At 42.6% G+C, this 144,179-nt stretch overlaps 5 protein-coding genes across 9 annotated transcripts in view; 4 read left to right on the plus strand and 1 right to left on the minus strand.

The window, feature by feature from the left end:
- Positions 1 to 227: 227 nt before the first annotated feature.
- Positions 228 to 35,344, plus strand: prrc2b (proline-rich coiled-coil 2B). 5 transcript variants are annotated; one of them, XM_071896729.2, is made up of 31 exons: positions 228 to 367; positions 8,721 to 8,899; positions 9,163 to 9,340; positions 13,493 to 13,595; positions 14,560 to 14,623; positions 14,835 to 14,978; positions 15,973 to 16,286; positions 16,503 to 16,630; positions 16,745 to 16,908; positions 17,113 to 17,197; positions 17,378 to 17,549; positions 18,442 to 18,808; positions 18,962 to 19,152; positions 20,984 to 21,185; positions 21,310 to 21,514; positions 21,673 to 23,739; positions 24,563 to 24,726; positions 25,753 to 25,868; positions 25,985 to 26,126; positions 27,052 to 27,128; positions 27,350 to 27,637; positions 28,085 to 28,186; positions 28,390 to 28,579; positions 28,683 to 28,780; positions 28,902 to 29,029; positions 29,414 to 29,654; positions 30,022 to 30,189; positions 30,570 to 30,649; positions 30,823 to 30,895; positions 31,457 to 31,666; positions 32,210 to 35,344. In XM_071896729.2, exons 2-31 carry the CDS (start codon positions 8,785 to 8,787, stop codon positions 32,375 to 32,377), a joined length of 6,744 nt encoding a protein of 2,247 aa, XP_071752830.1. In that variant the 5' UTR covers positions 228 to 367; positions 8,721 to 8,784; the 3' UTR covers positions 32,378 to 35,344. The 5 variants fall into 5 exon arrangements, with proteins under 5 accessions (XP_071752830.1, XP_078141974.1, XP_078141971.1 ...); XM_078285848.1 differs by having other exon boundaries at positions 24,566 to 24,726; XM_078285845.1 differs by having other exon boundaries at positions 9,166 to 9,340.
- Positions 35,345 to 36,035: 691 nt separating this feature from the next.
- Positions 36,036 to 41,509, plus strand: LOC144542303 (uncharacterized). The gene is made up of 4 exons (XM_078288128.1): positions 36,036 to 36,180; positions 38,054 to 38,192; positions 38,275 to 38,379; positions 40,642 to 41,509. Exons 2-4 carry the CDS (start codon positions 38,055 to 38,057, stop codon positions 40,804 to 40,806), a joined length of 408 nt encoding a protein of 135 aa, XP_078144254.1. The 5' UTR covers positions 36,036 to 36,180; position 38,054; the 3' UTR covers positions 40,807 to 41,509.
- A 1,449-nt stretch (positions 41,510 to 42,958) lies between these two features.
- edf1 (endothelial differentiation-related factor 1) lies at positions 42,959 to 50,773 on the plus strand. Its single transcript, XM_071896757.2, has 5 exons — positions 42,959 to 43,191; positions 44,444 to 44,495; positions 44,742 to 44,902; positions 49,773 to 49,866; positions 50,104 to 50,773. The coding sequence occupies exons 1-5, from the start codon at positions 43,114 to 43,116 to the stop codon at positions 50,163 to 50,165; spliced, it is 447 nt and encodes a 148-aa protein (XP_071752858.1). The 5' UTR covers positions 42,959 to 43,113; the 3' UTR covers positions 50,166 to 50,773.
- A 6,405-nt stretch (positions 50,774 to 57,178) lies between these two features.
- Positions 57,179 to 79,052, minus strand: prag1 (PEAK1 related, kinase-activating pseudokinase 1). The gene is made up of 7 exons (XM_071896772.2): positions 78,994 to 79,052; positions 78,519 to 78,750; positions 73,904 to 74,242; positions 72,042 to 73,771; positions 64,232 to 64,377; positions 61,773 to 62,539; positions 57,179 to 60,025 (listed from the first exon to the last, which is right to left on the minus strand). The coding sequence occupies exons 3-7, from the start codon at positions 74,171 to 74,173 to the stop codon at positions 58,844 to 58,846; spliced, it is 4,095 nt and encodes a 1,364-aa protein (XP_071752873.2). The 5' UTR covers positions 74,174 to 74,242; positions 78,519 to 78,750; positions 78,994 to 79,052; the 3' UTR covers positions 57,179 to 58,843.
- Positions 79,053 to 138,197: 59,145 nt separating this feature from the next.
- Positions 138,198 to 144,179, plus strand: part of tmem38b (transmembrane protein 38B) — a 12,922-nt gene continuing 6,940 nt past the window's right edge. Inside the window, exon 1 of the mRNA XM_071896771.2 lies at positions 138,198 to 138,661. Within this exon, the coding sequence (XP_071752872.1) occupies positions 138,538 to 138,661 (124 nt within the window). The 5' untranslated portion in view covers positions 138,198 to 138,537. The remainder of the gene's footprint in view (positions 138,662 to 144,179) is intronic.

Below are 144,179 nucleotides of genomic sequence, written 5' to 3' on the forward strand. Positions count from 1 at the left end.
ATAACCTTTATCTATTAAAAAAAGGTCTATTTATGCAGATGCAGCTATATGCAGATATTATTTAGTATCTGTCAATAGGAAATGAATTGGGATTCTCTCAGTAATGAGCACAACCAGCAGGGGGCGCTAGTTGTGAGTTTCGCACCTTGGCCCCGCCCACGTCGTGGTTGACGCTGTCCGGCGAGTCGATCCAGCCTACACACTCCCTGTTCATTCTCAGGCCGGGTAGGTTCCCAGCAACGACGCCGTTAACGGGAGAATATATGAAGCTTGGGCTTTACAATCTCCATCCATCCTTTGAAGAGACAACATTTTGTGGAAATATATCACTGTCACTGACCAGAAGATACACTTAGTCGTTAAATCGGTGAGTTATGAATGTGGTTGGTTGTGTTATTTAGCTATTTTTTCAGTCTCCTCCGACTGCCCCGTTTTATTGTTGCTTTGTTCTGGGCAGCAGCCATTTTTAATCGCCTTGTCCTACATTTTCATCGCCGTCTTCAGACGTACTGAAAGCCAAAAAGGTGGAAAATTATTGCACCGGTGTGAACATTTTATACAGGTTTCCGCAAAACATAAAACATGAAGTCATGTCAGACACAAATATAGGCTTATTATACTGAAATACCGCCCGTTTGTGGGGTTTGTTTTTGGCATTCTAGACTTGAACTTTAACGGGATTGCTGTTTCGCTAGTTTCCGAACAAGCTGCGGCTGCGTTAACAGTCAAGGCTAATGCTAAGTTACGTCAGTTTGTTTTGTGTGTGTGGTATTTCTGAGTGCTACAGCCAACTAAAAAAGTAATAATTGACGTTTTACGTTGTCGTCTAAACTGTGGTACTGAAATTCGGCTCTACAGGGTCATTAGCATAAGCAACTCGATGTTTACATAGGCATTTTCCTTCACTAGCATAATTTAACTAGCTAGTGGTGGCTGGTAACTAACGCCAATGGTCCTTGTTGACGTCTGTCTTCTACCGTTTAACGTTGGGTAATCTCTGCAGCCTGCTAATTGACTAAAACACACGATTTTTTTTGTTTTATCCTTTAAGTTCAAATAGTGTCTTTTTGTTTGCGTGCCATGAACTGGCTGGTGTCAGCTTCATGTGCTGGAATTAACATTAGCTTACGAGGCGACAGCCAGCTACTACTAGGGAGGTCAAACGTGATTCTGCGGCTTAAAAAAATCAACATTGTAGCCGTCCTTTTTTAGACGGTAACGTTAACGTTATTTTCCCTCTTTTGTCCGATGGAGTATAACGTCAGAAAACCGGGTTTAAAAAAAAATCGCTGCAGTAGCTTTCTTATCATCCAAACCTGTAACATCGTGATCGCGGTAGAAAAAACTAAGTTTTTCGGTGAAATTAAACCGGTTTATTGTCAGATGGGGAACATATTTGATAATATGCTGTAATACACAGTTGAACCATTGTTAATCGACGGCTTTTTTGTAAATTGAAGCCCCATTAAAACGCCTATGCGGAGCTATGACCGAGCGACCCCCGAGACGTTACGAATCGTCTGGTGATCGGCTTAAATGATATTTGTTTGCATGTGCCAGTGCATTCTCAAAAACAGCAGTTGTGGGGTGTAGGGGCCTAGCTCTACAAACCAGGAAATGAAAATTTAGCTGACTTTGTGACTGTGTTGGTGTTTACAGTGTCAGTGTTTATTTTTCAACGAATACGTCCAAATCAAGTCTGTGGGTACGTTCAATTAAACACATTTTTTAAATGTGAGGGAAAAGTAGACATAATCAGCTTTTTAAAACATCAATAACATGTTTGATTCAGTACCACAACACGTAACCAAAAAAATGACAAACTAATGTTTGGCTGTACACTGCAGCTGATTTGCTTACATTTTTTAACAAAACAATTCTGTATGGATGCATATAACCCTGTATGGATGCATATAACCTAAGTCCTATCGATAGTGTATAATAAATTGATACATTTTGTATTGTTACAAGAACTGGCCAGAGAAACAATGCTCATGCCACTGATTGCCATTAATTGACTAATGTAGCTAACTTCGCCAGTGCATTTTTATGCCAGCAAATAAAATGAAAAAACACTTTATAGGTATTATTACTCGACTAAAGCGCTGTTCAAACTACAAGACTGTTGAAGTCTTGCACGTCAAGGGCAGTTAAGACTAAACTCTCGCCGCCTGTTCAGGAAGTTATTTGCGCTAGCCGATGGGACAGCGGTGGGCATCACACATGAAGAGAACCCACATTACCCATTCTGTAAAAAACCTTTACCCATTCGTCCAGAACAGTTCACGGTAACTATAATTACAAAATAGGTGTTTGATTGTTTCTTGCTCCATGGCACAGAAGCTACACTTTACATTTACAATACAAATGTATTTCGGTCCACTTGTAATTTCCATGCCGAAACTGGCCCGGGTAGGCGGAGTCAGCACTTGAAATAAAAAATGGGCTACGCCATGGTGTGTGCCGGATGACCTGCTCCTATCTGATCGGCGAGACTGGCGCTGCCACAAAAACCAGACAGAACACAAGCACGGCTGAGTTAAACAACAATGGGTGAGGGTTCGCATTTTCTCCTGCAAGATGTTTCAGCTTTTAATGCTTGTGTCCGTGAGCAAACATGTTTTCCGGTTACACCACACATAGCTACTGAAATAAGCATTTTTGTTGTCTGGTTGGTGTGGAGCATGTGACGCGCCACCACAGGGTGCCTTTTTGTACTTTATTTTAAGGCCCTGACACACCAAACCGACTTCAAAGAACCAGCGGCGACGAAGGCCGACTGTTGCGTCGCCTCACGTCGCCTGCGTCTGGTCCAAAAAGTTGCACTTGAACACACCGCAAAGACTACACCCGACGGCCAACTAGCACGTACGTTCTGCGCCTGCGTGAGGGGAAATAACTCTCCATACCTTATGTCTGATAAGAAGTTGCAAATGGCACTGGCGTTGTCAGCCCTTGGTCTTTTGGTTGTGGAAGAAGAAAGGAAGAGGCGGAGGCGAAAAATAAGGAGAAACCGCACTAAATGGGTGAAATCATGAATAACGTTACTCCAGCGACAGGCTCAAGGGGCTTTCCCGAACCTGTCTCGAGAGCTGGAGATAAATGAAACCTCAGATTTTAAAAATTTCGCTCGGCTCTTTCCTGTTCAGTTCCACACGTTGAAGGAATTTATCAGTCCAATCATCCAGAGGCAAAACACGAACTACCAATCAGAGTGATCTCTCTCACCGACGGGCTCCGACGCCGATTCAACATGCTCAATCGGCCGAAAACACGCCGACAGGGTCCGACTAGTGCCGACGGTGCGGGACACACCGCAAAAACTAGGGACACCGACACTTACCGACGGCCCGACATTGCCCGACGGCCGACCGTCGGCCTGGTGTGTCAGGGCCTTTAGTGACCAACGCGTCAAACCTGAGCCCCCGGTGTTAATAAAAGGCGGAGCCTATGACATGTCGTTCAGTTAATTTGTAATTGAATACTTATGTGGACTGATCCAGGCATGCTGCCATTTTATACTATTTTGACATTTATTCCCCCAAATGAAATTGTATAGCACCTTATCAATAGTTGAGCAAATTGAACTGGGAATCTTGCTGCCATAAACGAGTGGGTGGTGGTGTTGTTAAATGTGACTTCTCTTTCTGTTCATTTTCTTTGTCTTCCCCCTGTATCTAAACTCCCATTGGCCAATGTCAAGCTTGATGTCTGTCGTGGTGAGTCTTGTGCCGCTTCACGCTACATGAGCCCAACCAGACTCTGCCGGCAAAAGCAAACATTTTTGGAAAAAAATGTGTCTGGCCAAACAACCAGGGTTGGTAGTCTTCAGCCTGTTAACGCTACAGGATAGTCTGCATCGACTGTCGGGCCTGAGTGCCTGAGTCTGTGCTGTGTGAATTGAGAACTTTAAAAAGGCGACTTTCTTACGCAATCTGCGGTGTACGTTGTTATGATGTGTTACACTACATCGCAAAGATAACCAGTCAGAAACTATGATATGCTACACTTCCGCTGCCTTAGTGCGCTCTCACACAAAGAAGATATTAAAACGAAACATCTTCTACAGTCGGCGCCATCTTGAACAGCTGAACAGTCTAAATAAATGCTAATGCTTGTCCTGCGTTGCTTAGCAACAAAAGCAGTAGTACTTTGTGTATGAAAGGGGACATGTTGGCAAAGTATCCGAATAACAAACATATTGTATTTATCATGTTATCTTGTTAATGGAATACAAGTTAATATGTTTAGCGCTAGCGCAGTTAGCTGATGTACTGTTTAATGTGCCAGACCAGCTCACAAATGCCGGTACAGTCGGTGTGTGGAAATTAAATCGGTGTAAACTTGTACACCGTATCAAGTGGGTTAAATTGGAAACCGGCCCAACCCTGATGTAGTCGGACCTAGGCTTTAGAGTACGCAATTTCAATGGCACTCCGACAGCAAACGTTTAGTCTGAACTGCCCTCGTTGGTCAAGAGCGCACAGCACAGGATTACGCAAAGACTAGCCCCGATAAAATCAGAAATGTTCGATTTAATTGTGATGTTGCCGATTGGGGTCATAGGAGAGAGATTTGAGTCTTTCATGCCCACACACAATGACTAAAGTTGCGGCTATACAGCGCAACTACCATGGACTACCGCAGACTCTGTCCGATCTCAAATTGTTGCCAAATCTGGCTTGAAAAACATGTAATCTATCCCCAGTTTTAGCCTAAGCGAAGTCTCAAGCACAGAAAAGAAAACTTCCATGTGAAAAAGTTTTCCTTAGCTATTTCAGTTTCTTGTGGCATTGATTGTGAGCTGTGCTGGTCATGGACTGGCCATATTATTTGCCAACACTCCCATTTACAGGATTTGTTCCTTATTTTTACCCTTTCTCACAAAATGGTCTATCTACATCATAATTTAGGCTAGGGATTAGATTTACAGCCTCTGTACTGCCTGGAAGGAAGACTATACTGATCTTGTTCTGCTTTGTTTGGATTTCATGTTATTGTAGTGGGTATGTGCCTTTTTGTAAGATGTAAACTTCAGATGACTAATACACTATTATACTGATAGACTGATTATGCACTATTATATACTGATATACTGACTATACACCACTAGCAGTTCCAACCAGGAAGTAAGGGGAATGGGTTCTCTCCATTGCCAGTAACGTGAAGCTCACTTTTTGTCACCTCCGACTCGGTCTATGATCTTTCATTTTGAGTTTCAATTAAATGTATGACAGGGCTTTTAATTAACTTTTTAACTTTGTTGCACTGGTGCCTCCAACCATAAAAAATTAGGCCCGCCCCAAAACATTTAAGCAGCACTTTTTTTAATTGAAAACGGGCAATGCAGTAAAATTGCAGTATTCATACTCTTTATGCATATATAGAAAATGGAAACGTACGTATATCCACACCAATTACTTACATAGAAAGCCAAACAATAACATAACAATAATTTAAAAAATCATTCCTTCCATGCCCCATTACCAACTTGTTTCACATTAGGAGATGCACACATTTTCATGACTGGACCTGAAATGGGGAAATTCTTGCCACTTTTAAGCATTTTAGCCGATTATCACACCACCACATGGCCAATCAGCACTATATCTGTTCAGTGGCTATTAGGCTGCCCTTCTACCACAATGCCAAATTTAGAAAAAATTGGCAGGGAGGATATGTCTAAACTGGAATTGAGCCCTCCGGTGCTCCGATGTCATTTGATTAGGCCAATATTGGAGGGTTTGCCTCTTCTTGTGTCTGCTGATAGGCCACAAAGTTTGATGGCATTACATGAATCCGTGCGTATGTTATATGCCTTTTTGTGAGAAGCACCAGCACTATTTGACACTCACACCCTCCTTACTCAAAACCAACCCCATGTAGTCATTTTGGCTCATGACTTCTTCATTTTTTGAGAAAAATATCACTAGCAGTTGAATATATTCACAAAATGTCCTTCAGTTAAACAGTTATGCCTACTTAATACGTGATTATGCCTACACGCAATACGTGACCTGGTTGATGCACCAAAATGTAGACTAGGATTATGAAAAAGGGGAAGGCGTACCGAGCATGGTTGGGCAGGGATTTGTCTTGCATTTAAGTCAGCAATGTTGTGGCCTTGATGCGTACATATTTTCCTAATTGTATCTTTTTCCCCAAAAAAATCATCTTGTGGTCTACTGGAAGGCAAGTGATGAGAGCATACGCTAAAATCATCCATGTGCCCCTGGTAGATTGTTCCCTCCAGTGCTCCATGCTAACACTTTAGCATACTATGTTTGGTTTGCGTAGGCACCTCTTCATTGTGCTTGGTCGGCTCGCAAAAATGGTTGATGAGTGCGCTCAAGTTGAACTTTTCTTTAACTTAGAAAGCGCACCTCTCAGCCCTAAAAGAAGCAAGGCGGAGCGCCTTTTCCTTAAGCAGCCACATTCGTTCATCTGCCTTGACTTTAATGTAAAAAGGTAGTGGTATCCAATTATTTTCATAGCTCTTCCTCCACCTCCCATTCTTTTGAATATCACCGTGTCCTGTTTCAGCAGCAAGATTAATTCAGTTTGTTAAATTTAATTATAGCCATATTAAATAGGCCTACATCATTTTACAAAGATTGGAAATGCATTATACAATGTTTTACAGAAGTAAATGGCAGGCTTTTTAAAAAGCAGGCTATATTGAAATGTTTTTATGTTTTTAAAATGTATCGGCATTGAGGTGCCAGTATATCTATTGAAAATTCCCAGTCCCACTAACCATAAAATTCTCCAAAGAGATGTTAACAGGCCAAAACATTTACAAATGTTACGGCTACAAGAATAGGCCAAAATATTTTTTGTTCTTTCTTCCTGTAAATGATCAGTGAAGAATGTATACAATAGTTTGTCTTTATCACAGATTAGGACTAATATGGCATCAAATAAAAAAGGCTAAGCAAGAATTGCGATAAAATTGCACTGCTGCCTTTTTTGCTGCACCCTTCTCAAATACTGTGTATTCACTTGCCACTGAGCATTTTGGTAGCTTTCTCAACCATGACATGTACTGCCTCCCTTCAGCTGGCTTAGCTGCCACCCATGTATCATTTTATTGGCTATTTGGGATTTGTAGTTTGGCCCCACACATTTATTACGGTGTTTCTCGCGTTTATGACTGTCTCAGTTCTCAGTAGAAGGGTAGACTCAAGAGCTTTGACTAGGTATGGGTATCAGCAGGGTTTTATTGATACATTGATAGTTTGATTCCTCTTAATTCTTATGAAGAAGGAGATATTCGGGCCGCCACACATCCGTAATTCCCCGAGAATGCACAACTTTTGTGTACCGGAGATTTCTGTCACTGTACACGCCTCGTTAAATGTCAGCTCACTCCTGTATACTGTCGCAAATTACCAGATATCACTGTACACTCACCGGGAGTTAAGGATGTCAGTTTCGGTTAATTTTGCTTTCGATAGGCCGACATCCATTAACCGGTAACTAACCGGCTAATTTTTAAGAAAAAACGCAAAATGACGTGAAATACATGAAAGTGGCATTTTCCTTTTAGTCCGGCGCTCCATTGACTCAACTAGTGCAGTGCCCGTTCGCTCCGCTGCTGCACAGAGCGCTGTTCGCTTGTTTATTCAAAGTTTATTAATAATGAACGTGTCGCGTGTCCAAATTGCACCAAATCCGACACTGCACGTCCTTGGTCCCCAGCAATACACCCGCCAAGTGTGAAGTAGATCAGAGGAACGATTCTCGAGATATGCAAAGGACTCACACACTCACACACTCACTCAGACAGACTCACAGACAGACAGAGATTCCTTGCTTTAGTAGATAGATGAGCTTTGGCGGCGTATTTCGAAGCGCTGTCCATTTGCTGTAATTTGCATATAAATATCTGCACTTGTTATGCACGCCGCGGCGTAGCCCGTTTTAATATTAAGTGCTGACTCCGCCCACCCGGGCCAGTTTCGGCGTATGCCGGTAACAATTACAAGTGGACACTATCCTACAGTCCCTGCTCTCAGCGGAGGGAGGGAGGCTATGCTGTGTGTGGCAAGCGCTGTGACCATCAGACCTCTCTGGATTAGACAAGCAAGTAGAGCAAACCGACATCAGCTGAACCAATTTATTGCCAAATGCTTTGGGATTCAACACTTTAACATTGTTTCCCATGGTCAGAAAAAGTCGCCAGATTTGTCGCTAGTCGCTTTTGAGAAATAAAGTCGCCAGGGGGGTCTGAAAAGTCGGTAAGTCTAGCGACAAAGTCGCCAAGTTGGCAACACTGGTGTATGCAAATTAACCTATAGACCGACATGCGTAACCGGTCAAAAATATTCTCGGTGGTTAACCGATTAATGGTTAACCATTGACATCCCTACCGGGAATCTCTGTGCACCTGCACACATGGTCCAAACACGTCCGGAAAAGGCTGATTATCTCCGCCCACATCAATGTATATTTGCCAGAAAAGTCCATGGAAGACAAGGCTTTCCTATGCTGCACCTCAGATCAATGCTACCACTATGAGCACCATATTGAATGATGGAGCTTAAATATTATTTTTCTATACAGACTATTATTTGTGCATTCTTTAATTGTGTCTGTAAAATTGGCATGGTAGTGGGTGAACATTCCTTTCCTTTGAGGTTAAATATCACATGGCTGTTTTTTTCCAGTGTACTGTTGTGTGCTCAAGTTGAATTTTTCTTTTCCTTACCTCCCTACAGAATCAGAAGGCACTAGGGAAGAGGCGCAAAGAAAAATTTCCATACTCGATGACATTACATCGCAATGTCCGATCGTTTGGGGCAAATAACCAAGTCCAAGGATGGGAAAAGCAAGTATTCCTCACTCAGCCTATTTGACAAGTACAAGGGAAAATCAATAGAAACTCAGAAAACTACAGGTAAGGATGACCTGCTGTTTGTTCTCCACTGCCTGTGATTAAAATTGTTTCCATACAGAACTTTAATTTTATATTCTATTGGTATTTACCAAGCTAACTAAAATGACTCTATACACATTCATGTGTTGGTTTGTCTTATTTCTCCCCCCACTCCTTTCCATCACCTATGTCCCCTTAACCCCATTTTGTCTGAAAATATCAACCACTCCTTCTGTCCTCAATCTCGCTCCCCCTCCTTTACCCATCTTTCAATTTTCCCCCAGTAGTTCCGCGACATGGCTTACAGAGTCTTGGCAAAGTGGCCGCAGCCCGGCGCATGCCCCCACCCGCTCACCTGCCGAGCCTGAAGTCTGAAAACAAAGGAAACGATCCCAACGTGATTATTGTGCCCAAAGACGGAACAGGATGGGCAAACAAGCAGGAACAACCCGATCAAAAGAGGTAAGGGGAGAAATGGATGAGATGTTGGAAACCAGTGTCTCCTGATGCTGTGATGCACTAAGCTCGTGTTCAAACCTGGCCTTTGTAGTTTCCAAAAAGCAACAATGTGAGGCTGTCACACTCAAAGTCTATAAGAGAAGTTAGTGAACTATAGTGACCATAATTCATTGCACCTATGATGCAGTGCATGTTTTGTTTTACAAAAATAGCGATAGTAATATGGGAATATAATAGCTAATGTTACAATAGCATATTAGCTAATGCTAGACTCATCAGCTTATAATGGAGTGAGAGACTTTACCCTCATTTGAGGTGTGTGGCTGCTTAAGATGAGATAACTGAGCTCGCTAAATGAATTGTAACAAATTATAATGAATAGCCTACTTAAGTAGGCTGTTGTCTGTGTTGAAACAAGCTGAATGGAGGGGCAGTTTGACACGTAGCCTTGATAATCCTTGAGATGGAGGTGTAAGGGCTCAGCACCAACGTGGGATGGGTCTTGGTACGATAAGAGAGCCTGTGGTCTGCTGTTGCTGAACAAACTATTACTGTTGAGGTACTCAGAGTTGTGTATCAAAGCCATCAGAAAATATTTTGCGTTATCATTGCTGGCACTCCGTGGTGCCAGTCAGCCGGTGTGTGGATTAGAAAAATGACCAGCAGAACCATTTTCAGGTTCCTTTAAAGGACAAGTGTCGGTTAAAGTTATAACCCATTTACTAGCATCTATGTCTAGTTTATATTCCCCCCAATTTGCAATGCATGCCATATGTAATTAACTTTTCTAACATTAACTCATTTTTTGTTGTTTTTAAAAGACCAACTTTACGGTGTCAAACTTACCTTGAAATTACCTGCTGTCCCGCTTTAAACTAAGACATGGATGTGCCATTAAGGTTTGTAAGGTGACATGACATGATTTTAAAGGATTAATTTCCTGGAGGAGACTTCCATTTCTTACTGTGGGTGTCAGGTGATTGACAGTAAGCAGAGCGTAACGTAATGCGTGCATTGATATGAAAGCACTTAATTCGGGCGTTGTGAAATAATGATAAAACAGAAACTGACAAAAACCAAATTGAGGCATCATGTTTACTGTGATGGATTATCTAGCTGGGGCAGTGTTAAAGTCTGTGGAATTTGTTTTTCATACTGCACAAGAATGAATGTCTTCTTCTGAGGGAAACGAGCCCTCATATCTCCACCTACGCTGACTGTGTACTAGGGCTGGGCGATTAATCGAATTTTATTTTCGATTACGATTTTGGCTTCCCACGATTATGAAAACAAGAAAATCGAGATAAAACGATTTTTGTGCCTCATTCCGTTTAGCAATGTTGCTCTCGTTTTGTCTTGTGTTGTAAATCCAGCGCACCCCTTTCCTCCGCAACGGTGCGCTCTGCTCCGCCTCCAAAGCCCAAACATGCTGTGGTGCGTGTAGTTTCAGCTCGAGTCGGTAACAGAGAGCCGGCCGGTGCGTTTCTCCATTTACTTTTAAACCTTCCTTGGTAGAAGATGACAGAAAGAGAGCCGTTGGTCGACAGGAAAGGTAAAAAAAATCATTGGTGTGGAAACACTGTACAGACCCACGGTGCGTGTTCAATTGCACTGAAGCACTGTGACACGGTTAAATTACCTAATTCCACTAACGTTACTTAAATACCACAAGGTAACGTTAAAGTCACCTACCGTTAAAGTCTGTAGGGCAGTGAAGATGAGTTACTGCCTGCAAATCCACGTTACTGACTGTGGAATGTTAAGTTTCACTTTTGTTTTCACACCGCGAGACCCCAAATTACAGACGTGATGTGATGCGACATCAGTCAGGTGCCTCTGTTACCTGACTGACTAAGTGACTGACTGAAAGAATATAGAGATATAGTTTACCAATATGTTGAATATTTTGCAGTAGGTTGTGACAGTGCACTACAACATAGTCGGTGTTATTTATTTTGTATCTATTATTTATTTTAGTTATTTATTTATCTCATTTTTTTACTTTTATTTATTTATTTGCATTTATTTCTTTGTTTTTCAGTTCAATTATATTTAAATTTCAAAGAAATCCAGTGTTTTTTTTTTAAAAAGTTCAATAAATGCATGATGTTCCCAAAGTCAATGAGTAATCGTGTTAAATAATCGTGATCTCAATATCAATCAAAATAATCGTGATTATGATTTTTGCCATAATCGTGCAGCCCTACTGTGTACAGACACCAGCAGGAATAATACAAAGGAGAAGGGCAACCTAAACAGTTTGCACAAACTTAAAAAAAACACTGGTATTATCCTTTAAGAGGGCTCCTGCTATAAATGCTGAGACAGAAGACAAAGACAGGAAAGACGAGCATCCCGCAACACTTGCAACTACAAGTGATTAATTTGATAGCATGTAACAGGGTATGTTGGCATTGAAAAGTTAGCTAGCATGACAGTCTGTTAAATGAGTGAGCTAACGTTAGTGGTCCTAAGGCCGACATTACCATCGCGTAATTTGTGTGTGGGGGCTAGCTAGCTAACTGTTGCTGTGTTTCACCACACAATCCCCATATGGTAGGCTACTGTGTATTTTGCCAAATGCATCGTATTGTTCAATGATTCATTTGTAAGTAGCTGATGTTGCTGCATTGGTACTGTGTGATTACTTTCATCCACAGTAGTTTGCTAACTATTTGCTGCCCAGGCTTACACTCACTTATCGCAGTATTTGGTGAGGGGAGATTATGTGGTTCGGAATCGCTGTGTTTCACAGCTGCTTATGTAACGTTACTTGCGGGCACTCGGTAGACCACAAGATCAAGATGTGCAACATAATTCTCATTTTTACCCCACAGCTGGTTTTGTTTTAAGGTTTATATGAGCTCTCTTGGGCCACTGAGTCCCAACAAATTGGTCACCCACCACATTAAACCTTCGCGGCCCATATTATGAGTTACATGCCATCTAGTGGACCAATTTGACATGATTAATATCATTTGCTTGATTATTATTTTTTTCTTTAAGATGCGAAGCAACTCATGGACCTGTTAAGTAACTCGCTCACTCACTCATATCCTCACGGTTAGCCTATCTGACCCCTAGTGGCCATTATGAGGCATGGCAATGTCTACAGACGCACTGAGCAGGATTATTCATCCTCTCTGCAACACTGCTGAACTGCGTAGGCTATAAATTGTCAGTAACCCCCACTCCCAACGCCGCCTATGGGAAACTGATATATACACATACAACTAAAAATTGATTTAAACAATCAACAGTGATATGCATTCAAATCCATCATTATTTGAATAATGAAGAATATTTAACAGGTTCTTCATAAACAACATTTGTCATAGAGCCCCTTGCCTAAGTAAACTGGCAACCTGTCAATAACTGCAAATTTATGGAAGAAAATATAGGGATGGTCTGAGGGGTGGTTGGGCATGATATGATTAATGCAGTCCAGTTTTGAATATTGCTGTTGTGTACAGCTTGTATATCTACAGTTCACTGTATGCCCTTTATAAGTGTAATGGTGTGGTGTACGATAAATGGTGCGATAATTCACTGAGCCCAAGTTGCAGCATTTGTTTGTGTGCATGCACACGTCAAGGTGAAACCTTGGAGGTCAGTGTGTGAATCGGCTCAAAGTTGGGATGCAGCCTGCAAAGCTGTCTATGGAATGGGAGTTGAGTGGTAGTGGGATGTAACTACCTCTTCAACATGGGTGGACGTAGAACAGGAGAGGGAAAATATGTGTATTTTAATATGTAGCACTAGCTTTTGTGTGTGTATGTTGACGGGCTCACTACAAAGACATGAAACATATTTCATAAATAATGTTTTCCAAATGTCACAATGTAGCTGAAATGAATAACTTTTGTTCAAGCCCTGATGTACCTTGCTGCTGAAATGAGAGAATAGCATATGGGAGTTACAGTAGGTTGCCAAGTGTTGACATCCTCCTGTTACTTTTGGGGTTTCTACAGAGATTCTTGCTGCGTTCAGACCTGCTCAGAGATCCAATCTGTCTATTCATGTCAGTCTAGAGCTTTGTGACTGTTTTTGCGCTCTAGCCCTGTGTCAAGTTATAGTATATACAGTCTGCTTTGATTAATTTCCCAAAGAGTCCCAAGGAGCAGAAATGACAGGTACTTTTCTTTCTCTCCCTAGTTCTATTGCATCAATAGCACAGCTGCCGGAGTTGCAGCCGCAGCTGGCTTTACAGAAATCTGTCTCCAATCTTCAGAAGCCCTCACCAGTAGCCAGCCAGGAGGTATGTATGTGGGGAGTTGTTGTTGATCTACATGCTGTACATTGTGCAAATTTCTTTAGGTCATCCAATGTTGCAATTAAATGGAATTAAAGGATAATTCTAGTTATTTTAAACCTGGGCCTTATTTTCCTTATTTTTGCCATCATGCTGATTTATTGTTTAAAATTTCATCACTTCACTGTAGAGCTTTACACACCCCTCAACTGCGGGGAGTGCTGCTCTTCAATACACACCCACAGGGCCAATGCAAACTCCAATAGTCGAACCCAAAAAGCGAATAAAACATGCCCTTTCAGCGCAAGAACACTCATAGTGCAGTTACACGTCTTTCAAATAGCTGTGATTGAACAATTATCGTATGACATTTCTGTTTTAATAGTCCATTTGATACTTTCTGGTGTTGCTCACACACTAGTTTACTCTGCTGGCTGCTGGTCTTTCTGTGGTGTTGATGTCATATTGGAAGAAGTGGAAGCACAGAATTTTATTGGTACAGTTTGAAAGCGTTCACATTGTTGGAACGCCCACATCCAAAATCATTTGTATTTATGAATTTAAAACATAAACAAAATGTTAATGCTGCCGCAGATATTGCTCACTGTTCGTAAGTACAGTTGATTGTAAGACTGATTGTAAGATTCGGTTAGAGCCTTGGAGTTTGTATTGGCCCTGTGGGTGAGTATTGGAGAGCAGCGCACACTGCTGCTGACAGGTATATAAAGCCCTATATTGAAGTATGTGATTAAATTTTGCACACAATCAATGGTCATGATGGCAAAAACTAGGAAAGTAAGGCCTAGGTTGAAAATAACTGGAATTATCCTTTAGTATATGCCATACATCTGAAGTTGCTTAAGGGAAAGCAATGTACAGGCTCGGAAAAATACTCATTCTATGTCTTAGAGGTGGGTGTGGCCTGAATGCAGCTTTATGATTGTGACCTTGATTTCCTTCATTTCCTCAGAGCACAAACACAGGTGGACCAAAGCAATGGGCCCAGCTAAATGGAAAGGCAGTAGAGCAAGATGGTGAGTCATTCTGAATTCATAATTAATGGAGAGTGAGATACGTTGAAAATCTAATGACATTCATACTCATTCTGCTATTGGGGATGGATATGCCGTCATTCTTGTCACCCTTGTCTGTCTATGGCACTTACTGCAGCAACACTCTTCTGTTTGCATGCATCAGACTAACATCTTTCTCTCTGCCTGCCACTTGTTTCCATGACGACGGCAGGTTCAAGGGCCTCAAACCGACTTCAGCCCTTCTCTCACGAGGAATTTCCCACGCTGAAGGCAGCTGGGGAACAGGACAGGGCTGGCAAGGAAAGAAGCGCCTTCGATCCGTCGTATGGGCCCGGACCAAGCCTCCGCCCCCAGAGTAAGTTTTTTTGTCTTTCCCCTGCCTCCCAACTCTCAGGGATTGGCCGAGAGACTCACAGAATTGGCCAATCGGGGAGATTTTTGACAGTCTGAAAGCAATTTCTGTTGCTGAACACTCATCATGACTCTATTTTGACAGAGTCAGTGTGTTCTCGTGCTGTAAACACGCAAACCTAGACGTAATACATTACGAGTAACTGATTGGATGATGGACAAGCGATGTTGCATTGTGAGCCAGCCAGCAGTGTTGTGTGCCAATTTTTGCATTCAAACGTCCACACTGGAAGAGGCAGCTAATCTAATAAATATAACTAGATAACCTAACCTGTACAGCTCAGGAATGCAGTGTTAGCAGAAGATGGTTAACATGAACCGCGAACATAGTGACAACAACAGGGCAAAAGATCTCGTCGGAGAGAAATATTTATGTAGCTTTAATGACAAGTGGTGTGAGAAGGTAACAGCTGATTGCACACTTTTTTGCTGTTCTTTCTCTTTCAAATTTGCGGGGTATATGCACTAGTCACACAGACAGCGAGAGAGACAAAGTTCAGGACAAACAGAAAAGAAAACCTCAAATGACCTTGTTTTTTACAAAGACTCTTCTCAAGTCTTCCTTTACTGCTGCTGAGGTAGGATAAGTGTAACATTCAGTTAAACACCACTTCAACGATGCAGGCCTGGCCTGCGCAAACAAGATGCTACCAAAAATCCTTCCAGACTCAGACATTGCCAAAAAAATCTCATGTGGCAGGACTAAAGCTAGTAGCATCACAGAGTGCATATTCGTCTCAGGAACGGTTGCATTTTTTTCCCTACTGGAACAAAAGTTTATCCTGTTTGCAATGCATTATTTTTCCATATTTAGATCTTGAATTTTGTCTAAACATGGCATGATGGAATGAAAATCCACAGGCATATACATTAGTATTTGATTCTGTGCAGAATTTGTCTGTTCCTATTTCAAAATTTTCCTTCTCCCAAACTGCAAGATGTGACGAGTTGGAGGGAGGGTGGCGGGAGGAACCTCCAACCCTCGTCCCTGCCGCTTGGCCTGCCAGCAGATCCTGAGGGCAAGCTCAGTGCCCTTGGTGAGACTGGCACCCCTCCAACCTCGTCCCACCCCCCCCCTGCCACCGTCACCGCCACCGCTAGTGTAGTGACACCTCAGTCACCAGTCCCGGACCCCAAGGAGCCTTCCCTGCGACCGGCCCAGCCCGTCCGCAGGACAACCGTCCCAACTGCCCTGCAGTACCAGCTTCACCACACCTCGACCGCCGTCTACCACGACATGCTGCCTGCATTTGTAAGTGCTGTAGTGTTAGCATATAGCAAACACTCAAATGGTGAAATAACTGACATATGACTTGTGGCGTTGTAAAAAAGCATCATGACACACTCATGCATTTTACTTGTACATAGTCAGCTTTTGGATATAATCGGCCGCAGCACAAATCTTATTATTGACTAAATGTCTGTATGTCTACTTTGGCCACACTGTCTTCTGTCCCTCTGTTTTCAGATGTGCTCCAAAGAGACGCGTGAAGCCCCAGGCACAGCAGACCATGCCCCCACGACTGTGGTGGCCCCAGCCCGATTTGACAACAGACCCGTTTTTAGACAGAACTACACCAACCCTGAGCTTGTCAAGTAAGTTCATCCATAATGTGAGAACAAGTATCCATTAAGTAAGCAGTTTGACCAAGAGGCTTGTGACATCTAGCAATTGATAATTTGTCTCTTTCCCCTCTGTGGTTGTTGTAGTGGTGATGTGAGAAGAGAGAACCGCTTTGTCCGCGCCCCCCCTCGCCTCTCTTCTCAACCTATCCGTCGGCCTGGCGAGAGACCGCCGCGGCCGGCCATCATCAACCCGGACGACCTGAAGGATCTGGATGAGCTGGACAATGACTGTGAGGACGGATGGGCTGGTCAGTACCTTTTTTTTCTTTCTTTTTTTTTTTGACCGCAACCCCCTGTTACTATGAGGCCACACATAAGATTAGAGCATGATATTTAAAAGTGCTATTGGTTAGATGTGCCTAATTTGATTTATCAAAGTTGATGAAAAAAAAAATAACAGGGAAATTGTGCTATTAACCTACCAGTTCATTACTGTTTTGTTGGTTTTCCAGGACTCCATGAGGAAGTGGATTATAGTGAGAAGCTCAAGTTCAGTGATGATGAGGAAGAACATTCTAGTGACAAAAACAAGATGTGGTGAGATCTCTCTCTCCTCCTGGCTCTTTTCTGCTCTCAGTGAGCTCACACTGTAGTTAGTGTGAAAACACTCACTGTTTCTTTCTGTTTTGGTGTTGATAAAGGGATTCTTGGTTTCATTTTGAAGAGATATCCTTTTGTGTTAAATCTGTTACTGACAGAGTGCCTCTGTATTTTTAGGGCTGAATGGGAAAGGGAAAGGGAGAGAGAGAACCAGCGTGAATGCCAGTCCTCCCTAAGCTCAGGTGAGGTGGCCTACGCCCAGGACGGCCCTGAGGAGAGTTACTCCTTCCATCATCACCATGACCCCCTGAGGAAGACCAACGGCAGATACCTCTCTACAGAGACCCAGGTAACTACACCAATGCTGTAACATTTTCCCACTTGCATCCTTCTCTTTAGAGAGTTTATTTTTCTTATGTCATGAAAGAGAAGCTCATTAGGTTATGATTCATAATTTAAAAAAAAACATCCAGGCGTTTCATCCCTCTGTGATTGTAGAGGAAGAGGCAAAACTACAGAGCATATGAAGAGCAATGAGTCTTTATACTCCCTCAAGTGAGAATGTCATTGTGAATTGGACAGATGACCTTGCAGTAACCATAGTGATAGGTGTCTGACTACTTCTGCCTGGCAAGTGAGAAGGATGTGACAAAGATATTGCAAATAGAATATGCTAGTTTTTTTTCAGTCTTCACTAGCTTTCATACAAAATAATGTGGATGTGAAGCATTCAATCCAAACAAATCCCTAAAATAACCTACAAATAGACTTAGACATTTAGGCCTACACGTTTCATTCACTTTCACTAAACAAGGCTTTTAAGTTCTCATAGTGATGTAACTTAGAAGTAGTCTTAGCATATTCTGTCCCTCAAAACAGCGATTGAAAGAATTGTAGCACCATTGTTGAAGTTTTTTTTTGTCCAGTACTTAAGTAGGAGAGAAAAGGATGCAGGATTATTTTGTCATCTCAGGATTGTGTGTTGCGGAGAACCACATGTTTACCTCTACATCCAAGCATACACACTTTGAAACATAATTTTTTCTGGTCTGTCAAAGTGAAAAATAATTGCTTGCTTGGTTGAAAATTGTTTAAATGGCCACTTGTGTTAAAAAACGCACACCAAAACAAAACAGTTGAGTTCCTAGTCCTGTGTGTTCTCAAAATAGAAAACCAAGGTATACATGAAGGAACAGTCCTTCCCCTGGCTCCACTTTGATCCACCTCTGTTCCGTCTCCAGGCCCAGCAGAAAGGCTTGGGGCCAAGCGTGGCCCACCAGGGCGAGCCCCTAGACGACCAGGATGAACACCAGCGGCTTTCTCAGACACAGGCTCCGCCCAGGGCTAAGTATGTGTCACCCGAGCTGTCAGAGGCTGTAGAGAGGGCCCGCAGGCGACGGGAGGAGGAGGAGAGGCGTGCCCGTGAGGAGAGGCTGGCCGCATGTGCTGAAAAACTCAAAAAGCTGGATGAGAAGTTTGGGAAGACTGAAAGGCAGATGTCGAGGTCAGACGATGGCCAGAAAGATGGAGAGGGCAGGGAATTGACACTGTCCCCAAACAGGGAGCAGAGTAAAGCCCAGCCCGAGAACTGGCAGTACAGCACTAAAGGTAGAATACTAGATTAATATAAACCAAATTTTGCAGGTTAAAAAGCAAATTATAACCCAACATTCACTGACCTTTTTTTACCTTTTAACAAGATATTCAAAATATAAAAAGGAACTAAGCATAGTTTTCACTCAAATGATTTCCCTTTTCCAGATGCAAGTGAGTGTCCCCCAGATAACTCCCCAGGCCATAGCTACCGCGAGGAGTCTGGCTTCTCTGCCTACCGTAGCAGTGAGGAAGATGGACAGGAGCCCTCCTCTCCCTTGGGCGACTGCAGCGGACGTCACCTCTCCAAGCCCATCCCGCCCCGCTTTCAGAAGCAGCCACAGCATCACCAGCAGCAGGTGAGCGCCAGCTGATGCCCCTTCTAACCCCTTATGTCCTAATCCTAGCCCAATGCCTCAATGAATTAGTGGCTGCCTCATGAGAAGTTTCTAAGAGTTCAGGGGGAGCAGGTGTTTTTCAAGGCTACAGTCACCAACTCGCTCACATGCAAGGCGATGGGCCTCACGAAGGGTGCTGTGTAACCTGTTGTTTGTCTTCGATTTGAATTGTCCAGTGTTAATGCTTGTGATGGGTTTTTGGAGCCAGTACCAGTTGCTAATGTCATGTAAGCAGAATCAGCTAATACAATCTATAGAGTGTGGATTCATAAAACCTTTAAACTGCAAATTCTAGAATTCAGAAATAAAGTTTAGGTCAGGTATAAATTCAAAGTTTCTATCCACTTTGCTGCTGTTCTAATGTTAAGTCCTGCCATAATCCCCCATCTTGTCACAGCATGTAGATGTGCGTGAAATTTTAATGCACCTACTAATTAGCATGCATTCCTAAACCTCATGCCACAACAACTGGTGCCCACTACCCAGAATGCCACAGGGTATAAACCTGACATCATTTACTTAGTTGGCAACCAGTACAATTTGACTCTGGGCCAGTGAACATTGAATTATCTATTTATTTATTTCATTACTTATTTATTATTTAATGGCCCACTTGGCTAGTACTCAAAAAAAATATTTTCATGTTTGTGAAATGACAGAAGGACTATATTGTCGTAAAACACTTGGTGTTTTAGCATTAGTGAGTCACAACAGCTACAGTGTGTGTGTCTGTGTGTGTAAAAACAAAAACAATAGTTGGCAAGCCGACTAGATTTAGGGCTACAATTGTTTCTTAAGCTCCAAGTGTGCGGGCTACGTGCCAGGGAAACGATTCTGTACCAAAGAGAAAGACATGGGAGGAAAAGCTGATGAAGGACGGAGAATAGGAAAAGAAAGAGACCACTGACCTGACCGATGGCCATAGTTGGGGCATGATGGGGTGAAGGCGAGGTATTTTGTAAAATTTGCTGAAATTTCCCTCCATATGCAGACAAGTGAGTAGAGTTAGTGTAGGGTAAAGTGAAAGTTCATTCATAAATTCTATGTAGTCTGTCTTATGTAGCATAATTGGCCCACAGGTTTTTGCCTCGGCTATAACAAATCTATTCTCATAATGTGCATTTGGAGACAGAAATTATTCCCTTTTTGAACCTGACTTAATTATGCATAATAAATGTCATAAAAACCTGATTTATATGGCATTTTTCAGTGAAAAGTAATTGTCATAAATGAAAAGCATGCATTCAGCTATTATTGTACCTAATTGATAGCCTAACAGTGTTGCTACCATGATGAGCAGTCTTTATGATTTCATGATTTGTAGGGAGGCAGCTGTGTTTAAGGGACATAAGGAGAATAGATGTGCAGGGTTTGACGTACACCAAAACAGTAGTGTCCATATCTCAATAATAATCATAACAGCAGCTCCGTCATTACAATTTAGACTTGTCTAGATGAGAACACATTATCAAAGTGGCATCATCCAGAGGTACTGATACGCTAACAGACCGGTACTTTCAATGTTCGGGTCACTATCTTTGAAAAACCATTGGCCCAATAGCCACAGGGGAAATTGACCTGAATATTAAACTTTGTTTATGGTATAAGATAAACTTGTGATTGGCTGATTTTGAGACCACCAAATGGTTGAAAATTTGCCGATTTTGGATCGGCAGCCCAAGGCACTGGAACAGGGCAGTTTTTACATGTCTTGTATGTGGAGTTATGTATATATGGTGCATAATATTATGTAGTCAGTATTAAATGTGTATCCATTGTATTCCTTTTTCAGGAACAAGTATACAAGATGCAGCACTGGCAGCAGTCAGGTCACCCTCCCCCCTCTGGCTCCAGCCACCCCCAGCGGGGCTACTATCCCCCACATGTCCTTGGGTTTGACCCCCGCTGGATGATGATGCCGCCTTTCATGGATCCCCGCATGGCCCAAGGACGATCTCCTGTGGACTACTACCCCAATGCTGTCCACTCTTCAGGTGAGCACTAATTCAAGAAAAAAAAGTGTGTTCTTGGACATTTGAAATCGAGCAATATCTTCAGTTTTTCTATCTTGGATGAGCTCTCTACTAATGTTCTACTACTGAACATTGTGTTAAACAGGAATGATGAAACCCATGATGCATCAAGACCACTTGAACAGTCCCGGTTCTGACGAGGGCTGCCATCCCAACATGCACCAGGAGAGAAGAGCTCCTTCCACTGAGCCTTACCCTATGTGGAACCAAGATGGCTACCCCCTGCGCAGTTTCACCCCACCCTACCAGAGGCAGCACGAGACCTCAGACAGTGGTCAGCCAGATGATAGGTGAGTTATTATCCGTTTAAAAATGTCAGAACTTGAGAATTTAGCATAATTTTATTTGTGTATTCTCTTGTAGTTGGGTAGGTTTTGGTTATGCCTGTTTGCTGGCTTCTAACTGCTTTTGTCATTGTCCATGACTTTCGCATCTTCTTTTTCCACAGAAGTGAGATGGCCTGCTCCCAACAGGACTCTTATGAAGAGAGGGCCAATGAGTGCCTGGACCACTCCCCAGATGACCTCTCCCACCATGCCTATCACCAGAGCCGAGGCCCTGACAGAGACCACCAACACCACGACCAAGGCTTGCTGACCACTGCTCAGAACCACTCCCAGCAACACGCAGACAGTGACTACCCAAAACAAGACCCCAGAGACAAGCACCTGAAAGATGGCCCTGAGCCTCACGATGAGGCCTTAGACAGCTCCAAGGACAATTGGAAAAGAGATGGAGGCCAGAAGAAAGATGGAGGACCCATTAGTGTCCAAAGCCAATGGTCCGAACCCAGTTCCAGTTCCAGTAGCAGTGTCAGCCAGCCATCTGAGGCCAGCGGGCGTACCATGACTCGCAGAACTGGGCCCATCAAGAAACCAGTGCTCAAGGCTCTCAAAGTGGAGGACAAGGAGAATGAGAAGCCAAAACCTGAGCCTGAGGAGAAGCCTGTCCCTTATCGCCTGGAGAAGGAAGTCCTCACCAATGTTTATGACTTGAAGAAAGACAACCAGCCTGTCAGCAACAGGCGCTCGGCCTCACCTGTTGTTGTTGTTGTTGTTGAGAAACAACCCGAAGAGAGGCAACGTCAGTCACCAGCTCCTGCCAAACCAGAGAGGCCGCTGAGCACCCAGAGTGAGGACTCTCCCAAGGAGTGCATCTGGGACAGTGGCAAGAGCCAGTCATCCAGAGACAGCCAGGAAAGCAGGGAGTCCCAGGTGCCCCGGCGCAACAACTGGATTTTCATTGATGAAGAGCAGGCCTTTGGCGGAGCCAGGGGAACGGGCAGAGGCCGCAGTCGAGGCTTTAGGGAGTTTAGCTCTAGAGGTGGAAGCCGGGGTGGCAGAGGTGGAGACAATCTCCGGGGGGGTTATAACAACAATAACAACAGCAGTGGGGCCCAGAGGACAGGGAGAGGCCGAGGGCCACCCAGGGACCTTGTCAAGGTGGAGGACCTCCAGAGAGGGAAGCCCCGGAGGCGAAATGTCAGTGAGACCCTGAGTGAAGCCTCTGAGTATGAGGAGCTGCCCAAGAGGCGCCGCCAGAAGGGCTCTGAAAATGGAGAAGGTTACACAGAGTCTGGAGAGGTCCGGAAAGCTGACCGAGACTCTTGGAGGTCCAACAAGGTCTACACAGATGACCAAACAGCCAACGATGTCAGAGACAAGGCCAAGGCCAGCAGGAACTTTGGAGGCCGCACATTGCCTCCCAGACTGAACACTACTGGGGGCTACAGTCGAAGCTTAGGAGGCTCCAGGGATATCTCCACCTGGAGGGGCCGTGGGCCCCAGTTCAGCGGCGGTGGGGGTCCCATGCAAGAAAATGGTTACGGTCCTGGAGCTGAGACTGCTTATTCCCGCAGACCCCCTGTTGAACGTGAGGCCCTCAAGTACACCCCCAAATTAACCGGCTCCTTCATGGAAAATGGCACAGAGGACCGTGAAGGAGAATACTACTTTGACAATGACAACCCCGACAGGCAGGTCCTAAGGAGGCGTCGCCCGCCCCGCCAGGACAAGCCGCCACGATTCCGCCGTCTACGTCAAGAACGTGAACCCGGATCGGGCCAGTGGACAAGCGATGAGTACATAAACGGAGGAGACTTTGCCAACCCCTGGCCTGGTCGCCCCAAAGGCAGTGCGGAGGACACCTGGCCCAGTGGTCACTACTCTGGTGGACGTTCTAGCCAGCATGCCCAGGCAGAGGACTGGGAGACAGGCTCTGACAACAGCGACTTTGGCGACTGGAGGGAGAAGCGAGGTGGAAGTGGAGGAGCAGCTCCTCAGGGACATGGTGACATTCCCTCGGACTCTGGCCATAGCGAACCAGGCTCTGGGGAGAAGAGGGAACTTTCCAAGAGGAGCTTCTCCAGCCAGCGACCATTGGTGGAGCGGCAGAACAGGAAAGGAGAGCCGTCACTGCTGGAAGCGGGCAAGATGCCGCGGACAGCCGACAATCCCACTACGTCTTCCTCTAACAGGAGTGACAGTTGGCAGAATGGAGGGGCTCCTTGTAAGAGGTGAGTTGAGTGGGAGTGCCTACCTACAGATGGATATAAAGTTCTTGATCCTAGAGCGAAATTCAGTCCTAGGTTATTGCAGGTCATCGTAACCCATATGTATTGCTACTGGGAATGAAGCATCCTCAACACCTGCTGGGCAATTATAACAATGCCCAAGTGTGTTGTTTCAGGCGTACTTGTTATAGTTGCATAGAAACCAACTATCCAGTCTTATTGTTTACACTCGCATAGCAATTGGAATGTGCAAAAATCTATTTTTGGAGGGAATTATTCTTTTGCATTATTTTCATTAGTGTATAAAAGTAAATGATCACTTTGCATAAAATATAGCATAATCATTCAGCAAGTGGCCTAGCTATTAACCTGTAGGCTTTCAAAATAATAGCCCTAATAAATTGTCTGTTCCTGGGTGTCTTGAATTGAGGTTTGCATACTGAACAGGTCAGTTTTTGACTTGTACCATTTAAAACAGTTAGGCTACCTTTTGGGGTGTCCTGTTGTCTCATGCCATGTAGCTGTGGGTTCAAATCTGGCCTAGGACATTTGTCGCATGTCATCCCCACTCTCTACTGTCAACTGTCCAATAAATCAGAAATGCCAAATCAACAAAAACATTTCTTGGTTTAACTGATGCCATTCATTATTTCAACTGCAATTATCTGTCCAAGATGACAAATTTAAGCTGACCAAACGATTCTTACAATATTTGGTTATTTTGGCACATCTCCACATAAAGTTGTATGTTTCAATGTTTAATGATGATGCAGTAGCCTAGCACACCCAACTGAAACCTCTTTGTCCCTCCCTTTCCTGTTTTCAGCAGGAGCCCAGATGAGTCAGGCCCAGTCTACAGCATAGAGCAGCCTGAGGAGAGGGAGCCCAGTGAGCCCTCAGGAAAGAAACTAGACAAGGAGCTGAAGCCAGGCTCTGTCAAGTCAGACATGGCTGAGCCTCTGTCCCAGTATGAGCTCAACAGCTACCCAAGTGAGTCAAAGTTTTGAATTCATATAAATATACTGTGTAGGTTGGTACCAGTAAATAAAATGAGCAATTTTGAGTTAAAAATTAACTCATAGCTCATAATGTAATATTACTGGACACTCGGGTGCTCCATTCTGCAGAATCAATCAGCAGAATCACCTGATACCGATCCATATAGTAATGTGAATCCTGAATTGTTTAATGCAGACACCACCTTCTAGACAAGCTTATAATGCGATGGCATTAGGCTACTGAGCAAAAGTAGAATCAAGATTATATTCCGTAAGGAAATGGAAGATTCTGCGGTGACTGAAGTTAGGTCAATGCTTTTTTTGCTATGCACTCTGTGTTGAGTGAAATTATCACTTTTTTCCACCCAAGCCCCCAGTTTGGCAGCACTCAATGTATTCCATTTTTGTAATGGCCTATGTCATATTACGCACAAAATATTGGAATAATTTTGCCTCGGGCCTTGAAGCCTTTAGTCTGCTCACAGCAAAAAAATCTTAAAACTTACATTTAATATGTTGGTGTGCAGTGTGATATATGTTTTCGTATATATGCATTTACTTGATGTGTACATATGAAACAATATGCTGTAGAGCTGTTTTCAGCTGTGACCAGCAGCTAGTAGTCACTCGGTTGCTTGGTCCCAAAAACATTTCTGCACACGTGTACACACAGATATGCCAAAGAGGGCTTTTATGCACACACTCATTATCCTATTCTTTGTCCAACACAAATTGGTTGTTGCACGCACCTGTCCTTAAACTTAACTGACTGCCAAACATGAAATTGGTTCCAATTTTTCAGCTAGTTATCGTGGAGTCCTGTCCCTGATATTTAACCCTTGAAAATGTTTCTTTCGGTTTCAGTACTTCAAAGTTAATACAGGTTTTAAAAAACGTTTTTTTCATTTCCTCCCGAAATTCATCAGTTGCCTTGACAGATGAGCCAAAAAGTTAAATTGGCGCCCTGTCTATGACCAACAGATACTTTTGCATTGACCATATGCCTGTCTTTTTGTAGTCGAGGGTGATGCAGGGGGTCCAGTCTCAAATCCAGATGGGTACCAAGACGCTTTGTCCAAAAAGCAGAGACGCCCGCAGGAAGATGAGAGGAGGAGGAAGGAACAGGGAGCCGCTGTAAGCTAAACTTGTGCTCACTTCAGCTGCTCAATATTCATTCATACTGAGGAAGGAAAACATGGTTGGATATGAAAGTATGTTTTGATAAGCTGCCTTGTTATTGCCTGTATTAGGTGCCTGTGAAGAACAGGACAATCACATCAAAGATACCGCCACGCTTTGCCAAAAAGCAGGGTGGCATGAGCATGGAACAACCTGAGGAGTCGCTTTCCTCCAACAACCTGGGTACTGAAATCTGGGAGACCAACAGCTCAGGTAGGAGACTGATGCAGTTTTTCCTCAGCGTTTGTCCTCGGTGCTGTCCATGATGTCGTCGGTGCTATTTATTGAGCAGTAACCATAGAAATATATTGTAGTAGCTCTAAATAGCTGAGACAGAGCGCGCTTGTGATGTAAGCTCCATGAAAGCATACTTCTTGGAAGTTAACAATACAGCTTTGTAATAATACCTTACTCTACGTGATGATTTTCAAGTGTGACATTTTTCTAAGGAGCATGATGCACGATTTCCTGAGAATTATTTTGTTCAATTTTTATATGGTTACTAACATTATATAGGTCTTTCTAGGCAACATTTGTGGTCACCCCCATTCTACAGTTTGCTGGTATTACTGGTGTTTATATTATAGAACTTTGCATAATATTGTTAGTAAAAAAAATACAAAACCTTTAAAATCATGTAGTGGGTGTCCAATGAAGACTGACTTCATTGACTATAGCATTAATAACATTAGGGTTTATGTCACTCTGCAAATAGAAATACAGCAGTACAAGTAATAATACACCATTGCATTTATTTTCTTGTTATTTATTTAATTATTTTGTTTATTTTATCATCAATCAGTTAAACATACATGTACATACATTTAGTCTACTGCTGATTACACCCATGTGCAGCACATAGTAGCATTTTGATGAAGGAGACCGGCACCACAGAGCCAATTCACGTTCAAAAGAGTTCTGGCTCAAGTTGGGTGACGGTGGCTTCAACACAGCGTATTGGAAGGATAATGTGATCATTCATCTATCATTTTCAGATATTTATGTGACAATGATGTTATAGATAAGCCTTCTTTAGGATGCCCATTTTTTTGTATACTGCAGTGTGAAGGTTGTAAGGTTGAAATATTGGTCTGTATTATCCACTAATTTATTAATTGGCATTCATTATCCTCCTCAGCTCTGTCTGTTCAGTCATCCGGGGGAGACTCATGGACTAAACAGGTGTCATACGCTGGGAGCGAGCCCAACTCTGAGGTAGTACAGTGCAGCTACACTTTGGAGCCTCCAGCTTAAATGCATCTTTGCTACATCTGCATAGTTTGTCTGCATAGTTAGAGATTGTTTCTTATGCTTAATTTAGTAACGTTATTTACCTTGCTGCTTGTGTGATAATTGAGGAATAAGAACAAATGAAGTTGCAATTGTAGGTTCTTCCTTTGTTAAACAAGTTATTCCCTTCTCTTCATCTTGGCCAGGACTCTGATGCTGGCCCAGAGCAAACCAAGGAACAGCACAAGCCGGGGCCCATCGGCAACGAACGCTCTCTAAAGCACCGCAAAGGCTCAGAAGGCGTCGATCGGCTGGAGGGTGGCCCCATTACGCCAGTCAATGGAGTGGATCTCCATGTGGACACTGTGCTGCCTGTGCCTCCAATTGAGTTTGGCGTCAGTGCCAAGGACTCTGATTTTAGCCTGCCGCCGGGTTCAACCCCAGTGCCTGTGTCCAACCCTGTCAACAAGCTTCAGGACGCACTTGCCACCAATGTGAGTGATTAGACCCCTGATTGTGGTGTCTTGGTAATGAAACAAGACAGTGAAACAATTCCTCATGGGGATGATTAAAGTGTCTGTCTTATCTTTTGATTGGTGTCTTCAAAAAGGGAAATTGTTGTCTAAATTTGAGGAGAATTCTCAATGACAGAAAATGCCTGTAAAACAAGAAATGTTGTCAGTTTGTCATTTACAACTATGTTGTTTGTTCTCCCATTAAAACATGATGGTAGGGACATACACGTCTCCAACAGCCACGGTTTCCATTAGACATGTAATTTTGTTTTTTATGTATGACATCAATCACAACCTGGTCAACAGAAACCTAGTGAGTGTCCCTTGAAGATGTGTCTCCTTCACACATGTAAAGAGATAATGATTTGCAAGTGATGAATAATGAACTTTTGTGGTGTTTTTTTTTTATTTATTTTTTTAAAACAGCCGGCTCTTAATCAGAGCATCCCCATGTTGCGCTCCAACCACCTGCAGCCTGGAATAAACCTCAACCCCATCTCCTTCCCCAGTGCTGACCTCACCCTCAAGGTATTGTAATTGTAAACCCACACATACCAAGCTATGCCATTTCAAACACACATGAATTGAGTAATAATCAAGGGCTTTCTGTGTGATCCTTTCTGATTTGGGAGAAGACCATAGAGGGACCATCAAGGCAAAATGCTAATCTGCCAACATTTTGACTGATTAAGCATGCAACTCAACTTTGTATCTTCCTTTTCTTTCTTCAGATGGAGTCGGCACGTAAGGCATGGGAGAACTCGCAGTCCCTCCCTGAGCAGGGTTCACCTGGAGGTGCTTCAGGAGTCCAGCCTCCCTGCAGTGTGGGCTCCTCCAGCGGTGTCAGCTACAGCTCTTTCGGAGGGGTTTCCATGCCCCCCATGCCTGTGGCCTCAGTAGCGCCCTCCATGTCCATGCAAGGTAAACTTCTTTCTTCTTAGATTTTTTTTAATAAATACTTTTTTGTTATGGGCTATATTAAGTCTTTTGACAGAACTGAACTTGTTTCCTTCCCCATTTGTAGGTAACCACATTCCCCCTCTGTATCTGGATGGCCACGTCTTTCCCAGTCAGCCACGCCTGGTACCCCCCACCATGACCCAGCAGCAGACCTACCAGCAGGTACACACACACACACACACACACACACACACACACACACACACACAGACGTATACATACACACAGTCTTGTTAACCTGTAACCAGAACTGTCATAATTGTATATTTTTCGGTCCATTCAGGCAGCCGCAGCCCAGCAGATTCCCATCTCCTTGCACACTTCCCTCCAGGCCCAGGCTCAGCTGGGGCTCCGGGGAGGCCTGCCTGTCTCCCAGTCACAGGAGATGTTCAACTCTATCCCCCCTTTCAGGTACTACCACCTCACTGTTTCATGGAATTCCCACTGGTCCCATTGCTTTGCTGAGTTTGTTGTTTTAGTCACATCGTCCATTTCAATGTGCAGCATGTGATGCTTGCCAACCCTAGCTGCTCTGTTTGTGAAGATAGATGGACTTCTGGGAGATCACTGGCCTATGGATGAACTGTAAAATGTGTCAAGTTTGTGAGAGTGGACAGCAACATTGCTAAATACGTGTAATAAAGAGATTGCCTGGAATTTAAGCAATACCTCAGACATGATAGAATGGTTTAATGTAAGTGCGAGACTGTTTGACGCGTTGCGGTCTCCCAGTCCTGCTAATTTATAAGTTGTCTCCTCAACATCCAGTCATTCTGTACCCTCTTATTTTCCCAGGTCCCAGGTTTACATGCACCCCAACCTGTCCCAGCCCAGCCCCATGGTGCTGTCAGGTGGGGCCCCTCTCAAGGGGCCCTACTCGCCCTTCCCAGGCATGCAGCCCTCAGATATGGTCAAGCCCCAATCGGGCTCCCACTACCAGCCGATGAATGGGAGCCAGCCGCTGGTCTATGACAGCCAGATGAACCAGGGGCCTGGAATGGGTTCCTCCCAGCTCATGGACTCACAGCTCATCCAGGTTAGTGGACAACTGAGGCTCCAAATGTGGACAGGTGTTGTAAATTAGCGTTTCGCTACAAACACTAAACACAGTGCATCTGGTCCTTGTGCATAAATGTATGTTACAATTCTAATGCTACTGTGATGTCCATGCCAAATAAAATAAACTAAACTAAACTAACTAAACAATTCAAGCCAGCTGATAATACCGTAGTCCTCTTGATCCTTGTCTGACTTGTATCAGGGTTACATGTAAGCTTAGTAGCTTTCACATATAAGCCCATTAACAGTATTATCAGACAGTCAATGTACACGTTAAAGAGATGGTGCTATGTCAGTAATCATCATTACATCTACCCTGAAACTAAATCCCTCTCTTGGCCCAGGTGACCATGCCTCTGCCTGGCTCTCAGCTGCGCTATGGCTCTGCCCAGCAGCACCTCATCCTGCCCCAGTCCATCCAGCTGCAGCAGGGACAGAACCTGTCGGTGGGAGCCCCACGCCGAATGCTGCCACCTGGCTCTCAGCCCCCCGTCATGCCTGGCAGCCGAGAGGTGAGGCCCACTGATTTAACCTTAACCAGCCATGGTTAAGCTGTGCTGTGCTGGCATGGGAATAGACCTTTTTTGTAGTTGTAGACATGGAGGAGGTAATTGTCAGGTTCATGCCAACTGGAGGCAGAATGGGCTAGCCTTGCATACAAATGATGTATTACTTGAAAAGTGTCTGCTGCTGTTTTTGTTGTGTAAATAAGGCTAATAAAGAATGGTGTCTGGGAATGATTTATCTTGGAAGATGGCTGCAAGTTTGTTCTGCTATATGTAACAGCTCTGTTCTACTAATGGATAAAGGCATTACATGCTATACTGGTTATGTGCATTGACAAGGCATCTATCCCCCCCCCCCCCCCCCCCCCCCCCCACCCAATTCTCAGGGCTCACAGATGGAAATGAAAGGCTTCCAGTTCTCTGACAAGCCCAATCATTCCCCAGGCTTATCTGGAGGATCCTACAGGTGAGGGGGAAATGACTACTGTGAATAATAGAACTGAACCATGTATTATATACTGCTAACACTCCATCATAGAAACTGCTTTGCTCCCTCAAGGTGAAGTGAGGTCAGTGATGCATGGTGCAGGAAATGGGTAGTAAAACTGTCTTGGTTCGTTTCTCTTCTGTCCTCCACAGGCCTGGGTCTGCCAGCCCCAGCGGGAAGCCCTCTGGTCCTGTAGGTCCTCTGCCTACACATTACACTCAACAGGTATTGCACATTGCTCACACACTTATGTAAACTGTTGTCATTTTACAATTACCAAACACTGCCATGAAAAACAATGCTGGTGTCCGACATGTAAACATTTTTCATTGTTTTTCTGGATGAGTAAGCACTCATACGTGCGCACAGAGCGCAGGCCGTCCAGCAAAGTGGAGCTTGCAGTGTTTCACTCTGAGACATCGGGTGGCTTGAAGCTCTGCTGTGCCCGCTCTGCACCAAGGTTATAGGAACCTCATAGTCAAGTCATCACACTCATGCATCGTTACACGATCTCTTGCTTTTACAATGGCAAAATGATTCCTGTTGGCTATGAATCACCACAATGTCAAACTTTTTTTATAGAAGACTATATCAAAAAGTTAAAATATACTTCAACCACAACCCCTTCTATTGTTGCTATTTCCAGTATTTTCTGTCATTTATAATTGAAAACACTTGATGGCATGCTAATTTGTTGTATTTTCATCACCCCCCCCACCCCCCCATTCACAACTCCTCCCTCCCCCCCTTCACAACTCCTCCCTCCCCCTCCCCCTTGACCAACAGGTCCCACCTCCTCAGGGCAGCATGGTGATGCACATGCGCCCCCCCACCACAGGCCCTTTCCCCACCCCCATTCAGAGACCAGTCATGCAGGTCAACAAGACCGTCATCATCCGCTCCCCCCCTTACCCCAATCCCGGGCGCGAGCCTCCCCACTCCGCCCCCCCTTCAGTCCCCGAGCCCCCTGTCAAAGGGCCAGAGGATGGCATGAAGGTGAGCCACCCACTGTAAATATAGGTAATTTCATTTAATCCATTTCCTTTTTCTTAATTTGAGCATATTAAAATGTGAATGTATTCAATGTATCATTGACTTTAAGTATACAGTTGTAGCTGGTGAATAGTCTTGAACTGCAATATACTGTAATGACGTTTATACTGTAATGATATTTACCATGGTCAGTCATGACTGATCGGCAATGATAAGTTAGTAACATGTCTGACATTTTGAGTGCTGTATATATTATCTGCAATAGTGTAATTCCATACTAATGATAGTGTAAATCCATTGTTATTGATGATGTGTGTGTGTATATATAGACTAAATAGAACTATATTAGGATAATATCTTTCACTTGTAGAAAATGATTATGCAAACAGTTGGTTTGGATGTCTTAACGAGTTCTCTCCACATAGTAGCAGTAACATAAAAAATGTGACTTTTCCTTGCATTGTGAAAGATGGTCAAATGTGAATAAAGTTGCATAGTGTCAGGCAGCGCTCTAGGTCTTAGTAACTCTGTCTTTTTATGGTGCAGAATAAAACCATGCGGGACGTGCGCAAGGCAGTGGGTGAGGGCAAGGCGCCGTCGGGGGGCATGACCAGCAAACTCCAGGAGCCCCACCCCTCCGCGGGGCAAGCCAAACCAGCACGCACTGGAGCCATTAAACCCCAGGCAGTCAAAGTGGAGGAGGGCAAGGCATAGCAATGGACCTTAAACTCCTCTCACCGCCACCCAGCCTGCCAGTAGATGACCCCTTGCCCAATGTCTGAGCCTTCTACGACCCACTGCACCCCAAGGCGCCAAGGCAAGGGGCATACATGCAGACAGGCAAACTGAACTATCCCTCTTGAACTGTCAGAACTGGACACTATTATTTCACACCACGTATAGAGATATATAAATATATATAAATATATACATAGACACAAACACTCTTCTAAGCAGATCTCTTCAAGGTCCTCTTTAATTTATTAATGTTAGTCCTTTTTTAAGAGGAGAATAAAGGTAAAGAGAAAAGATATTTCTGTTTTTGTGTTACACTCTCCAAAGTGGGGAAAAGGAAAATGGCCAACAAAGACAGATGGTTCATTCTCCACACCATCTTGCCAAACTGTATGTACTCCCTCTTGATGGACTGTAGCCCATAAGACCAGGCAGACACTTGATACAAGTCACCATGAGAAGCTAAGTCTATTAAGTGTTTTTAAACAAATCTGAAATGCAGAGGGGCACTTTTTTTTTTTGTCATTTTTCATTGGCATTTTTGCTGGTAATTATGGAGTTTTAAACTTTTTCCAAGTCATCACCTATCCACCCAATTGGTAAAGGACTTTGTTTATTCAGAAAGAAATCCGTAACTCAAATTTGAGGACATCATTGCGTGTAAACATGGCAAGAGTGAAGTGCATCACCCTAAAGACACATCTTCCGGGGTACTTCACACAGCTCATGAACTGTGACAAAACTGCTTAGATTGGTAGAAAATATTTGTCAGCTGTTTTTTATTTTTTTCCTTTAAAATGATGTTCTTTACCGTTCCGTTGCTCGCTCTCCTTCTGTATGTAAGCTGAAGCAAAAAGATGGACATTTTACCAAAATCATGTTGCTTCCGGAACTTCACTGGCATTGATGCGGCGTGTGCATGTGACGTGCTGAACGTGTGTAAACTTAACAGGACTCCTACCTGGAACCTAGCAACAAGACTGTACCTGAAGTCAGTGTACATATGCTGCCACAGAGTGTGTGGGTTTTGATCAACCAAGCTGGCAAAATTTTTGGGCTTGTTCTGTAGTTTTTTTGGGGGGGGAGGGGGCGGGAAAGGGGCTGCATTCATAATTACTGTAAAGGACCCCCCACATAGCTGATTGAAATGTTTGCTTTCTTATTGCTTTGTTTGGGTTGTAATGAATCAAAATGTCTGTTAGATGACCATGTGATATTAGTGATGATTTTTACATCCCCTCGACCTAGGGTGTGTTTTGCTTTTTCTTTTGGGGCTCCTGGAAGACCTTTCTCTCTAATTCCGTTCAAATCCAGCTTAACTGAAAGGTGGGGAATTGTGAAGAAACAGACTCTCACCACCATTTTGATTATTCAGCTTCTGGTCTCTGAGGTGGCACTAGCAATAAATGCAGCCTAACTATAATCACAATCAGGGTCCAAACTATTTTTTCTGTTAGAAGTTGATGATCACAGCAGAGGGGCGTTTAGCGTTGCTTGTTGAATTAAAATACGATCTTTGCTTAAAGCTTTTTTGTGAGCACTGCAGTTCCAGTGGACAACGAAGGACTTTTAAAGTGTTTGTTCTATTTGAAAATGTGAAGCTGTTGGAATCATCAATTATTTTCTTTTTTGTAATGGACACTCATTTTGAAACTCACTATGCCAATGTCATAACTGGTTAAATGTTACTGCTTACTATAACGCTCCATGACACTACAAAATGTTCCGATTTATCTTTGACAGTGTTTCACTGGTATATATGTATATGCATACTTAACTGTACAGTCAAACTTTGTCAGTGAGGGGAGGCTTGAAACCATGCTTCATTTTAGATATTGTGTCACTAAAAATGATTTCATGTTTAAAAATGTCACTATGATGTTCTCAGAGTGGGCTGCTTTCACTTGTTGATAGGTTTATCTGGGCTTGGAGTGTTTTTGCCTCTTACCCCTTACTGCAGAGGATCCTGATGCTACTCATCATTGTACCTGCACCAAAATGTTGCCCTGACTTTTTTTTTTTGTACTTTTAAGATGCATATTTCATTTTGTCAAAGGACCAGTGCTTTCTAGAACTGATCCGGCAGTCTATTTATCCTACCCGATCTTTATCCTTTCAGATATTTGGTCATTACTCTCCCTTTCCTTGTTAAAAAAAAAAAAAAGAGCTTATTGGAAGAAAAGAAATAAATAAAGCAGTTGTGATTTCTTAAATCTACTGTTGATTCTGAATTCTCGCTTTGTCATTTTGGAAACATGCACCAAGTGCTTGCAAAAGCCAAAATCAGTGGAAAATAATTTTGGTCTTGGAAGAGTTGTTTTGAGCTGTGGGATGTGTGCAGTGTTTTTGATAGAAAGAAATCACTTTTAAGAGTGCTTAATAATTATAATACAGCCTTAACAGAACTACAGATGAACATTTTAAATTCCACCCCATGATGTTCAGTTGAGCGGTTTCTGGTTATGTGTCCACCAGGAATTTCCCAACAGCGCTGAGAGTTTTTGTTACGATTTCAGTGCTTCAAGTTAAAATGTTCAACTTGAAGCAAAAGAGCAGCACTTCCCCCCAGACACCTGTTAACCACTGCCGACTCAAACAGCTCCCCGGTGGAAATGGGCTTACTGCAGAGGAACTCCTGCGGTGGGAAATGCAGTTTGATCAAAAATTTTGTTATAATTTGACTTTGTAGTGCTGGATATGTTGTATTCTGCTGCTTAGCCAGTGCCTGGAGAATATCAAATTTTGTTTGAAGAAGTGCAAAGTGTGTTTCCCTCTCAACAAGGATCTCTGATGTGTTCCCCATCCTCAAGTACTGACAAAGACGGGACATGTTTATATTTCAAAATGAATTGAAATTTAACAGAACATACATTTGGTCTGCATAGCAATTTTGATATGCAAATTTATACCATAAAAGCAAACAATAAACTTAAGAACAACGTCCTTGTTCCTTTGTCTATCCTGATTGTTTTTGGCATCCCATAACTAATTAATGCGTCAGAGTGTTTGTGGATATGCTGAATGACAAAATGAAGATGCCTGCCAAAAAAATGCCAGCCAGTAGCTGTTAGTTGTGGCTTAAAAAACAAACACAGAATCTAGGACTATTCATTTTATCCAGTTTAGGGCCCTTTTAGTCTGGGTCTAAGCTTAATCCTTGTCCAGCAAGCTTGCTGTTGATATATGTCTATCTAGAAATTGTTTGTGATGCAGAACCACACCTGCCTCTAGACAAAATGCATTTCAGCAGTACAGTTATTGTCCATGGTAAAAAATAAAATAAAAAAAAGTTTAAGGTAGACTTAAATGGTCGCTTTCCAGGACACCTCTGTAAACTTGCAAACTGATAAATTGTTATTGTTTTTATACTATATTGGAGTTGTTAATCTGCATGTTTGGAGTCCAACGTGGTTTCAGAATTTTTCTAAGTGGGAATTAATGAGCCAGCAGTACTGGTTGCTTTTTTGGCTCCTATGTAATCTTAATCAAAATTGACTTTTACCGTTGCAATAACGTGCTATTTCTGTTTTGCTGGAGAACTTTGTAACTTCCTTAATAATACTAATAACAATGCACCTGTAAAAAACAACAACAAAAACAGGGTGTTATAATGACGTCAGAAGTGTCAAATTCCAGGCATTTTTGCAGGACAAAGAGACTTGTCTGGTCTGGACGAAGAAGTTTTCCTTCTCCTTGACTGTGGAGGCTCGGGAAGTTGGCGTCATTTCACCAGAGGATTTGCTTTCCATTTGACCTCGGAGCTCTGTGTGTTTCTACATCAGGTAAACAAATTAACGTTTTGTTTCATACTTTTTTTTCGTCGTCACCATATAGTCTGAGAGAGCTACGATAACTGCCCAGTTATGCAGCCTGTACTGGTGCATTGCATGCTCCAACTAAAAGATGCGAGTCATTATAAAGACTAAAAGCTTCCATCAAGTAGCGATTTAAACTTGATTCGAGCTATTATGTGTTTATGATAAATGCAGGGAACGCGGAGAAAATGCGACGGCGATGTGTGTGAAGTTAGACATGATCTAATGTAACACTAATCCATGCTGTTGAGAACATCTGGGGCACACAAAAGGAGCGCGCACAAACATGCACGCGAAGTTTGAGATAAAAACAGCTCGACTAAAACATTATACGGAATGCGAGAGCCGTTGTTCATTCGTTACACCATGCATACACACATTTCCAAGGATGGTCGTGGCGGTGTGAGAGGTGGGGCTTGTTCGGAAAGTCACGACGCGGCGGGTAGAAATGTTTGTTCAGTTTGTTTACAGGGGGAAAATGTCACGATGTATGAGTCACGATACATCTCTGACTGAGGGAAGAAACCATACGGCAGCCATCTTACCTGGCTGCAGTTCAAAATCTCTCGTCCCGGTCGTCAGCGTTGATTGGCTGAGTCACGTTCGAAGCCGTTGTAAATCGTCCAATAAACGCACACCTGTGGCCGCATAATACTTGGTCTGTTAATGCACCGACCACTGCTCATATCTGTGATGCTTAAACAATGATTAAAAACATTGGTCTATAATGGTGTCTTCCGCCGTTTTAGTAACTAATAGGCATATGCCATGAAGCTGTAGTTTAGTTGCTGCAACTTAAAAGAAACATTTGGAGGGCTGGAGGACAGTTTTGCCATCAACCAGAACCCCCTTCTCATAGTTGTATAGTAAACATGTTAGTAGACTACTTGGTCTCGCCTCTATTTAGGCTACCTGATGCTGATCATGACTAAGAAAATGCAGAAGGCCTGAAGGAAATATGGGTCCAAATTAAGCACTGCATTTAGAATATTTATAGGCTAATATTTATCTCCTTGTGTTACCTATTATTCCTGCTCTAATCAGCATAATAAAGAGCACTGCTATGTGCAGAGCATCGACAACCTGCAATCGGCTGCTGGTTGTATTCAGATCCATGTTTTCCTGCTGAATTGTCCCACTGCAGCAATAAAAATTCCCTCTACAGGAAATGTGTTACAAAGATGTGTTCAGTTAAGCATAACAGGGATTCCATCTCTAATCCAGACAGGAAAAAAACATAATTTTGCCCACTAGATGGCACATGATGCAGTAACTGTAAATGGATTAGGGAAATTTGGGGTTTTGTGTGAAAACATACTGAGACTTATGAATGATTTGAGTCAATAACTGGTAAATTCCAAATGGCTGCTTCCATCGTAGATAACTGTCTTAAAACTCATCATATAGAGTTTTCTTACTGGTTGACGCTAATGTGTTCTTACAGGTTTAACCAAATGTCAAACACAATTTGATATAAACCTATGTCCACATAACATTCATGTCTTGATACATAGCAAAGGTACATAAGCATGACTGGGATAATTATGATTTGACATCAGTGGTGCCCAAAAATCGTAAAACAAACATAATTTCTATGTTACAAAACAATTCTCGGTTGCAAGGAAAAGCTAAAAGTTACATTAATTTATTTGGTTGATCATAAAAATATCATAATTTCCAGAAATCACAAGTTCTTTAGCATATTGAGTATTTTAATGTCAGTGTTCTCATGTTTTTTCAGACGAAAGGAGAAAGGAACCTCGTCTGCTCGTGGTCATGTTATACATCTACAGTGTAACTCAGTGGTTCCTTAAATAACAGTTCTGTTTTTGTGTCCCAGGATGTCTGCTAAGGGTGGAGTCAGGCCAGATGAAGGCCTGATGATGATGCAGGAGCTGGAGGATCGGCTGAAGGAGCAGATCGACAAACTGGAGCACGTTCGCCTCGCTGCCGTCGAACTGAAGGACGGCCTGTCTGGGGTACATGTGCACACTAAAATACTGCTGGAACTCAATGAGCTCTGTTCTATTTTGTCGTGATGTGATTTTTCTACCATTACAGAGCAACAGTGATCTAACCCAGTCTATTGCTGACCATATGGATTGGTTGAATCATTTGTCAGAGCGAGTGGAGACTCTTCAGATGAACACGACCGTCTTTGTTCAGGTGACGAATGGATTGGGATGCTAAGGGGACAGAAGTGGTTTAATGTGCATGCACAGTGGGCCGTAAGCATATTGCTGCCAGTCTCCTGGTTAGATGTTATGTTTTTTTTATTGCCCCTTAGCGCTTTCAAAAAAAAAACTGCCCAAAATCTTAAGCCGTCTTTACACAGCTGTCCCGGCTAAAAATGCCGTAGCAGAGCCAGGATGGGGTTAATTATGATCAATTTCACAAGCGTTCTTTATCCACCTTTTACCCGGTATGATCATCTTTACACTGTGGGTGGAGATCTGCAGGGACCACTGGATCTCATGCGGCAATAAACTTTATCTTTATCTTAATTTTTGTAGTTTTGCTAGCTAAAGTGCTTGAATAGAAACAAAGTCTCCATTAACCTAGCTTTGATTTTTTTTGTGGTTCTCCCTCACCTCAAGTAGACGGGAATTGACTGTTTGCCACAGTTTCTCGCTGATAGCCCAGCTTCCCCGCACACCTTACACACAGGTGATGGAATGCTTGTTGTGGTGCAGATGGTTACCATGGCATTTGCACCCGCACTTGTCCGGCTTTACTTTACACTGAATAAATGCCGGTTCTGCTCTGGTTTTTTCACTAGGTTGAGAGCAGGGTCGGTGCCCGGGGCGGCTTAGCTCTCTTTTTTTACCTGCATGTCATCTTTACACAGAAAGTTTAGCTGGGACAGATGCGGCTTTATGCCGTTAGAAATTCTCTGTGTCAAGACGACTTTAGGCGTCTTCTGAAATTGGCACTGTGAGTATCACGGCATACTCTGAACCAAGATGGACCAATCATAAATTCAGAACTAGAAAAGCTTTGTTTGTCAGGTACGCACACAGCTGTGCAGACTTTGGCGTAGTGGAACCACCTGGGTAATAATAAATAGTGAGGGAATTAATGGTGACAGTAGTACGGTTTACAGAGAGTTCTGTTGGATGGTGAGGAGTCCAGAGGTTGTGGGAGGGTTGAGAGTCTTAGGAGGACTGGTTTAGAGGATGACCTGAGCTATCAAAACACAGTGTTGACTCAATTGATGCCAACATTACAAGGCAAAGTGAGGAGTGGAAGTCAATTTGTCGCCCTCAGGTGGTTGCATTCACAGCTCGGTGAGAAAAGGTTGTCAGTTTGGCCCCTATAGCAGCCAGGTCTTCCATAATGGTAGAAATGAACACTGACACATTCTTGACACACTCCCTCCAGTGTGGGGTGGATTAGCACCATAGCATGTGTAAAGGAAGCGGTTAGTATATGGGTGGGCCTGCACATCTGCTACAAGCAGATGTTTTGTCTCAGGGAGAATAACAGAGAGAGCATGTAAACAGATCTACGCCTGCCTTTCCAAGCGTTTTCCCAATGCTGGCTGTAGTCTCGGTTCCCTTTAGGAGATCCGTTCTCACATTTGTCATTCCTGGACAGCCGGCGGCTTTTTTTAGGGAAGCAGATACCCGTTGCTCTAAAGCAGCAGAGCGACTGCATGCCCCGCAGCTTTCAGCCTGGCAGTGAAGTCAGTAAAGGATGTGTGTCCTCTTGCGGTGAAAGTGGGAAGTGGTGTCCTGTCTGAGCGGGGAGATAAGGTCAGGAATTTATAGTATTTATATGACAAGAGGAGAGGTCTTCACTTTGTTGATTGACATCACCCTCTTAGTATTATAAGAGGAAAAGATGAGACATGATTCCTCATACCAACACTTTTGTTTGCGCCAACAGATTTACCAACAGTTTGGGAAGGAACTAATTGTATTTTGGGGGAGTTCTAACAATTTCATAATCTTTTATGAGTGGGAACCCCTGAGCTTGAGTCCTGAGAGTCCTGAGTATAAACAGAGTATAGAAGTGTTTTCACCTTGTGCACTTAGCGGCTGAGATATCATCTATATGGGGCTTGTTTCAGAGTCTGAAATTAACCAGGGTTGTCCAGCAACAATCGAGTATTTTGCAATGAGTCGGGGTAGCATGCAGTCTAGCCACTTGAGCTGGACCATCATAATAATGTTCGAATGTTGGAAATATGTTGGACTGTCACATTTCCAACATTAAATCATTCCCATTTCCCTCATAATGTGACCAGAGCGAGTAGTGAATCATAAAATACCATGAAACAACACTGAGAAAAGGGTGTAACAGCAGTCTAAGCCAGTACAAGTCCTCTCCACTCTTAGTCTCTATAACAGGCAGGATTTTGGTATACTAACGACAGCGTCCGCTGCATGGATCTGCTTCATTCATGTCTGGTCAATCTGTTCCCAGATGAACCCCAAGCCTCGAGCGTGGGGAGGGAAGCAGGGCTCCAAACACGGCTACCGCTGGGGGCGACTCCACCCGGCTGAAGACGCCCAGTCCGAGTTCGGCTGGTCCCCCGTCCGCACGCGGCGGGACAGTGACGCCGCCTCTGAAATGTCCTGCACCTGGTGACCTGCTCCAATGTCATCCATGTACCAACTGAGGCTGAAATGAATTAAACATGTTCTGTAGCTCTAAATCATATCACTTCTATCATTTTTTTTGCATTTTCTGTCATTGTTCCATATTCAACTCAGTTTACATTTCAGTTTACATTTCATATGTATTATTCATAATTTTCGTTACATCTAATTAAAAATATAGATTAAGAAAAAGACAAGAAAGTAGAAAAAAAGGAAGAAAGAAACAAATAGCAATAATTGCCTTGATGAAAACATATATTCAAGGGGTTCCTTTACGATTCCATCATCAGCATTTGTCATACAATAAAAAAAATTAAAAAAGTACATTTGTGTGCAGGACTTTTTTTTTTTTCTTGATTTACCTTCCTTTCCCTCTTTTTCTCCCCTTTAGTAATTTTTTTTTGTGCCCAGATCCCACCTTTTGTTAAAGGCTTCTTCATTGTTTTGAATTTTAAATGCAAGTTTCTCCATAAAATATACCTCCTGTACTCTCTTCTTCCAGTTATTTATTTCTGGGGATATGGTCTTCTTCCAATTCATACTGATTTGTGTAAGTGCTGTAATTCTGCTGTCTCATGAGCTGGGTGGGGCATTTCCCCAAGATGAGATTTTCTGCTGTTACTTTAAGTTGTTTGCTGAAAATGTCCTCTATGGTTTCAGTAATTTCATGCCAAAAAAATTATTAAAAGCGTTTTGACTGTTTTTCATATCAAGCAAATTCTGTCCAATATAAGGATTTATTTGTACTAAAGTCTTTGATAATCTGTTCCCAATCTTTGTATGTTATTATTGTATTCAGTTCCTTCTCCCATTTAACTTTTATCTCCTCACCCTCAGCTCTTTTCCCTGGACTATGTTATATTCGTATGCAGTTCATGTTTATAATTTTTAAAAAGGTACCTAAAGGGGTGAATGTCCTGTAGTGATTTTATTTGCTTTACTTCTCTTAAATAACTCTGGATTTGCAGGTATTGATTATTTGGAATATTATTTAATTCAGAGATATTTTCAAATGAGTCCAGTCCCCCTTCACAGTACATTTGACCAAGTCTTTCTAGCCCCATTTTAGCCCAATCTGTCTATTTGATTTGGTTTAAATTCTGGGTCCCAGGCAATTTCCCATAGGACAGTAATTTCAGATTCTTCAATGTTCATTGACTTACAGATATTTCTCTAATTATCAGTCGTATTTTTGGTACTTTTATTAAGCAACATTCAATTTTTCTAAAAAAAAAAAAAATGTGCTTAAAGATTTCACTGATTTATTCTCTTTCCATTTCTTCCACTTCCACCAAATTAATCATCGAAAGGGAAACGCTAGTCAGTTTGCACATTTCATTGTTTGTTTGTTTTTTTAAATTGGCTCTGTCTTCAGTGTAGATTGTACTGTGCTGTACTGTAATTGTACTGAGTTTTATGTGTAATGTAATACTTCACATTTTGCTATGTACAGGTATCAAGGGTTGTACTGTTGTAAATGAGCCTGCAAATATCAATACGTGACTTATTTTAATTGGTTTTGCCATGCGCCCTATTTATCAAAGGCTTATGTCCCAATAAACATTGTTTTATATAGTCTTTCTGACATTTTTTTTTAAAGATTTATGTTCATGCTTGCTTTTGCTAAAACTTGAAAATATGTGCAACTTCTTTAATCAATCACAACTGACGCCAAATAATGTTTAGGCCATTTGTTACAATATCAACATTTTGCTTGGATAATTTGTTAGATTATGTACATTGTAAGTATTTTCAATAAACTGAACGGCAATATTTTATTACATTTATGGCTATTGTGTGGCTCTAGTTGCTCCTGTCTAGCTGAAGGTGTGCTGAACTGTGAACTCAGCCTGTGTGTTGCTGGATTGTAATGAAAACCAGGGGCGCGTTCAATTGCCCCAAAATGTAGCAAACAGGAAGTTTAAAAGGAAACGGTAGTGCGTTATGAGCATGGTTATGAGCAAACAGATCGTTCAACCGGAAAACGTAGCAAAACGTGCACACTTTGAACGTGCCCCTGCAGACTGTCGTCACGGCGGCACGTGGCTGCAGAACGCAGATGTAGGTCAGTGTGCTCCGCCACCAGAGGTCGCTGCAGAGCCTCCACCGTGTCACTGTTAACCACTATGTTATAAATAAAGCTTCAGTAGCACGCGTGGGTGACAATTCGGGAAGAAGCGTCCGTTTCGCGAAAGTACCCATACCTTCTTTAAATTACTTGTTGTACCACTCAGATAGTTGAAATTATTTTTGTATCTATAATAAATATTACGGGTATCGATAAACCCCTGGAAAAATGGCAGAAAGCGACTGGGACACCGTCACCGTCTTGAGGAAGAAGGGGCCGACTGCTGCCCAGGCCAAATCCAAGCAGGTAGCGCAAACACTAAACCCTCACCCTGCGTTCATGTGTTGTTGAGGAGCAACGGATCAAATTATGTTAAATTTGGGTTTCAAACAAGGGGAGCACCGGAGTAAACGATCAGAACAGAGTGCAGCACTGACAGAGAGTCTTTCTACACGTGGTTACAGCTTGGATTAGACAGTTATCTCACATGCTTCATGTCACTTTGATGATAATAATAATAACACAGAGCAGGCCGTGCAGTTGCCCGTTGTTTTTACTACACGAATACAAAGGCTAATCTGTACATGTTGTAAAAATCAAGTGTCACGTCGAACGAACCGTTGGAGGGTTCGAGAACTCAGTTCAACAAGACCTGGGAGCGGCTGTTGGGGGCTCGCGAGTTGGATTGTTGTGTTCTCCCGTTCTAATCGGACCAAACTGAGGAAGTAAACAATCTGGCTTCAAACACGTCAAACCAGCCAAATCCGAGGCACCCTTTTCACACGCTGTCCCTTAATAAGTACGGTCTTGTTGTCATTTCGGTAGAGCCGAACGTAGTAGAATATATAGACTTCAACTGCAGCAAAATAACTATTATTTATATTTGTTTTTCACCAATTCAGACGCACTGTAGATGATGGGACGGTCTACAGTGTCTCTAGGCCCGTTTAAACCCCCAGTCATAAATTAATACTCAAGTTCGATAGCGAAATGTTTGACGTGAACCAAAAATAGCAACCAACATTAGCCAGCTAACCTGGCTAGCTACTCTGACTACCCCCACACACAGTTTTCTCTTTGTGTGGGACAGGACTTTACGTCGAGCTCCCATGCCCAAATCTGGTATTAAAACGGTGTTTTACAAACATACAAACATCGCAGAACATGATTTAGATCTTTTACGATTCGTAAAGATCCACGTAACGTTAGCAGCTCTAGTCCAAATAAAATGTCAACTTAATAAATTGGTTCGTACTGCTAGGCTACCGCCCCTCAAGCTCAATTTTGGTGGACCTAGACGAAAAATAACAATCTAATCGATTGTAAAACTTAAGATGGCTGTGGTTTGGTTAGGCAGGAATGACCATGCATTTTCTTTGTTATTCACACTTTATAACTACACTTGTTATCTCATTAACTAACTAGTTTTGTGTAATGAGCCAGCAGATGAACAGATATTACATCAGCCTGGATGTGATGCAACCCATTGAAAATGAATGTGGGATAGGCTATGATATGTGTGGTGTTGTAAGGTTTGTCATGTCCATCTTCTCTCTAGGCTATCACCTCTGCTCAGAGACGTGGGGAGGACGTTGAGACAACCAAGAAATGTAAATTTATGTTTTCTATATAAATTTGGTCCACGGTTCACTTGAAACCTCATCGATTAAATCGTTGAATGCATTTAAGACATACAGTTTTTTTTCACCCAAGTTGTAATTCTTCAGCTAAAATATGACAAGCACTAAACTAATACCCTGTGGTGACGCTGTGTCACCTACATGTCTGCAGTACTGCATGATGCTCTATGACCGATGTTCACAACATTACATTGGCCCGCTGCTTGCCACATACAGGGTCTGCAGGGCAGAACAAGCAGCATCTGGTGACCAAGAACACAGCCAAATTGGACCGGGAGACAGAGGAGTTACACCACCACAGGGTTCCCCTGGAGGTGGGCAAGGTCATCCAGCAGGGCCGCCAGGAGAGAGGCCTGACCCAGAAAGACCTGGCCACTGTGAGTACTCCTCCTGTATATGTGTATAACATGGAGCAGTGCTCTCCTCGCATGTTTTTTTACAGTTCCTCTGTACTCAAGTGATGGGAGGGATCCTCAATAATATTGGTAATGCAAGCTTTCAATTAGGTATCACAACTTAATGGCAGAGGAAGAGTTGAAGGTGCGGGAGCAGACAGGAGCACAGGGTTTAGGAGAGGGCTGGACTCTAGAGCTTTAAAAACAACTGACTTATGGTTGAATAAACAAACATCACTGAGATCAAGATTATAAACAGAGAGGCCAGAGTACAGTACTAAGTCCAGAGTATGGCCTTTAACAGGGGTTGGGCCAGTAACAACCTGGCCAAGAGAGTCCTCAAGTTGAAGAAAACTGAAAGTGATCGAGTGGAGCAGCAAACATAAATGTTGAAGTCGCCAATCTGTTATTGTCATGCTTAAGCATAATAAATGACATTAAGTTGGAGAAGTTATGAAGTCTATATACCAGGACAAAACACGGGGACCTTACCAGTTACCATAAAACAGAGATTTAAAAATAAATAAATAAACAAACAAATTATATGTATATAAAGAACACATAACTAAAGATATAAAGAACACATACAAAAACAATAAGTGGCATAATAATAAACCAGCACAAAAACAAAAAGGGTTTCAGCCCTACAGGCTTGAACCCCTAATGATTAAAAAAAATGTATGTAATATTGACACATGAAAGCAGGGCGCCATGTGTCAATATTGCATAAGTTCTGGAGTTCATACACAGTGTGCGTTTAAAAAAAAAAAAAAAAAAAAAAATTTGTTTCTTGAGGGATTTGATTGGTGATCTGCTGATTCTGGCCTTTAACTGAGGGGAATCCAAATATCTACCAAACATGGAGGAGTAGTAATCTCCTCATACTTGCTGTTGTGTGTCTTGTGCTTTGCTTTGCTTCTCTGTGTTTGTGTTGCATCAGTCTGTTCTGTGACTGATTGTTGATCAGTTATCAGTTAAGGGCTATATAAATAAATGAACTTTAACTTGAACTCATCAGGCTGGGTGTTTTCTGCCATGCTGCTGCTAGCAAGCATGTGTGCTAAAAACAAACTAACAGGCTAGTAGAGAGAGAATGAGAGTCTGTGGAGCCAAGGCATGGGGAGCCAGGGATGTGTTCAGTTCAATCTGCTGTGTAAAAAAAAATAAAAAAAATGTGTTTTTTGACACATTCGACGGGCAGGTTGGAACTGAAATTTGTTACGTTTTTTTTTTACATTGGACTGAAATTCGAATATTGAAATCGTTCTGACAGCCTTAACATGAACTGGAAGTTCCACACAAAATGTTACATTCAGTAAATAAGGCAGATAGATACAGATACATGCATACCCCTTTTTTGTAAGGATGTTGATATTGGATAAATTACCAAGAATGAGTGATATGCTGTATTTCCTGTCGCAAGATGGGTGTCCTGAAAGAAAGTAAACTGTATTTTTTTTCTTCAATTCAAAATTTTACATGGTTTGGTTAAACTGTCAATTCCTCTGACGTTCAGTGTTGTAATATTCATCACTTCAGGTTTATTGACCATACTGAGTATCAGCTAAAGAAACATTTCTAATAAATATGCTCTTAAGAAATAAACACAGATATCCTCAAGCGCTCTATCTTAAAGGATAAGGCTGGTGTTTTTTAATGCATTGCTTACCGTCAACAAATCCTATGAAAATAACAAAATCAGCAATTATTTTGATCAGCAATGATGCCAGCAAATCTCGTCCATGTAGCCGATGCCCAATGAAGCCATGTCCCAGCAGCCATAGAACTCCATTGTATTAAAAAAACGGTTAAAAACACGTCAAAGAGCCATGCCGTTGCTCTGGGCAGCATATTTCATCATCACGATGCACCGGGCCAGCCGACTTTTTCCTCAAACAACTTAATAAGCCGGCTGTAAAGAGGTTTGCGATCTCAGGAAAGTAGTTCCGTAGCGCCGAAAATAGTCCCCGGCGTAATGAAGAATTTGTTCCCATTTGAATTTGATTTGGTAATAACTACAACAGCCTGACTTTTCGTGGTAACAGTTAGCGATTTTTAAAATTGAAACTATGTCTTTGTGAGCTGTATTTCAAGGTTTTTAGCTTACAATTGGAGCCAATGACTTCCGGGTTGACGGCTAAAAACGGCACGTAGGATGTCAGAAAGTAACTGGAGTAGAGCAAACGCATTGTTGATTTTGTTATTTTCATAGGATTTGTTGACGGTAAGCAGTGCATTAAAAAACACCAGCCTTATCCTTTAAATGAACCCAGTCTTGATCCCTCTATTGTCTTAAAACCATAAACGTGGACCTACATGTATCTCGAGATGCAATCAGCAGACAGACCTGGCTGACACAAGTGGGTATGCTATTTTTGTTTAGCTCGCATCTCATTTTGAAGCAGTAATGTTATGCATCTCTCTCAACACGGCTTGTTGCTTTAACTTCTTCTGCATAGCGAGAGTGGGTACAACAGCGCTCATGAGTGCTGCCCTGCTGGTCGGAGTACTGTATAGCAACCAAAAATAAAATGGGAAAATCTCATTCAAAATTGTTCTAAATCACATTTTACAACACCAAATTATATTTTTTCCGTTGTGTTTAGGTATTTGCCAAATATCCCAAATCTCTCAAAGCAGGGAAAACCCTGATTTGTGCCATGACACTTTCATATAAATAAATGTCCATTTTACGACACTTTATCCCTAATTGATAGAACACAGTAATGATTTGTCCATACCTATGGGGCATCAGCTGCATTACCCTTTGTAATAACATTAGACTAAATCTGTTGGACCCAATAAAAGGACTGCAATTGGCAAAGCCTTTGGTATCACAATAAAGGATGCTGGATTTCAAACTTTATCAGACACCTGAGAAGACACCGAATAGGTCAGTTTGGCACAATACCTGTATTATTGTAGCCAATATTTATGTGTCATCACTGATTTGAGAGCCAGGGGCCTGTCTCACAAAGCAAGATTAGTCTGTTGGCGAGACAACTTTGGGCTTAAGCCTGGCTTTTCAGTCTCACAACAGTGACTTTGCCATGGTAACTTAGGCCGCACACCTAACCTGCTCCAGAGCAGGTTATGTTCAGGCTATTGCATCCAAACATATAAAAAAAACCTGCCTCCTCACCAGTCAACTCTCTGGAAAAATTACATCACCATTCCTAGAGGATCCTGTGAACTTTTTTTCCCAAAAACCTTTATTGAAGAAAAGAGGCCGCTCACCTGGTATAAGGCTTGGTTGAGGCGCTGGAGCTGGAGAATTATAAACTTGAAAAAGACATCTGCACTCTCAACATCTGTGCAAAAATCACTTTTTGCGAGCTTTCGGTCAGGAGACCTTCAAGGCATAAACAGGAAACAAGTGGACAAGCAATATGAGGGTTGCAGAACAAGTCACTTAATTGCCCCAATGCCATGCTATGACAGGTGTTTTGCATTGGGGCAATGAATCACTGGACCACTCTAAAGTTTCATCTTATCTCAAGTATGCAGCTATACATCTGTCCATGTTGCATGTGATTGGCTATTTATTACAAACACTGCCTCTTTTATATGAACGTGCTCATAGCAGGATTGGAAAGTCCCGGGTTGACAGAGCGAGTTGATAACCGCCTTTGTGAGACCAGTTAGACAGGATTGCCATGGTTTTGCAATGCCAGCTATCACAAGATAACCAGACTATGTTGAACTTACTTTGTGAGACAGGCCCGATGAGTAAGAGTTAGGACTTGACCATAGAAGTGGAAGGTAGGAGGGTTGAAAGGAAAGAGTGACGTAAGACCAAAAACCAAATCCATAGGTCCCCCTCTCTCTCTGATCACTGACATATTCATCAAACGGCACTCCAGCTAAAACCCTTATACAGTGCTCCAGATTTACTCACTTTACCACTGTATTTTTCCTGTTACAAAAATTTCTACTGTTTTTTGTGGTGCTACTTTTTTCCTCTGGGTTTATCAGTGCTGGTGACAAAATCCAGCAAAGTTGTTTTGCCTAGGAAAGAATGCTGTAGCAATAATTTGTCTCTAGAAAAGTCCTAGATAAATACGGACCATTTCTGATTTTGGCAGGTCCATTTTCAAATGTTACATCTGTCTTTTCTCTGCCTGATTCACTCATGGCATCCTAGCTAAAATCTGCTTGTCTCTGGGTGACTAATCAAGCTCTTCAAAGTGTTTAAGATAGATCATTCCAATAGATCATGCATACAATCTAGTATTTAGTTTAGTTAGTTACCAAAAATTGAAATTGCAATAGTCTACCAAATGAACCTAATTTATACAAGCAGAAAATAGTTGAATCAAGTGTGTTTACTTAGTTACTTTTGCATGGAACTAGGTCACATTGAACAGCCACCTGTGTGTGCATAGCCCACTTATGATACATTTTTAGCTGCGACCAGCAGCTAGTATAAGTCACTCTGTTGGTCTGTCGGTCCCAGAAATCTCAAAGAATTGTGCCGTGTTCTGGTTTCTGCATCAGTGTGAGTTTAGCTCAGTTGGTAAAGCATAGGTTTGCCACTCCAGAGATTTCAGGTTCAAGGTCAATGTCCACCAGACACATTTTTTGATCCGGCATTTAGCCATGCATGTGTCGGCAGTGTGGTTTTAGTTGGGTCCAAGTTAAGCCTCTGTATACGGACCAGAGGGACTGGAGGTGGTAATGAAGTGCCAGTGCATAGAGATTTTCTACACAGTGTGACAAGCAAAAACTAAAATTCTAATTGTCATAGAATTCTTTTAAGAGTGTATACACAATTGATTTTAAATGATTAAATACTTATGTTGGCTGTAGGCTTTCATGGTTAAAAAAATGTACTAATGTTTCCCCCCTTCAGAAAATCAACGAGAAGCCTCAGGTCATTGCCGACTATGAGTGCGGGAAAGCGATTCCCAACAACCAGGTCATGGGCAAGATAGAGAGAGCAATCGGTGAGATCACTTTGACTATCTCAGTCACATAGTTAATGTTTAAACCTGTCGTGTTTTTATGGGCTCAACTGCCAGCGGTATAACCAGTGTGTTCACTAGTACCAACTAAATACTGTGGGCCAATGTCATTTTCCAAAGCTTTCTAATCAGTACGCTGTATTCAAATGTGATTAGTTGACCTGCGGTGTAAACATGTTGATCTCACATGAAGCTGGCTTTTCCATGTGTCATAAACAGGGCTGAAACTGCGTGGGAAAGATATTGGCCTACCCGTGGAGGCAAAACCCAAGAAGAAATGAACACAAAGCCTCGAAATCAGCCCCCCCCCCCCCCCCCCCCCCCCATCCCGTCTTTCCCTACGCTGGAACCCCTTTCCCACCCCACCTCCCAGCACCCCCCCCCCCGCCCACCCCCCCCCCACCCCAACCACTCTCCTCCTCTCTCCGCTCTCCCCTCCTCTACCCCGGGCTGATCTCACCTGTGTCCTGCCTGAGGACCTGGTGCTCCACCGCATTACAAGCTGCATACTGACAAGTCATATGAAACAATTTCTTGATCACATAAATGAATGATTGAATGCATTTCTGAACATCGCAAACTCAAAGTCCTGTGAATAATTTTTTTCTCTTCATCTGCGTCTGTTGTTTGCTTATGCTTTGGCATGATAAATTCAAGTTTTTTTTTTTATGGTGTAAAATCATTTAAAGCGTGAATTTTTCCATGACCAATCAAATTAGTTTCATTAACTTTAACTTTAATTCTGAGCATGATGTTAAGCCAGTTTAAAAGTGCTTGATTGCATCTTTTTCACACACTCTAGATAGTGGGTGAAGGTCATTACAATGTTGAAATATTTTAATGCTGTGCTTTGTTTTGATCTGAAAATAAAGTTTGGCAATTCATGACATTACTGTATGTGTATTTGTAATAGCTGCAGCACAGAATTTGAATACATAAAAGGTGACCTCTTGTTAAACATTCTTAAATGGTAATCCGGCTATTATGCCAGACTACTGACTCATGATAATTATTTCCGACAAGTAAACACTGATAATGTCTAAAAAGCTGATGCATCATCATGGCAAAGGCATTATTTCAGAGGCAGCAACATTCCAGGGGCAGTTGTGTTGAACCTGCCAAGTTTCAGTGTCAACACAAACGCAAACAATGTTAGTTTTCATGACCACGTAGTTCAAATTTTATGACATGACGCATCACGACACTCCTTTGCTATCTTACATGTCTTACACAGCAATTTCAACGCTGAAGGGTGTCAATACGTCAAATTATCCTTTTTTATTAAGGCAAGTTTTTCTCACCACTGTTGACATCGAAAGCTAAATTTGGATGGCCTGTTGTCAACTGAGAGAAACAAAAGTACTAGAAGAAACACTTTAGGGGCAAGGTGCATGATGATGATGCATGTAGTTGTAATAGGCTATTGAGCCACTAGATGTCAGACCAGCACTATAAATACAGTATATTGAGACTAGGGTTACTGTCACTAGTGGAAATTTTAAAATCATTTTTTCACAGAAATCATATTGGAAGTAGGCTAGTGACAATACAGTTATCCAGTGTATGTAAACTTTTTTAAAATGTATATTTACAATTTTTTTGTGTGATGTTTTAAATTTCTTAATTACGTAAATTTACATCAGCCTTTTGGAGAGTTTTAAAAAAAATACATTTTGCAATATAAAGTAATGAGTTTGGAAATGGTAATAGATGTGATGCTAAAACAGCAACATTTTATTTCTCTCTTTGATGCCTTTGGTAAACTGCTCTTTCTCTAACTGACTTTCACTGTGTTGTCACAAATTCATAGAAGACCATGGATCTTCCATCCATTCATTCCATCCGTTAGTAAAATCTTAAAATCTTAAAATCAATTCTAAATCAAACAGGTAGCCAATGAAGAGAAGCTAAAATGGGGGTGATATGGTCCTGTCTTTTAGTCTTAATTAAAAGCCTTGCTGCTGCGTTTTGCACTACCTGCAGATGAGGGATGAACTTTTGGCTCAGGCAGGAATAATGAGCATTACGGTAGTCTAAGTGAGATGTGATGAAGGCATGGATAACCTTCTCAAGGTCAACAAAAGACAAAAAGGACGGAAGCAGGACTGTACCACTCTTTTTACTTGTTCCTCAAAACAGACGTCATCAATTATTTCACCCAGGTTTCTGGTGAAAGGCTTAATGTTGGCAGACTGCCAAGCTTGCTTTGAATCAGAACAATTTCTGATTTGCTGTCATTGAGTTGGAGGAAATTTTGAGACATCCAGTTCTTAACATCGCAATGGCAACCATTAAGGAAACATATACACAGAGAAAGTTAACTGACTTTGAATATAATCCATCTTCTCAATAAAGAATCTTAGGAAATCCCCACACCTTTCTGGGGAAGCCTTGCTAGTATTTTGGACTTTAGGGGAAGTCAGGACAAAGTCTGTCACAGAAAATGAGATTTCAGCATTGTGGTGATTATTGGATAGTATCTCGGAATGCCGCCCTCACATCCTTAACTGCTTTCTGGTAGCTTTGACATAACACCTTTTAATACCAGGAGGAGGAGGAACACACTTCCATCCGTCATTGATGGGTGGCCTTGTGTTGCTCTCTTAGATTGGTCATACAGGAATTTAAAAAAATGTTATATCCACTGGGGCAAAAGTCCAGGTTTTGTGTATTCATAGTGACCAAATAGAGCACCCTATAGCGGTTGTAACCATCCAAGTTGAGGGGCAGAAGTACTTACTTATTGTAGGAATAATGGATAAGGTACCATACCAGGTGCTGGATCTGGGTGTGACCCCCTGACACACCAACTGCCCCAAGGAAGTCTCAACAGACCCCCACTGTGCACACTCATCAAAGGAGCTGTGATCAAAACACCTAAACAACAGTATTGTCACAGCCCTCTGTGCCCCATTGATCTTGATTCCCATTCCATGTGGTCTCACCTGACTGGAGGGCAACCCAGCATGAATGTGCCTCACCTGCTTTGTGCAAAAGTCCCAAATATTGACCAAATAACTAGAGTTGAACTGAGCATTCTTCCAGGAGTTTGATTATTTTTTACGAAGTGTGTAACATGCATTTTTATGCACATGTATTTGTCTGCATCCCTGAGTTGTACCATAACTTCTGATACATTCAAAATTAAGGTTTAGTACTGGAATTACATCCCTGCCTAAATTTATTGAGATGACCAAATGGTTGCACATAAAAACATCTTCCGCACGTTGTTCGAGTGAGTTAGAAATAGATTCATGAGAGACAGAGGGCCCTGTTCAAGAATTCGTTAATGAATGAACAACCACCTTTCTACCAGACAAACTGCATGAGCTGAGCCTTCTTGTTTTGGGACAAAGACCTCTCTCTTGCTACCAGACACTGAACTGAACTGAAGATCTATCGGTTAACTACTGCAAACAGACCCTGCTTCACCAGCCACCTTTGTTCCAGCAGTTGTTGTGCTGCACAAGGTCAGCAGAGCCACCAGCTGAAGAGACTTGAACCCACCTGCTGCCCACCTGCCTCCTGCTGTCTCATCTTCACGGGCCCCTTGTCTCATCAAGCAGCAATTACAGCGATTATAATATATTATCATTGCTCTCAAACTCAAACATACCAACCTCTTAATAAACTTGCCAATAACCTTACATTAACTTTGCTCTCTGAGTCTATCGACACCCCAGGTCACATTGAAAGGCTGAGAAAGTTGCTCTTCTTCATTATTCCTCACCTGTTCAATCAGTCTTTGCATTCTGCCTGTATATTGTCCTACCTGTCTTACCGTGTGCTGTATGTGTGCTTTTGTCAGTAGAGTTGTGGTGGAAGTTTTCTGTAATAAAGAGACTTGGAGATGAGAAGTTGTCCTTCTGTTATCTTTATTGCTTGCAAGCAAGGCGCAATGCCCACCCAACGAGTGTGTGAGACAAAGAGCGAAGCAATGAGCTTTGTCCACCCTTCTTATAATCATGTAGTAGAAACAGCCGAGTCATGAGAAGTCCGGCACATTCTTATACTTGAAACATCTACGATTAGGGTGCATCTGTGCAAGACAAAGATAAACGGGCTAAACTTTCCAGGGTCATCTTCACACAGTAGCCATTGTCTCAAGCCAGTGGAAATGTACTGAGAGCAGACAACATAGAAATAAGACAGTGCTTAATGCATAGAGAAATAGAATGGTATAATATAATTTCCACTACAAGAGTCATAATCCATTTTTGTGTGCATTTAAAGCATTGTCTTTGTGGTCTTTGTGTTGGTTATCAATCAGTCATTCAAGTAGAACTCGAGCCCTTCAGTAATATCTTTAATCCTACTATATACATAATTGACAATATTCTTTACTTTTGGTCTGTACACCGTTCTTTGTGCAGTGGTACCCCCATTGATATGGAATAGTTAATTTGCGAGTCATGCCCACAGTGCCAACTTACTGCTCCAAGCCAGAAAGTAGATAGGGCCTCTTTTGTAACCATGCCCATCCCTCATGTCACCATTATCCACACTGCTGTGTACATTGTTGGCCCAGAAAAGTAGATTCAAGTACATTCTTGTGGTGTGTGTTTATGCCACATGATAACCTGGGGCTTTCCCACTTAGGAAGATCAAGGCCTGTCACGTAGCAAACTGTATTATTCAGATGTTCTCTAGGGTGGGAATCACACGGGAAATAATCACTGACCAAGCTAACTTTGTATCGAAGCTGCTCAAAGATGTGTACCACATGCCAGGGATCTGTGGGGTGAAGGCTAGTCCCTATCTTACACAGACAGATGACCTTGTGGAAAGATTTAATAAGAAACTTAGGAGGAAGTTTGTGGTGGACTGTGGGTCTAACTGAGATCTGTGGCCATCTTTCCTTTTGCTTATAGAGAGGTGCCCCAAGCTTCTACAGGGATTTCTGCCTTTCAGCTCCTGTATGGCCATCAGGAGCGGGGTTCGCTTGTTGTTCTGAAGGAGGCCTCCGGGGGGCAGCAGCCTCAACATCATCACACAACCTGATCTCATTTGCCCTGGAGATGAGAGACAAGCTGGACCACTACCAGGAGCTGGCCAACCGTCATCTAGCCTTGTCCCAGCATGGGTGTGAACTTTTTAGATTCAGATGTGCATAAATGTAGGTGGAGAGAACGATAGTGATAGCGGAGCGAGAGGTTTTCCAGAAGAGGATAAGCAAAAGTCCTGCCCCTTACTCAAAACTCAACTTCTTGTGGCTGCATTGCATTCTGGTCTATTTAAGCTACTATCAGCGGAGAAATTTGTATCTCTGCCTCTTCTGTGATGGATTTCTCCAAAACTTGACATTTACCATGGATAGTGTATTTTAGATAGTTGAAAAATGTTCTATCAAACTTCATTGTAGGGGCTGTAGCTGCGCTGGAAATATCTCAACGTGACACCTCGTCTACGCTTTGACCTTTATTCTGCAGGAATAAAAAAATACACCACCAAGTAATGAAATGAGCCCAGATGTACATCACCAGTAGCCGTTAAGCTAGCTTTTAATGTGTTTCAGGGTGGATTTTTCCTTTAACTGTGCTCTATGCTTCACATAACTTGAGATATTGCTTCTCTCAGCAGTGACATTTTACCAAATCTAGCCTTTCACTGAGTTTTGAGTTTGACTTTGACATTTTTTTTGTCTTCCAGGTTATACGCTGAAGACATTATGCTGGGATGCAAATTTGCTCAAATAAAGCATGCGACCACCTGACCTGTGTTCACTGGAGAGAAGAAAGAAGGGAGTCTGGCTGTTGTTATCAGGGGGTTATTTGGATGCTCAACAGGCTGCCTCAGTGTGTGTATGTGTGTTTGTGTGTGTGTGTGTGAAAGAGAGAGAGAGAGAGAGAGAGAGGTAGAGAGACTGACTGCTTTCCTAGAAATGCCATTCCATTGGTCAAAACACCATAGCAACATGGTTCCACCTATGACAAGGGAGCAGTCAGTGGTTTTGAAGGAGTGATGTGAAGCAGAAAGCTACATGGGGGGAGTCAAGGGCAGCACCAGGGGAGGGATTGGAGAGGGGGAAAGTCTGGGGTCTGTTTAGGCCTGAGGCTCCAAACTCAAATTGCGATTCCACCACACGTCCAACCTGTTCTGTTGTGTTAGCCTGTGCAACAGACTATACACACACATTCTCCCTCTCTCACAGATGCTTCTCCTGGTTACCTGACTGGAATGTTTACAGCACTCTCATGCCTCTGACTGTTTCTTTCAGTTAGAAAATAACATAACTAGGTATCATCCAAACATAAGGAACTACAGTCGCTCACATACCTTGATTGTTTTGGACAAAACAAAGCATCTTATTCATATCAAAAGTCTAAATCAGTTACATAGTAGCTCCTATTTCTACAAGACATTTTCTACAAGTCTTCAAGAGTGTTCAACTGAAATGTATTTCCCTGTAGAGGATTTCCCCGTGTTGCCCGATGCTAGCGCCACTAATGGATTTTGCTGGTTGTTATAGGGTTCCTGGCCCTGACGCCGCAACTACAAAAAAGTCTTGGAAGTTAGATGTCGCACAGTCTTGCATTCACTGTCCTTTCAGACAATGGAAATGCTGAGTTGGCAAATACGGTAGAAGAAACGGAAATGCAGAAGAATGCCTCCATGCTCTCTGCTGTACTAGTCAGGCCTGGAGACGAGTATCAACAGATTCATTTTACAGATATGCCTTACATGATCCATGTACTTCAGAGAATGTGTTGCACTCCATCCACATTTTAAAGCCTAACAGGCATTGTGGTCCCCGATTTCAGCGTTTCTCCATGTAATGCACAATTTTAAAGATGTAAAGTGATAAATTAGGAATGGGGAGCATGAGTGTCTGTGTGAAGGGGTACGGCCCATTAAACGCAAAGTGCAGGAGTGGTGGTTGGGCATCGGACCATCCCTTTCTCATCTAAAGTTAAAGTGGGAGCACCATTTTACAGTTTGTCGTGTCGTGTGTATTAAGACAGAAGTCCTAGTAAATACATACACTGCACTGTGCACTGGGTAGATTTCAGTACGTAGGTAACATTTGCTCAAAAATGTTAAGATTGTGACTAAGATTGATGTATTTCACCATAGTCAAGTGATGTATATTTGTTAAAAACTTACTTCAGTGCATAGTTTCACTTTAAGCAAAGCTCTCAGCTGTTGTTACTGACAATGCAAATAGCCCAAAGTTTTTGAGCACTGTTAGCACAGGGATACATACAGTAATAATGTAATTGTATTTGTTTTATAAGATCTGTGATCAGTGTGCAGTGACCTACAAAAAAAGATTGGAACACGCGTAATACTGTGAGAAAATATATGCACAGTTTATTGATAGATGCAAATAGGTGAGGCTCACACAAAATAATTTGAATCGATAATGTATTAGTTGTGAGATCAGACCATGATGTTTTCTTCTCAACACCATAAACACCAGTTGTTGACAAACACCAGCATGTGGACTGTTAAATTCTTGCAGCTTTCGGCTCTGTTAGGAAATTCTTTATTGGAGATAAAAAGCTCATAATTTGAAGCTTTTTCAGCAGCCTGTATGGGCTGTGGGAGGCGGACAACAGGCTTACCTGCTGCCACTCCAAAAACAAATAAGTTGACAAACTACACATGAAAATAAACAAAGACATTCCAGTGACTACTACAGGATAACAAATGGTTAGATATCATAAATACTTACTTTTACTACTGCTCATATCCATGGCTTTTTAAGACCTGCTTGGGCTCATTTTCTTTCCATATCATCTACAAATCTCTGTACAAAGTTCTGTCTGTTTCCAGAACATTCCGTGAAAGGCCAGTTTCACAAATATATATATATGTAGGAGGAAGGAATATTAACATTTACATTTGGGTTCTGAGTCACTGTAACATACAGAGAACAAAAGGCACTGTGACATGAGTCAAAACATTCAAATAATATTAACAAAAGTTTTAAGGGAAATGTAAGGGGAAATTGGGCCATAACCGTACTGTAGTAGCTAATGTTGCCAATTGTTTTGTCAATCCAATCAAATATTAAGTTGCATTAGACAGCACGGCTTATGATTAATTTATACTAGGTTTATTTATTATGCAACACCGCCTATCAAGGCTTGTGAGACAACACTGACTTAGAGATGGTTGCCCTGATTAATATTCCACAAGTACAGTTATGTAGGCATCATCCTGCAACTTTTTCCAACATGTGGATTTGTTTTAAGATCAGCTTAATTTCTGTTGTTCACACAGTATGTAGTACTGCTGTATGTGCCCGTTAAAAAATGGATCATGGAAATGGTGCAGTAGTGTAAGCCTGCTTGTGACCCCATGTTTTTATTTAGTTATCCGAAAAGTTAAAGTTAGCTGCACAATTAGATACAATACAGCATTATTTTGTTGAGCTGCTTGACATTTAAAGAATGATTAAGTACATTATGCACCGTAAGCCTGTTCTCAGTGGGTAAAATGTCTTGTCGGTATTTGATAAATACACACAATACAGTGTCAACCATGAAGGCTTGGCAAGTGTCCTACTATCAAAACTGCTCATATTCCACATTGTGTATACAGTATATTTGTCAGCATCAATGGCACAAAGTGATTCTCGTTTGTATGTGAATATCTTTGTGAATTTGTCCATACGTTATATGAACATCTATATTCCACAGCTGAGTTTTAGCAGGTCATTTATTTGTCAAGTTAGCAGTCTGCAGCAGTGTACTGCTTGTGTAAAAGGGACGGAGTGGACGGCACGGTTGATGCATGGCTCTCATGCATGTAGCAGTAGCACAAACAGACAGGCAGGCAGGTTCACATTATCTCCTGTTCAGGAGTTCAGCCTCTTAGGATGAGGACCCATCCATAGTGTCCAGACATTAACATTGTCATTACTGGTCTCTCTCATACACACATCCACAAATACACACATTACATCGGCACCACTCAGACACACTTTCAACCCTCGAAGCACCTCAGTAAATCATCACTTGAGCGAGTAGAGCAGTTCGGCCGTATGGCAGAGAGACAGAGGGTGAGCCGAGGAAAAGTACTGACAGCACAGCCAGTCCTCCAGCTCAGCGTTCCTCTCCGGCTCCAGCGAACGCTCGGCGAACTTCATCATCAGCAGGGCCCGCTTAACGTCCAGCCAGTTGAGGAGGCCCTCGTGTCGGGATCCCTCGACGAAGCCCCCCCCCTGCCCGTGCCTCTCCCACTGCTGCTCCATCAGGTCCTTCCTGGGGCCCCAGAGGAGGCTCTGCAGCACGCGCTTGGCCTCCTGGATGTGGATGCGCTTGATGGGGTCGGGTTGGAGCAGCAGCTGGGCCAGCCTCTGCAGGCCAGTTGAGTAAAGAGAGACGGCGGGGATGGGGGGCAGGTCCTCACAGCAGTAGTCTTGCTCCCTCAGCGCCGGACTCACCTCAAATGGGTTGGGCTGGTGGAGGAGCTCATAGATCAAGATGCCCGTCTGGAACTCATCGAATTTGCGATATTGGGCTGCTGAGACGATCTCAGGCGCCAACCTGGCGTGGTCGCGCTTGATGCGTGGGTCAACACTGGTCGAGGCAGCGTCCTCTGAGGAGCGCCGCTTGGCCTTGGCAAAGTTGCTGATGAGGAGCCGGGGGAGGTGACGCTGACTGTCTGCAGCGCCCGAACCGTTACTGGTGCTGCTGTCATTGGCGGTCTGTTGGGGGTTTTGAGAAAGCAGTTGGGCTTGTGCCACCAGCGGCCGGCGGTGAGGCACCATCAGTAGGTTTTCTAGGCAGAGGTCGCGGTGCGTGACCCCATACTCCTTCAAGTGCTCCAGGCCGTTGCATAGCTGCAGGAGCAGGAAGCATACGCGGCGCTCATAGACTTCTGGCTGGGCCTTATGAAACGCCTCCCACTCCCGCACAAAGTCTGCTGCGCTCTGCTGAGGGACCTCGCGGGTGATGACCACCACCCGCTCTCGGTCTGCCTGCTGGCTCGGGACAGGAGCGGAGGGCTGAGGCTTCGACGAGGCCGGTGTGGTGGGCAGGGAGACTTCATCGGAGGGCAACATGCTCTGGGGGACACAAGCGATGAAGTGGCCACAGTCCTGCTGCAGGTTAAAGTGGGGAGGCATACTCTGCTGCACTGACAGGCCGTACAGATGGCCCTGTTTGGCCTCCACGGACGGACTCTTACAGATCTGCAGAGGGACAAAGACGAAGGGCGCAGGGAGGAGGGGATGAAGCAAAGGAGGAGGGAGGGAGAAAGGGGCAGAGGGGGAGCGTGAAGAAATCCAGTGACACAGAGACAGGGAGAGAGGGAGGCAAGAGACAGAAGAAAGGAATTCTTGTTAGTAAGGTTCCAAGGTCAATTCCAATTCAATTCCTACTCTCATTCAGTCAAAGCCAGTTTCCTGGATGCAGGTTTAAGCCTAATCCTCAACTGAAAAGCATTTGAAAAAGAGAAGGATCCTCTCCTAGTGGGTCATTTAGATTCCAGGACTGGGTTCAATTTGTGTTCAAGTAACCTACAACCGCCTCTCAAGGCTTGAAATTCTCTTTCAGGCAATGGGAGAATCAAAACCACTGTGAATCAAATCTTCCAGTGGAATCCACACATTTTAACCCAACAGTGATTCATAATTTGTATATATCAAACACACACACACACACACACACACATACACACACACACACACGCCTCCACAGACATTTCAGTATTTCTGCTCTGTTCTGTTCTCATTCTGTTTTGGGATTGGATTTGTAAATGTAATCTCTACTTTGTGAGGAAATGGATTAAATTCTACGTTCATGCCGTTCATGTTTCAGTCAGCAGCACACTGGTGGACTTGTGGTCTTATTGGCTGCCTGGAAGTCTGAATGATTTTTTCCTAATATGTGTAAGAAATCAAACAATGTCATACTTGGCAAACACAGCTACACAGTGTGCACGCACACACACAACTATAACAATGACTAATTCTGACTTCAAATTGTAGCCTGATGATTAATATTTGAGCTAGATGATTTCATACTACATGATGTGTATTGTGTGTGTGTGTGTGTGTGTGTGTGTGTAGGCCTTGACAACAGGGGTTTGTCTGACTGTAAATCCTGCCTGGCATGTAAAGATTAATGGGCCTTGAGACATTAAGCAACAGTGTGGGCACCCGGGCTGCAACACCACACATACAAAGCTGCTGCTTTGCACAGCACTAATGACTTTGGGACAAAGGTCAGCGAGACTGAATGCACACCCTTCCTCCTGGTTGTTTACAGTACATGCCCTGAAGGTTTCTGCTGTGGCGAGACCTTCACATCTGTCGTCTGAGAAACAAACAAGACCACCAACCCGCTTCTCCTCTGCTCTTTCCGTCTTAGAACAGTCAAATTCCTTGTTAAAGGGTCCGACTTACTACACCCACTGTGCACCTTATTCTTAAACAACAGTAAAGACGACCTTGACTGATGAGCCGCGAGTGGCCGGCTCGCTCGACAACAACCTGGAGTGGAGACAGAACGTAAACACGATCTGCAGCTAAGAGCCAAACACACAAGCCGCACTTGTTTAGAATTCCAGAGAGTTTTGGCCGTCTGTACTCACAATAATGTTCAAACACAAGGCTATATCCATAGAGTGACTGCCTCATATCAAAGCACATTATCATAGGCTTTCTTGAAGTATCTGCAGGTCAGGTTTGAAATAATAATACTACAAAGGCCCATTCTGTCCCTGACAAAAATCTATTAAATATTTCAGCTGCATAAAACATTGATTGATAGTAATGTAGCTTTTCAGATGTAATATTAAGGACAGTGCTCTTCAGCATTCTGGTGTCCTGGAAGTGAACATAGTTATATCAAGCACACATCGGCCAAATCTCATTATACAAAATACTTGTATAATGTATAATGTATAACAAATTAGGCCCAGATTTTGGAAATTACCTTAACAGCGTAGGAGTTGCTGGGGTCTGAGGCGCAGGCAGCAGAATAGTACACAGCATCTCCCGCATTGCAGCTGGGCTTGTTACAGGTGAGCTTGAACAGAGACCAGTTGCTCTCCTCGAACCTAAGCGGGTTCCTCTGGGAGCGAGTGAAGTGGTCTTCACATTTCAGAGCGAGGCGCCGCAGAGACTCAGCGTATAGGCCTCCGAGTTTGGAGTAGACTCCCTCCCTGCTGTCGATGTTACTCAGCAGGGTCTGGAGCTGCAGGCTGGAGCCCAAGCTGGGTGCCGCACCCGGTTCTGAGGCTGAGAAGGGCACACTGAGCTGTGGGGAAGAGGAGCAGGTCACGCTGCCTCGGCAGTGGACTCCCAGACGCCCGCGACCCTTCAGTGGCTCGTCCAGGGTCCGGGAGCGTGACGGCCGGCTCAGCGGGGCATGGCAACGCTCCAGAGACTCGTTGGAAGAGAAAAGCGGCCGTGGGTCCACAGGGCTGGACGGTAAACTGGACCGGGAGCTGCCATCACCAGGTCGACACACGTTGCTCTCCGAGCCAGTGAATGGGAGGCGGGGGTAGGCTCGAACGAAGGGTTTTCCGTTTGCGCTGTCGGGGGCAGACACGGTGCGGTTGACCATCTTCTTCTCTGGGAGTGGCGGCGGCTGGTTGCTTATGTTGCTGAATGGGTCTGGGCGAGGAGACCCTGGAGTCGAGGCCATCGGACTTCTGGGAAATGGAGAGGTACAAGCCATCCGTGTTGCATCCCGAGAACCTGAGAAGTAATGATCAAGATTCCAGTCAGACATCAACTTATCAATGTTCTGAAACAAACTTTCTGACATAAGAATTAAGTATTTCATGAAACAATTGGAATATCTATTAAAAAGGAAAGTAAATACTCCAGTCGACAAAAGCGCAAATATACAGCTCAAACTTTCAGAGACTCTACGATAGTTAGTAGAAGTCTTGAATATAATCAGATGACAGCAGGCAGACAGATAGACACAGGAAAAAAAAGACAGGCAGACAGAAACACTGAGGAATACAGAGTCCAGCAGCCTCTGCTGCTTCACAGAATGGATGTTTTGTATCTAAGTGTCCTTGTGACTTAATTTCCCATAAACTAACAGTACATAAACTACATATTCCTGGGTGACAGTGGCCAATTCCACATACTTCCTACACCGATCCTATCACTGCCTACTGGTTAGCTTCCTAGCTAACACAAACACATACCTCGTTGCCTCACAAGACAGTTGAAAATTTCCATAATCCAACGTTCAAGGTGACACTAAAAACATCTTCCATCCAATTATGATGAATTATTGAATTAAAGACTCAGAGTTGAAACTTGACATTGCATTAGATGAGACAGATACTGAGATAATTGTGTGGTGTTGACTAAAATAGCTGCTTTCACGGAGGGAAAGACCGTAAAGAAAAAAGTACTCTGTAGGATGTAGCCAAGCCCTTTTTCCCTCGTTATCAGAGTCCATAATTATCTCTTCAAACGACATTTCCCAGGAAGTTACAGCAATTACAAACGTCTGAGCGCCACAGAGGTTTGAAACTGACATGTAAAGGATGACAGCCAAGGACAGAGTGTCAGATGCCACTCCTTCTAAACCATATTCCTCAATTTTGGTGTAACTGTACAGATCTGAATTTCTACAAAATTTCATCTTAAATTTGTGAAAACAAAATCCAGCCTTGTCTGTTTTTGTCAAAAGATACAGCAGATAAGATACATATGCACTTAGTGAAAGAGGAAGAGAAGGAGTTGACAGAGGACATCTGCTGCTACAAAACCTCTCTGCAATCTCTTTCCTCTTTTCATTGTTCTTACTCAGTTTCACTGTGGACAAATGCTTCCTCATAGCTAAACATGACCAAGCAGGTTGTTTTGTTCCTCCGAAGAGCAAGACAACTAACTTCCATTGATTCATAGATGATACTTATCATAACTGGTAGGCAGTCTTCTAAACAAATTGCATTCCATCAACTTATGCACATCATTGGCAGAGTGCCACTTACCAGGCTTTGCAAAAAGCAGCTCTGACCTAATATTTGAGATTCATTCATATTAGATCTCATACTGCTGTGCAGTATCACTCAACAGGTATCAGATAAAGCCCTGTTGTACCCATTTGCACTATCAGTGAAGGCTGTAGATAAACTAAAATGTAGCACCTACCCATTATCTCACTTAATTGCAAGTTTCAAGTTTTTAATTGCTCATCCTCCTTTGGCTACATTACAATGCATCAGAGATAATCCTTGGTGTCAGTGGAGTGGGTTGACCTGCGCTACAGACGTCTTATTGAATGCCCTTAATCTAACCTAACCTAACCTAACCTAACCTAACCTAACCTAACCTAACCTAACCTAACCCAACATAACATAACCTAACATATCCCAACCTAAGTGAGTACTTAGAACCTGAGTGGTACTGTACTGTACTTACCAGTGTCAGCAGTCAGGCTGTCGGTGGAGGCGGTGGGCAGGCTGGCACTGCCCAGGCCCCGCAGAGACTGGGTAAGGCTCTCTACTGACCCTTGTTGGCTACAGCGGTCCAGCTCCATGTTGCTGCCGCTCATCTTACCACACAGTCTGCAAAGGGAAGAGAAACGGAAAGGGGATTACAGAATACAATGAGACAAACAATGTGTTAACACAAACACACATTTGTTCTGTCTGTGTTGTATGCGTTTTGTTTCTGTCCTGCGTGTCTACCTGCATTCCTTTCTGCCTAACCGTTTCTTTTTGGTTGGCCGGTGGTTGCCTGTGCATGTGCCTGAACTTCTCAGCATGTGTTTCTAGTTAAATGAGTCAGTTGGTCTTGTCTGTCTGCTTCCCACTAATTTCATTGCATATAGGAAATTCACTGAAGAGGCACGCCAGACAATAAAAATTAACAGAGGACTATTGTAATCAACTGGAGATATTTAACAAGCAAACAATGATAAAAATATATAATAAACATAATATAGCATTAGCAACCAGCCAGTTTCCTTTTAGAGGTAGGAGTAGAGTGATCATTTCACAAAACAATTGATAGGCACCTGCCTCTTCAAAACATATCAACAGTCAAAATCTTTCCCATAATATCCCATCGGGGAACTAGCCTAATAAGTGTGGTGTCACCAGGTGGTTAGTCTGTCAGTTTTGCTGCAGGGCTTGAGTATTTTTATGTTTCTATGGCCTCTGTTTGTACAGGTACAACCACTCACTTCCAGTTGATGCTTTACTTATTGGCACAACCTGTCTCTAATAAGCCCATTGATTTTGAATGAAAAAGCAACTCCAGTCAAGAGTAGTTTCACTTCTTTGTTCGAGAGGCACACTTCCCTGATTCAGTGTTGAAATATAGCCACAACAGTGCAGCATACACAAACTTTCAAATACAAAACAAGCATATACAAAAAAAGTAATTTTAGGAGATGATAAGAATCCATCAGACACAGCAGGTTTTTCTCATTTCTGATTTTGTCTTCTCAAGCCAGAAAAATTGCCTCTGTATCTTATCTGCCCCACATTCAGAAAATGATAATTCCCCTTATCTACCTGGCAGAGGCTTTGCTCTGAGCAGATACGTTTGAATTCTTCCATATTCTGTTTGCCTGGTTGCTATGGCAGCCCCTTATAATCCCAATGAAAATGACTGTGCTTCCCTGGAGTAGCTTTTCTAATCAAGGTGACCAATTAGGCTGAGTGACAGCCATTCAGTTGCCTCATTATACCAGCTAATGATTCAGAGGAGCATGGGTCCATCCCATCCCTTCATCTCTCTTTCCTCTCCTCTATCACAAAATGACTGCTCTATCCATTTATCTGCTGGCCCCTGACTTCAATCCCACCATAAATCAGCAGAACAAACAAATGAAGAGGAGAAAAGGAGGAGAGCAATGGAAGAGACAAGGGGGGGGGGGGGGGTTCCTCTATGGGCAGCTAGCTAAAGGATCCTCTATCGTTTTACAGACAAAGGGGCTGTGATGAAAGGCAGTGGAAATGCAGAGGCAGAGCAGAATGGTAATGGGCACAGAGATTGTGTGAGTCTTTGTGTGTGCATGTGTGCTTCTGTCTCGCTCTAGATCTCTCAGATTTGTATCCAAAACATTAGATTTTCCTCAATTTCTTCACTGGTGAAGGAATGTCAACCTCACTGCTTATGTCCTGGGCTAATGGGAAGATGTGCACGGCTGACTGAGCCCTCTGAACAAGGGCATGCAAGAAAGACCTGGGCCAGATTAGGCCTGCATGTTCCCATAGGAAAAGACAAGCACGTCACACATTCAATATTAAAATGAATGATGATTTTAACTGAACGTACAATTCCAAAACCCATACAGTAACTCATCAAGTGCATGTACATGTCTAGGTCATGACATAAAACTTTATTCATCAGGATTTTATTGTTGTACTTGGCTAAAACTGTAGTTTTAGTCTAAACAGTTATTAATAAATGATAGAAAATAAAAGATAACAGCCATTCATTGGCTAAAAACAAAGTCAAAGTGCAAGTGAGATGTCGTCCCACTATATGATCGACCAAGCAAACCTGTCAGACAAGGTTTGTATTCAGACATGTCTGAGGCACATCTACCCAAACAAACAGTGCCAATCGGAGCCTGGCAACTTGCAGCAACCCAGATTTAGAATGTAAACAAGCATGCTAAGGAGCATATTGGATCTGTTGACACACATGCTATCATGACATGTGTGTGGTATTAATAAAGCAGAGTGAGACGAGCTTGGGGAGTTTAAATAGGGATGGGCTTGGCGGTACGGCTAACTAGCTGCAGATAGTGGTGTGACGGTGTAAGCTGAGACCCGCACTAAACTGCCGTGTTGTTGTTGTGGATCGGGTTCCCTCCAGGATTGGTTTCACTTCCTCACTCATCTTTTATTGGGGAGTCTATAGAACTATGATGTCTAGGTGACTAAGTATGTACATTGTAGACTTATGAACACACACACAGACACAGACAGACAGACATATAAGCTGCCACGACTTTCCGTGAAGAAGAGATAAGAACTAACATCTTTTTTATGAGAACCATTCAAGGTCTAACCTGGTAATAGAAGCATTAAGAGTGATAAAATAAAATACTGTAACCTTCCTACAACCAACACAATTAATGTTGACAACTAACAGAACATGCAATAGAAGTCTATTGGCTGAGATGCTTGCCACTACATTCAATTAGCACAAAATGACCATAATGTATCTGTAGGGGGTTTGATCGATACCAGTGACTCAACAATTTCTTCACTAGGTGCTGAGGTTACTGGCTTTCAAAACTCTGGCCCGTACTCACTCCCTGTCCGCTGGAATTTCATCAAACTAAAACATTTCCACTGAAAATCTTACTCTACAGTCTTGAGGTTTTTTTTTTATAAACTAGGTTGTACCGCACTGTGTTTATGAGGCACTGGCTCTCCTCTACATGCATTATACGCCAATGCTTTGACTTGCCCTAAACATCCTCATTTGTTAGGATTCAGGGATTTTTCCATGGTGGTTCCAGAGTTAGGTAAGAAATCAGGCTGGGTCAGACTTTCTGGACAGTCATATATGTTACAATATAATGCAGACAGACATCTGTATCGCAGACTAGAGGAGAATGGCACCCATTGTTTCTGTAACAGGATGGTTATTATGGCTGTAGTCATATAAACCATGCCTTTGAAGCCAAGATTTATTAATGTTCGACAGGAATCCTTGTCTCTACCTCGTTATCTACTTCAGTCAGCTATCTCCTCCCCTTACTCATTGCACCTCCCTCCTCAGGCTTTGCACCTCGTCACATTCTATAGATTTCATTTCATTGCTCCTCTCTGTTTTTCTGCTTTTATTTAATTCTCTCAATCCATAAGCTACTTCGCTTCTCATGCTCCTCACCTTTGTTTCCACTACCTCCTATATTTCTCCCTCAGACTAGGAGGGTGGTGCGTATATAAAGGAATGAGCAAACTCTGGGTAGGAAGAGATGAGAAAGAGAACAAAAGGCAGAGTGTGAAAGAGTTAGATAAAGAAAGAGAGAGAGAAGGCTGGCCGCCCTCCATCTGTCATCACGCCTTCCCTAGTCACCTCTGAGGTATGGCTAGCCAGCTCCAGATAGAGGTGTGACAGTGAAAGCCGAGGCCTACGCTAACCTGCCGTGGTGTTGTGGTCGATCAGGGCCAGGCGGATCAAATTTCCACAAGAGTTACTTCCTGACTCTCATTCAGGGCTTCTTTTATTGAGGAATCTATACAATTCTGGCGTCACATGACACTCACACGAACTCTGCCACCAGTTCCCTGAGCTTTTTTAAAGTTGTGAACACGAACATTATCATTTTAGTTCACAACTCTAGAAGTTAAAATGTGATATAATACAAATACCCCTTTAACCTGCAAACTTAAGATGACAGATTGCTCATAAATTTCACAAAGACTCTTACTGAGGAAACGTGTGATAAAAGAAAGTTGCCATCAGGTGCCTACCTCATATTGGAGAGGTGGAGGTCCTTGTCCGGCTGGCGGGCACAAAATGCCCCTGGATCAGACCGGTGGCTCTCTAAAGCCCTACCATGTCTAGTAACACAAGCCTGGCTCCACACGAGTCATATGTGTATTTAAAGTCTCTCTCAGCAGGAAAAGCAACAGCACCCGTTAATGCACGAAATTAAAATACCCATATCTCATATATAGCATCCGCTCATACACATTTAACTACCTGCCAGTTCACTTCAGAGCAGCTTTTGCTCTGTCAGACAGCAACAAGATGCTATCTGTTCTCTGTTGCAGAGCAGGATAGCTCTGCGGAAGGAGGGGCAGCACATCTTGGCACCATAGTTTATAGAGTGCAAAAGGCAGATTTTCCAATGGGTTTGAAAGAACATGCTTGTTCTATAAATTCTAATTCTACTGGTGGCAACTGACTGCCGGCCTGGGACAGTTTGGGAGTTGCCAGGGGCAACAATCTGTTCCGTAAAGCCCCTCCTCCGAGCAACCTTCACTGACCAGTTGACACGCCTATCCTGTAAGAGTACATACACACTCATATTGTGCATGACACAGGCGCATGCACACACAGAGACACACACACACAAACACACACGGACACACACACACCTCGTAGGCTGAGCCACAACATGATGTGGAGGTTGACTTAGGTTGCTATAGGGATAAAAGAAAGGTTCAAGATGTCAGATTTAGTGTGTTCCACTGTGATCAAAAGCTCTGATCGTGCCCATAGGAGAAAGGCAGATTTTCCAAACCATCTGTGGCTCTTAAATGATTCAGCACATCAAAATGCTGCTTCACAGGGTGCATGTACCCGTAGTTGTGTGCGTGTGTGTGTTTTGTTAACGTTTTCAATTCATTCCATACACAAGATTGCTATTTGCTGTAAGTAACAAATCTGTCCTTGAAGTAAGTTTTTATTGCTTTGCAACAAGATTTGTTTCCCTTTAGTGTACTGCCTGTGTTTCCCATATGCGAGCGGTGACTAGGGACACTTGTTGTGTAAACACACTAAACCCGCTGATAAACTTGGAACACCAGAAAGCAATGGTGGTCGCTGGTTGGCTTGAGGCGTGTTCCCACATGTGTCTCAACAAGGTGTATTTTTATCAGTGCAGAATGGTGGCAATGTCATAACAGGAGAGAGGTGGGTCCGTACTAGAATTACCACAAACATAAGGGTCCCTGAAATGTGATCAGCAATAGGCGTTATCTTGCTACTGACTGGCAGCAAACAGAGTGCTGATGGTGAAAATTGGTTTCATTTGGGTGTTTCACGTATCACCACAACTGAGTTGCCAAAAGAGAGAAGAGAGTCGGTTTTAGATTCAGAGATCTACCTAATCACAATTCAAAAAAGTACTTGAACTGTGTCATCTGAAAGAATATCACATGTATAGATGTAGCTTATACTATGTGCTTTAGACATGTTTTGGGAAAGTGTCTCAGAAAAAAGTGCTGGTTTCTGGACAGGACAACGTTCCAGCTAGGTTTTTGCTGACTATAGCAGCTCAAGATGCTCAAGTGAAGAACATCTGCTCAGTGAAGTCTTGAGGAAGTCATAGTCCTGTCTTACACCTAATCACGCTGCTCCAGACAAAGTAAGGTTTATTTTGGGGAGATCACTTGATGCTCTAATAACTGCAACACAAGGCCTCTTCTCTCTTTCTGCTTTGGGTAGGTGACTCAGACGGCAGAATGTATTCTTAGCGTAATGCAGACGCACGTTAAAGTATGTGTGCAAATGTTATTGCTGTTAAATGGCTATGAAGGCAAGCAAACCCATGTAAAGTTTAGAGTAGGTCACAATAATCAGTCTGCAACGATGGTAAAACATTATCATTCTGCATATCCTGTCATTGGACGTAATTAGATAATATTACATGCATTTAAGCCATAATAAATAAACATTAATAATGACATGCACAAGAGTACAAACAATGCAAATATGATTAATACCACATTGCCCAAAGATGCATCTTAACGCCTACAGAGACAGTTTTCTCTTTGTGTGACAATATCAATAGGACAAGGCCTGTCTTTTTACAGTTCTGTCTATTGTGTGGCAGCCAAAACAAATTTACAGCAACGTGACACAGCAGGGGGCTATTTAACAGACCCATTTTCTGTGTTAATGAGAATTGAAAAAGTCACATTACTACCATGAATAGAACAGGGAATGCATTGAGGAATATGCCGGAACAGTTTGAATGATCACAAGGCACTAGAATGGAGGCTGATTCAAGGCTGAATAATCATGCTATGAAAGGAGAGGGCACAGTAGGGTTCACATATAAATGGCTGCAATAAGCAGGGAACCGCTGCATGCATGTGCACACACGCACAGTCCCAGTCAATATACTATAGCTTACATTCCATGAGTAGCACCAAGACTATAGTCTGTCCTATCAGAGAGCAGAGAACTAAGAGGGTGATGGAAGTGTTAAATTATGTAACGTAATGAAACTGCATTGTCACGGCTGAAATACACTATCATTAATGCTAATGTAAGTCACAGGTAGGAGTATGCGGCACAAGCACGCAAGTATGTGCCACTATGGACAGTTCACATGTGGGCTGAATGCATAATGCCTTGACCAACTTACAAAGGACTTGCATCTGAGGTAGGCAAGTATGTTACAGCAACTGTGTGCAATAAAACCGCCATTTGACTTGATTTTGTAAGAGTTGTCTTTAAAATTCAATTACTGAAGAAATCATAGCCCTTCCTCACCAGAAGGCTAATGTATTCTCTGTGCTTTACACTTATTTAGCATTTAGCATAATAAGAGTATCATACGCAATAATGAGCAAAGCATCACAGGCAATCTGTTGGAGATTACACATGGACAGATGTACGTTTCTGTCATGCTCTATCTCTTGAGCCACATTTTAAACAACTGCAGTCAGTGTTCCCCGTAAATTTTCAGGGAGGGATTGAAATAAAGAAATAAAATGAAAATAAAAATGTATTTCTATGAAATTAAGAAATAAAATGACAATTGATGACATAATTCATATTAATTAAGTACACATTTATTGCTGGCTCAAGACTTTTACTTTTGAAACAGAAACATGTAGCCTAACATACAAATAATACTGTATTGGATTAAGGTTGGGTAAAAATATTGATAGCCTCGCTGGCAAACTTTCTATCTAAGAAATAAAGTGACAGTTGATAACAAAACCACTTTTGCTATTTACGACCTTAGAGGATACTTTAAGTTCATGTAAACTGAAATCTAGCCACAAACCACCTTTTGCTGTCACTTTCCCTGCAACTTCAGCTGATTCAACTTCAGCTGATACTCTGTGTGGCTCTAGTTTCACCCTCGGCTTGGAAAAAGATGCACTTTTTTCCACCTAACAGCCAAGTGGCGTGGCGTTCAGACATTTCGGTTCTGCACCCATGATGGATGTGTGTATTTTCACCTCACGGATGGCGCGCAGCCTCAGTTACGTGGGGAATAGAAGTGGGTGAAAACAACTCTGCCTGAGTGAATGACATTTCATCAAATTGTGAAATCCCACACGAGTGGCGTTAAAAATCCTGCAGCGACGGGGCTCCGCTGCTGAATAAATGTAGTGGAAACGCTGGACTGGCATGCAATATAATGGGTGGATCTTGAAAAAAGGATTTATGCCTTTTTGGTAGCTGTCTCAAACCCCATCCGCCTTCATTCTACCTACCTACCACTACTTTTTCCTATATGAAGGTTAATAACTGAATGTGTAAATGAGTGAGTGAGCAAGGTTATTCTTACCTGTGGTGTTTCTTAGGTGGGGGAGGTGGTGGATTGGGCTCATGGTTGGCAGCTCCCTTCCCTGCCGCCAGCAGCTCCGATGAGCCAGCAAGCAACGGTGGCTTGGCCAGCATGCTGCCGCTATGTTTGCCCTCCTCCTCTGCACCGGTGCCCTCAGTCTCCCCCTGACAGGCACCATTGTTGGGGGCAGGCGGGGGGGCCGTGCCTGGCTCTGTCATCGGAGGGGGGCTGCTGTGGGCCCTCCAATCCCTGGCCTCCTTCCAGACAGCGGCACCATTGACCAGGCCCGTCACCCGAGAGGTTGTCCCCGGGTTGGCTGCCTGCTTCTTCATCTCCCCCTCTTTCCGCTCCTTCTCCTCCTCCTCCTCTTCCTCCTCAATGCGACAGTTCCAGCCAGAACTGTGGTGGTGGGGCTTGTGCCAGCGTTCGGAGGCTGCACTGTGGTTCTCTGTATGGTGCTTGAAGTGTCCCTCTCTGGGGGAGATGAGGACGAGCATGGGGAGGTCAGGGAGAGGGACGGGAGAGGAAGTGGACGGTGAGAGGCTGGAGGTGCCCAGTTTGGGGGAGCGCATGTTCCTCTTGGGGGGAATGGGCGGGCTGGACTGAGGCTTGGGCTGAATAAGTGGGGCAAGGCTGGTTTCTGTGGTCAGGGAGGGGGCGCTGTGGCTGGGGCTGGGCCAGCGGAAGGCTGGACTACTGGGGTCTTTGCGGGCTGTGGGGCTGAAGTGGCATTGGGTGCTAACGGCCGAGTCGGGGCTGCTCAGGTAGAACGTCCGGTTGTTCTCCTCTGTGTGGGCGGCCATGACGGTGATCGTGGCCCGCTGGCTCTCTCCTGAAAGCTCCTGCTCAGAGCCCTGGGATGAGTTCTGGGTCTGGTTCGGAGACTGGGACTGGGGTTGTGATTGTACCCCATTGCCCTGTGGCCTGCGCTTTTTCTTGGTGCTCTCTGCATAAATGGGTTCTGTGTCTCCTTGTCCATTGGGAGTGTGGGGCGTTGACTGTGGGCTAGCTATGGCTAGTGGGCTTTGGGGGCTCTCCGAACTGGCTTGCCCTCCTCCCAACCCCTCTGGCCCTGGAAGTGAATCTGTACTGCTACGATAAGAACAAGAGGAATCTGATAGACTGGTCGGTTCAGACAGGAAGGGAGCAGAGCGGAAGGACGGCTGAGGATTGTGGGTAATGGTGTCCAAAGTTAAGGCTGAGGTGGAGGAAGTGAGAGAAGTGCTGGATGGCTCCATGGTAACAGCAGCAGTACTCCCAGTGCTGATACCATTGCTGTGGACTGTGGCAGGACTGGAAGCGATGATATCCGCAGACAAAGGTATCTCCACAGATGCCTGACGGGCCTCCTGGTAATTTGCCCTGCTAGTCACAACACCACTTACGCTATAAGTGCTCTTGATGGTTCTAGTGGTGGTGGTACTAGTCTGCTGCCTGTAGGTCTCTCCATTGGCATTCCCCTTTAAACTCTGAGAACCGCGGCCCTCCTCCTGGGTGACAAAGATGCTGCTGATGATCATGGAGTCTTTGGGCAGGCTGGTGGGGGACAAAGGGGCCAGGGGGCCGGGGGAGAGGCAGTTGTTGTAGTCCATCTTGGAGTCCGGACTTCCAGGGCTCTGAAAGACAGCCTCTCTGAGGGCCTTGTTGCAGCCATTACTGTCGATGTAGAGGGAGGACAGGTCCAAGAGCTTCTTCAGGCCCACGCGCTCCACTGGACTCTTTGTGTTCTCCTGACACACAAAGACACGTACAAGACATTATTGCAGACAGACAGAAACAAACAATTACAGTATGTATGATGCAGGAAATAGAGAATTCAATACATAAACAAACAAATAACTCAAATAATTATATCTCCTCACCTGCTCTATGTTCATGTTGACATCAGTCATCAACTCGTTGGTGTCAGGGTTCATCATGGTGGGTTTGACAGCGATGGTTGGCTTGCTGTAGGGTGAAGGCACCGTTACTCCAGCTTCTTCATCGCCTCCCAGACTGGCCCTCAGACAGACTGCTGGCAAACCGCCATCCAGGCTGCCGCCAATGGACCTGTGTGCACTAAGTGGGTGGAAGCAGTTCTTACAAGAGCCGGGTTTCCACACGTGTTCTGCAAAGTCACTGCACGCTGACATCTTCGGTTTGCTAAATTGGTCAGAAGTGGCTGCTGGGAGATCTGCAGGATACGGGATGAACTGGCATGGCTGGCGGACCGAAGGAAGGTGGTGACGTCACAAGATGTTGACCCCAAGGCAGTATGTGGAGAAGAGAGAAAAGAGAGGAGATACATTGTGAATGGAGTAGTGTTCATTTTACATAGATAATGGACTACTATATCATTCTGACAATTATCCAGTTGAATAATCACTAAATTAAAGTTATATTTTTAAAGATCCAGTGCACAAGCTCAAAATCAGACAATGGTAGAAGGAACGCCACACATGAATGTACTAGGATTTACATTTCACATCGCTACATCAACAACTTAGGCAAAATGCTAATCCCACTCTACCTGGACAAGACACTGAAGTCAGTCCAATTACTTTTTTCCCACAGGTTGTATCATAAACATGATCTCTCATGAATCTGTGATGAAATAATAACCAACTGCTGTTATTAAGTATGAACTGTGACTCAGGTTCAAAGGTTTTCACAGCCCCTGTTAAGAGCCAAAAGGTGGCAAGAGCAAGGACTTCCTCTGTCTTATCATCTCTACTGCCATACCAATCAAATAATAAAAGCTACCAGTATGTTTTCCAGAGCATCAAACTCTCTGAGAGAGGGGGAGCCAGTGTTTCCTCATTTTGGCTACATTCCCAAACTGAGATGCATTTGACTTGGATTGACTTCCATTTCTAAATTTAGTGTCAAGAGGCCTTAACATTTCACAATGAAAAACAACGACAAGAAAAGCTTCAAACGCCTTGTTGAGCAAGAGCTGGGCTGCCCGAAAATGTGAAGACAATGAAGATGGTCTCAGGGTTGACAAGTGCCTCAAAGCTCATAGTTAGGGTTTGAATGTTATCTGCATATGTAACTTAAGAAGACCCGCTGTGTGCGCTGTGCTTCTTGTTCCCATGGGCTCCTAAATTAGAGGGTCTGGGGTTTCTGCTCAGCCAAAGGCTTGCCTGTGTGAGCCCAGCAACATAAAAGCCCTCCGGAGCGCTCTGCAGCCCCCGACATGCTAGAAGAAGACTGAGGAGCCTCAAGCATCCCGGAGGTCGGAATGTCAGGAATGTCTAAAGGCGCAAGTCTCACCAGGGTGAATCTCACACCCACAACAACCTCCCTTCCCCCCTTTCCACACACACACACACACACACACACACTGAAACCTCCTTCTCCATGTGTGTCCTCCTTCCTCTCACAAACACACTGACACACACATACCTCCTTCCTCTCCCTCTCTGTGTGTCCTGTTTAACTGGGGTGACGGTGAGAAAATCAACACCATTTCAGAGAGATCATTTGTTTCCTCGTATCTGGGTGTCCCTCCCCATCTTCTTAACACAGTCCTAATTGCCCTACAACAAGCCTTGGAAATGGTGCATAGTGACATTAGCCCACCTCCTAGACTCATTATCTGTAAAAAACATCAGAGGAAGCAGGAAGATGAACAGTGAAATCGTTACTCACCTAAGGCAACGGACAAGGGTCTATATACTGTATGTGCTCCATTGGCCTAAATACAATTTATTATGGTATTACTGTTCCATTAGCCACAGTGATTCATTATTTCATATTAAATCCTATATTCATTTATCAACTAATAAACTTGGGAATTCTGTTAGTAAAACAACCCTGAGAGCTACTCAGGCTATAGGAATGAAGAGTCTTCCTGTTAGTAAAGATACTGCATGTTTACATTTTTCTTTGTTCTGTCTGACTCAGTTTGGGCTGGAAAACACCCAGTAGATCACTGTTTGTTTAACCATTCCTGCAACAACATGGGAAGCAGAGCCTTGCCTAACTTCAAATGGCATTGTGCGTGAGTCATATGAGGCGCTGAATGATCACAGAGAGCACATTAGGCCCATTTCTGGAGAAAGGACAAACGGTAAAATCAGGCAATCACAAAGCATAGACAGACAGACAGTCACACCATTCTCTTTGCCAGAGAATGATACAGAGAGCCCTGTCATGATGTGTTTAGTAGGTAAGACTAACTGACAGGAACAGACTGATCGCTGCTGCTCCACTTTCACAGCAGGGAGCCACCCAACAACAACAACAGAACTGGACATGTGGGAGGTGCGTTTGAAACGTCCAAAGTTTCTGTGCTCTATCTGAACTCTCTAAAAGAGACTCACAGAAAGCGTCTTAAACTGCGTCTCAGTTTTAGATTATTTTAGTTCTTGTTGACAGGTTCAGCTCTGCATGTTTGAACAGAGATAGACCCCACTGTCAACATTCCCCACACCTTCTCCAGCTCAAGGTCCAATATTTCTCACTTCCTCCTGTAAAAACGCAGCGGGGCTAGCCACCAGGACTTCAGCCATATCACAAATTCAAGCCCTGCCTTAAATAAACACTGACCGGCTATGGAAATTGTCTCATAAGCGTGTAAAAAGTCAGAAGGCTAGAAAAACAGATGAGGGCAGAGGAAAATGAGTAGACTGGGTCAATGTTGGTCTTGTTAAACCGGCTGTGGAATTCACCCTGATGGATGCCTAATAGAGACGAGCCCTAATGAACCTTCCAGTCACAGTCTCCATCTGTCTGCCCATACACCACAGACTAACAATTCAATTCAATATGTCTTACTGGTGTGAACGTTTAGAACAGTAAGTATTAAGATAGAGATCACACCTTGTATCACTGTGTGTGTGTGTGTGTGTGTGTGTGTGTGGGTGTGAGGGTGCATGCATGTGTCCCAGTGTGGGTTGACCCTCCACCACACAATGGCTATTAACAGTCATGACAGTTCAATAGAAAATTATACAGAGTCTCTGTATAGTGCCTGATGACTTGATGCCTCAGTAAACGCTGTCATTCAGTTTGGCTGAGATTAATTAAAAGAAAAAATTTAAATCCAGTTCCCCTGACCTGCACCCTGAATAGGCTACTCTAGATATTGCAACTTTGTAAAAAAACAAAAAACAAAAAACAAAACCGTAATGACCATAACTGTGGCTAGAAGACACCACCTGACCTGAAAACACCACAACATGCTGTTGGCTCTGGGCTTCTATAATGCAATGAAGAATGCGGTCAGGAGACAATGTTAGACTGAGTGGCAACAGTTTGACAACCCCAAAGATACGGAGACAAAAGAGGAGCAATTAAGGTTGTTAAGGTTGAGGTTAGAGGGCTTATCACCACTGAACAGATGATAAAACTGTACTTTCATGCCCTATTGCGCAAAACAAAAGATGTTTTAGCCAATTTGTAAACTCTGGAATATGAAACGGAAGGAGGCAAACGCAGAGACAATTTCAAAACAATGAGTCCAATCAAACTTGCTGAATTCTCGGAATCCTAAACCAGCAAACAAGAACACACGTGTGACCCCCCCCCCCCCCCCCCACACACACACACACACACACACGCACGCACGCACGCGCGCACAGAAGAGATGGCATGCAATTTTAACTGCAAACTTTGTTGATTTCCATCACCCGAAATGGAATGGGCTGTAATGTTGAATGAAAAATATCACTGTAGATATTCTGTCCTCATTTGATGGTTATTATTCTATAGTTAATGTAAGGTAATGTAATTCAGTTGCTGGTCACCTTCTGTTTCGGCAAAGTAGGCTGTGGATCCCCGTGCCAAAAAACACCCATTGAACTGAACTGAGAGAGCGCGAGAGAACAAGCCAGTCCATCATAATCAAAATAATTAGACCACTGTAAATATTCCACACGTCTGATAAACAGGCCATCCCAATGTGTTGTCTCTCACTTTGAATACATATCCTTGTACGAGGCAAATTGTCACGTCTGCTCGCTCGCCTGCCTCATTCACGATGCCCATTCATTCAGTTCAGAGCCATTTACAAGTCTCTGTTTCCACCGTATGTCGGGATTTCCGCCAAAACCTGTGAACTTTAAAAAAAAATCTCAAATCCATGATGTGGCCCGAGGATCACCCATCAGCATATTTTACTAGGATATGTTCGAACACAGGTCCGACGTAAATAGCCCACGTGTTTCGCTTGTTAATTTTTAGATCTGATACCATCTAGGATTTCAACACTTGTCTCGCCTGCGGCCGGGTTCGGTTTAAGGTATTGTAGACAATTTGATTTGGGCAAAGCCATGAAATGTCCTCACAATGTGGCACAATTGCAAGAATTATCATACACCCAATTAGCCTACAATTAATAAAACCAGTAGACATTTTAACTGCAACAATTGTAGCTTAACCCAATATCGACTGAATGAAAGCCTACTGTAAAAAAAAAAAAACCGCTTACTACAATGTAACCACGGCTAAATAACCAAGGTTACCCTGACCAAATCTATTGACTCTGCTTACCTGCTTGGACTTTCAATTGCCTGGCAACACAAAGCTCTCCAAAAAACAAAACTCAATCGTGTGACTGTTCTTTTGAATCCCACAAATGTCGATATCCGTGTGCCTTTACGTATCCAACATCCGACAGGTTGAGGAGTCCCGGCGGTGTGTGATGCAGGGTGGTTCAGGTCCGACCGGGTATGCTGCTGTTGTGCTGTGCAGAGGTGGACTGCTGAGGCAGAGCACGAGCCTGCTGCGGCGTGGGGAAGAGAGAGAGAGAGCGCGAGAGGTGGGAGGAGCTCCTTAACTAACACACTACCAACCATGCAGTCTGGACACTGGCCACCTTCACAGGTTTCATCTATGCTGCTTCCCTACTAGCACTGTCATAGGGGTATACGGATGTTTTTCATTGTAAATAAACAATATAATTTTCAGCTTGCCAATCATTTTGCACAAAACAAAAAATAAAACAAACAATTCCTGGTTAATTTACCCACTGGCCTGCACAGGTTCGTTGATGTGGGGCAGGTGGATGTGTTTCGCTGCCCCTTCCCTTCCTCTCCCCCTGGAGTTTCCCTGCTCCTGTTCATTATGGCTGGGGGTGACAGAGAGACACTGCCACTGCTGCAGAGCTGGGCTGCACCCCTGCTGGTTTCCATTACAGGCAGCAAAGGGAGAGAGGCAAAGCCCACATTGCCAGAGAAACACAACCGCTGAGAAGTGAAACATCACAGTGTCAGTTGAAGTCAGTTGAAGAGCCTGTGCCTCTACCTGAAAAATAACCCTGAAACAAGGTATTATTGGGTGCTGCTGATAGGGTGACATCTTGGCTCTTTGACTATTTTAAGCGAAGCCTTCTGAAACACTTACAATATCTGTAGCATCCCCGGCTGAATGATGGTCTAACTCTTAAACTGATGGTTCACAAGGTGTTTATTTTTGAGCAAATAGACGACACTGTAGCTCCATGAAAACCGTGAACACCCCTTGAACACACCGTAAGAGCTACAAAAGGAAACAAAAATAAAAGCATTACCATCTTTTCACATTCTGATGATAAGCTTATTGCACTATAGCCTTACAATATTCAACAAAACGAAAATCATGTATTATTAACCTCTGACTGAAAATAAATCAGTTTATATTCCAATCATGAAATATCACCTTTTTAACCTGTTAGCTTAGTGACAACCTCTGATAGAGTGCTATAGGTAAGCATATTTAACTTAAAATGAAATATTAACAGTCATAACAGTCATTTTTATGTTACATATGCAGCTTTAACCTTATATATTGCAGTTACTGCAAAACACACAAATGCTGCATTTCTTTATACTAGCAAGCAAACTCTACCGAGATAAATGCCCTTTAAGACCGACAGCATTGCCTTGAATTGAGCTAATATAGCAGCCTTGCTAGCCTAAACGCACTAGCATAAAACTCGGCAAAACTATAAAAAAGCACCACAACATGACTAAACATTAAACACCACATGAAACGAAACGATGACAAACCTTGTGCCCTTATCAGCCTGGTGCTAAACAAACAAAATAGCCAGCATTTTCTAATGTTAGGCAGACACCGTGCCATGCGGACACACTTGACGATCTACTATACAGATTTCTCCGTTTTCCGTAAAGACTCCTTCAAAATAAAAGCCCCAACCTTAATATCTAAAATAACGGGCCAAATAATAACCTAACCTTAAGAAAATACTTACAAGATGAATAAACATGAAAAACAACAAATTCTTGAAGTATGCTGGGCATACTAAAGGTCATTTACACTCCCACCAAATCATGAGTGATTTTCATAACAATATGGAATGTAAAGCGCAAATGATTTCTAAACTCAATATGACCTTTAACTCTTAAGGCTTGAGTCTATAAGAATGTCCATAAATAAAACTCTTCATACTGTAAAGGATATGGTTGTGGAGCGAAGAGGGTGGTTAAACAATCTCTAGGAGCAAGATCAGCTTCTGCACTGGTCGTTCGACAATGGACGGCTTGCCAGAACGCTGTCCCTCCTTTCCCATCTTCTGGTCTCCGATGCGAATCTTTACTCTTCTCACAAGTCCATCTTTATCAGTCACTGTCTCTACAACTTTGGCCAACTTCCACTCGTTCCGAGGCAGATCATCCGCCTTCTCCATGACAATGTCGCCGACTTTGAGGTTTCTTCTTGGAGTATGCCAGCGTTGTCTGGTGGCAATATTAAAGAGGTACTCTCTTCTCCAACGACTCCAGAATTGCTCTGCAAGATACTGAACATGACGCCACCTCTTACGAGCATACATGTCTTCTCTGATGAATCTGCCAGGAGGTGGTAAGGCTACGATGGGTTTCATGGTGAGCAGGTGATTGGGCGTTAATGGCTCTGGACTATCTGGATCACTCAGGTTGTCAACTGTCAGCGGACGACTGTTCACAATAGCCATAGCCTCGTAGAAGAATGTCCGCAGAGAGGCGTCGTCCAGCCTGCCTGATGAGAGTGAAAGAGTAGAACGAAGAACATTCCTCACCGTTCTGATTTGTCTCTCCCATACACCTCCCGCATGGCTTGAATGGGGAGCGTTCATGCTGAAGTCACACTGCTTCTCAGCCAAAAATGTGGTCAGACGATTAGCATCCACTTGCTTAAGAGCTTCATTTAGTTCATTTTTAGCTCCAACGAAATTAGTTCCTTGATCACATCTTATGTGACGTACTGCTCCTCTTATGGCAATGAAACAACGAAGGCCATTAATGAAGGCGTCTGTTGACATGTCATCCAACATTTCAATGTGGATGGCTCGACAGCAAAGGCATGTGAAAAGGAGACCGTATCGCTTTTGCACTTTGCGTCCTTGCTTGGTGAGAAACGGACCGAAACAGTCCATTCCACAATAGGTGAATGGTGGTGATGGATCTACACGCTCTGACGGCAGATCTGCCATCCGCTGTTCTTCTGTGAATCTCCTGAGTTTCCGACATGTAACGCATTGATGCAGATGTGCTGCCACAGCTCTGTTGATTCCTGGAATCCAATATCCATTTGATCTGATCTCATTAATGGTCAGGCCTTTTCCTTGATGTCGAACCTTCTCATGATAATGAGCGATTATTGTCCTGGTAATGGGATGATCCTTTGGTATAATCACTGGATGCTTCAGTGAAGTAGGGAGAGATGCATTTTTCAGTCTTCCTCCCACCTTGAGGAGTCCATCTTGATCAAGAAAGGCATCCATCTGATACAGTTTACTCTGAGAAGAAAGTTGAACTACCTTACCGAGCAACTTTATCTCTTCCGGATACACTTGTCTTTGTAAGTCTTTTATGATGATGCACCGTGCATCCTCTCGTTCCTGTACAGTGCTGTGATTTGTTGACTTATCTCTCCTGGCACGACGGATGAGACGAGCGACAGCTTGAGTTGCTTTCAACCATGAAGAAAACCTTGACAAGCGATCTGAGAGACTCACTTGCTCCAATGTCTGTGTATTTAGTGTCTGAATCCTTTTGACTTCAGGATCTCCAATCTGTATTTCTGCAATAACATCCATAGTTGGAGGTATATCCTTCTCCCATAAGAACTGAGGTCCTGTGAACCAGCTTGATGTGAGAATCTCACTTGCGCTTGAACCTCTAGAGGCAAGGTCTGCAGGGTTATTGTTAGTAGAGACGTATCTCCACTGCTGAGGAGCTGTGCTGAGATGTATTTTCTGTATCCGGTTTGACACAAACGTGTGGAAACGACGTGCCTCGTTGTTGATGTACCCCAAAACTACTTTGGAGTCAGTCCAGAAGTATTCGTCAATATTTGCCAAACCAAGCTCCTCCTTTAGGGTATTGCTTGCTGCGACTGACACAACAGCAGCAGTCAACTCTAGCCTGGGGATAGTCATGACCTTAATCGGAGCTACTCTGGACTTTCCCATAACCAGAGCACAATGAACACTTCCATCTTCATTCACATGTCTCAAGTACGAACACTGGCCATAACCATATGTGCTTGCATCAGAGAAGTGGTGTAGCTCTTTTCTCAAGACTTGTCCAAAGCCAGCGGGCACATAGCAGCGTGGGATGGTGATTTTCTCTACATTTGCAAGATCGTTCTTCCAACGTTCCCACACTGGTCGCAATTCACTGGGAAGGGGGTCATCCCAGCCTGTGCCGTGCCTACACATTTCCTGAAGCACCTTTTTCCCAATGAGCAGGAAAGGGGCAACAAACCCCAGTGGGTCATAAAGGGAGGCAACTGTGGATAGTATGCCACGTCGTGTTGCTGGCTGGTCTTTCAGGCAGACACGAAATCTGAAAGTGTCAGATTCAATGTGCCAATGGATTCCTAAGGCTCTCTCCAAAGTTGAATCATTAAAGGCCAGGTCAGGAGCCTTCCCTTCAGCAGCACGCTCAGATGGCGGTATACTCTCCAGCACTGATCTGTTGTTACACACAAACTTGTGTAGTCTCAGACCACCCATAGCACAGAGCTTCTGGACTTCCTTTGCAAGCTGAATAGCGTCATCCGCACTTGCTATGCTAGTAACACCGTCGTCAACATAGAAGTCTTTCATGATGAACTGTGAGCCAAGGGGAAACAGGCTCTCATTGTCCTTAGCAAGTTGCTTCAGTCCGTAGTTGGCGCATCCTGGTGATGACGCTGCACCAAAGAGATGAACCTTCATGCGGAATTCCTGTGGTTCTGCACTAAAGTCGCCATCTTTCCACCAGAGGAAACGTAGATAGTCTCTGTCAGCTTCATACACATGGAACTGATGAAACATCTTCTCAATGTCACACATTAGTGCGATATGGTGCTGTCTAAATCTGATGAGAACACCGGTTAGATTATTCAGCAGGTCTGGGCCTGACAGAAGATGGTCATTCAGGCTAGTTCCCCTGTACTTAGCGGAGCAATCAAAAACCACACGGAGTTTCTCAGGTTTTTTGGAGTGGTAGACTCCGTGGTGGGGAATATACCATTTCTCTCCTTCCTTCCCCTGATCGTGAACTTCCTCTGCATCACCCTTTTTAATGACCTCATTCATAAACTTCACATAGTGTTCCTTGTACTTATCATCTTTCAGCAGCTTTCTTTTTAGATGACTGAGCCGGACAATGGCTAGTTGCTTATTGTCAGGGAGGTAGGGTCTCTCTTTAAAGGGGAGTGGCATCTCATAGTGGCCATGAGTGTTCCTCTGAATTCCTACCTTTAACATATTCAGGAAGAGGATGTCATCCTGAGACACAGTCTTGCCATCTTTACTGGCGTCCTTAAAGTCAGACTCAAGAACCCTAATTGCATCAGCTGGAGTCACTGGAGGAAGCTCTTTGACAGCAACTCTGTGGCACATATTGGTGATGCTTGGTGAGTCATGGTGTGGTGATGAACAACCCACAATACTCCATCCTAGATCCGTGCGAACCGCATAGGGTTCACTATCTCCTCCCAGGATTACTTGCCGTGGTGCCAGTACCCTTGAGCAATTGTAGCCTATTAAAAGACCAACGTCACACTCTAGCTGTGGTGGGATTTCATCTGCTATTGTGGTGAGATGATTCCAGTGCCTTGCCGTTTCACAGGTAGGAATGTGTGTTCGATTCACTGGTATGCAATCCTTGGTGTAGGCAGGAGGGAGATTAATGAGGATTGTGGAGTTGTAACCTCTCACTCTGAGACCTGAAACCCTTTGACTGTGCATTAATGTATCCTTTCCAATCATCGTAGTTAGCTTCAGCCTTACAGGATGTGTCTTGGTTTGTAAGCTATTGCTAACTTCCTGGTCAATGAAGACTGTATCACTTTGAGTGTCCAGCAGAGCATAAACAAGCCTTTCCATACCTGGATTGCTGATAGAGGAAACCCACACTGGTACAATCATTGAGGTGCTAGCAGATGGTTCCTCAGTCTCCACACTGAGAGACAATGTGGTTGCTGCTTCATCTGTGCTGCTCCGATTTGAGACTGACATGGTTTTGGCTTTAGTGTAGCTATCGTCATGGAGAAACGTAGGATGTCTTCCTTTACAGCTGTCACATGAGTGTCGGTGACGGCAGTCTTTTGCATTATGGCCTGGCTTCAGGCAACCATAGCAGAGTTTCTTTTCTTTCACATATTTTCGTCGTTCATCCAGAGATTTCCTTTTGAACTCAGGACAGCAATGCAGTCGATGTTTGCTGTCTTGACAGAGCATACATGATGGCTTTGAATCCGTTTTTAACTGCCCTTGAGTTTCAGTCTCTGTAACTGTCTGTGTATGGAGAACACTGGATTTAGGCTTCCTTTCTCTCAGATAACGTTTCTCTGAGTTAGACTCTGATGAGTGGAGAGCATGGAACGAAGTTATAGGATTACAGGCAATCTCTGCTTCCATTAACATGAAGGCGACAAAATCCTGGAAGTTAGGAAACTCCTGCCTGTCTTTCATGACTTGAGTGACTTTTCGGTTCCACCGTGATGCTGCCCAGTCAGGTAGCTTTTGAACCAGTTTCTGATTTTCTTCACAGTCATTCAAAATGTCAAGACCTTTAACATGAGGCATGGCTTCATGACATGAGCGTAGGAAATCAGCAAATGTCCTGAGTCCTTCAGCATCCTTTGGCTGGATCTTTGGCCAGTTTGCCAGTTTTTCTCTAAATGCTCTCTGTATAATGAAGGGCTGACCGTACCTTTGGTCGAGACGGTTCCATGCATCTTTATAGGCTTCATCATCATTTCTATAAAAGATGCCATCAAGTGTCTTTCGAGCTGGACCTCCTACATATTTTCTCAAATAATGCAATTTGTCAGCTGAAGAAATGTTCTTTTTGTCTATGAGAGATATGAATGAAGCCCTCCACTCAATGAACTGGATCGGGTCACCAGCAAATACAGATGGTTCTGGCATCGGGAGCCTGTTCAGAGTTATGCTATCTTGGACTGCTTGAGCCAGATAAGTCACATCTGCCCGTGGAGGTGATGCTGTCACTGTGACATTAGTGGGCTGCTGGATGAGAGCTGAAGACACAGGTTGCTGTGGAGACACATGCTGTTGTTCCCTAGTGTTGTAATCAGCAGAATAGACACTAGCTTCCTGCATTACTTCCTGGTTATAGGTTACAAATCTAGCTCGTGCAGCTCTTATATCCTTTTCTGCCTTTAGTCTTTCCAACTCACGTTTCTGAGCTTCGAGTTCTCTCCTCTGCTGTTCCTCTAGGAGTTGAATCCTTTCCTTTTGTCTTTCCTCCTCCAATAACACTTCATACTCTGCTTCCTTTGCTGCTAACTCTGCTGCAGCGTCTGCCCTTTTAGCTGCTACGATGGAGCTCACAGAGTGTTGGCTGAAATTGTTACTGGAGTGTCGACTTGAAGGTGAGGCTGTGGATCCGTAGATGGAGCGAGCATAATCTCTTTTAAGCAGCTCACGAAGACGTTGCTTTACTGCTTCACTATCAAAATCTCCATCAATGCCTGCTATCCTTTCATAAGCAATCCTAACAATGTCCTTTGTCACTGCCTCACAGGCATCAATACGACGTCTTGTCTCACTGGATGGAGTGAAGTGATCTCTAATTGTCACATAGATGTTAGTAACATCGTCCTTTCCTTTCTCTAGTGTGTCTATAAGAGCTGCAATCTGGCTCTCAGGAATGTCCAACTTTAGCTGCTCTCTAGCCTTACGTGCCTGGATCTTCCATTGTTCATAAAGGTGAATGAGCCTTTTCTCCTTTTTGTGAGCCTCCTCTCTCTGAAATGCAAGCATCTTCTCCGTGGGATTCCGCAGGCGACCAGAGCGGCGAAGTTCCTCCTCTTCGCTGTCCTTACAGGCATCCATTTTCTGGTCTGAGTCTCTACCGTCGAGATGTACGTTTCCCGATGCTTCCATTTTGTGAGTGGGTGCCACAACCTTAGACCATCACATCGAGTCCCTCTGCAGTCATCCTTGGACAGGAGCGTGGTGGGACTGATGAGGTAAAGCTCTTACTGTAGCATCCCCGGCTGAATGATGGTCTAACTCTTAAACTGATGGTTCACAAGGTGTTTATTTTTGAGCAAATAGACGACACTGTAGCTCCATGAAAACCGTGAACACCCCTTGAACACACCGTAAGAGCTACAAAAGGAAACAAAAATAAAAGCATTACCATCTTTTCACATTCTGATGATAAGCTTATTGCACTATAGCCTTACAATATTCAACAAAACGAAAATCATGTATTATTAACCTCTGACTGAAAATAAATCAGTTTATATTCCAATCATGAAATATCACCTTTTTAACCTGTTAGCTTAGTGACAACCTCTGATAGAGTGCTATAGGTAAGCATATTTAACTTAAAATGAAATATTAACAGTCATAACAGTCATTTTTATGTTACATATGCAGCTTTAACCTTATATATTGCAGTTACTGCAAAACACACAAATGCTGCATTTCTTTATACTAGCAAGCAAACTCTACCGAGATAAATGCCCTTTAAGACCGACAGCATTGCCTTGAATTGAGCTAATATAGCAGCCTTGCTAGCCTAAACGCACTAGCATAAAACTCGGCAAAACTATAAAAAAGCACCACAACATGACTAAACATTAAACACCACATGAAACGAAACGATGACAAACCTTGTGCCCTTATCAGCCTGGTGCTAAACAAACAAAATAGCCAGCATTTTCTAATGTTAGGCAGACACCGTGCCATGCGGACACACTTGACGATCTACTATACAGATTTCTCCGTTTTCCGTAAAGACTCCTTCAAAATAAAAGCCCCAACCTTAATATCTAAAATAACGGGCCAAATAATAACCTAACCTTAAGAAAATACTTACAAGATGAATAAACATGAAAAACAACAAATTCTTGAAGTATGCTGGGCATACTAAAGGTCATTTACAATATCTATTCTTTTATAGTTTATTTTGAGCTGTCTGTACTGTTCTTTTGGTACAGCGTTCCCTCTCCTTTTTCCTCAGTGGGTTATAAGGAGACTCTTTCTGCTATAACAAAACAGTTAGCACTTTACAAGAGGGGGAATTGCAATTCTCTTGCCATTTTGCAGAATTTATCAATGGACAGGATATGATGTTATCCCTTCGGCCATAATCCAAGGTGAGCATTCATGGAATCCTAGAAATTAAGGGTGGAGTCCATTGTGATTTCCGAATTCTTCTCCATAACTCTTAACCTCATAACGCTTGATCCCTTAACCTCTAAATCAGGTAGCCCCTCCCCCTCCTCCCAGGATCCTATTGGTTTAGCCCGCTTCCTGTGAAGGAGACAGGCAGGCGGGTCGATCGATCGGACACAGAATCCACCGGTTTCCTGAACCTCACGCAGGGATTTATAGTGGAGCTGAGACAATCAGTGTAAGTGGCACATACCAGAGGCTGGATGCAGGAAAAGTGATATCTTTTACAGGACCACCTGTTGAAGTTGGAAACGGTGGCAATCCTCTCAAGAGGATTAGAGTTAGTTACATCACAGACATTTTTGGCAGCATATTAGCTAGCTGAATCAAAGAGAGAGATGGAAGCATGCTGTTAATAATTCTGCAAATGGGGTAATACAAATAGCTTGTGCTTTGAATAAAGATTATAGGGAAGTATTTTTTTCTTTTTTTACATTTAGAGGTTTCTCAGTGAGAGAGACTTTTCCTGGACACATTTTGCTGTGAGTATATGGGGCTGGCCTGTTTCCTCTGGTATCTGAAAACACTGCAAATGGCAAAACCAAGATGACTTTATCTCATGTTAGGTCTCAGTAGGAAGTGACATACTCTGTTCCGGTATAGAGAGGTATCTGTGTTAAGAATCTGTCGCTTGTAAACCATCTCCGGTGTCAGTTAGTAGACTCACAGGAGGGGCTGTCATATAAAACAGCCGTGGCCGGTTTCCAAGGCGCACTACGATAAATCTTAGTTCCACCACAACTCAAGACTTTAGTGCCAAGATGTTGGAGGAAAATCCAAATTGGAGTTATCTGTGAGGCCCAGATGAGAGCGACAGAGGGGGTCTGAATCAATTATGAACATTGTATCGGAAGACAGATTGTGCTTGACTAGAAATAACAGAGAAATGATGAGGGTGTTTTAGAAATGAGAAGTTGGAGGCTTAGTATCATTTTATTTGACTAGGTTTTCACATCTATATATCCTCGATTCACAAGTTCAGACCATCAAACAATTAATATCATCTATAACTTATTACTTAGAAATGAATAATGCAATCAACCTGCACGCATTCTATGTCACATGCACTTTAGCCTGAATCACTGCGTAGCTCTCGCCTGTGCTATAGCACGAGGCTGATGCTCAGGCTGTGTGTGTCCCACAAAACACATGGGACTTCAAATCCTCCCTTGGATCCTGAAGGAAAATAGAACCACTTATGTTAATCTGCCTGGCCATGAAAGTCTCTGCCACACCACATTTAGTATGCATGGAGTATGAGAGAGTACGATAGAGGCGAGCTCTTTGTGCACTGCAACATGAGAATCCAGCGGGAGAACTGCCAATCACGGAGAAAACCCGTGTCCCCATGCAGTCCCGGTGTCAGGAAACCGAAATATGAACAGCGCTCTGACAAGTCTACATGATGGGTATCATCTAAATCCGTCCTCCATGATTAGCATCAAACAAAAACAGAATGGATGAGTGTTTGTGTTTGATAATACAGATTTATCCAATTTTGTAATGGCGTGTTTATGATGAGAAGATACCCACAAGATGGATTTACGTAGCTCAATGCTTGGGAGTCGTCAAAGGGCGTGCGACCGCGCGTCCGGTGCTGTGCCAGCATACTGACGCACCACCCGCTCTCTCATCCCTCAGCCTGAATGAATTATTGAAGAGGAAAATCATCTTGAATTAAAGTCAGCGAGGAGAGGAGCGAGCTTTAATGCACCAGAGAAAGAAACGGGCGTCCTGTACTGATTGAAGGCATTACAGAGGTCAGATAAGACCAACACTATCTCTCCCTTAGAGACCACTTTCTGTCACTATGAGTCGGGCAATACAGCCGTTATTGTGTTGACAACGATCTAACATGCGGCTGCTCTGACTTGAATGAAAGCTTAGCAGAATGAATATCTGAGATTTTGACTGAAAGAAACTATATGGAAGACACATTTTCACAGATAGTGCTACATTATCTTCAGTTCTCCATAATTTGCATTAACACTTACGTATGCCGCAAACCTATATCCTTAAGAACTATTTCATCCCTGCCGTGTGGTCTACTCAGAAATCCAGGGAACAGAGAAGTACATTCAATCTGTCAAAATGCTGACTCATCATCCTTCCTCTCTTCTACCAAACCTTTTGGCCCTTCTCTTAATCCCAAATAGTGTCGTTCACCTTCCTGGCTTGAAACGTCCTACTTTCTTTTGGCTCCTCTTTCCTCCATTTTGCACTCTCTAGGATTTGGTTGTTTCCTGCAAACTGGTGAAAGGCATACAAACCTTCAACCTACATACCTGATTTTGTCATTCAGAAACGTTTTCCCATTCATCGAGTTCACTGTAAAAAAAAAAAATCCAAGATAGGTGTTGTATTGTTTCTTGCTCCATGTTGAAGAAGCTACAGTTTACATTTATGTTACAAATGTATTTTGGAGTTTGTAATTGCATACTTATGTAGCACATTATTCAGGCACGTTGCCATTTTATACCATTTTATATGAAAATTATTCCTCCAAATAAGTGAGTATAACTAGAAGGGCACTCGGAGAGCGCAGACCTCGGCCAAGGTTCGTGCTATTATTGCTTGTTCGCGAGTCGGATCCGGATCCGCTCCAAAATTTAATGGGTTCTTCCTTGGCCCATGCTACACCCTTCCACAAAGTTTCATGAAAATCGGGACAGTAGTTTTTCTGTAATCCTGCTAACAGACAAACAAACAGACAAACAAACAGACAAACGGCACTGAAAACATAACCCCCTAGCGGAGGTAATAACGTAGAAAGAGAGGAGCAAGTGGAGTTGGAAATCTCTACTGTTGTTATATCTCATCCGGTTCATTCTCGTTTTTCTTCCCCCTGTATCTAAACTCCCATTGGCTGTTGCCAGGGTTACGCTCAGATTTCAGTCTTGGTGAGTCTTGGACCGAAAGATTGAAAAAAATGTAACATACAAGTGAGATGACCCACACACACATACACACACAGAGACACGCCCACAAGCACACACACACACACACACCTGCATGCAGTCACTCACTCCTAAACACCAGTGCGCTCACACACTATCCTCTCATCCCAAAAGGAGGAGTTCAGAGTTTGCCCTCTCACTGTATTTGTTTGGGCTAATTGACAAACCAGGTACTGCGCCGCTCAGGTTTCTGTCTGTTTCAGCGTGTCACTTCCCATTACCCCAGGAGGCCCCATAAAAGATATCCTCTCACAACACCAAAAGGCTGGCTTTGTTTGCGTTTGGGCCCCCGCTCGAGGAGTAGCCAGCCGCTGGAGATACCACTTAGACTGGACTCTCCATCTGAAACTCAACGCCCCTCTCCAATTTCAAATAATAAAAAAATAAAAGAATAACTTAAGGTTCAGGTTAAAATTTGAACTTTTTCAACAGGTGCTTGAAATGAAAGATGAAAGAACCTAGGAATTTGTGTTTGCAGTCAGTCGGTGGTTTTTACTGCTTGTCGGAAGCACAATCAGCAACTACAAAGAGTGAGAGGAGCAGAATGTAAACCAACTCTCTCAGGTCTCACTGCTCAAAGCTCTCTCTTCTCCACAGGTCGTCCCTCCTAAAACCTACATTCAAAGGAAACCCCCCTCGTGTAACTGTATGCCTCTGAGAGCCAAACACCAGGAATTAATGGTGTGTGTGTGTGTGTGTGTGTGTGCCTGTGTCCGTGTGTGTGTCTGTGTGTGTGTGTGTGTGTGTGTGTAAAGAGGGAGAGGTGGGTGTCAGATTCAGTGCCTTTTTCCAGCTGGGTTGCCGTGGCAGTCGTGTAAAGAGGTTGGTGTAGTTTGGAATGCAGAGATAACGCAAGGCAGGGCCGCACCTACACACACACACACACACACACACACAGAGTACACACACACGCACACACACACACACACACACACACACACACACACACAGTACACACACACGCACACACACACACACACACACACACAGTACACGCACACAAACACATGCCCACCCCTATGTTGTTTTAATCACTTGGTCTCTCTATCTTTTAGTTCCAACACCAACACAGTTCTAAAAACACACACACACAAACACACACACACACACACACACACACACACACACACACACAAGCCCACCCTGTCTACTTTGTATCACCTACACAGTCTCCCATGACGATGTTTCTCTGCTGCCTTCATCGCTGCATTCCTTCACCTGTCCCTACAAGCTTTGTCTCCGATTATGAAACACACACAAAACACTGAGATGTTTCATTTCACCATTGACTGGAGCCATAATTTGTTTATAGAGATTTAGGGAATATCTGACGTAATTCCTCCTTCATTTACCCAGATTACTCATAATAGTATAGAATATATTTCAAAACCTGATCGTGAACAATGGAAATAGCTATTTCAAAACTTCACATTGTCACCCAGATTCACATAATACACGTTTATAGTGATGATTACACCAAATAATCTACTTAATAAATCTAAATGGAATATTATCAATTTGAAAAAGGCAACAGACAATATATGTTTTACACTGTATTCCAGTGATGTGTCCTCCCAGAGAGGAACGTCTCATTACAGTCAAAGTCAATAGAGTTTTGCCATTAGGCGGAATGCCAGACAGCCAATGAGATAAACCCGTTTCACACATAGAAGTGTGAGATTGCCGTGTTAAAGGATAATTCCGGTTATTTTCAACCTGGGCAGCACACATGTATGTAAAGCTCTACAGTGAAGTAAGTGGGACAATAAGGTCCAGGTAGAAAATAACCATAATTGTCCTTTAACTTTTCCGGCATTGCGAGTGGTTTCCCCTGTTCACACTGTTAGCTGCTATCTGTAAAATTTCTGTGTAGAATGTGTTCACACATAACATGACAGACCCAGATAGGTGAGCTGAGGCCGGATGTTGCATTTAAGAAATGTGATGGAAAACGTTTTGTTTTAGAAAAATGGCTCCTGTGGCCGGATGCCAAGTTTCTTCTACTATTATTAATGTATAATACATTTTCTGATGTCGAAAACAAAAATGTGCTCATTTTGCCGGTTTTCAAACATTCAACCAGACAAATGCTTGTCATGAGAAAGTTGCAGAATGAAATACGTCACTCCAGAGTCTCTTGTGATTGGTTTCCTCGCTCTATGTGAAAGTATATTACGGAAGACTGTTCTGCGTGCTTGATTTGGGAATCTTTATGGCTTTTGTTCACACTAGCATGGCAAACGAAGATTCCCGGGAATTTCACTAAGTCTTTAGGGGGGAAATTACTGGATCAAGTTTTCCAGAATATGACCACACATGACCCTGGCACTGAAAATTTCCAGAAGATTTGGTGTTCATCTGGCCCAGCTGACCCCTCTAATACCTCCTGCACACCACTGACCTGTTTGTCCTGGATCGCACTGCTGGTCTGCCTGAACACTTAACACACAGAAACACAGACACAAATGTTAGCACACACAACTACACACACACACACACACACACACACACACACACACACACACACAGCCATCTGCCAGATGCATTAGCCATCTAGATGCCCAGGCCAGACCAGGCCTCAGGCATCATAGCAGGACATCGTGAGTTCATGAGTTCATGAGGTGCTCAGAGAATTTTAACGTGGCAGCTAGGAAGCCCTCCACTCTCAGTGGGGGTCTCTCCCTCGCTCTCTCTCTCTCTCTCTCTCTCTCTCTCTCTCTCTCTCTCTCTCTCACACACACACACACACACACACACACAGAGCTGTGGTCATCAAAATCATCAAAGCAAAATCCTTTTCTAATCACATTAAAATTGATGTACAGTATGTTGGCTTTTGTGGCGTTAGAGAGTAAGAGGTCATGTCTTGTGTTGAACTGTGAACTTACAAGTTTCTCATAAGGAGGTTGGTCACAGGAATCTAGAGATAGAGGGGAGAGCTTTGGGTCTAACTAAAGTTCACATGCAGGATTTTCTCAAGTCAAACCACCTGGAGAAGGAGAGGTAAGCTCTAACACAGTTATGTTGTTTACGATGCTATAACTGCAATATGTTATCATCAAAAATGGAAACTTTAAATGGATAATATAAGATTATGTTTTCTGCATGGCAAGATTTGAAAACCTCCAGAAAATTTCAACTTGCGCCAAATCTAGGCTCCAAAATTGCTTCTTTCCAACAACATATAGATTTGACAAGAACTGGCTGATTTGATGCATCTTAAGAATGAAATCAGCTGGACAATAAAAAATGTTTAAGAACAAAATAAGATAGCTCTCTTTCCATATTGCTATTCATGTCAAAATGCATCACATTTCACTTGTGTGGCTACATATGCACTGGCACAAACCACTTATGATAAAAATCAGGGCTCATATTCATGAATTTCTAAGAATGGGAACTCTGATGTAGGGTGACAAGTAATGTCATACATATAAACTACACTGCAATGAAGGTAATATATACAACCGTATATTCTGAGATATAATTCCTGATAAACGTTGAGATGTACCTAATTTACTTACTCTCAATGCAGAGTCCTAAACCAAACATTCATTCATTCATTTTCTTCACCCGCTCATTCAGGGTTACAGGGCTGCTGGAGCCTTTCCCAGCATGCACTGGGCAGAAGGCAGGGACAAACAAAACAGTGGTGAGCAAAATGAGGCCAACAATATAAAAGTGAGTAGAAGACAATCTTTTATTTAATGGCAATACAACCATGTTCTCAGTTTTCAGCCAGACAAGGTTATGTATCACATAGAGGTGACTGTTGCACCTGGGGGATGTGGAGGGGGGCGGGGCTTTGAAGCCGAGTTTCACTGAAGTAAAGAAATGTTTTCAGGAGTGTCCAGACCCAGCAGACACTAATCTAAATCTAATGCTAATCAAAGGGCAAATTATTGAGTCAATCACTTTTGTACATGTTGTATTAATGTCATTTTTAAAATATGGATTTATTATGTTGATTTGATTATATTTGGGGTTTCACTTTCTTATTTAAATAATCAATTGGTTCAAAATCAGGCAGTAATTCACTGTTGCTCTGCCATCTTCTCCACGCCAGCTGAGCCAGAATTGACTCTTGTATTAGTACATTACTTCTTTTAAGTGGAGCTGAATACAGAACTTGAAGCAATAGTTACATTACTTCTGAATGGTGGAGGTGACTTCCGCCTCTTGACTCACATCATTTACAAAATGCCACCAATGTTGAAGAAACAAACCACAATACAATGGCTGCAAGAATACAGAAGTAGTGATGGAAACTGACTTATTTGCTTTTGACTGTTTCTTATGTATCTGAGTGGTTGAACCACCTCCTTCAGAACTGGTTCAGATCTGGTAGACTTGCTGTTACCCCTCTTCTGTCCCACTTAGCTAAGGCCAAGTGATCAAACCCCTTCATCATCCAGCCCCAGCCTGTGGAATTATTTAAAACAAAGCGTGATAAGTCGCAAGAATGTGCAATATGTGACCCCATCTTCAACCGTATTGATTCCATAAAGCTAAAAGCCAAAACACTAAGGACTGAGCCTCTACTGATGAAAAAACAGTGTCTGTCTGTTTTACCTATTAACCCTGCAGTGTCCCCCTGTCTGCCTCACAGCTGCTCCAGAAGATCCATGCCGCTCTACTGTGATTACAGTAATTGGCTGACAGCCCTCCCAGTCAATCTGACTCTTTACCTTGGGCTGACTGGACACTCACTCTCTCTCTCTGTCTCTCTCCTTCTCAGACACACACACTTATCCATTAGTGGCACATTATAACACAATCAACCTACTACTCCCAATATTGATTGATTGATTGATTGATTGTTTGATGGATTGACCAATGAACAATCAAAATTGCAGTTTGTAACTTGTGTAACCATCACCTCCATCACAGTCTCAACGACAGTGTGTGTCAATACTAATACTCTAAATGGCTCTTTTACAACATCCCCATTCAACCTGCTACTCTCACCCACCCATCCACTGCCACATGCCTAGAGAGACGCCACAGTGGGCGAACAACTGTCTAATAAGTAGGAGCTGTTGGAAAGCTGAAACTGTGTAGTATCATCTTGTTTTGACCAGCTGACTGACTGATTAATTTCTTTCTGCTGGGTGTTGTGAGTCAGGATTAGTCTGGAAAACAAAAGACTAAGAGGAACCACTTGATTAGTCAGGAGGGGACAAATGAAATGTGCAGTTGTTGATTCCCTGGAGGTCTTGCTTACTACAGTATGACACACACGCACGCACGCATGCACACGCACGCGCACACACACACACACACACACACACACACACACACACACACACACACACACACACACACACACACACACACACACACACACAGAGAGAGAGAGAGAGAGAGAGAGAGAGAGAGCTCCTAACAAAGCCCCCTCTCACTGAAGTGCCTGAGGCTCCATATAGAACAAGAGCTCTATGGGGATGAGTAGCGTGTGAATCACACTTGGTTCCCAGACGCACGTTCGCTCCAGACTTCACCCCCCCACCCCACGCTCCCCCACCCCTGCGTGCCTCTTCTGTTTCCCCTCTGATGACCTCCCGGAGGTCAGTATGTCCCTATATCATGTCAAACACCAAAGACTAGTGAGCGCAGTTCACGAAAAGACTTATAGCTGCCGAGCTTCATGTGTGCAATACATGCAATGGAGTCTCTCAATGCTGATCTTTGTGTGTGTGTGTGTGTGTGTGTATGCACATGTTTGTGTGCATGTGTGTGTGTGTCTGCATGCGCCTCCCCTCCCTCAACATGGAAGCTAGTTTTTTGAGAAATTTTGCAAGTACTGCAGGTCCTGATGTCCCGATGTGGTTTGCCCCCTATTCTCTGCTCCCTAAGCCCCTATCTGATGTGTGTGCCTGTGTGCTAAATTTGAACTCACAGATCACAGATTATGTGCAAGTCATTTGAATATTTTAATGAATGGCTATAAACTTGTATGATAATTTTGCTCATATGTATTTTTCTTGAATATATTTTTCTAGTACAAGAACAACTCAGTGATTACATCTTCTCAAATCTGCTGTTGCAGCCTCTCAGACGATATCTTGCTCCTCACAAATGACGAATCTGCGTTCTCCCACTGTTGCTGCAATTGTTGTAGGGCATTTGGTGTAGAGTGATTTGCAGACCTGTGGCTTCAACATGCTGCAAGCAGAGAGCAGGGGGGTTACGGCCCTGCGGCAATTGCGTGACCAATCAAAAGAGCCGTTAAAAGCAGCTTTTTCCTGTTTGTTCCTGCTGATCTAAAAATGTACAGTCATCCTCCTTATGGTACCCAGCGAGGTATGTTTTATCATTTTATCACCTTTAATAGTCATCATAAGATATCCATATTGGATTTGGTTAGTTAAAAGTTGACAGGTAACTAGACCGATACGATGCCAGAATCCATTAAAAATTCACTTAACACCTTTTTTGTATTACTGGCAGAGACTGGAATATTCGACGTGATTCACCAAGCAGCACAAACAGAGAAGAACAGTTATGGAGAGGGAGGACAGAAGCAGACTGGGGCATGATAGCTAGATGGGGGAAAGACAAGTCTTAAAATGTCAGATTATGTGTGATTAGCCTCTTCCCTGTCCTTTGCTTGTCAAATCCCTCCTTGAGCAGTTGGTTTGAGTGGGAGGGGAACTGGAACAAGAGAGGAGAGGGTGTGTGGTGAAGTGGGACAGAGAATCAGTAAACAAGACTGTGACATTTATTTTCAGCATGTAAAAATAGCCAGTCATGTTTTCAGGCTTCAGAAATAACCTTTGTCTCCCTGGGGAACAAAGATGAAAAAGTCAGATTTGGACTGCTTGGGTTCTCATTTTATTTAGAGGTTGTGGTTCAGTGCTGTTTATATAGGAACTATATCTACCTGCATCTGCTAGCTTGGTGGTGGTTTTTCTAAGTTTAGCAGAGTTTTTCCTCTATAATGACCTGTATTTCTGCCAGCCATGCTAATTTGAGGTAGAGATCACTGTGAAGTGAATCAGCACTGACTGTGCTAAATAAAAGGAAACCAAGTTGTCTAGCGGGGTAACACCAAGTTAACTCCCCTTTACAACATGAAGAAGGTTTATCTCTGGCCATTTCTAGAACATTACTAGTTTGATGTATGAGGATATGAAACTGCAACACTCTCATACAAATGTGAAATAATATTCAAATGTGAAATGGTCACCTAATGCTCAAATGCTCATTCCATCAGAAATTGCATTTACCCGTGTTTTGTCAGTTGATCCCTATATACTTCTGAAATTAATATTTCATACTTCAGCCTCTCAAATGCAACTTGATCACTAAACATCAGAATTCCTCACAGGTTATCCAGCGTCAGGTTGAGCTGCAGGGAACCTGTCAGTCCAGTGATTCCTGACTCAGTTACATTTGTGTGCTGGACCAGAACTGCAGACAAAGGGCCCGGGCTTAGTCAAGCTCGCTTTGTGGCAGTTCAACTGGGTCTTTGTTTACAAGCTGCTTCCCAAGCACACAATGGCATTAGTGTTAAAACCAGAAAACCAGGTAGAGTCCACTTGATAGGAAGCATTAGCTGGTGGTGGAAATGGTCAAATGAGAGTTCGCAAAAAAACAAAAAAAAAACAACACAAGGATGTAATTCTTGATAAGCTGCGACCAGCTTGGTGCTTTCGCATCACAGTTTTTCATTTCAGTCAGTGGCGTCAATCAGGAAACTGAACTCACTGGCACAATAAAATGTTACTTTAGGTTATATATTCATTTATAGGAACGGACAAGACAAAACTAGGCTACAGAGCAATCGAACCCAGAGAAAAAGGCTGGCTAAAATACAGACTAAAAGCACACTGCAAAAAATCCTATAGTAAATAGTAGGCCTATTACTATAGGAACTTAATTTGTCTATAGTACTCTATAGTGAGTTTATAGTGAGTGGGTATCTTCCTTCATTCATTGGTTTCAATTGGCAAACTGAAATTTTGGTGCAATTAATAAAGAGATTATTCAATATATTGATTTTCTATGGCTTTATTGTGTATAAGTCAAAACAGTGTATTTCCACGCTTCACAGACACAAGTGACTTCGGCAAAAACAGACAAACAGCGTAAAAACAACTGAAGAGCAGAAAATGCTGTGCGGCTCCCGTCCGGCTCCCACACCATCTCAATTTTGATATTTGGTATTTTGCTCCTTACAGGTATAATGTTAAACTCATTAAATTAAACGAATATTGTGGTTATAGGCTAATATTAGCTCAATTCACTGAAGTCTATCATGTCTGGCCACCGGAGACGCCAAGAATTTCTGCCACCTTCGTCCAGGCAGCTTTTCTCTTATCAGTGTCAGGAAATCCTGACATTTGACAACAGCACAGTCCAAAGGGAAATGTCCTGTTACATCTAATTGCTAATCCTTATATCACTGCAACACCAAAATGCTGTCTGAACATACTGTCTGGGTAAGCAGGTGTTTACACAGCTCCAGTGGTCTCTTCTCTCTGCCACTCATGCCAGCTTAATTCAAACCAATTGATATGGAAGGGTTATTACAGTGCATAGTGCGATCAATTTTCTTTGAGACAAATCCCCACAAATATGTCCACAGTGCAAGCCAATATAGATTGGTAATAAAGCTGCAGATGAAAGGAACCTGCCAGTTTTGCAATAGCCGCATTTTAAAATACAATAATACATAAAAAGCTGCATAAATAGAAAATGCTGGGATTGTGTTGAGCACTGTTAGCTGCACCTCTTCTATTGCCATTTTCTCTTTTTCGTCACATGAAAAGGTTTACAGTTACGTTTAGGCAAGTAAAACAACTTTGGTTAAGGTTAGGGTTAAGGTTATGATCATATTTACATAAGAAACACTTGCTAAAAAATTAAGACGTCACTCATAATAGAAAACCTCTTGTTGACGTCAGATGTATCCAACTGTCCACCATTCTGACCACAGAACCCTTACTCTCCACCACACTAGTTCAGTGTCAGTTTACTGTCTGTTTCTGGTCTCCTTCATGTAATTCTTTTGTGATGGGAAAACATTTCTCTCACTCAGAGAGAGTGACAGAAGCAGAGTGACAGACTAAGAGAGAGCGAGAGACAAAGAGAGAGAGAGAGACAGAGAGAGAGAGAGAGAGAGAGAGAGAGAGAGAGAGAGAGAACATAAAGTGGTTTAAGAAGATGCCTACATTACATATAACACTTAACTGGTGTCTATATTAATGTGGGTAGCACTTTACATTACGGTACACAAATGACCAATTCGACTTCACTTCACTTGGCAGTGCAGCTCCCATGGTGTTATCTAGTACTTTCATAACAGGTATTGGGTAACAACACGGTAACAACCTCATCTGTCATCTGACCTAGAATATGGAAGTTCAGTGTAAGAGAGAAGGAAACAATGTTAAGCAAATGTTTCCAAAGTATTACCTCGTAATTATTCAGTAATGATTGCAAAACTTGCTACATGAATGTAGTAGCCTACTGTTATCATGTTAATAATTAATCATTATGACCAGAAATAATCGGCATGTAACCTAGAAATTACATATTATAATTACAAAATAGTTACTCGTTATTACCAGAAATGACCCGTTCTGATAAATTCTCTGTAATTACACAGTTATTACCCTGTTATTTGCGTGCCATAATGTAAAGTGCTACCTTAATGTGTATCTGCAAGCCTCCAAAAGCCATCCCACCCTCTCAGCAGGTTCACCAACTGGATCCTTTCTGCCTCGTCTGCACTCAGATCAGCCGTCCTCTCTTCTTGTTTCATGCTGATCAGCAGCTGTGGTAACATGATGATGATGATGATCACCATCATCAACATCATACATGCACTGGTCTAAAATTGTTATATGGAGAAGGAAAAATGTTTAAATGAAAATTGCATAAATGTAATAAAAAATATTTTCACATCAAGGCATAGTTTACTTTTTGCACTACTAATCTCCTCATTGGAGACTGGGCTGGTCTTCCTGTCTATATTTAAAGAATGACCTGGAGATATCACATACAATTCAATGTTTTTCTAATTATAACCTGTGACATTTGTGGGAGACTATCAGCTGCACTGCCATAAAAGACTGACTCAGAATAATTTGTCACAGCTGACAGCCAACAAACAGCTGGTAATCATCTGTCTGGCAAACTGTATTTTCTCCCAAAGGTGCAGACCTTTCTCCTTTTTTACATGTTTACAAAATGTGATTGAAAAACTCTGGCATTGTGCCAACTGGCTGGAGAGCCCCACTGCTTTACTCATGCACACTTTGGTTGTTGTGTTACACTTAAGATATAAAGGTCTTGATTTGCATTATGGATCGATGGTCAAAGCCTTCCTGTATAAGGTAGTCTTGCCTGTTTTATCATCTCTGGTGGTGCCAGCTTACTTATGCAACATGAGAAAGAAGGAATGTTTTGTCTACACGATCTATACCACAATTAGAATAATTTGGATTTATTTAATATTATCATGACTAAATATTGCAAACAAAATGGAATTGAAATTTTATTTTATCAAAAATGCGTAGTTGAGGAGCGTGTTCGACACGACACGACACAACACTAGTATTACAGTGTGTGTGTGTGTGTGTGTGTGCAGAATAGGCATTAATCACCATTATCTTTTAATGGACGTGGCTGGGTCTCAGAGGAGTAGGAAGAACACCTGCCCCACCATTTTAAAAATGAACGATATAGAGGAGAGGAGAGGAGAGGAGAGGAGAGGAGAGGAGAGGAGAGACAGTCAGACCTGTTCAGCGACTCAAGGGTTGAGGGGAGAGTAAAAAAAAAAGAGTCAGAAATGGATAATTTGAGGATTCAAATGAGTTCCATGTCACAGAGTGGATTTGGTCTTCTGGCCAAATCGATGAAACAACATAATTGCCTGGAAGTTTCCACATGGAAACCACATGGAATTCCACAGGGAAACTACAAAGCATCAATAAATGAGTGTATGAAATGCATTAAGAACGCCACCGAGACGCAGCGGAGCTCAGAGACGGAAGAAGAGAGACGCTGATGTGGAAACCCCACCCAGACCCCATGGCTGCCGCTGTCATCTATAATGTAACAGGGGCACGTCTGGCACTCAACACCACTATACCTCTGATGGTTGACCATGATGCTTGGTTGACCACACACATACACACACACACACACACACCTAAGTGTAGATGAGGGGCATTCTTGTCCCCTCGGCCACTTTGTGTCCCAGCTGGGGTGTGAGGCAGAGAGCAGGGGGTGAAGTTGTTCCTAGACACTGACATTGGTTAGTATGTTTGTACAGCGCATCGGTCTTCGCCCACGGTAAAGATGTGTGTGTGTAAGATTTATCAGTGTCTGGAGGAAGCGCCCTGAACACACAGTACAGACACAGATCGAGAAAGAGAGACAGAAGACAGAGAGAGAAAGACAGAAGCTGCGTCAACTTTATTAAAGAGGTAAGCTCAGGTTACTTCAATTCAGTTTGACCCGACAACATCAAATCTCCCTCATGATAAATCATTTAGACTTATGGCCCTTTTAATCATTTAGATGGGCACGTTATAAGTTTTGCTCCATGGGACTGGAATACAAGACGGAGCATGCCAGAGGCTTACAACCTGGCCGCTGCACAGATCACATTACCAGCCGGTGCATTAGGATGATGAGAGCACCTGCTCACTCACACTGATATCAAACACGGCAGGGAGGTCAGCGCTTATGCTGCCAAATTAAAATGTGGTGATTATTAATTATGTGTGCTGAGTGAGGGAGAGATGGGGAATGAGATTAAGCTTTAATACCAGGAAACTGAGATTGGAGCATGAAATTATTGCAGTATCAAGTACAACAGCCGTAACGACACAAATCACCACCAACACAACAACAACATCAACAATGATATAATAATGATATGAATAATGAGTAAGAGGGATTGAGGCATAATGAGATGAAGTCTAAAGAAGTTTACAATTAAATTGAGATAATGGTATTACATTCGCATTCCATTTTGTTGCTAAATGTATATGTTAATGGTAGAAACGGGGAAGAGAAAGGTGTGAAGCAAATAATAATAATAATAATAACAGTTGTCTGAGCAATATACTGTATCTGCTCTACCCTCTGTTCACTGTTCATCTCATCATCAAATCTTCTCTCTGGGCTCTTTGCTGGTTTTCTGGATACACACATACGATGTGATGCCAAACTAGGATTTAATACAGTAACCATCCCACCAAGTTTAGTGGGCGCTATGAAGTAAACTGGCATAAAGTCCTGAAGACACACAACAGAGCTTCAAGCATCGCATACTTTTCTCTTCATGCATGCCAAGTCGTTGAGTGGTGCAGTCGACAGATGCGCGCACACACACACACACAAAAACACTTAATAAATGAAGAACCAGTGCGAACCACAGACATTCTGCTGGAACCAGCCCATCTACCCACAGGGGAAGTTCTGTCCTTGCTCCCACACTGCTTCGCTGATCCTCGATTCATAAAGTTAGGAACATTATCATCCTCCAGTGCACACCACAAGAGATCCCAGAGTGCTTTGCCTCTGCATATCAAACAACTTCCCGAATCTGCTTTTAACAACAGAACAAGAAAAGCCACAACAATGGCAAGGAAATTAAGAGCAGAGGGGAGAAACAGGCGCTATTTGTTTGTCCCAGAGTGCTGGGCTCAGCAGAACTGAGGATCATCGAGACTCATTATCATTGTGAATGGGAGACAAATATTTGAGAATGTGCTTTGTCACGAAAAATCACGGTGAGAAAAAAATAAGGGCGTACAATGTAAAAATGCTGCTGCATCTAAAAGAGGATAGAAGACAAAACGGCACAACACAAAAACATTTACTTTGATCCTCAAAAAAACATAAGCTGGTTTCTGCATATTTAGGGTTTTAAGCATTATATGGATTTCCTAACATCTGTTTGGATATACAAAGACAACACTTTTATTTGGATTCAGCTTGTAAATAGAAAACTACAGTCACTGTTTATTTATCCCAAACAGAGCGCTGCAGTGTTGGCAATACAAACAGCTGGTTGACTGATATCGGCGAGACAAGCAACACAAAACACGAAAAGGGGGTGATTTGGTGACCTGGGGAGAGAGAGAGAGAGGGAGAGAGAGAGAGAGAGAGAGAGAGAGAGAGAGAGGAGGACGATCCTGTGGCTTCATCTGTCAGAATAGTGGGTGGTCTGGAAGAAATCTTCATCTCTCTCTTTCTCTCTCTTTCTCTCTTTCTCTCACAGTCAGCCTCCTGACCTCAGCCAAGCGGGACATGAGACAGGGCAACCAAAGGAGCTTTGCTGTCTTAATGAGCACCTGTCTGGGGGGAGACCAGAAATTCCTGTCTGGTTTCTCTCTCTGTGTGTGTGTGTGTGTGTGTGTGTGTGTGTGTCTGGTAAGCTACATCGCATTGGAGATCACTCACTGATTGCTTGTCATTTTTTTGACAGAAGAGCCACAGGTGCAGGTCTTTCCTGCTCTCTCTTTCCCTCCTCTTTCTGAGTGTGCTCAGTTTCAACCGCAGTCCCATTCAGAGGCAAATGTTTGGTACAGTCGAGTCTCTGTGTTCACCCTCTTCAATCTCCCCCTCTCTCCTCTCCTCTCCTCTCCTCTCCTCTCCTCCCTGCCTTTTGACTGCCCCAAGCACCACATGAGGAGGTACAACAATGGGACCCGGTAGGGGAGTCGCTCAAGAATTAGACACGGGGACGAATGGCACTTTAGAATGGAGGCTGTGTAAGTTGGCTCGACTACAGGGAGACAGAAATGTGTTTGTTTGCTGTCTGAAAACTAGAGGAGAAGATGCCAGAAACATGATGAAGTCATGACTAAGACAGATTAGAAAATGTCAGAAATGGATACAAATGTGGCAAATGATAACAGGAGTAGTGAAACTATTGTGTAACTGTGTATGTGTCTGTATGGTGTGTTACAAAGTTGTCATGGTGTGATTTGAAAAAGGATTAAGACCAAAGAAAATAAACTAAAACCAAAAATTACAAGAATGATCCGAGGGGGCAGGAGTGAAAATATGCTGTTTTGTTTTGATGAATGTATTATTTAATGAGATTTGGCTATTTCAAGACATCAACAGGGAGAACTACAGAAGCTTGATGTAGGTACTATATATAATCATGACTGTCAGTATTATCTGCATGCAGAACGTGTGCAGACCTGGGTCACTTATTAATAGAAATCCTCTGAGTTAATCAGTTTGCTTTGACTTACTGTAAAATAGACAAATGGGTCAGATTAAAATTTCTGGGGCTGGATTGCTCCAACGCACCAGACATAATCAATGAACTGGTTCCACTGTGCCAGACACGTCCAATAAATCTCACCAAAGTGATGGAATACATTTCAAATAGCAATTATACACTGAAAAAAGGAATTAATAATGGATATTTTATACAAGGACAACATATTGGGTTGATAAATGAAGATGTTAATGTTTTCTATACGGTCATAGACAGACAGGAATGAAAGAAGAAAGAGTAGAGGTGGAGAGAAGACAGGATAGTATAGAGGAAAGCAGACAAGACAGAAGGGTGGGGCAGAGAGGAGAGAGAGGGAAAGAAAGGGAAAAGAAAGGGAAGGAAGAAAGGAAGGAGAGGAGCAGGGCAGACGGAAGAAGCAGTAGGGAGACGGTGAAAAAGAGAAGAAAAGAGAATCTCAGAGCAGCAAGACAATAGACAAGTTCCTCCTGTTGTGCAACCTCAGCAGTGAGGATGTCCCCCGCAGATGGAGACTTCACACACACACACACACACACACACACACAATGATTTGACAAGAGCAGGATGGGAAAAAGTTCTTTCTGATTAGGCCTTAGAGCACAGCTGAATATTGCTCTGTGTTTCACTAAATGAGACAAAGCAAACGGAGCAATAAACTGGATCGCTGCGGGACAACTTTGATTGCTTTTTGACATTGTAGCGGTGCTTCAAATGGACTGAATCTGAAGATGGGCTCTGTGCAGTGACAGTGGCCCCCAGCAATAGTAGATGATCCAAAGTAAGAGGGGCTTGAATTGTGCCGGAAAGGCTCTTTAGTTCATTGTTTCAACAACTCACGGATGAGGAAATATATTGAATTTGCCGTCATTTATTTCTCACCAATGCTGTACTTCAGCTTGGGACGTATCCATCAGTGTGTAGCCTACATGGCAGGACACACGTCTTGGCTTAGGTCCCAAATTCACATACAATTTATTTTTATTTTTTCTCCAGCTCGAAGAGGGTAAAAACACTGTGACTGTTCACTGTTTTTATCACACATCAAGTGTTCAGATCTCTAGATTGACTGAGTAGAGAGGAAGGGTTGGTGATAGGTTTGGTGATAGATAGATAGATAGATAGATAGATAGATAGATAGATAGATAGATAGATAGATCACACAAACACACACACACACACACACACACACAGACACACTTGACTTGAACACTTTGATTGGTGTACTGTAGTTATTTTATTTTTTGCAATATAAGAATGCTTATTTTCCTATATGATCAGCTCAAGACCATTTGCAAAACAAACACGTTGTTGATCGGTATCTGTGAATTTTGACATTTTGAAAGTGACATTTGTGCCTGAAGACTTGATGAATTCCAGGGACCTGAAAAATATGCTCTTGCTGCCAAATACCACCTTTGGAAAACCCTGGACCACAGACCTTTATTGTTGCATAATTAGAGTGTGACACCAGCTTTTAGGTCTCCATGTAAGTAGGAGCATTAAGGTGCATCTGAGGGAGAGTTCATTATTTTTGATGTAGAACCAGGACGCTTGCACCCCTGGGACTGCTTCGTTAGGTCACCGGACAGCATTACAGCGAGTCTCATTCTCCCAGTTTCCTCACTCTTCCTTTATTGCATGAATTTATTGTATAGGAAACGAAGCCTGTGAATCAGCTTTGGGTTACGTCATGCGTCCAGAGAGGGTCCGATACCAGCAACAATGTGTTGCTGAGTTTTGCAGACACACCTATGACTTATCCAAATATCTAATGTATATGTAGCTGCTTTACAAAAAGCAATACACGACATGTTTCATACAGTATGCCCAAAAGCACACCCTTTAAAAGAGCCTCAACATGTCATTGAGACAATGATTACATAAGACGTGGGGCTGATAACATGACCTTTTATTGTTTTGGCTATACTCCATCCTGGAGCTGCTCTGGAAGCTGCTGGACGTTGTACAAGTCGATTTCAGAAACAGCATGTTGTATCACAAAGTATTAAATCTGATTAAAGCTTGGCTGACAAACCTTGGCTGTTGACTACACAGAACAGATTCGATATTGCCTTCCAAGAGCCACATCTATGAACAAAGCAAAGGTGAATTAAGGTGTTCTGCATTTCCCTACATGGCAATTCAGATAATTCACATATAATTGTGAATGATCAGTTTAGGGTTTTCCAAAAAGATAAAGAAACAGAGGGACAGGGAGAGACCGAGAGAGAGAGAGAGAGAGTTTTAGTTGTTTGTTAGTGTGTTAGTTGTTTGTAGTCGTGTCCATGCTCTGATCTCATGGGTCTTTATTATTTCAGCTCGTACCACTGCAGGTGTGTGAGCCGCACTGAATCAGCACTATCTGCCTCAGAGACTCTGAGATTAGAGTAAAGCACACACTGGTTCGATGTACTACAACCCCACAGAGAACACAGTGGTCAGTGGGTTTGAATCAACATTAATAACATATGAATTCATACTTACATTATTTACAGGTTTGTTCTTTTCTGATCCTCTGGCACAACATTGGACTCCAACAGGAAGGAGGAATTGTGCTCACAAAAATACATTTTGATAATTTGAAAGCACAGTAAGATTAAATTACATTTTCATTTTACCCAACAAAGAAACACCTTTACTTGTTAGCTGGTTTGTGTCTGCAGATCATTGAAGCTACTGGCAACCCTTCAATATACTGAACACTATACTGTATATTTGTGTTTGTCTCGTGAAAATGTAAAAATCTGAGACTGCTGTGGTTAAGAAAATGACGGCACTGACTATTTGATTTGTTGATGAGGTCAGCAAGTTGATTAGCTTGCAGAGCACAAAAGGAGTTTAAAATAGACAGAAGTTTTTTTCATATTCATTTATAGCAGCATTTACGCTATATTCATTCAGCAGTAATGAATACAACAGCAAGAAAAACAACTGTAGTTCTACTGAAATGTGAAATGATAAAAACAAACAGGTGAAGGGGTATTGTGTAGAAGTAGTGCATTTATCAGAATAAAGCATCCAATTAAGAACAGCTTTAGCACTTGAACCTGCACTGGAACTAAAACTGTGATGAAAACAAGGACAGACATGCAACCAAAACAGAGCCACTAACTGCTTTATCTAGGCTAGGCTATTCTATTTAATAAGGTTCTATTATTTCAATAAACTGATAAATTAGGTGTGAGAAAATAAAATCAGACTACAGAAAGGGATGGATGTGATTCTCATACAAGACCAGCTATGTGATTGACACTGAACATGCAGCTTTCCAGACTCTGTATAAAGCTCACTTAAACTGTTGAACTGCGGCGTATATTTGACGTGTGACTCAAAAAAGGTTCTTCACTCTTCTTTGTTTTACCGTTTACTTAGAGGATATGCAAATCAAACAAAAGGATGAGGAAAAAAGACATGTTAAAGGACAAGTTCAAAGGCACAGTCAAAAACAACAACTTCTCTCTGCTGAAGGAAAATGTAAATCCGCCTGATGCTTCTCTGCTGAGAGCAATTAGCCAAGGAGAGATGAGCACCCAAGGCAATATAGACTACATTTTACACAGGTAATTGTTAAGTATTTACAATATTAATCAAAACAATCAATAAACAGTCAATAAATCTATACAATAAATACAAAATCTAAATAAAAATGTGTTCTCACAAGATGTGGTACAGTATAAGTAAAGAAGGCAAGCAATATCTTAAAATATTTTTCACCAGCCAGTGATGCTGGTGAAAAATATTTTTTGGATGGATGTGGAAAAAGGTCTGGTCTCTGGTGTCACTTTGGCAGAGCAGCACCTCTCAGTAGACTGAATAATTCAGGAGAAAACCTCCAACTGTCTGACTATACTGTAAAACTGGAAATTCAGGCTTTAATAGAGTCCAAGCTAGGAAAATTGCTGCCAGTAGAAAAGGACGTTACAGGATGTTAAAGTACTGGCTGTGCCTTCAGCACTTTGTCTGGAATGGGTTTTATTGTTCGTTACACTGGAATCATGTAAATTCTCAATCTGCAGAAAAAGGCAAACAAGGTATGAACACCCACAAACACACATACACATGCAAAACACTAGTGTTAGACCAATAAATGGACTTAAGATGGATATGATGCAGGTTGTTTGATTACATATTTATTGTATATTTGATCAAAATTACACTAGTTCTCTATATGGGAGGCCCTTAACCTATGCAGCATTTGACTGAATTTCACACAAGTATAAAATGCTGAGTATACAATTCTGGGGGAAACACTGAAAATTTGTATTTTTTGTATTTTGAAAATTTGTTTGGAATGAAAATGGAAATTTAAAGATTAGTACGAAATATTGTATATCGGTGGCTTAATCCAAAGATATCAGTGACAGTATTGGCCTTCAAAAACCCAGATTGGATGAAATCTAATACAATATTACACACACAAACACACACACACACGCACACACACACGCACACGCACACATGCACACACACGCACACACACACATTTTGTAGAAAATATCTTCAGAAAAGGAAAGTGGAAAGTGTAATGACTAGTCGGTCCTGAAACGTTTCTCCCAACGGTGATGATTTTCTCTGCATTCCCAGCTGACAGAGAGAGAGACAGAGAGACAGAGAGACAGAGAGAGAGGCAGAGAGAGAGAGAGAGAGAGAGAGAGAGAGAGAGAGAGAGAGAGAGAGAGAGAGACCTAAACCAATCACAAAGGCTGTAACCCCTCTTCCTTTTCCTCCTCTGAACAGGGAAGAAACCTGTGGAAAATGTGATGACACTCGACTCTCCCGGGGCGCAGATGGAGCGCGTCCCTGTAAATGTCACATAAATCAAAGACGGGATATGCATACATGCCTCGATCCTCTTATGTTTTCCTGAACTTTTAACACCGTTTCATGTTTCATGTTGCTTCTCATGCAGCATAACATGTGCAGTTTTTGCTGTGTGTTTCCCTACTGTGTGTGTATTGTTCACGCCTGCCATCTGTGTTAATGGTAATTACACATCAAGCTCGTCCAGTTCTCATAATCATTCGCTTCCAGTTCCTTTATCCTTTGACTCATTGACACTGACAGAGGAAGGAGATCTCATTGTTCTCTTGGCAGTTCACATGAAAAAAGGGATGCAGTCTGCACTCTGTGTGTGTGTGTGTGTGTGTGTGTGTGTGAGTGTGTCCATAAGTGTATGTATGTGTTTTGTGTTTACTACAGCCGTGTGTGTGGGATAACAATCACGACCTTGCAAGAACACGCAGCCTTTCTTCAATTTGCTGGCTTTCACCCTTGGGATTGAACAAATGCAGTGTGGTGTGAGCAAGTAAACTGAAGCAAACATCAACCCCACCTCAACAGTTTCTTTTTGTTTTTTTTGTTTTTTTTTCCCACCTCCCCCTTTTCATCTGTGTATCACAAGGTTGGAGAAGGTTCATTTATATCATCTGGGAGATAAAGAAAGAACATTTGCTGTCACTGGTATCTTCTTTCCTTAGCGAATTGCTTCTTTCATTCTTTCTGCATTTTTTATTTATGTCGATTTTACACCCCACTTATCTGTTAGTGTGCTTATTAGAGTAGGAGGGATTTGAGCCGGTGATACAGTAGATTTAGTTAACGTGTTAATTTAGCTGATCGGTCACTGAGTTCACACAGCTACAGCTCCTGCAGCTCATTTCATAGAAAGCTCATTCCCTTTCTTTCTCTAGAGGTCAGTAAGCCTTTGAACCGTCTTCCCGCTCTCCATTCTGTTCACTTTTTCATTTTTTCATCAAAAAGAAGTTTGCCCTTGAAGACCATAGGAAGGCATCAAGTGACAGAATACATACTGTAACCCTGTGTGTGAAAAAAGAGGGAATGAACTGTGATTCTGAAGGAGGAATAACATGTAAAATACCTAAAATCAAAACAAATACCATCAAATAAGTAGACTAGGGATTAGGGAGACATTAGGAAGGCAAATTTTTGTCGTATAGGCACAAATTTTCAAATTTCGAATAAATTTCTAAATTTCAGTAACACCCAATGCCTCTAATACAGCCTCTCCAAGTGCTTCATAATTTACTGGTGTGTAACATTTCAAAATGCATGATGTTTTACATGCAGGAATTGCCACTGAAATAAAGAAATTCCAATCCTTGTCCTAGTTTCACATGAGTCTTTTCTTTCCCATAAACGCCACAGATCTTTCTTTGTCACTCAGTTTGTCGTGTTATTACCAGGACAGTCATTGTATCTCTCAACTACTGTCTCTCTGGATGAGTCAGACAGGCCCGGCTCTCTTCCCGCTCTTTTTTCTCTTGTTTGTCTCCAGTTTAATAAGGATTCTTTTTTTTTTTTTGCCTAAATGGTGAATTTTTTGCTGTGCAAGAGGTCAGTCTTTGTCCTCAGTCTCTCTCTCTCTCTCTCCCTCCTTCTCTCCCCTGTCTTTATCGCTTCCTTATTCCCTCCACCTTTCATTGTCTGTTCTCTCCCTGCTATCTGCTTTGTTTTCCCCACCAACCTCAGCGACTCTTCTACTTTATAGATACAGGTCTCATCCTGTGTCCATAAGAGCATGACTCATTCCTATTTCTCACCAGTTTGCCCTTGGAGAATTCAAGCGGAAAGAGGGAAAGAAACTTTTACTGATTACCTCTTTGAAAATACAGAGAAACTTCCACAGGCTTTATATACCTCTTTTCACATGCTTCAGTTCTCAAAACAATTGGTCTGATAGATTCATTCAGACTTTTCTGTGATGAGACGTTAAGTTCCAGAAAGCAAATGATATCTGGGTGAATCACACCAGTCCCCGATGGCTGCTGGTCACATAGTAATGTATGCATGGCTAATCTTTTCCCATACATTCGGCCAGTGTGTGTCAGCTTGGGGCAGCACCACAATGGCCTTTTGTGTGCTTCCAGTAACCCCAAGCTTTGCTGCTCAGCTTACTTAATTGGCTATGCTCTGTTTGAGGTATTGAGGGGGCTCGCTGTGTGTGTGTGTGTGTGTGTGTGTGTGTGAGAGAGAGAGAGAGAGAGAGAGAGAGAGAGGGGATGACCATTGGATTAGTCATTACACATGTCACCAACGGAAGGAGTAGCGTGATGGTTGGGGCTGCAAAAGTATTTGGATTACTTCAAATAGCTGTTAGCAAAAAACTTGCATACACACATACATACACACACACACATATGGACAGACGCACACACTCCCGGGCTTCATGTTTTGGGGAAGTTTTTTAAAGTTTAAACCTGGAGGGTGGTGTCTTATTAATTTCAACCTCATGCAGAGTGACAACTTGTACTGCTAACACACACACACACACACACACACACAGTGCTGACTTCCCATCTCCTGCGGCCCAGAAATAGCATCACATCCAGCCCTTTCATCTCGTCTCCTGCAGGAAGCATCGCTGCCAGCAGGACGTTCTTCACTGTGTGTCCTGCAGCTCCCTCGGGAGACAGAGCCACGGCACTGGAATGCAGCAGAAAGACCCGGAGAGTCTCCCATTGTTCAGACGAACCCAAGCACCCGCCAGCTTTCTCACATGACAGGAGGGCAATGTGAGAGGCTTCCAGGTTACTCACTACAGGCTATAAAACGTCCATTGCTTTCTATCACTTTATGTCTTTCAAACTCACACAGTTCGTCTGCTGTCCAGCCCCCATGAATCACTCTCTTTAGCACTTTGTGAATTTGCATGGCACTTCATAGCAGTCTGGACGCAAGCTGATCCACGACGTAATTTCTCGCCCCAACAGATTGGTTGGTGTTAGTTGTCAGTTATCAAAATCTTTGACCAATCACAGTAGCAAAGCAGATTGACATAATCTGGAAATAACAATCATGGCGGCGTTCACTTCTGAGCTTTTAAATATGCTGATTGTTCCTGTTTTAATTCATCGATGCCATTACATTTTTAAGGACTGACGAAATCGCTAAATCTAACTTGCTATCATTCAATTCCTTTGCCGGCGCTGCCATTTTGGTAGTTGTTGTCGCGCTCTGTAACGCTCGTCATAAGTGGGTTTGTCCCGCCTACATCGACCAACCAATCAGGTATGTCGGACAGTATCTGTCTGAAATAACTGCCGATGGATAGGCTTGTGTCCAGACCCCTACATGAATCGCCATTCAAATTCAGAAAGTGCTACAGACTGTGCTTCATGGGGGCTGGACACCAGGTGAACACAGAGGCATGTAGAACTCAAATCACTTCACTGCTGTCTTCTGAGCATTAGATTCATCTTGTAATCATCCAAATCAATTCCAGTGTACAAAATGTATTATCATTTCCAAACAGCGATGATGACTTTCGGCTGAAAGTATTAGCATTGGGGGGGACAGAATATGGTCTTTGATTTCCATCAACCCTTTCTCCTGTTTTGATGAGAAATACTGTGTGAGAAATGAGATCAAATTTGTAATATTGGGAAGTTGTTTTTCCACAGATAGTGGAACAATAATCTCTTTTCTCATTTCATGAATCATGTTTCACAATGATGCACAGAGTAATAGGCTAGTCAGACAGTGTGTGTGTGTGTGTGTGTGTGTGTGTGTGTGTGTGTGTGTGTGGCTGTGCATGCATGAGTGTTTTTATATGTGGTCTGCTTTACCGATATACTATGTTACAGTGTTCAGTTGTAAAGACCGCTCACTGTCTACGACCGCTCTACCTTATCATTCTGACTTCCTGGTCTCTGGCTGGCAGGGGAACTGAAACCAGATCAGTCACCGATCCGCTTCCTGTCTGTGTGACGCCAGCAGGTGACAGCTGATTCGCTCCGAGGGCCAGCCAGGTCCCGCCCACAGGCCGCTGAGAGCAACGCACTGTTTGAAGTCAAACCCAGGTTTCCCCATACACTTCTCTGTCTAAGTGTTTGGTCATGGTCGACTCTTTACTGGAACTTGCTTTTCCTGAAGAAAGAAATATGCAAATTAATGATGCAAACACACCGGCAGGGACCAAATTTTCTTTCAAATGAATAAGGGGTCGATAACAACATTTGGCAATATCAGCACAATAAAAATAAATATATTAATAATATTAGTAAACATTTTTTGTGAAGTACTTCAATTTTAGTTTTATATCTAGAGTCTAGACATTTTACTTTTTGTTTCACAAAAGGCATCAGAGTGACCCCAATCTTAAATGTTACTGACTCATATGGGTATTGACTCATGGCTTTTCATATTTGCTCATGGTTTGTGCGCACGCTGATACAAAGTTACATGTTGTGCACTTTGTATTTCAGAGAAATAGACACTATTCATTCCAACGGGAAATGATTTCACCACAACACAATTTATGACTGTGTGTGCAGTGTGTGGTTATGTTTTGTTTTCAAAAGCAACAATTCATAAAATCTTTCTTTAAAAAAAAAAACTACACCTGATCATTTGACAATAATTTTGCTGGACTTAATTCATAAAATCCACAAAACAATACTAACCAATAGTACACCCACTCAATGATCACTGTTATCATGAAAAGTCTTTTAGTCCCTGTTTATGGAAGAAGAAGAAGAAGAAGAAGAAGAAGAAGAAGAAGAAGAAGAAGAAGAAGAAGAAGAAGAAGCTTGAGGTATGAACTAAACACACCTAAACTGAACAGAAGTTTTTTTTAATCACTTTTTTTCTACTACATCTCTTTCTTAGTATACTGTTGCTCTGCTTCTTCTTTATTTGAGTCTGTCTCACAAATGAAACATCTGTCTCAACGGGATTTCCTGAATAAACAGGTAAAATATATCTTGCCATTGTTTAATCTTGGCATTGGCAGGGGTTTGGTATGAGAGGAATGCACATGGGAGAGCAGCTACAGCTTAAAGAGAATTCTCCTCGTCTCCCTGCATGCCAACTGCTTTGAGGCACAGCATGAGAATCTGTGTGAGCTCTTACTTTGAGAAAGGCGTGACATGACATGTACACTTGTACGCTGGCAGAGAAACCTGAGTGTAGAAAAAACACATACTGTACTCATGAAAACATAGGTTCGCCCCCAGACACGCACACACACACACACACACACACACACACACACACAGAAAAAGGCAGGGTGCCCACTGTGCCTCCCTCAGTGATGCCCAGGAGGGCACACCTGGGGAGGCCTACGTCAAATGAGTATCATGCCACAGCTGTCTCAGACACACACACACGCAAACACACACACACACACACACAAGTCATACCCACACGCACTCACACACACACACACACACAGGCAGACACATACACGTACATCCTGCCCCATCTGTCTCCTTGTATCAGTGGTGTGATTAATAACTGGATTGGTTTTGTTAGCTGTTTCACAACCGGTTTCTGTTAGCTGTCTCATTTTGTCTCAGAGGCACATGTATGTGTGTGTGTGTGTGTGCGTGTGTGTGTGTGCGTGTGCCCGTCTGTGTATATGCTGTGTAAAAATGTCTGTGTTTCCATCTGTCGCATTATGACTTCAGGGCACAGAGACTGTATGAGGTGTTCCTCCGCCTGTCCATCATTGCGGTGCAGCTGAGTGTGTAATGTTATCGACTTCTGTCTTTCTGCCTGTTCACCTAAAACAACAACTTGGCTCACAGCGCTCTGCTGCCCTCGGGCACCGATGGAGGATCTAGGATCAACGATGCTTTTGATGGCATAAGAGCTTGGTACTGAGATTAGGATCAGACCCCCCTGGTCTTTGTTGAACACTTGATACTTCAAAACACAGAATAATCACAGTGGAAGAGCAGTCTGAAGCCATGTTGGTGTATGGAGCACTGTATTATGTTGATAGAGATGATCCAGTGTGTTGTGGTGGGATAGAGACAGACTTTCAGGATAAGGTACGCAGCCTCTAAGAATTACTATCATAAGACCCTTAAGAGAGGATGAGCTTGAATGATGGACATTTAAAACTGTAATTCAAGCCTTGCTAGTCAACCACAAACTAATCTACTGGACTCTGCTGATCAAGGCAGGGAAAAAAAGATGACACCGAAGTAAAATCCACTTGAGCTCCCCTTGTGGGCATTTTGCATTACAGTAAGCGTGCCCTGATTAAAGTAATTCTATGGAGAGTTGTTTGGTCTAATCAAAGTATCGGTGAGATCTCTCCCCCTCCTTCTCTCTTTCTGTTTCTCTCTCCTGCCCTCCCTCCTCTATATTTTATTATCTCTGCGTTACTCACACCTCACTAAAACACCTCTCTAAACCTAAACCCCCCCACTAAAACCCCGTCTCCTTCCCATTTCGCTCTTTCCTTCATCTCCTTTGTTCCTCCTCTTTTACATGACGTACAAAAGAAAGTATTACGCCATGAGGAATGAATTTGGAAAGGAGTCGTCTCATAAAACTGTAATAAATCATCGATGGCCTCTATAAGCACGAGATGGCTGCTCTCTCTCTCTCTCTCTCTCTCTCTCTCTCTCTCTCTCTCTCACCTGATTCCTCCTGGAGGGTCACAGGACCTTGTAAGAAAGGCCTCTACCTGTTGTTTCCTTTTAAGGAGAGAGAAAAAGACTGAGCAAGGAGAAAGGTGGGAGAGACACACACAATGAGCGGCAGAGACAGAGAAGGCAGATTGAGTAGGAGATAGGGAAAGCATAAAGAGATAAAGTGAGAGTGAGAGACAAAGAGAGCTGAGATGGAGTGCTGATCATGAGAAATGTATTGCTGTAGGTACAGTGGGGGGCTGTTGAGACGGTCCCATTAAACGTGTTTCTGATAAACAGATAATGAAAACAAGGCCAGAGGAAGAACCAATGCTGTTCCTGACTACACTAGAAAGGTGTGTGTGTGTGTGTGTGTGTGTGTGTATGTCCACGGATAGTTTTATGTCCCTGTATTATTGTATCCTGTGGTGATGTGGACATAACGATAATGTGTGCCATATGTGTGTGCATCTACATGTATGCAAGTTGGCTGAAAAAGCCAGCAGGACAGGACAGTGAGCGGCAGGTCAACCTTTATTACTGTGGCTATAGGAACAATCTGTCTCAGCTAACATTTTATAGGCCTTAACTGGCCTTGCTTATGTATCAAACACATCTTATTCAGATGGATAGAAAAAATGATCAGGGTTTAGAATAGAAAGAATTGAATAGAGTAGTTGATAAAAGCATAAAACCATAGTGACAGTGAGAGAGACAGCAGCATCAAACATGCCATGACTCCCACTTCATTTATTTATATTTCACAGTAAGTGGAATGAACTCCCCAAAAGGAAAGGCATACTTTACGGTCATAACCAGATAAGGGTCCTACTGATTGAGCTCAGTCAGTGTTGCCAAGCAACATCACATGACTTCAGAATTCAGCAAATATTTCTTGTTAACTCCAACGGTTGCCGCTGGCAACCAAGGCCACTGCAGCCGTTGGGTCTTTTCATTGAACCTCACTTCCTGGTATTCATCCACTTCCTTCCTGTCAGCCAATTAGAAGCGGTCGTCGGGGTTGGTATGAGTCTCGGTTTCCGGGCAGCTCGGTCAGCTCAGCTGGCTTTTAATGCGATCTCTGTGACAGCCTTGACCTACTAGAAGTTTCTCTCTATTGTTTAAAAGCGAGATGCACTGAGTGGGTGTGAAGCTACGTGGGTGAGATAGAGCCGGGGACAAACTGTGCTCTTTTTACAGATGTGAGAAGGCATTACATTTTATTTGAGTTGATTTGTCCTTCAGGGACAGATGGAAACAACACTGCATGGTCACACAGTTAGAAAAAAAACATTCCACCAACATGGCATATTCATGGTGAAATTCAAGTGGAAAATCAGCGAGCATCACCGGGGCATGACTTGGTCTTTTCCCCTTTACGAATGTTCAGTTCAATATATCTAAATCCACGTGGACACGGCCTTCAATTTATTATGTACATGGACCCAAGCAGTTGTGTGGAGCCTGACCCCTTTCCACCACGCGCTGCCCCATCCCAGTAACATGATCCCTGTCAGTAAGCGCTGTCCGTTCTATGAATGTTCCTGTTATATAGAGCATGGAGCCTTGAGAACGTAACTGCTCCCCAGGGAAACTCTGGAATAGATCTTCATGTGATGGGGGCGAGAAAAGGCTGACTCAGCACACCGCTCTGACCCGCTCCCAACCCCTCTTCCCTTTCTCCCTCCCCCCCCACCCTGCCTCCTTATTATCCCATCCCTTTTCCCTCTATCTTTTCTAGTATACTGTTAATCAAGAATATCTGTCTGGGAACATGTAAGAGGACAAGAACTCTAAGGTGGTTTTTGTGGAAGGGGGGGGGGGTGTCAGAGAGAGACCAAGACAGAGAGACACAGGGAGGGAATTGTAAATATTTGTCGCTGTATGAATGTGAAGCAGGGCATTGCTGAAAGAGACCTTAGCAAAACTTTCCCTGAGTAAATAAAAGTAAAACAGAGAAAACACATTACCCCTTTGTTGTTTCTTGCTCTCCGTGAATCTGATGCTGGTAATCTTATCTTTCCACTTCCGAGGTAAAGACATATTGAAAGACACATTTGTTTGTGTTTGTGTGTCAGTGTGCGTGCAGGTCGCCACGGACCCACAGCACACAATCTGTGCTTCCTGTGAAATACCTGTATGCTTGCATTTCCATTGTAATAAACAGGGATTAAAGTCTGTAAGCAGCATGTTGTTGTGAGTGTTGTGACTGTTTATCTGTGGCCCTGGATCCTGTATTTAGTTTTGTACTTGTTACACCCAGCAATGATTTCATACTGCTGGACTGGTTGTGATTTGAATGTAGAGTCTTGCACAACTCTTGAGGTTAGGGTTAGGGTTAGGTTAGGTTTAGGGTTGGGTTAGGGTTACAGCATATAATAAAATATAAAAATGCTGTAAAAATCTGTAGATGTTCGCATATGGAATGTATGGTAGGATAGAGGTATGCAAGCTTTCAATGAGAAAAGACTGATAGATATGCATGGTCCTTTCTTGTCATTTAAGTTTGTAATATAAGAATATGTGGCTACAGTAGGCAAATGCGATCACATTTGATAAAATGCATGCCATTAAACTAACAAAGAGACTGGCTGCATTGTACATTTGAATGTTTATAGGAAAATATTGTAAAAGATTACATTCTGATAAATAATAGTTGATGTCCATTGGCATGTAGCTACTCAACAGATATACAGTCCCTTGGGGAGTGGCTACATCTGCATAATAAATCTACTTGCCTTTAAACAAAAGACAGAAGCTCTTAGAAGCAGAAGCGGCGTTTACAGTGGAGATTTAATAGAGCTGACATTAACGGAGAGCGGGCTCCCAGTGTGAAGCATTCATCCCAATCACTCACTTTACAACCTTGACTAAATAGTTAAACACACTGAAGGAACTTACTTGTTCTGACATTACACATGCACGGACTTAGCATTGCATGCACGCGAACACACACACACACACACACACACACCCACACACACACACACCCACGCACACACTCCTCCCGGACACCTGCAGGGTATAAATCAGAGGCCTGGGTCTTGCGTTGGAACAGGGCAAAGAACTGTACCCCGCTTCCTGCCGCTCCCCGTCAGCTGTGGGGGGGTTCCTCCTCTGCTCTACCTCTTCGGCCTTCTGAAGACGGGGGAATCTGGTTTCACCAAAACATCGCAGATATGCTTTGACATGGGAGCTTTGGGGATGCTGCGGTGGGGCTGATTAGTGAACAGTGTGTGTGTGTGTGTGTGTGTGCGTGTGTGTGCTTGTGCATCAGTGTGTGCATGCAGAAATAGACAGTCGACCGTTGTCTTTCGTCACTCTCCTTGTCTGGGAACAGGAGCCTAGCTGATAAGATCTATTTTGGAGCCACAGAGTTCACAGCAGCTCCGCACTTGTGTTTATCTTTTCTTTTTTTTTTTTCCGACTGCGCCTGTAATGATAGCCGGATTATCAAGACTATTTTACAGCTTGTCTGTTGCTGCCCTCTTCTTAAACCCCGCAAAACTCCTCTGGGTCTACAGAAGTCATCTATGTAGTTTTATTTAGTGCTAAGATACTCAGAAGTAAAAAATATATTCACGCTATTTGCGTCTGTAGATGCAGTGATAATTTGTGAAAACTTTCACCTACCGACCAGCTGCAGGACTCTGTTTCTATTTTCTTATCGCTGTCTCTTTCTAATGCACATGTTAACTCACTCTTGTACAGTACCCCCGCCACACACACACACACACACACACACACACACACACGCACATACACACACAAAACCCACCCACTCTCCAATAACCCCCTTTCCTAAACACACACTGTATCTGTGAGAAAGTGCGTGTGTCCTTGCAGTCTTTCCTGACATGTCTGGACGTGTCTCGGAGGAATGTGTGTTATGCGTTGTGGCGGACAGAGGGGGCTTTTTTGGCCGTCCGTGTACTAACTGTCACAACACAAGGTCAGGGAGCCTACTGCCCCGGGCCCAGCCTCCATCACCAACCACCACCGCTACCATCAGCGTGGGAAAACCACCGTGGAATGTCTTTAGCAGCCACACCGGCTCCTAAATAAACAAGTTTGGTATTCTACAGGTATGTACTGGAGCAGATAAGGGGGAAGGTGTGTGTGTGTGTGTGTGTGTGTGTGTGCTTGAGTTTCTTTTGGAGGCAAAAAAAAGTATTTCTATGTGTTTTTGTTTGGGCCTGTGTTTGTGAGCATCCGTCTGTCTGGGCCATTCCTCATCAGTGAGCAGTGAGCACACACAGTAAGAGTCTGTAATCAGTACCAATTATCCTCAAACACAAAGAGAGTCAAGAGGAGCATTCCTCCTCAGCACGACAACTGCTCAAGTCAGGCTTGATTAATTCAAACGCCTTGCAGAAGAACGACTAGAAATTAGTGGGACTAGCGAATTCAAGTTAATTTAAGATGACAAAAACTTGAAATTATGTTGATAATTGAAAAATTAAGGTGAAAATAATCAACAAGTAATTTAGTTATACTCCAATCACATTTGCATCACTGAGGACTACCCGGGAAAATTCCATTCAGACTTTCCTTGACGGCAAACTACGTAATGCATCCGTTAGGACTTGGCCTTGGTTTTAACACTGAGAGCCCATGTCTTTTCACTAAGTGCAAAAACACTCCCAGTTTTCCCACCATGGATCCTTACACACACACACACACACACACACACACACACACTGCACTTTTCTTTCTCCGCCAGTTAAAAGCGAATAGAAAGCGGGAAGAGTCTTTGGCAGACCCTCAGTGAATTTAACTGTTTCAATTGACCTGTGGTCTGACACCCTCTTATGGTGATTTGAGGAGAAAGAAAAGGGATTGATCATTGGACCAGGATCCAAAAGAGTGGACCAGAAGACCAGAGAGCGCTGAGAATAAACAGAAATAAGAGTGAGAAAATCTGAGAAAGAGTGGGGAAGAAGAAAGAAAAAAGCAAGAAAGAAAGAAAGAAAGAAAGAAAGAAAGGAAATAGTGGCATCACAAGAAGAGCCGAAAAGAATGCGGCTCTTCCTCGCCCGGGGCCTCGGGGCTTTCAAAGGAGCTCATTCACATGCCGGTTTATCTGATGCTCAAAGCGATCTCTCTAAGCTGAATTCCTTCAACCCTTCACAAGCCCTTCAAACACCAGGATTATTCAAGAAGAATTCACAAATTAAAATTCACGTCAGAGCACCTCAGTGTTACAGGCTGCCGAGGGGAACGGCGTGTTTGTGTTTCAGGATTTAGATCACTCCAGTGCAAGAACTCACCTGCTGGGAAATAGATGGATATTGTTTGAATCTGACAATTAGACAATCTCTGATGTTTTCTTGACGATGAAAACATTATTCTGCAAATCGTGACACATTCACATCATAGATAATTATACGTATCTATTTCACAATACAGCAAAATATGCCAATGTTATGCTAGCACCCGCCCAAAAACTAACCATAAAAGATAGATATTTGAAAAATTTCCAAAGGCAAATTCAAAATAACGCTAAATTCTGTATGTCAATACATCTTAGGTAATAGTCCATTGCAGGTATCATTATCTCCTACAGTAAACAACGCGTTGGTAAGTAGAAGGGAAGGCATCATGGCATAAGAAGGTGGCTGTAACGGGGTTTATAGCATGGCACATCAGCTTGGCTGCACTCTCCAAACCATTTTCATTAGTCCCCATTCAACTTCTGGGTTGCGATCATAGTTTTATACCAGACTGGTCTGAGAGCTATTCACCGTGGACTAATAAATAAGTGAAATTTCCATCCGTGACAACAATTTCTCAGTCTTAAAACGATAAAATAGGTCTTTTGTTACATCAGTAGGTATGAAAAGCCAAATATTGTTTTTGGATAATCTGGGATCACTCCTGGGATAGCCTCCCTCGTGGGAACAACATGGCCTATTTATGCGGCGTGGAATGCTGTGAGTCATCTTCTCTGCCTGACGGTCTACAAGTTAAAGGTCATTGTTGAAGGCCAAAGCTGGCTTGACCTCTCTAAGTGTGTTTAAACTCCGCTGCCCCTCTCACCGCTCCTCCACATCTCATCTCTTCTTCTCTAACTCGTTCAGCGACTCAAGTCACAAGTCTGTCTTGTTTTTCCTTGTGATCCGTGAATCCCTCATTTCCAAAGTAGACACACACACAAACACACTGGTGAGCATAAATCATGTCCTATTTTGGTGATGCAGTTCTGGGTGCAGCACTTTTTTTCTAGTGACCACCTCTCTTTCCACTTCTCTCATTTGAAGTTTCTCTCTCCCTCTGTCTCTGTCTCTCTCTCTCTCTCTCTCTCTCTCTGAGTAACATAAACAGTCATAGTTTCTATTAAGATTAGAGCCACAACCAACTCTAACCAGCCTTGTGGCCTGGTTTCACCAGAAAAAGACTACACCCTGATCTGGCTTCCCCAAAATGATACTGTATAGCCCAGGGCACGCTGGCAAAGAGTGTGTGTGTGCATATGTGAGTGTGTGTGTGTGTGTGTGAGAAAGAGAGAGGTTTGTGAAGCACTACACCCTCTACCCTCTGTGTGTATGTATGATGCATACAGAGGTATTGCATTTGTTTTTGAGTGGTGGTGGTGGGGGTCAGAGGGAGAGACACAGCAGGTCCTTGTGTAGTCGTTGGTGTTACACTGCTGTGACACACACAGGAACATTCAACATTCCCCGTTTCCTGGTTCTGTGCGGAAACAGCGGCTGCATCCGGAGAAAGGAGAGGGAAATTATCTTGAGGAAATCTGACGTTGCACTCCAGACTCAGATCACTTAAGACACTCCACCTACCAGCAATCCACTGTAATCTTTGGAAATGTTGCGTACATTTATTATTGAGATATTTATCTATTAATGGTAATCACAATAGTTTCCCTCAGGTGTTATATTTTCCATTGCACTCATAGAAGATATAGTAGCATACTTTTGAGTAAGATCCTTATCCTTTTTGGTAATCATGCCCTGAAACTTTCTGTAGTGTAATTATTGTCAAAACCTTCTCTAGTATAATCAAAGAGGGGACACATGGCCAGTTAGAGTCACTGGTGCTTAAGCTAAGCCATCATTTTGTACGTAATCAGAGACTGAAATAAACTGTTTATAACATGGCTACTAATTTACCACAGAATGACGTCAGCCACAGGGCTAACCCTACATCGCTGTGTGGTTAGGCTCTCGCACACACACACACACACACACACACACACACATACACACACTTGCTTGAGGATGCTGTAGGTATAATGTTTATGTTTATACGTCTATATTGCACACTTGTATGTGTGCGTGTGTGTGTGTGTGTGTGGGTGTGTGTAGTTGGCATGTGAGAGCATTGTGGAAAGGTCTCGAGGGTGAGAGGTTTTTCCAGCCAGACCCGGAGGCGGCCGATGCCCCACATACATCCAGTTTCCTGTGGCGGAACGCAGCAAGCTGACTCACTGACTCACTGACTGACCTTCTATGTACATTTAATGTGGTGTGGGCTGCATTGTCTCATGTGTCACTCCAGTCGTTTGATTTATTAGAAGCACGTTCCAGTATAGAGCACTTTGTAAACATGTCAAACCACCTGTATGTTGTGTGTATTGGATAAAAAGACCCCGAGTCCTTGGAAGAGAGGTGGAAGCATGGCAGTGCACCAGAGCATGGCACATTGGGGGTGGAGGTGGGAGGCATCATGGATAAAACTGCCTTACTGTTTTGGCTAAAGCACCTTCTGGATAAAACCGGTGTCACAGAGATGATCCAGAGTTGGCCATTACTATGACAGTAGACTGCCATCCCAATTCAGCTGATAGCAGATCGATGATGAACTTTAACCCAGCCAGGGCAAGGAAACATTGCCGTTTTACAACTTCTTGTGTTACAGAAGCACAGAAGCAGCTCTGGCTCCCTTCAGTGCTCAAACCATAAGCACAGTGGATTAGTCAGACAGTTGCAGGGTCACAATAGATGGCGATACTTAAATATGACAGTACTAATATCTTATTTACAGTCAAATGGTTTTATTACAAGCCTGAAGAATAGTTTGCTCCCAGTGCAGAAATGGATTTGATTAATTAGGCCCTTTCATCTCTCGATTGTTGATTTTCATCTTATACCTATCCCAATTCAAGCTACATAGCACTGTGCACTTTCAGCAGAGTGGATACTTTTTGAGTCTCGTGGCTTTCCCTTTCTTTGCCCATTGGGACTTTTAGGCTGAGGAGTTTTCAGAGATGGGTTCAAGTACTTACACAAACCCTTACAGCACACCCTTGTGTGCAAAGACCACATAAGCTACCTAGAGCTCCTGTGTCTTGGAGCACTTTCATCCAATGGGCTTGATAATGGATTATCATGTTCTGCTTCACATGGACTCTACAGCTCTATTTTCGTGACGCCGCATGTCGGATGGCGGGGCTTTGCGTCAGTGCAGTGGCATTTCTGTCTGCCGCAGACAGGTGTTTTCCTTGCCTGCTCTCATTTGGTATTTTTGTGACATGCCGTGAACCTGACTGTGCCAAAGTGGGAGGCGAGGCGCATTAGGAGGTGTGTCAGCTACAGTCCAGCAGCACAGTGCATTACAGGGATTTGCCTGTCAAAAGCACACGGTGCAAAGTGCAGGTGTGTTCTATGGTATTTTCATGGCTTTGCCAAGCAATTCACGCATGAACAGATCCTATTTAAAAGCTAACTAACCCTTTTTGTGGATGATATGTTGGCCAATTTGACTTTGATAGAAAAAAATAAGATACAACATTTTTCATTCTAACTATATACACATGCAGCTGTGGCGTTAATGATTGTCATCCAAAAGAGACCGTCAGTATGCGCCATGATGCACTATCCTATATAGATGTCAGAGCCTGACTGGTGGATGCCCCCTCTCCCGTAGCCAAACTGTCAATGCGGTACGATGCCAACTTCTGTTTGGCTCTTCGCCTAATTTCATTGAACCATTTCCTACATTGGGCAACGGTTCTCCTAGGACCAGAACAACACATATTAACCAAACGTGTTATCTCCTCCCAAGCTAATTTAACATCAACTGCCCTCGGCAGCTTAAGGTGCTGTATATTCGCCTGTGGCAGATGGAGATTTGCTGCCATCCAAATGGATCATGCACTGTCCTTCTCTCTAAAGCGTTTGATGAAATTTTTTTATCAACCGAGTGACACAAATTTGGTCCTAGATATGAGTACAAGCATATCAATCTTCTTAACAAGGAAAAAAATCCTATCTCCACTAGTATTTAGGAGAGCTCGAGAACTGATCGAGAACAATCGTTTGGATAAAAATTGAATACTTTTTGTAACTGACCTTGTCCGGGGTTTCCGCTCCAAATAACCTATACCTTCTCCTCAGAAACCAAAGCTCTTGTAACTTTATGCCTTTTGGCAACAGCATTAATGTGAGTCCCTTTAAGCGAACCATCTATTGAGTTATAAACCAAACGGACTCCACTAGTCCACAGATTCATTGATTTCCCCAACACTCAAAAGCGCTGCCAAAGCATGGGCCTAAATTATTATAACCTGCATAGTCACACTCAATGTATAGCAACTAGATAAGCCTACAGCCTTTTTTACCTCCACTAAATTGTGCTTCTGGTGCCCAACATCATCCCACCGTGCCTTTTTACCTGCCAGTAAAAGATCTGTCTTTGCAGCAGCGAGCTCTCTGGGGTTTCCAGGGTCTCCACCACCAACACTTCAAATTTGCTCTTCTTTTGCCCATCATTAAGTTGCAGCTCACAGGGGATATGCACATTGTTTGGCTGTTATATTTGTGCAGTGTTATTATCTGCGCCTGCTCATTTGCGTGCTGTACTTTAGTTAATACCTTGCACCGGTGGGACCAATTGCACCCACAATTGCTTTTGCGCTGGAATTGTGACAATGTTAGTAGATCTGGGCTTTAGATTGTTACGTACACTTAGGAGTGGTGATATTTTCTGTATTTTATTTTGTTTTTCTGCATCAAATTATCTAGATATGACTGTTTCACTGTGTTGAATCCTCCTACAAGATGTCATCATAATTTCAATTTGTGGCTCAGAGTGTCATAAAACCACAATCTCATCCATTCTCAAAGGTGAAGTTCTACTCCTCGCTGGGACATTTATACTTTCATTTCTCCATTGTGGATATTCTTACATATCTGCAGTACCAAGGCATTTCTTTTTCTACCCTTTGAGTAAACACAGCAACAATTTCTGCCTGCCATGTGAGCATTGATTGCAAATCACAAGGTATACATCCGCTGGCTACAATTCATGAGAGACATACGCTGTTTCAGACACTGTCCCATCAAGAGTTCTGGGTTACTCCTCAACGCTTTCTGTACTCCCAGTTTCAAACCTTTGATTCGGTGGGCCAAGACGTCCTCTCTTACAAGACTGCGCTGCCTTTTGCCTTGTCCTCAATTTTTTCTCACACACATACATTATGCATACTCTGGCCTTCTGTTCATGTAATTAGCTGTTCTTATTCTTTGTCAAACCAGCCAGAGACAAGCGTCTGTTGAGGCAATGATTGTCTGATTAGATTGTAAGAGGCTATTATGATCACATTATTATAATCTAGAACAATTATCAAAATCAATCATAAAGCGGCTGAAATGCAAATTAACAAAACATTGACTAATGATGAATTAAAAAGAAAATACACATTGTATACAATTCTTTTAGAATGCACATTTGTAAAGGAGATGTTTTAAACAATGCTGGTGTTAACTTCAACTTAGATCTCAGCAGAGAAATTGAATAAATTTCTTTGGATTTAGGATAGTGTGTGCAGCGTGGCTTTTTCATTGCCAGTCTGATAAAGTACATTTCTAATAGTTAAAGTCATTTTATTTTGAAATGAAGTCCAATACAGGTGTCTGATTAATGTGTGTAAGAGGATTAAAGGATTAAAATTAATATGCTTGTGGCCCAGCTGAGGCTCATTTAAAAACACTTTCAGTATTTGAAATCAATGTTGATACAAGCCAGATCAATCTTCTCGCTGCCTGTCTGATTGAAACTAATTGTACTTGTTTCATTCAGCCGGATGGGGGCGAGGGAGGAGAGGAGGGGCGGGGTTACTTGTGGTGAATGATCCTGAACCCGTTTCAACCCTTTTAGTCATTATTAAGCTATGTTTAATATAAACACAGTGTTAAGGACAAGACGAGAGAAAGAAACGTGATCATTAGACTAATGATAGCAGAGGAACCTTGGGTTTTTGTCACACTGCTGAACTGAAAAGGACATTATCAAGCTGTGTTGCAATGATTTAAGCTGGTGCACTGTTTTTGTATTATTCTGAAAGGTTGACCGGAATTATTAAAGTGTGTGTGTTCAGTAACTTCAGTAGCATCAATCAAAAACACCACAAACAAGTAAACATATTCATATTCTACAAACAGCAAGACTAGCCTGCTGCCGCCCCCCCCGCACCACCGGTTTCACGTTCCTATCGCTTGTCACATTTAGTTAACCACAAAAATTTCACTGGCTGTTCCAGGACATTTTGGGGTTAGTTTCTGTTTTAAGCTGTGTGGTCATTGCTGGGGATTAGCGTGTGATGGGGCTGTGACAACGCATGAGTCACCATGTCTGGTGTAGATGTGGACACAAACAGATCCCCGTGACACTGTTAACTCTGCTCTCTGTGAGATCCTCATACAGAGGTCAAGGTCTGATGCAATTCTTTAACAATGCTTTCGTATGCGTATTCATAAAGGTGTAGGCTATCGTAGCTCTATCATTCATTTATCGTGAGTATATAAGGCTAGAGTTGATTTGATGTTGTTCAGGGTAACGGCATCCGGATACCCTGATATAAGTATTTCAAGGGCATCGCAGCTTGCAAACTGCATTCATGAAGAATAAATCCAAACAATATAGAAACATAATTCATTTGCCTTGAGCAGGGGTCTAAAATATGACGTCTTTTACAGAAACTCATCCCTCTCAGTCTCTAGTTTCAACATTGAAGCTTAAATTGGTTGCAGAAACATAACCAGGCAGTTTAGGAGGATTAGGGTTTGAAGCTATAATTAAAGGCTATTCGAATGAACGATTCACAACAGTTCATATACACACAGACGGAAATCAGCCACAGCTTTGAAACAAGCTTAGAATTAGGGATCAGATGTGAGCTCAATCTTGAATAAACATAAGCAGGAGTTGGATGAGAGAATCCAATCTCTTTTTGAAGGCAACGTTCAACTGAAATGAAGACATTTGTTGTCAAATTTTGTCTGTTCCCCTTTTGCCTTCCTTTGGCAGAGGTTTGAGATATTTTTAACCCATCTTGAGCTTGTTCATGTTTGTGAGAAATAATATCCAAACCTGGTGCTGGCAGCCTCAAATAAAAATCATATCCAAGGACAAAAGGTATTTTCTTTAAGCTACTGTATTTGCACTGTTCAAAACATCAGTTTTCATGTTGAAGAAACGGAGCAGCATCATAAAACACACATAAAGAAGGGGGTGGGGGGTGGAGAGACGACCCCAAGACTATTGACCGTGACCCTTTGCTTGGTTTTTCTGCCTGTGTCAATGGAACACATCCTATCAGTACAAGTTTACATTACTATGAAAATAATTTACTGCTCAAGAAAAACGGAGGCCATCAGTGAAAGACAGAGAGAGAGAGAGAGAGAGAGAGAGGGAGAGAGAGAGAGAATGCAAATTTGTGTGCACACACACACACATACAACACAAAATTATGGATCAGCGCGGCACTTCAGTGTGATTTATGATCTCATACCCTGCATCCTGCTAGCCGTACCAAGGAATTCTAGCTGTCCCCTTATTGCAGACCCACATACCCAACAAAATGCTGACCAACTATATTGTTTACAGCCTACAGCCACATGTGGAAGGACATTTTGACCTGGGTTATGACAATGTCCAGTGTTTTCTGTCATTTGTCTATAGTTGTCTGCATTTGTTCTATAGTTTACAACAATAACCAAGATCATATTTTCAGTAACATTTCACATGAGCTTTGGCCTGACACATTTCCAACTCCTGAACAAGAGCATAACATCTTCAGAACAGCTATATGGCACAATCATGATTAATGATTCAGCCTTTATGTGTTGTTTGGGACACAGACAGAGGTGGAGACTGGAGTCATATGACTTGGACACAGGTCTAATTTTAGTTTCTTGTCTAAAAAACTTTGAGTTGTGCCTGCATAACTTGACTTGTTTTTGTTTGTTTGTTTTGTTAATTTCATTATTATTAGTATTTAGATAGGGCATTGCCAAAAGGTTCTGAACTCTTAAGAACCCGTGTTGACCACACAGCTAGCTTTTTGTTGAGATTTGGTATGAAAAATAACATTTATATAGATATCAAGTCCTTACTTACTTACTCAAGCAGCTTCAGATTTTATATGATAGTGACGTTACAGGTTCAAGTCTTCGTACTCTGGTTTCCAGCTATGGGAGAGAGTTGCTCATGCTCACAAATATAGATTGAATTGCACTGTAGAACCAGAAAAGCAAAAATTCTTACATTTTGGGTAATCCACCCCAAGGTAAAGGTTTTATGCTAGTCAATAAGGAATTCTTAAACCAGCATTAACCACATGTGTTTTCAGCGACTGTAACAAGCTAATGAGCTAAGAGTCATTCTTTAAGTCTCCCAGACTGACTTTAAGGATTTTTAAAATGCTTTTTGAATCCATTGACTGGTTTTTCATTTACCAAAAAACAGAGGTGTTGTTTCATTAGATTACAATCATTTCTGCATGTCCCCATAGACCATCATTATATTCATTGTCTTTACCTGCTTATGCCTATCCCAGAATGCATTAGGCAGAGGGCAGGGAAACACCCTGGACAGGTTGCCAGTCCATCACAGGACTAACACAGCAACTAGTAAAATTACAATAGCAACTACTAACTGGCAGAATAGTGAGTAGTGGCTAAAGGTACTAGTGGCAAATGTTTACAGTGCTTTTTAGGACATATTAATGACTAAATGGCTTGCCGCATGCAAGCACACACAGAAGAATTGATAACAACTCTATTATAACTCACAGTGGGATGGGGCTGAGTTACTGTGGATCAGGATTCTGCCAGTTAATCACAAGAAGACCTTTCTGACTTAGGATAGTGGGATGGGTTGTGTGTTTCCTAATACTAAGTGAAGCCATTCACTAGTAATATTACTGTAGTTTGTCCAAATGACAAAATACTCAAATTAGCGGGTTTAGTAACAGCTTTCAAGCACTCTATCAAAAGTGGCACTGGATAATTCTCTACTAACTTCAGTAAAGAAGCTTTTTCTCTCTACATTATAAAGAACAAAACAACTCTCAAAACTATGTATTTTTCTCTACAGAAGAACCAGTCCCTTTTGTTACTATTATTATTGACTGGGTGACTCCCATTCATGTTCATTCGGGGGTATTTGAGTCTGCTGCTACAGTTTAACGATAGTTGCCAGTAGATCTGCGGTTTCACTTTTTCACATTCTGGCAGACCACATTATAGGAGGCATCTTCGTCTGCTCACAATATAGGGAGACATCAGGGCACCAACACCAGGGTCTCCATATCCCACACTTATGTTGTGGAGCACTGTAATCTTGTGGCATCCTCAACAACCATGTGGGATGGGAGGCACATTGCTCAACCTCTCATGAATTGCTCAAAAGTGTCTGTTTTCCAGCATTGAAATTACAGGAATCCTGATTTGCTGAATAGAATTTGGAATCAAAATAGTGGGCTCCAAAAGTTACATTTCTTCTGTTTCAAATACCTCAGCTTGTATTCTACTCTGTTCTATTTTATGATTAAATGCAATGTCGAAAATCACAAGGCACTTCAATTCACAACAATTCACAAGAACTCACAAGCTACTTATCTTGAGAAGCTTGAGAAGCTCGACTTAGTTAATTGTTAATTGTTCTAATTTTAAACAGCCATGTTGACTCAACAACACTCCAGTTCTGACTTGAATAAGTGTCTTGTTTAAATCTGATAACATACACATTGGTTCAAAGGTAAACATGTTTTAATTCAGTGACCTTTACAGTCATACAGTCAGTGATACAGTTTATCACTGAGCTGGAAAAAGGAAAATAAAAATCATCATTTTCATTTTCAAGATTCAACAAATTGTGTGTTTTCAAGGAGTCCCTGCAGTGTTTTTTAAGCAGCTTTATTTTTTAGCTGTGACCAGCAGCTAGTATAAGTTGGTTGGTTGGTTGGTAGATCCCTAAAATTTCAAAACTTGACTGCACATGTGCCATTGTGAGACACAGCCAGGGTCGTTTCTACCTTTTTGGGGGCCCTATACAAAATACTATAATATACATTTTCATATTGTCATTTTCGTTGAGTTCAGCGACAACGTCAGTACGTCAGCATACATGAGAATCTGATGATGAATGTGTTTGCTTGTAAGGCAAAGCCAGAAAGATTTTTGCTGTTGAGCACTGGTGCTCCTAATTTTAAATAAATAGGAGCACACAGTAAAATCTAGGAGCACAAACTAGATATGAATATATATCCCCGTTGATGAGGATGCAGAGGTAGCTTGTCGCTCAGAATCTAGCAGCCAGTTTAAGCACGGTTTGACATTTTGATGGTACGATTATAGTGTGAGGAAAAATCACGGTTTTACGATTATTATGCGCTAATAAGGATGGGGAAAATCAAATGACAATTTAATAATTACAGGTTTTATTGTACTTTTCACATTAATTTCTTCTGGTTCTGCAAAAAAAAAAGTACTCAATAGGTCAACATTACTTCAATAGGTTAGTCTTTTACACCTAGCTTATACTTAAACCGTTTAATTAATACAGATGGGAATGAGCAAACAGGAAGTAAATAATCGCACCAAACGAGCCGACTCAGTCCCGCAACTGGACTAGATTACAACCTTTTTGGTGAGCTTTATAAATCCCAAAGTAATGTATGTAAAGTAATGATAGGTGCTACAATACTCCCGTTTCTGCTGTAGGCTACTGACGTTGGCTTACGTTACATTGAAAGCCCAACACTTTTTTTTAACATGGGGGTTATTTGGCACTTGACCGCCATGAAAACCAGAATATAAACTACTCACCAAGATTGGATGCAGCTGGGATGCGTTTGTAGCGTTTGAATGAGGCCACGGAAATAGCCTGAAAACTTACATTTAACAAGTTAACAACTTACATTTAACAACAGATCCCGCTTTTAAGATAATAAAGCATTGTCATTTTGTATTTCTATTCTTGGTTTACACAAAAATTAGTATTTGAAAATAAAAGTAGATCCGGTCTCCCAAACAGGAACTATCTCTCCTAAATGGCATCCCTGCGCTATGTTCTCTTCTATCAATAAAAATGCTATTTGGCGTAATGAAGTTCTAAAAAGTAAGACCGAACGTCAGTTGAACATCACAGTAGCAGGATCTGCTTTTGAATCTGTTCACAAACGTGTTAAATGTCAGTTTTCAGGCTCATTTCGTGGCCTCATTCAAGTGAATTGGAAGTAAAAATCAGAACACTACAAACTCATCCAGCTGCATCCAATCTTGGTGATTAGTTTATTTTCTGGTTTCCATGGCGGTCAAGTGCCAAATAACCCCCATGTTAAACTAAGTGGAATATTGCTTTAACACTGCTACTTCGTTGATTGTAAGTGACAATTTCATATTTAATACCCTACCAGCTTTACAGCTGCTTCAACCCTCTCCCTCTTAGCTGTTTTAGCCTTGTCTGTTATAAGCTACTTGTTTTGTTTTGTTGCAGAGGGTCCACCAGTTACAGTCCTGTCTTCCATGTTACCACTATCTGCCATATTGAATAGTTTCATGCTGTTCAATCTAACTAGTCTGCAACTAGCCTGCATTCAAACTGCATCTGTTTTCTTCCTGGTTTGGTTGAGGCGCCTCCTTTCTGCTGTAAGTCAGTATGGCCGGTTGGTTTGTACCTGTGGGACACAGAGAATAAACAGACTGAAAGCAACACATAGACTAAACCAATTTTCTCTGCGATGGTCTCATTTTTCTACTGACAAACTTTTATGGTAAAATTAATTGGAGGATGATATAATCAGATAAAAATTCTACATGTAGGGGCTTTAAAGTCCTCACTTTAAAGACATTGCACTGATATCCTGACATGCAAAAATATATATATATTTTTAATTTTTTTTAATTAATATCCAGAGCTTGTTAATATAATATTGCTCATTTGAAAGCAAATCAAAATAAAGTGCACTGTAGCAGCAACATCAGCTATTACACGCCCAATTGTAAGTTACAGGTAATCACCTCATGATCATATATTTATAAATACCGACTTCCAATATCTAAATACATTTAGATAATTTAGATAGACATTTAAACATTTATTCTAGACATTTAGATTAATGTAATACCAAAAGATGGGTCAGATTTATTACAATGCTTAAGTATTTTAGAGTCAACTTTTCTTTCCATTCTTTCTAGTTTAGTTACTTGTCAGTTACTCGTCCAGTTGACTGTGGGGGTGTGAGTTCGAAGACATGAAGCAACAGAACATTGAAGAATCTTCAATGTTTTGGTGTGAATTTAGTCTATATGAACATAGACTGTCCCAAGATCAGCCAACCCCCCATGTCCATGTTTATGAGAACTCCCCCCCTTCCCTCCAAAACTAGCCCAGGACCAGCACAATCTCATCTGACATCCCCCCTGCCTGACTTTCCCAGTGTAGGCAGTGTGGGGGGTTTGAATGGGGTAACATACCAGTGACAGGGTTGGCAGTCACAGACATAATTGAATAAAGATTCCAGTTGTTCTTAAATCCCCTGCTCCGGTCTCTGAGCCTTTGAGGTGGGCCCCAGAAATCCAAGGAATGAGAGGCAGTCCCTCTGCTGTCGGTACTGCGGACGCAGTTTAATCCTGCACCGCTGGGAGAATACTGATGAGGAGCACACTGAAGGGTTGGAGAGAGAGTGTGTGTGTGTGTGTGTGTGTGTGTGTGTGTGTGTGTGTGTGTGTGTGTGTGTGTTTTGACAACATTGACAAGCATTGAGCCATGAACCTGAAAGACCTAAGATCCTACAATATATTTATGAGAGGTGTCACACAATATACCCGGCCTATATTTACTGCTCACAGTGACGACACACAATTGAGAAGTTTCAACAAGCTGATACACATCTAACTGCTACCAACACAAACACAGGTGTGGTCTCGTGTGGAGCTGCATTGTGAATGTTGGGTTTAAATACATGATTACGTCATCACCTGGCCATGTTGGTTACCCTCCTACTCCTATGAAAGCAATGCTATGTCCTCGAGATATTTGTCAATCTGTACTCATCGTGGGTTTGGTGAAATGGCATCACATCCAAAGGGACTTTCCACCATAATAACACAATGACACAAAGACTTGTGTTGAATTAATGTGTTTAATAATCCAGAGTACGGTCAAAATAAGGGGAACACCGGCACTTCCTCTTTATGGTAATAGTGAAAACACTGTCTGACATGTCATTTTAGAAATGCCCTTAACAGTCATATTGGGACGTTCTGGTGGCTCAGTGGTCTAAGGTGCGTACCATGTAAATGCGACATCCTGGGCTAGATTCTGGCCCAGGACCTTTGTCGCATGTCCATCTTTCCTGTCTCTCTCTACTTTTAACTATGTAATAAAGGTGAAAATGTAAAAAAAAAATAATAATAAAAACAAAACAAAACAGAGACCATATCGAGGAGACCCTGGAGATGTCATGCTCTTCAAACCACTAAGCTAAACACGTGGGTCTTAAAGATAGCTCAAATCAAGAAAGAACAAGTATTTTGGGGTGGAAGTAGTCAAGGAGAATATTAATTTTAGCAACAACTGCAATTTTCTACACTTCTTGATTGAATGATCAAATCCATTCCAGGACATTTTCTTCTAACCAATACAGAAGAGCGAGACCCCTTTCTTTGGGCCTTTTTGTTGTTTTTTCCTTTTATTTTGACTATATCCTGCATGCAGTCCAACCAGTCACTTGCTGATTTATCCATTTTAACAAGAGAATATGAAATTACTGCCCATTAGACTGTTGCTGATGATGGATGGTTATGTTTCAGTACTAGATTATATGAGAGCAGAGGCCGCCATAGTAAAGTATATAATGGCTGGTCTACTGTCTCCATCTAGTGGCTGTTTTTTCACATTACAGGTTCTCTCACAAAATCTTACAAAATTCCTACTGTACTCACTTACCTCCCAGGTTATTTACTATAATGTATAGGCCTCCAACAAAACTTTGACAAAATCAAGTCCTATTCAGATTAAACTGTTGCATGCATTCCCTGCAAATATCTTCGAGTGTGACAACATCTCACTAAAGCTTTCTAAAACATACTGAGGGATATTAAGCTATAGAGAGGCATTATAGAGATGTAGGTGAATAACTAGGTGCTCCGTCAAAATGATACTGACATTACTGTGTGATGTGAGCTTTCTGCCTCCCTGTATGAAGGAGTTTGGGGGAGTTTACAGCAGGGTGGCCTAGTGGTAGGTTTTGGGTTTGAACCCCCCCAACAGCCAATGTTGTGTCCATTAAAAACTGTGTGTCCTGCTGAAGTGTCCTTAAACACAGTATTACTACTCATTCAACAATTTCCTGAAAATAATTTGCACTATGCCTTTTACTTGAGTACGTTTTTAAATATTTACTTGCACTTTCTTCTCTGCTTCTAGTCTAGATCTAAGTGTACCTCGAGTCTACCTATGAACTGAATATAAAAGATTCTGTAGACGGCACCAAATAACATGATTACTCACACATTTGTCTGGATAGATGGAAAATGTCAGCCTCACACACAGAGTGGTAGGTATGGGCCACAGCTGGTTGTCACAGTGCTTGTTTCAGCCACATTAGAGGGTGCTGTGTAATAATCTTCATACCATAGAGCTGCAGTATTATTCTGAGCATACCCATGAGGTAATTTCACTAATGAGACACAAAACCTTGAGGTGAGAGTAATTTTTGTCATATTGTAGTAATAAAAGTTTGTATGTTGTGTATACCCATAAACCATTATTTTGGTTGAAAAGGAAGAAGGGGAGCTTTGACTAAAGCTTATTTTGAGTTGCTATATGAAGCTAGATAAAGGTCAGAACAATTATTTTTTTTAGCTGTAGTTAAGTAGTTAATAATCTCAAATATTTTAAAGTTACAGAAAATGGTCAGGAACTTCAAAAGAAAAAATAGATAGTATAAGAGACACAGCAAAATATTTCAACATACTCTTCAAACCGTGAGCCCGGAACTAAAGGCATAACTACAGAGTCCAATATGGCGACAAGATCATGTCATTAAAGCCAGGTGGACATGTTAGAAATCAGCAGGTCTTTTTTCTAGATGAAGAGGTGCAGCTTGTATCATACATTATGAGCTCTTGTTAAATATTATGGTCATACAAGGTCCACAAACCTGCCTTTCAGTGTGCAGCTGCTCACAACTTAAAAATCCCCCCAAGTTGGAGTGAGTGTAGCGGGGCAAATCCTGATTGGTTTGCAGGTTTTCTTTTACACCACTCATTACTTTCCATCTGCTCTCCAGAGCCAATGATTATTTGATAAGCAAAATGGAGACAACTATTTTACACACATTAAGACACATGTTCTGGTGTCTATACAAAATAATGAATGGTTGAAAATTCATGTGTTTTTGTGTTTAACTCTTCCAAAAATATGTCAATACATGTCAATTTTTACTCAAGACTTTAAGCGTATTGCTTATCTATTGATGTTGAAACGAATCTTGTGTAATACACTGAGTCAGAGAAACACAAAAAAGCGTTTCAACCAGCCCCAGCCTCACCTACATATTTTGAGCCTAACTTGACTTCTGTCTCTTTTCTCTGAGAGTGTTATTGCTAAACATTATGGGTATTCTGGGGTATTCTCATACTCTGTACTCACAACATCATAGGTTCACAACTGTTGTTGTGTCAACACTCTCAAGTTTCTGTGTCCTGTCCAACAATGTAAAAATGTGATCCAACATGGGAAAGCAGGCACACTGGGGGAGATACTTTTTGTTTTTCATACGTTATTGTCCTTTGCATTCAGAGCTTTAAAATGGCATATTAGGTTACATAACGTGTCAATGAATTAATTAGTTTGAATTATTAATGATTGAATAATGTATCAAACCTCCTGCGATGCAAAACGGGTCTTGATTAAAGTTAAATGACCCTGGGTTCATAGTGTTTGTGTAACCGGTGAAATTCTGCGTTGTGTGGAAGGTGGATGACCTAAACCCGGATATCTTTGGAGCTGACGTCCGTTTATTCTCTGACATGAAATAAAACAAAACAAATCCTCCAAGTCAATATGGCACTCCAGCTCTTCTCCCATAGGGGAACACAGCAAAAGGTGAAGGGGGACAGGAAGTTTATGGGGCCTAGGAGAAGGAGGGGTGCAGGAGGTGGGGCTCTTACTGTACATACTGTAGCCTATATGACAGCAGAAGTTTCAGTGGAGCTAAAAAAAAACTGTCAGGTATACAAAATAAAATGACAGGTTTAGTGTAATTATACATGTAAGAACAACTCTGTTACATTTGGTCGCAAATATTATGATACAAATATGATTTTACACATTCCAGCTTCAGATTTATAACATCTGATATAAGTGCAGACTAGAAGCATCATTTGCAGGCTAGACATGGAAGATTATAAATGGGAGCTACTGTATATTCAGCTACAGAGGAAAGCTGTTTTGAACACAGCTTGGAAATGATCAAAAGCCTCTAATATCAAAGTAGACAACTCTGCCTTATATGGGACTACACAGCAACAGAGGAAGATAACAAAGATACAGTACTGACCCCTGTGGGAATACTCGTGTGATATTGTGTGTGTGCGCGTGTGCGTGCGTGTGTCTGCGCGTCTGCGTGCTCTAAAACTCAGGAACGTGATTGGCTCGCTCCGCTCTCATTCCTCCAATCACAAAGCCGCTCTGGCTCCACCCGCCACATCACTAGCATGGCGGAACACGTACCAGGAATTCCGCCTATGCGCTGCTAACATGTCGTTGATGGGGTAACGCCGATGATGACCATCCTCTGGCAATACAGATCTGTTGCCCGGCGACGAGGGGTGATCTGTGAAGGCAACTGACCAGCTGTGAGCAACTTGGCGCTCGTGTAGCCTATCAACAGACGCACAGCTGTTTGTACGAGCGGCTTGCACAAGACTTGACAGTCCGTAGGATAAAGCCAAGTGTTTGCCCTGATGCTCTGAGTTGGACCGCTGCCCTGCCTCGACTTTATCACCTCGTTGGGATTAACTAGAATAGCCGACTCTTGCTAAAGAGTTTCAGAAATAAGATTATGGATTTGTTCGGGGTGCTGAATTTGGATGAGCTGTCCCACGGACTGGCAAACTTACCCATGTTTCCATACTTTGACATGGCGCACTATGTTGTGTCAGTAATGTCTCTGAGGGAGCAGCCAGGTAAGTGGCTGACACGAAGTTAAAGCGCTTGCTGTTACTTTACCTGCACAGCCGCCACAGCTTACACAGAGTTAAACAGCTAAACCAGTTTGTTTCGCTTTGTTTGACAGCTGACAATTTGAGACTCAGTGTTCAAAGTTGTCAGAAACTTTGAAACTTCTATTCTGTTCTATTCTATTTGTATGCATATAACCTAGACTTCAATTCTCTTTTCTTCTCTTCAGAATTAGGCTTATCGTCCATTTCCATCAGTTCTAGTGAATTGAATGCCATTACGTAACATTTAATACTAAACCGGCCGGGCTGTCCCATCGTGGATTTATGTTCAGAATCCTCACAGTTTTAATCTCATACTTAGTGCTGCATTATGGATTAGCATCACTCTTATTAAGAGCTGTAGGACTTATAATAACCACTGTCAAATCATTGTGGTTATAATTTTTGGTTAGAATATAATGACTTTTTAATATATAATATATATAATTACTTTATAATGAACAAATAAGCAAAGCCAGATAGAGGGGCAGGGAGTAAGACACACACTGGTGTCCTGCTGCAATCAATCAACCAATTATTAAATAAATTAGTTGCAATAGCCCCCCTCTTATCCCCCCACCCCACCCTCACCCCAGTAGAGATTGGTGATGTGTGCATGTATACCTTGGTTTGTCAGGGTGTGGGACGTCACTACCAGACTGTTGAACTGGTATGAAGTGATATGCTGCTGGATATCTCCCTCCCTGATGGCTGAAACTAGAGGCCTATCAATATTAATTAGACCTCGTGTTTAGCTTTGCCTCAAGGAAGTTTCCCCATGACCCACATAACTAAGATGTAAACCTACTGCTGATTTGAATCTGCTTCTATCTATAATCCACAAACTGACAATCACAATACAGAGACTAGGATTAAATATTTACTGTGCCAGAAATGATATGAACTATTAACTGGGATCATTATTAGGTCAAATAAAAGTGGAAGAAATCTTCTGTGAACACAGAGACTATTGCACATTAATACCCTCTGTGTTACACCACATTTCACCGACAACACACAAACTCAGTCATCATAATAAATAACAATAAAAATCCTAACTTGACAGTGCCCACTGTTGTACTCACAGCCACAGCCTATTGTATGAGCTGAGACCAAAGATGGGCGTTGAGCCAAGTATGTTATGTCACTGAGATAGTAGATGGAGTGACAGGTGGACTTTACTGCACCCAGAGCTGACTTTCCACTCACCCATGCACAGGCGCACGCACACACACACACACACACACACACACACGCACACAGTCCATTGTAGTCCCGCCGCTGTAGATCAACAATCTATTTTCGAACTTGCCTTGCAAGGCATCTGAACTCCTGCGACCTTTTAACCCTCTATCCTCTGCTCCCATCTATCTCTCTGTGAGAGACAGAGACAGGGAGAGAGTGAAAATACGGACACCCAAAAATACCATGGGTCAGCAAACACAACGCAAAGCCTCATATCACCTCTGTACGTGTGTGAGAGAGCGTGTGTTTGTTTGTTTTTTGTGTGTGTTAACACTAGGACTCAGCAGTGTGTGTATGGGGAGTGATCCATGAATGAGGGATTTGGGCAATGAAACTTTTGGACCGGATGACCATTCTGATAGGGTTTAAGTCTACATACTGTATGCGATGTAGGAAGACAATAAGTGTGTGTCTGTGCGTGTGTTTGTACTGTTTGTGCTTCCCTGTAAACAATGTGTTTGAGGAGGGAGGATTATAAAAGAGAGATGTAAGTCTTAAAATCTCGCTCATGTAAGAAGAAAACAAAATAAAATTGTTTCATAGAAGACACAAAACACTTGGGAGTGCTTGCTAGCTCCAGTTTGGTTTTCCCCTAGAAAGGAAAGGAATGTTATGAAGTTTTTTTCTCTCTCTCTTGCCTTTCTATTTCCTTTCCTTCCATCTCTCCGTCCGTTCTGGGAGTGCTGTCTAAATTTAGGCAACGCTGGATCTGCTCAGGACTTCCACAATGCACTTAACAGCCTTACGGTTTTCTGAAATGGCATTTATTCAAAAGATATTCAAAAGGACCCTAATCATCATTCAAATGCCTCACTTATGAAAATATAGAGCAACAGGACATTTTGTTATGCATAAAACACTGAACTAACTAGAACTGAACTGAAGTCGTTTTTTTCTTTAATAGAGAGTGTGTCATTGAAGGTCTTGTTTGAACTTAAACAGATGCTCGAGAAAGAGATATGTTTCCCTCTTGCTGTTAAATGTTTATTACACTGTCACTGCACTTTAGTGTGGAGTTATTTTAGGCCCATTTATAAACATTACTATGCATGGTTTGTATAAGAAATGGGAGGACAGGGACAGGGGAAGTGGAGTGGTAGTTTTATGTCAATCAGCGGACCGCTCTTCAAGCCAAAAATAAGCAGAGATAGCCCATTCATTCCTTTAGTAATGCTCCCTCTAAAGTGGGAAGAGGGGCTGTTTAATAGGAGGGGAAAGGAATGGGAAGTGAGGTTCAGAGTTTAAAAGAAAAGAGGGCAAAGGAAAGAAAGAATCGGCTTAGCAGAGGGGGTAAGATTGAGTGAGAATGAAAGCGGCAGAAAGAGGAATGGACTTGGGAAAAAAAGGGAGGATTAAAAGAGTAGAAATTAAGATCAAGAGAACAGAGTTGAGGAGTAGAGATGAAGAGAGAGAGAGAGAGAGAGAGGGAATGAGGTTCAAGAGAGAGGAGGGACGCCTTATTTAAAGCCTAGATAAGATAATGGTGTGTATGGTAGGGGAGATGTTCTCCTTGAGCAGACTTAAGTGACTGTTTTTAACCAGGGCTGCAGGACGTACCGGCACTGCTGCAGTATACAACACAGGACACGTCCCAACAGTCTAAAGATCCCTTGCCCTTTGTGTTCATTTATAAAGATCTAGTTCTGTAAGCTTTTCATAGTAAATATACTCATTTAAGATCACTCATAAGTCTCTGAAAGGCAAAACTGAGTCCAGATCATCACAATTGCAGCCCTGAGCAGAGGAGGGATAATAATAATAATAATAATAATAATAACTTTATTGATATAGCACCTTTAAAAACCGAGTTCACAAAGTGCTTTAACAGACAAAATAAAAGCAGAATACTCAAAATTTGACTTTAAAAAGCAATGAAAGAATAGTAAACAGGGATTAAGTTCAGATAGTAAATAGTGGGATAATCGTAAAATGAAAACCAAAATAAACAGTAGGGTTAAAATAAAATAAAAGTAAGATTAAATTAAGATTAAAAGATGATAAAAAGACAATAGAAAGATGATAAAAAGATGATAAAAAGCCATGAGTGGATGGGACACTATACAACCCTGCTCTGTAACTTCCTGTTTGGAAAGAGAAAGAGTGAGTGAGTGACAGAGAGAGAGAGAGAGAGAGAGAGAGAGAGAGAGAGAGAGAGAGAGAGAGAGAGAGAGAGAGAGAGAGAGAGAGAGGGAGGGAGGGAGGGAGGGAGAGAGAGAGAGAGAGAGAGAGAGAGAGAGAGAGAGAGAGAGAGAGAGAGAGAGAGAGAGAGAGAGAGAGAGAGAGAGAGAGAGAGAGAGAGGAGGGAGGGAGGGAGGGAGGGAGGGAGAGAGAGAGAGAGAGGGGGGGGGAGGGAGAGAGGGTGGAATGGAAAATACAACAGACCGGATGGAGCAGGACAAGTCAGGGCTGTGCTGTATTTGGTCTCAGTCACTCTCTTCCTCAAATTTGACTTGTAAATGTCTCTCCTTCAAACGCAAATGCAGGAGACTTACTATGCTTTCAGGTTCTCGATCTGGCAAAGGTGTGTTTGTAGCCTAAACTACAGTGTCCCAGCAGGCCCAGCAGCGTATTATGTTTCACTCTGAAATGTGAGCAAGGTAAATGTTTCTGTCGGCTGATCTTGACACCTGTCTTTACCGCACCGGGACAATCCAGTGACACATAAGTCGTCAGTCACTGGCACACAAATATCCTATGTAAATACCACCCAGCTGGTACTCCCAGATATGTTAAAGCAAATGCTAGGAATAGACTCTGGGTTGTAGAAACAAATTAGATGGTATTAAAGGATTTTTTTTTCCAATTCAAAAATCTTACATTTGAATTGGAAAGTACCTTGAATCTTGCACGTCAAGTGAACTTTCAAACTTACCAGTGAATGCTTTGGTTGCATATACAACATGTGTTGACTGAACTCATGCTTATCAAGTGATTTGAATGCAGAGTGTGCAGGACTCTCCACTGCGACACCAGTTCCCTCTCGAGAAGCCGCTCTGTGTGCAGCGCTCGTCAGTGAACAGGCCACGATGCTGACTACAGCTGAAGCGATTTGTTTTGCTCTGGACCTAAAGGTGACGACAGAGCAGCTCTGTTCACTATTTAGGCTAAGTGCTGAACTTGTGAACTACAACTTGTGGGCTACGACTGCTGTAGGACATAAAGCTAAAGGCTATGTACCTGCATGCGTGCTGATTCTGTCATCATATGTGAAGTCCAGCGCAGGAGAAAATCATCTGTATGGCACTTTTAACACTTTTAAACAAACTATAGGCATGTTTCCATCTTCTCTTCCCTAGCCTACAGAATGTCATCTGATTGGATTTTTGCTTTCACGTGTAAAAGCATTAGCAACAGTATTGTATTCCCTCCTGTTGCTGTCAAACTTCCCCCTTGGCACTAACTGCTTTTTAACCACACGAGGTTCATTACATCAGACTTTTTTCACATTCAGTCCTCTGTCTGCTCTGCCAAGTGACATTACAAAGCAACTTTGTTCAAGGGCAAAACCGAGATAAAGCCAAACAACATTTTCAACATCCTTTAAAGTCGAGATGAAATGAAAAATGCCTTTTTAACCCTTTTAGATCACATCCCCGGTCATATTGTGCACCTATATACCAATATATGCCAAAAAAAATACAAAAAATCAATTTCTTTGTATTCTTATATCAAAATTCAATCATGTTTTCTTCCTGTAAAACAAAATATGCCGTGTGCTTACGTAAGCATGCCCATAACCAATTTCAACCAATAATATCATGACATCCACCCATTAGCTAGCTAGCAACAGCATGGTACTTTGGTGTGTCTTCGGGTGTTATGACACACCCACTTTTCAACGTTCAAATCAAATTCCTCCTAACGTGTCCCGCCTGTCTTTCCTGTTTCACTCGGAAATACGTCACGATACGGAAGTTAGATACTCTCGAAATGCCGTTTCATCTTGACTTTAAGAGTGATATTTCACACTGCTTTCCTGATGTTGCAGGTGAACATCTCTCTTTAGACAGGGAAGTAATGCTATATCATTCACTCCCATTCATCTTTATAGTAGCTAAGGTTATGCCTAAGCAGCAATTATGTCTTTGTCCACCTGTTTTGCTATATTGTTGTCTAAGGGGTGAGATCATATGATGAGACAGTTATTCTAATGCAGGTAAAGAGACAGCTTAGGCCTCTAGTCTGTTGTCACTTATTTTGTATGATGCCAGTTGGCTTAGAGCTATTGTTTTGGTTA

This window comes from Centroberyx gerrardi, chromosome 2, assembly GCF_048128805.1.
Source record: "Centroberyx gerrardi isolate f3 chromosome 2, fCenGer3.hap1.cur.20231027, whole genome shotgun sequence".
NCBI lineage: Eukaryota > Metazoa > Chordata > Actinopteri > Beryciformes > Berycidae > Centroberyx > Centroberyx gerrardi.

Bases quoted from the DNA above. Each gene is read 5' to 3' on its own strand.
- LOC144542303 (XM_078288128.1), top strand. From the start codon at position 38,055: ATGTCTGCTAAGGGTGGAGTCAGGCCAGATGAAGGCCTGATGATGATG. The intron at 38,193-38,274 runs GTACATGTGCAC...CTACCATTACAG, and splicing joins TGAAGGACGGCCTGTCTGGG to AGCAACAGTGATCTAACCCA. The intron at 38,380-40,641 runs GTGACGAATGGA...ATCTGTTCCCAG, and splicing joins ACACGACCGTCTTTGTTCAG to ATGAACCCCAAGCCTCGAGC.
- edf1 (XM_071896757.2), top strand. From the start codon at position 43,114: ATGGCAGAAAGCGACTGGGACACCGTCACCGTCTTGAGGAAGAAGGGG. The intron at 43,192-44,443 runs GTAGCGCAAACA...TCTTCTCTCTAG, and splicing joins CCCAGGCCAAATCCAAGCAG to GCTATCACCTCTGCTCAGAG. The intron at 44,496-44,741 runs GTAAATTTATGT...TGCCACATACAG, and splicing joins CGTTGAGACAACCAAGAAAT to GGTCTGCAGGGCAGAACAAG.
- prag1 (XM_071896772.2), bottom strand. From the start codon at position 74,173: ATGTCAGCGTGCAGTGACTTTGCAGAACACGTGTGGAAACCCGGCTCT. The intron at 73,772-73,903 runs GTGAGGAGATAT...TTTGTGTGTCAG, and splicing joins TCAACATGAACATAGAGCAG to GAGAACACAAAGAGTCCAGT. The intron at 60,026-61,772 runs GTAATTTCCAAA...GTCCCTCTGCAG, and splicing joins GCAACTCCTACGCTGTTAAG to ATCTGTAAGAGTCCGTCCGT.
- prrc2b (XM_071896729.2), top strand. From the start codon at position 8,785: ATGTCCGATCGTTTGGGGCAAATAACCAAGTCCAAGGATGGGAAAAGC. The intron at 30,650-30,822 runs GTGAGGGGGAAA...TGTCCTCCACAG, and splicing joins TTATCTGGAGGATCCTACAG to GCCTGGGTCTGCCAGCCCCA. The intron at 30,896-31,456 runs GTATTGCACATT...CTTGACCAACAG, and splicing joins CTACACATTACACTCAACAG to GTCCCACCTCCTCAGGGCAG.